The sequence below is a fragment of the Microtus pennsylvanicus genome, chromosome 13, assembly GCF_037038515.1.
Source record: "Microtus pennsylvanicus isolate mMicPen1 chromosome 13, mMicPen1.hap1, whole genome shotgun sequence".
In the NCBI taxonomy this organism is placed as follows: Eukaryota; Metazoa; Chordata; class Mammalia; order Rodentia; family Cricetidae; genus Microtus; species Microtus pennsylvanicus.
Genome location: NC_134591.1, coordinates 68,344,395 through 68,487,645, shown reverse-complemented (window position 1 = coordinate 68,487,645; position 143,251 = coordinate 68,344,395). Strand labels below are relative to the sequence as shown.

The 143,251-nt window shown below is 47.9% G+C and overlaps 1 protein-coding gene and 2 long non-coding RNA genes across 7 annotated transcripts; 1 reads left to right on the top strand and 2 right to left on the bottom strand.

The window, feature by feature from the left end:
* Positions 1-20,028: 20,028 nt before the first annotated feature.
* LOC142833893 (uncharacterized) lies at positions 20,029-23,281 on the bottom strand. Its single transcript, XR_012907464.1, has 3 exons — positions 23,178-23,281; positions 22,970-23,072; positions 20,029-21,570 (listed from the first exon to the last, which is right to left on the bottom strand). It is a non-coding gene; the product is annotated as an uncharacterized LOC142833893 (long non-coding RNA).
* An 8,380-nt stretch (positions 23,282-31,661) lies between these two features.
* On the bottom strand, positions 31,662-43,113 carry LOC142834038 (uncharacterized). Its single transcript, XR_012907490.1, has 3 exons — positions 42,935-43,113; positions 35,461-35,521; positions 31,662-31,729 (listed from the first exon to the last, which is right to left on the bottom strand). It is a non-coding gene; the product is annotated as an uncharacterized LOC142834038 (long non-coding RNA).
* Positions 43,114-64,761: 21,648 nt separating this feature from the next.
* On the top strand, positions 64,762-130,645 carry Zbtb40 (zinc finger and BTB domain containing 40). Of its 5 annotated transcripts, none has more exons than XM_075947206.1 (20): positions 64,762-64,926; positions 90,711-90,815; positions 93,530-94,277; positions 94,756-94,889; positions 103,312-103,474; positions 104,012-104,154; positions 108,409-108,601; positions 108,826-108,906; positions 110,138-110,274; positions 111,066-111,267; positions 111,746-111,879; positions 114,003-114,171; positions 114,480-114,941; positions 115,592-115,798; positions 118,370-118,534; positions 120,022-120,236; positions 123,141-123,303; positions 123,932-124,018; positions 125,292-125,518; positions 127,046-130,645. In XM_075947206.1, exons 3-20 carry the CDS (start codon positions 93,593-93,595, stop codon positions 127,238-127,240), a joined length of 3,762 nt encoding a protein of 1,253 aa, XP_075803321.1. In that variant the 5' UTR covers positions 64,762-64,926; positions 90,711-90,815; positions 93,530-93,592; the 3' UTR covers positions 127,241-130,645. The 5 variants fall into 5 exon arrangements, with proteins under 5 accessions (XP_075803321.1, XP_075803324.1, XP_075803322.1 ...); XM_075947209.1 differs by lacking the exon at positions 90,711-90,815 and adding an exon at positions 125,754-125,882 and having other exon boundaries at positions 127,046-127,116; XM_075947207.1 differs by lacking the exon at positions 90,711-90,815 and having other exon boundaries at positions 64,762-64,915.
* Positions 130,646-143,251: the final 12,606 nt, after the last annotated feature.

Sequence of the window (143,251 nt, the reverse complement as noted above, 5' to 3'; positions counted from 1 at the left end):
GTGTGCAAAGGCCCTGGGGCAGGACTGTGCTTGTAGACCAGGAGGAAGACAGTGGCTGGAGGACAGTGTGGAATGGAGGGCAGGAGGTGGGGTCAGAGAAGTGGGGGGACCAGGTCACACAGGGTCTGTTGGGGCCATCCAAATGACTTGGGTTCTTCATGTGAAGGACAGAGATCATTGGAAATGAGGATTACCTAGCAGGACCTGTCGTCCAGGCTCCTTTGGCTGCTGACTGGAGGTTGGGCTGGAGGGGTGGAACAGAAGAGTCTGGAGGTGGTGAAACAGGGCCAGGTAGGGAGAGTGGGAGTGGCCCAGAGCCTGCATCTACAGCCCCATCACACAGAGAGGCCTGGGAACTGAGGCAAGTGCAGTTACCACAGGAAGACGAGAGGGGGCAGAGGTCGGCCCCTGGAAGCCTGAGCTGAGGGTGGTGAGCCTGGGAAACTGAGTGTGTGTGTGTGTGAGTGTGTGTGAGTGTGTGTGTGTTGTACTATGTGGATGTGTGTGTCCATGGGTACACACGTGGAAGCCAATCAGTCGTCTGGTGTAGTTTTTCACTCTTTATCACTTTGCCTTGAGATAAGCCCAGCCTCTCTGACTGACTGGGAAGCTCGCTGGTTCTTCTACGTGACCAAGCTGGCGGGATCCATCTGTCTCCTTCCCCCAGTGCCAGTGTCACGAACACTCACCGATTCACATGGGTGCAGGGGCTTTTAGACAAGTGTTCTTCCCACTGAGCAGCTGCCCAGCCCTAAGGCCACTGGGAATTGACAGGAGCATCAAAGGCCCTGGGGCCCGGGACAACTTGGCTGGGACATGAGTTCAGAAAGAACTAGAGAGGAGCCTGACGCCAGCAGGTGGATGATTCTGTGTGGGAAGAGGGTTTGTGATGGACTACCAAAGTGAGGGGAGGGGACATGCCTGGGATGACACTGCTCAGGAGGTGGAGGCGAGGGCATAGCAAGCTCAAGCCAGACTGAACTGAATATCAAGACCCTGTCTTAAAAATGGGGAGACACAGGACCGGAAGATTTTATAAAGTAACCGCTAGACAGACTCCTCACTTCTGTCACATTCTCTCCTGCCAGCCCCTTCTGTGACCGCAGTACATTGTCAGAAGTAAGTCCAGGGCCTGGGGACAGCATTGTCTCAGATTCCCACAGGTTGTCTCCACGTGTTCTGTTCAGGACCCTGTCTAATCCAGGGTGCCACGTTTCAGTAAGAACATGTGACTTTCATGTTATGTTGTTAAAATAGAGGGTGTTGCTGCCTGAGAGTCTGTCAGCAGGACTGAAAAGCAAAAAACAAGGATGGGACAGTCACCCTGATAAGTGAAGACCCTGTAGGTGCGGTTTTTCGTTGGAACCACTGGCTCCCCAACAGTAGACATGGAGGCTTATTATTCATTGTAAATGCTCCGCCTACAGCTTAGTCGTGTTACTAACTAGCTCTTACAACTTAAATTAACCTATATGTCTTATCTACACTCTCCCATGTTCATCTCCTGCTTCCTCTGTGTCTGACTGGTAGCCCCACCATTGTTCTTCCCAGCATTCTTTTAGTCTGGCTCTCCCACCTAATCTCTTCCTGCCTAGTTTTTGACCAGTTGGTTCTTAATTAAACCAATGAGAGTAATGTGTATTCACAGTGTACAAAAGGATTATTCCACAGCATTCCCCCCCTTTTTGTCTAATTAAAAAGGAAAGCTTTAACTTTAACATAGTAAAACTACATGTAACCAAAGCAGTTACCAAGTAATAATCACAATTAAAATATTCAGTCCATTTGTATTTGGAAAAATTAGAGAAAATACTCTATCTTTTCTTTGTAAGTCTAATATTTTATACATAATTACCTTTTATCATAACTAAGAAAAACTTTAAGTCTAATTATTTAGTCTTTAACTCCGTCGAAGACCCCAGAAGGGTGTAATGTTACTTAACAACAGGGACATCTGTCTGCCTGGACAATCATCCAAAGTTCTTCTGTAATGTTGGGGTATCTATCTTTGGCATTCAGGCTTAGTATATCTTACAGACTTTTCTGTGAAGCAGGCATTTTGAAGGACTCTCCTACCCTGCTTTGGCAAAGTTCAGCAGTTGCTTTCCTTTGCATCCTGCTTGTCTAGTTTGGGCAGTATACTGTCAGCAGTTGCCCAGTGGCTAGCTTTTGCCACAAAGAAAGTAAAGTCCATTCAGAAGTTCTTCAATGCCTATCATCTTCTCTGAAGAAGATTGGTGCTGTCAGGAACAGATGTGTCTCACAGTCATGAAAAGTTTCAGGTTACTAAAGCATTTTAAACATTACATTCTGTAGGTCTTTGAAGTGTTTGAAGACCATCTATCTATTTAAATATGTCTGCTTAACCTTGCAAGTTAAATTATTAAAGTACTAAACCTGTTTTTCTGAATTATACACTACATTTTTAAATGAGCTACATAAGCACAATTCCTAAACAAGAGTACAAACATATATAAACAGTAGAACAAAAATAACTTCAAAATTGTATCAATAAGACAAAATCCATACCAATGTAAAATATTTTGAGATTAATAGTTGATTCTTAGATTAAATTAGATTCAATAATCTATCCTTTTATCTCACTATTTCTATATTATCTCTCTCTCTTTTTGTTTAGAAAGAGATCTTTGAATTTAGCTCATTTGTTTTGCTTTTTTCTTGTCTATGACCAATAATAATTTGTAACAAATCCTCCTTAAATTATAACAAACATCCATAACCCATCTTTTGGGAATGTGGGTGTTGTTTTCTCTAGACTGCTTTATGTTGTGCTGGCATTTCTGGAGGATGCTTGAGAAAATCAGTAAAACAGTTAAGTCTTGGCTGGAGTAGTATAAGAGGCTCGACCATCTCAGCCAGCAGCCTTGAAGCTGTTTTGGATGCAGAACTTTGAGGAAACTGCAACAGAGGTGCTCTCAGATGTTGGATCACCTGGGCCATCTGTTTTTATTGGTATCTAGTTCCCTTGTCCTGAAAATACATAAATTTTCAAAAGTAACATACACATCTGCATTAATACAAGTATAGACTGTGTTGTAAACAAGTCAGCCCAAGATGATTTTGAGCTTTATGTTTGAGCAGGTGAAATATACACTACATGTCATGTAGGTTTTTTAGGTTTATTTCTTTATGTCTGTAGCCAGAATTTTCAGGGGGTCTCTCTCAATCATATCCAATCTCTATCTACCTTGAATGAGTCCACAGCCTTTCATATTCTGTGGAAATAAAAGCATAACCTCTTCTCCAAAACAACACATCTTTTGACTTCCATTTTCAAATCAAGACACTTTTAGAATATATGGGTTGATTTAATCCAGCAGCCTTCATAATCCAATGTCTGTCCACAGCCATTGTTTGTTCATCAGCAACCAAAAATTCTAAAGACAACACAATAACATACAGGATCCAGACTCCCCATGTATTTTCATCTTTGTGTGGCTTTTTTCTTCATATTACTTTATTCTTTCTTTAAAGACTTTACTATCATTTTTAAACTATTTTTCTATGACTATTTATACATTTTCTCTTTTCTCTCCCAAGTGTATGTACATTTTTAACACACTGTAATCAATTTAAAGGGGTTTTTGCCATCTGGTTCTGTCTTTATTGATCTTTTATGATTGCATGAGATGAATTTTTTTTCAGGACAGGGTTTTTCTGTAGCTTTGGAGCCTGTCCTGGAACTAGTTCTTGTAGATCAGGCTGATCTCAAACTCACAGAGATCCACCTGCCTCTGCCTACTGAGTGCTGGGGTTAAAGGCATGCACCACCACTGCTCAGCCATAAGATGAATTTTAAACTGGTATGTCAGCCACTGGTGCAGCTCAGCTTGGTTTGTGGCCCCAGTACATGGAGACTGGCTGCTCGCTCCATCCCATAGTCAGCTGTTGGGAGATACATCTCTGTATTGGGGCTGGCATGAGACTGTGAGACTAGAAAACTACATTTGTTTTTGTGTGTTTGGAACCTTTATTTAAACTTTTTAAGGTTTTCTGTGAATATATGTCACCAGACTTTAGGCTCCATTTGTAGGTAGAATTTTCTGTCCTTCCAGCCTGCTCCCAAATAATCACAGAGACTTATTATTAATTATAAATGCTCAGTCAATAGCATAGGCTTGTTACTAACTAGCTCTTACAACTTAAGTTAACCCATACTTATTACCCACACTCTTCTACTATATGGCAGTACCTTTTTCCAGCACACATGTTCATTTGCCTCTAGCTGGTGGCCCTGCCTTTCTTCTTCTCAGCATTCTGTTAGTCTAGCTCTCCTGCCTAACCTCTTCCTACCTAGCTATTGGCCAGTTGGTTCTTTGTTAAACCAATGAGAGCAGTGTATATTCACGGTGTATAAATGGATTATTCCACAGCAAAGACCAGGGTTAACACATACCTCTGTCTGTCCTCTGCTCAGAACCTGTGATTGGCTGGATAGAAAGGGGAAGGCTTGACTCTTTACTATATATATATAAACACACACAGGTCTCAAAAATGAACATGTTGCTGTTGCAGAGATCCGGGTTTGGCTTCCAGTATTTACTCAGTGACTCAAAACCACCCATGTCATAACTCCAGTTCCAGAGGATCTGGAGGCGCTCTTCCGACCTCCTCGGGCACCAGGCAAGTGCATGTCACGTCTACATTAAGCAGGCAAAGTAGTCATAAAATAAAACAAACAAATCTTGAAAAATGAACGAATGCACAGATGACGAATGAATGCGTGCACCCCCTTCTGTGTAAGGACTAAAGACAGCCCCACGATACAATGTGTAGAGGTTGAGTTTCACTCCCTGTCCCCCACACCAAGCTGGTGAACACAGTCATGAATGGGCACACTCAGACCTGTGAGCACACAGTGGACACACAGGTCTGTGAGCACGTAGTCACATGACTGGCCCGTTGGTACCCTCCTCTCCTCTGCTCTGAGAAATAGGACTTTTTCTTCTCGCACAGATGTCAAGCCTAAACCTCACAGGGACAAATGGGTTCAAGCATGGCCCACAGTTAGACTTTAGGGCTGCAATTTTCAGTCCGTGGGTCTCAACCCCCAAAGAGCATTGTAAAATACAGATATTTACATTATGATTCATAACAGTAGCAAAATTACAGTTATGAAGTAGCAACAAAAATAATTTTATGGTTGGGGGCCACCACAGCATGAGAACTATATTAAAGGGTCACAGCATTAGGAAGGTTGAGAGCCACTGCTTTAGGGGGAACTGGGGATAGACACTGTATTCCAGAGTCCCCACAGTCCCCAGGGCCTGCACCACATGTACAGTGTAAACATGGCTCTGTTCTCGCCGCAGGGAGCTGCAGGAATGGCCCGGGAAGGGGTCAATCTCCCCGGTCCACCTTATTTTTAGAGAGACTTCTTAATTGGCCTGGAACTAACCAGTAGACGAGGCTGGCTGTTCACTGAGCCTCTGGGACCCATTTCTCTCCAATCCCTGGTGTCAGGGTTCCGAGAGCACCACTATTTGGTTTGTCTTCTGTGTGGTTTTTTTTCTTGTTTTATTTTTTTATGTGGGTCCTAGGGGATTGAACTCGGGTCCTCATTCTTGCAAGGTCAACACTCTACCAAGTGAGCCACACCCAGGCTCTCCCTTTCTAGGTTTCTTGAGTAAAGCAACTCTGCTCTGGAGGGAATTCCCAGTGTCGAGCATGACAGATCCCGTGTGTGGCGCCCCTTGGCTAGTCAGGACTTGAGATGAGACAAATATAAAAGATTCTTAAATTGCTATGAAAGCTCAGAGGTAGTCAGGACTTGAGATGAGACAAATGTAAGAGATTCTTAAATTGCTATAAAACCCCAGAGGTTCACCTGAAGAAGAGGAAGCACACAGAAATGGGGTTGCTTAAGTGATAAAAAAGCAAAACCTTCTTTAAAGAAGAAAACAGAGGAGTCACGCTACTCTGTCATTGCAGAGTGTGGACGACGCTTTCACCCCCTTCGCCATGCCTCAAGGAAGGGTGGACTGTTGAGGGAGGATCTAAAAGCAAGCCATTTATTCACTTAACCAGCACTCCTGGACACGGAGAAGAGGTGATTGGGGTGCGCCCTGGGAGGTAGAGCTGGCGACACAACCATCCTGCCTTTAAGAGCTGCTGGTCAGGCAAGATGAGGCTCTTGTCAACCCCAGAGTGGCCCTGCTGAGGGGAACTCAGAGCCCATGAGTCAGCGGCCGTGTTCCTAAGAACAATAGTGCTCTTTTGATAAACATTTGTTCAACCAGCAAACTTCTGGACATTCAACAAACATTAAACATTTGTTTGCCCGACAGTGTTGATTCAGCGCGCGCCCTGTGCACCGAGATTTCAGACGTGTTAGGGACAGAACACCACGTGGCAGGCAGCCAGGCCTGTCTTCTGCAAAGGACTAAAGGTGACAGAATGTCCTCTGTTGTCCCTTTTCATTGGTCTTAGCCTCTCACGTTCAAGGGGGGGGTGTCACTCCCAAACTCCTCCTTTATTGACAAAACCCTTCTCATTATAGCTGGGGTTTTGTGTCCTTGACCAAAATGACCACCCTGATGTATAGCAAAGAATTCTATAAGAATTATGGGAAATCTTTGCCAAGTGGCCCAACCCCTGAGTGGCAATTTCACTTCTAGGAATTTAATCTAAGTAGTTCATCATGGGCAGAGATGAGGGTTAGCCTCCAGGGTAGTTGGTTAGTAGAAAAATGATCTCTTCTGCTTGGACAGGACACAGGTGCCTCAGACAGCAGTGGGGAGATCAGGCAAGAACATTCCCAAGGTACTAAGGATAAACACGGGTAGATCTGTTTTCACTGGACAATCCTAGTTTTGAAGAAATATTCAGGTACATAGAAGTGACTGAGAAAAATGAAGAATGAGGTGTCTCTCAACAGAAGTGTTACACGTGGTTTTGTGGAATTTTTTTTCCTGTTCTTTTAAAAAAGTTTACATTTAATGTCTGAGTCTGTGGATGGGTCTGCACACCACAGCACTTGTGTGGAGGTCAGGGGACACTTTGTGGAACTGGTCTCTTTCCTTCTACTTTATGGATCCTGGGGGATTGAACCCGGATCCCTGGGCTTGTCAGCAAGCACCTTTACCCATTGCAGTAATTAGTTCATCAAATTACCCACCCAGAATCACTTGGAAAGTTAGTCCCAGTGAGGTATTATCTAGACCATAGTGGCTTGTGGACACATCTGTGTGAGAATATCCTGGTCAGTTCTCTTCTTTAATGTGGGAAGATCCAGCCGGAAAGTGGATGGCGTCCATGCCCTGGTTTGGGTCCCTGGACTGTATAGGAGTAGAGAAAGCAAGCTTCCTCAGGGACGTGTGTGTATGCACTTCTCTCTGCTTTTGACAGCGTGTGAGAGGCTGCTTCAAGTTCTCACCTTGACTTCCTGCCAGTGTTGGCCTGCAACCCGGAGCTGGAAGCTGAATGAAGCCTTTCTCCCCTGCATAGCTTTTACACAGAAAATGAGAGTCGAGAACACTCCAAGCCAACTTACAGCCCCTCCTTTTTTATTTTTTATTTTTATTTTTGTTTGCTTTTTGTTTTTTAAGACAGGCTTTCACCACGTAGTTGAAGCTAGATTTGAATTCACCCTCCACATGCCTGCATGCCTGGAGTCTGGAATTCTAGGGATAAACTACTAGGATATCTCTCTCTCTCTCTCTCTCTCTCTCTCCAAGGAAGGTTTAACGGGTATCCCAGGCTAGCCTTGAAATCTTGAAATTTCTGAGTAACCAAGAATGACCTTGAACTCCTGGTCCTCCTGCCTCCACCTCTGGCGTGCTGGGATTGCAGGTGTGTGCCACCGTGCCTGGCTTATGTGGTGCTGGGGATTGGACCCAGGACTTCATGCAAACACTCTACCAATGGAACTCCATTCCTAGCCCCTCTCTCCTGGTTCTCTAAGTTTTGGACATACGTATGGGCTAGGGTTAAAATGAGACACCCTGAAGTGTGACCCTCCCATGAAATCCCATGGAGCGGCAGTTTTAACAAGTTCCGTGGCGTTTACACGGCACTCGGCAACTTCATTTGGATTATAGGCACGACACCATTTCCAGAAATTCACCAATGAAAAGGTGGAACTACCCTATCCCGGGGATCAGATCTGAAGATGGAACCCCAGGGCTTCATACACCTGGGCCTCACACTTGCATCCCTGAGTCTGCAGACCGACTGATATATGCACGGATGTGTTTCCTGGGGTAGAACACGCTGCTGGCGGGTGGGGCAGTCATCACAAGCCCAGAGAAGAGAACGATTTTAGCTGTCATGCCGTTCTATTCTGTTTGGCACACATCCCCACAGAATTGCCACTTTGGGACAGTTCTCTCTTGAGACAGGATCTCTGTGTGTAACCCAAGCTGGCCTTGAACTTGCAATTCTCTTGCCTCAACCTGCTTAATGCTAGGATTACAGGTGTGTGCCACCATAGGTGGCTTCACGGCTGATTCTGAAGGTTACTTGGGTCATTCCCAAGAGACTCGTGTTCCCAGCTCCCCTTCCGGAATGCACCTTCTCCTCTCTCCATCCCAACACCCATCCACACAAACAGAGGACAAGCAGAAACAGGGTTGGCAGCAGAGTCGGCTTGCCCTCTGTGAAGACAGAACTGGACAGAGGGGTTAAAATATACCATGGTGTCTCCAGGGAGTCTTCAGGGGACACAAGCAAGCCTTTGGGCACATGAGAACGGCTGTGAGCATGCGCATGCGTGAGTGCTCTTGGGAAGAACACTTGACTCCACACGCCAGAGGATCGTGATCACCTGACCCAGCCCAGCCTGCTACTCAGTGTCATGGAGATATTGAGCAAGCCATGGCCCCTGGAGCCCCTGCATCTTTCATCTTTGTAGGCGAGGGAAGGCTGAGGTAGGACACTATAGCATTGAAGGGCATGTCTTTACACAGTCCCAAACTGGGTGTCCACAGACACCCCTCCCCCCACATCATGTTAACTGATATACTCTTACCCTTCCGGGATCCTAATGGGATCCCAAAACTCACAGTCAAACACAAGAGCCATTACTGTCTCGAAGTGGTGATTCTGTGAGGACATGTGGCTTCAGCCTATCTAGGAAAGGAGCCAAGCCCTGGTTACTCAGCCAACTCTGGAGCCCCAGAAAAGGGGAGCCCACAGACTCAGGGACTCTCACCACGGCCCCCCGCCCAGCGAGGGGCAGGCAGGCCAGGGTCCTACCTCAGGGCAGCCAGGCAGGGATTTATGGGCTCCTGCTGGACACGTTAAAGATCACATTAAGTACAATAAATGTAGATCACGCTCGTACATAAGCGGAGATTTATCCCCCAATCCTTCCCACAGGGGCCAGCCTCATAAATCCGCCCACGCCTGTCTCTTGGCCTAGGGGGGAAGGGAGCAAGCAGGGAGGCAGTAGAGGGTGGATCCAGGTACAAGAAGATTGGAGCCCAGAGAAGCTGCCGCTGCACCAGCCCCAGTTCTCTCCCTAGCTCACGCTCCTTGAGACGCCACGCCCTCTTCTGGCCCCGCCCCTCCTGCCGATCTACTCTCCGTTGCAGACTTTAAAACAATATAACGACTGCAGGAAAGTGTCTGCAGCTTCTAAACAGGACGCTCAGCTATAGTTGAGACTGTCTTTGTCACCACCCCCACCTCGAGGGAGGCCCATGTGAAGAGAATGCAGATTTCTAGAGCCATAAATTAAGGGGTGATCAGTCACGTTGTGATCTTTCTTCAAAGAGTTCTTTAAAAGGCTCCTCCATTGAAGTGTTTATAGCACAGTGAGTTCCAGACGGAGAGGCTGTGTGTGGGGGTGCTGTCAGGGGAACAGCCAGGGAACAGAGAAGATTCTGGGAGAAACTGGGAAGGCCCTCCCACAGGAGGGACATCCTCAACAGGACGATGGACGGGAAGGACATCTCCAGATGGCATGGATTCAGTGGCGGGTTGCCCAGCACCTGTTTAGTGTTGCATCTGGTCCCTAGTTCTGGGGAAGTGACTAGAGCAGGACCCTCTTCTCTTCCGGGGGTCCCTTGTGGACAGACAGAGTATTGGGAAGGTCCGGGTAGGGAGCCAGGAGGTGACAGGATCAGAGCCACACTGGTTCTGAGATGCCAGGATGAGGTTCAGAGGACTTCCGGGTGTGTCCATCTCCAAATGTCAGGGACGGCCTGCAGGAAGGACAGCAAGGGAGATGAATCAGTGACAGGGGGTTTCTTTCTGTTTTTGTTTTTTTCCAGAAGAAAAACAGCAATGCCGTTCCTGCTTTCCCGGAACTCTGAAGTTTGGCTTGTGCTGGATTAATTAACCTTAAGTTTCCCCCCTGTTTCTGGGATCAAGTCGTTTTAGCCACTCAGCACCTTGGCCCACAGGCAGCAACCCGACAGTGAGGGTGAGCTCGCAGGGCAGCAGCTGGGAGCTCGGTGGAGTCTCTTCAGAAGGTGGAGACAGATCTGCGGAGAGCCCAGACTCTCACCCTCTGCAGCCACCACACAGCCTACCCTGTTTCTATCTCTCCTGGCCTCCAGTCTCTGCTCCAGCTGCTGTTGTCTTCTCTGCCCAGCAAACTCCTATTCACCTTCCAAAACCCAACTCTGTCCATCACTGCTCATCTTATAGCATGAATTTGCTGTCTGCTGTCCTGGGATCACACACTCCCCAAGGGCAAGGACTGCATTTTGTTGGCTCAATTCTTTGAGCCAGTCCCAGTGTCTGGCATAGATAGCCTTAGAATGGAATGCTTTGTATTTGTGCCTTTTTGTCTTCTCATAGTGCTTACATGCTGTCTCTGACTTCACCCAACCAAAGCCTTAGAATGGGGGCTCCACTCTGGGACTTTGGGTCTATGGTCGTGGCTCCTGTGTCATGCAGAACTATAGTGGAGTAAATTTGTCTTGTTTATCTTCGTCTTTTGGTCTAGGGACAAGGACCAACTCCCTTGCAATAAGCAGAAAAAGAAGCCACTCCTTTGTCCGCCTCTATTAGGTTCCAGGTACCAGGCACCTAGTATGTCATGTTCGTACCATCTTGTTTTACCCCACAGTGACCCTACAAGGAAGAGTTTTGCTTTTTCTTTCCGAAGTGTTTTTGTTGCTATTGTTAAATATACCGAACTTTTTTTTTTAGCATAAATACTTTAATTTTAATTGACATTTCATTTACGGCTCACAGTGTGATTCTCCACATATGCATACAGAGTATGACAATCATATCATGACCACCGATACACCTGCCCACCGCTCACACACTGGGCATCCCTTTGTTGCCGTTTCAGTTCTGTGTGCTTCCCTTCATCACACATGCCTAAGGAGGCCAGAGAAGCGCCTCGGAGTCCCTGGACCCAAGGTGTCATGAGCCTCCCATTGGGAACCCAATGGGGACTGTCTGCCCAGTCCCTGACTTCAGTCCCGTCTAGTGTAGCTCAGTGGTAAGGTCATGCAGGTCCCGGCCTGGGCTGCCATTGCCCAAACAAGAAAGTGTTACCTGAGGCACCGGCTATCTTGATTATTGAGGTTTGGGTGCCTCTTTATGCCTGAGACAAGTGTCTCCCAGGCTACACACACTTACACAAATAAAGAAAATAGAAAAAAATCACAAAATTCATTTTTAAATGGCATTTCTTTTGGACTAGTGAAGTTCCAGCTCTTGTGGTGTGCCTGAAAATGTCCCTCGGTGTGGACAAAGTTGCGGTCCACAAGGACTTTCCGGTCAGATGTTTATCACGTGATAACTCCGCAATCACCTGTCTGCCAGCAGCAGGAGATGGGCGTTTTCGGGCCCTGCTTATGCCCCAGATGACACAGAACACAGCTGTTTTGAATCACGTCTCTTCCAGAAAGCATATTTGAAGACTAGTTCATGACATGGGAAAATACTCGTGGTGCCTTTTGTGGAAATGCAAGATAAATGAGTATTCTGTCATATTGCGTGTTTGAAAATACTTTTGTTTTGAAAAGATATTAACATTTGAAGATATTCATGGTGGCCTTTCCCGAGTGATGGAATAGTGAGTATATATTTTTTTTAATCTTCCCTTGCTGTTTCTGGTTTGAGTTTCTTTCTACTTTCTATTCCAGGGAGTTTGGTTTATAATGATAAAGATATTAAAGATAACCTGCTTAAGTTGCTTCTCTAAGGCATCTGTGCTTCAGACAGACTTGGGGGGGGGGCAGAGAACAGAGAATGTGGGCCTTATTCCTCATCACGTTTCCAGGGGCCTGGTGCATAGTAGGAGCTCAGGAAACATCTGTGAAATCATTGCTTATGAAAATGGCCCACTCTTGTCAATCAATACTCTCTTGGCTAGATACAGCACTTGAATCATTGCTGATGGCAGTTGTGATGGTGGGAACACCAGCTTCAGGCTGCTGTCTGTTACCCCCTGCCTGAACTCCTGGTGTCAGCAGGGGAAAGGTCTGTCAGCTCTTGGGAGGCCTGCTCCCAGCTCTGCCTGAAACTATGGCTGGAGAGAGATAGACACCAAAGGGACAGGTCTGGACTCAGGTTCCCAACAAGCTGCCCTCTTTGCCTGCCTGCTATCTATAGCTGGCACAGTTAAAGCTTCAATGACAAATCCAGCAACTTTAAAAAAAAAAACAAAAAACAATTCCCGTTTGTATCTTCTATGGTTATAAGCTGCATAAAACTTGTAGCATGTAGTAACATAACATGTTAAAGATTCAGAACTTGAGAGTCTGAAGGTCACAGAGCAACAAGACTACAATAGACACTGGACAGAGGGGGTGGCCCCTAAGGTGCCAGGGCTTGGCTCACATGACTTCTCTCCTTCACCTAGGCACATCCCCAACCAGCTAGCCAGAGCCCCTTGAACATCTCCACTCTTAATGCTCCCAGTGACGGAGACAGAGAAACCAATCTTTTTAAAGACAGGATCTCATGTAGCCCAGGCTGGCCCCAGACTCACTACATAGTTGTGGATGACCTTGAATTCCTCCTGCCTCCACCTCCAAAGTTCTGGAATTATCTAGTCTATTCGACCCTGGGGATAGAAGCCGAGGCTGTGTGTGTGCCGGGCAGGCACTCTACCAACCAAGCTACAGCCTCACCCCAAGGCATCAATCCTAAAATGCTTGGCACAAAGCCTGGCTGTGGCAGGACATACCTGTAACCCTAGCACCTTGGATACTGAGGCAGGAGGGTTGCTTGGAGTCTGGGTTACAGAGTGAGAGCCTATTCAAAAGAAGGAAGCTTAGGGGGTAAAGTTGAAGCAGGAGGAGGAAAACAGAGGTGGGGGTGAAGGAAGAGAAGGGGGAGGAAACACCATCTTGTCACAAGCAGGCCGTCAAGTTTCTAAGGTGGCCAGAGGCCTGCGTCTGAGGACCCCTTGTGGGGACACACCCTTAGACCAGCACCACCATAGCAATGTCCAGCTATGAGAGCCATGTCATCTGAGGACACCTTCCTGAGCCAGGCCTTCTACTGACGACTTCTCTCACAGGGCTGGGGAGAACAAAGCCGAAAAGTCAGCGATTGTAACTGCTCCATTGCACAGGCGAGGAAACTGAGACCCCAAACATTTCTACACGGAAAGGACACAGCACAGCCAGACAGCAGAACAGAGAGTTTAACCAGAAGCTCTGTCCCCATCTCTGAGCACTTTTCCATTGCCCAAGGGTCTCCCACAGAACATGGGATCTACCGATGACCAACAAAAGAACTTCTTGAGCAGAGTGTTTTGGGAAATGTTGCGACACTTTTTCTGCTTCTGGGAAAGACGCAGGATTTCATTAATTGAGCAAAGGCTCTGAGCTCTTTGTGAGGAAGCTGCAATGGTTTTGTTTCGTCAAGAGTTTGTCTGTGCTTACCCAACCACATATTGTCTCTTCCCATCCCACGACAGTCACACCTCTGAGGCCACACAATGGGACTCACTTACTGCACCCCAGGTATCACACCCACAAAGACAGTAGTTGAAGCCCAGGTGATCTGAAGGAGGTGTCTCGGCCAGTTCTCCAGAGCAGAAAGGGAAGAGGTCCAGAGTTCACGGTGTGATGGTTAATGCTGCCAGCTTGGTAGGATATAGTATCGCCAAGGAGACAAGTCCCTGGGCATGCCTGTGATGGATTATTTAGATTGGGTTAACTAAGTCGGGAAGACCCACTCTAAATGTGGGTGCCATCCCTGGACTGGATAGAAAGGAAAAAGCAAACCAGGAACCAGCATTCACCTTGCTCTAATAGAGGGAGCAGCTGCCTCATGCTCTCGCCATTATGTTTTCCCCTTAGTGATGGACTGTGTACCCTCAAACTGTGAGCCAGAAGAGACCATTAAGTTGCTCTGTTGGGGATTTTGTCCAAACAGTGAGGAAAGTAGTTTTGACATCATGGTTCTAGCTCCTTCTCAGAGAGATTCCTGAGTAGAAAAGCGGCAGAGTGAGATCTGTGACAGATTGCGTCTCAACGTCTCAGTATGGAACACTTCACAGAAATGTGAACTGTGGGAACAGGCAGAGCTCCCAAGGTGCAACTTTTTCCTTCAGCCAAAGGAGCACGGACCATCTCTCATGGCCTTCCCCATGTCTTGTCCCACATGGATCCAGTGGAGCTATCAGCTACGATGTCCCCTACAATGCCTCCACCTGCATCAAATCCACCCCTCTGTACCATGTGGGTCTGAGGAGCAGGCAGCCGAACCAGACCACCCAACAGATTCCTGCCCAGCGGGCAGATCCCTGGCTCAGCAGCAGGGAGGGTGGACACAGGCTTGGCAGAATGTCCTCCATTAGTGGAGAAGAGCTTGTCTGAGAGATGTAAGCCAAAGATTGTGAGAATGGTGGCGCGCTAAACCCTGGCACTGGAGCCCCTGCATCCTTGGCGTTCTCAGCCAGGTGAGCCGCTGCAGGCCTCTTCTTGCTTACTCTATTAAGGCTGCGTCTCTAAGTCCTTAGCGGCTAAAGGAGGATTGATGTGCTTAGACGGCTGCCCCAAAGTGGAGCGTTATGCTATGCATGACAAACTCAACCACGGGCTGTTTTAAGTGGAGGTGGGATTTGGGGGAGGCTCCTCTGTCTCTACTGGGATTAGTGATCGTTTCTCCCTAACAGGCACTTAGGCCAGCCATACATACCTCTATGGACCTAGGCTCAGGTTTTGCAACTTAAGTGCTAAAAAGCCCTAGGGAATTTGCTAGAGAGTCACCAGAAGTCCTTGTTAGGCTGCATGGCAGGCTCTGCAGGAGAGAGCAAGCCTCCATCCAGCCACTCAGGGACAGGAAGGCTGTTGACTTGTTTTTGTTGTTGTTGTTTTTTGTTTTTTTTTTCCCTGATGTGATACCCTGTAAGGAGAGTCAAGCGTCCTGTCCTCCCGAGTCCCAAAGAAAAATATATGTCACAGATGTTTGGAGCCTGGGGGTGGGGGCTGGGAAATGGGTGTTCCACCCCCTGGAACAGAGTCAGACAGAAGACAGTACAACCAGGAGGGGCACTGCCAGAGCCTGTGTGTGAATCTCCAGGTTCCCCACACCTTCAAATCTGTGTCTGAAGCTCTATGTGCCAGCCTCGGCTCTCTGATGAGTCAAGAGAGGTTCCTGCTCTGCCCTCCCTCTCTGCTGGGAAATCAGCGGGTGGAATATAATGGTGAGGGCTGCGGGACTTCTGAATTGGGCACCTGAAGATAAGCAGGAACCAGTCAGGACTGGAATATAGCATAAACCTAGAGGGAACATCTGGGGCAAAGTTCCTGGGGTTGGAACTGGGAAGGCGATCAGGGAGTGGGTGCAGGTGGTGGGAAGAGTCAGGGGCTCGCAGAAACACGGAAGGAACAGACTCTGGGTGCGGCCGGCTGAGGTCAGGTTCTGGGTATTATAAATGCTGGCGGGTATCAGAAGTGGGACTGTGAGACCTAATGTGTCAGATCTTTGTTGTGGCTGACTGCTGTTGGAGGAGGAAGTGGAACTTAGTGAGGCCAGAAAGGAAGCCGTGAGGTTGGCATAGGCACTAGCTGGTGGTGGCATGGTCAGTTGGTAATGACAGGTCACAGTAGGAGGGAGGGCTGGCTGCCTTTGCTAGTGGGCTTCTGTGAGAGGTGGAGGGGAGGTAGGAATAAAAGGGGGCCTGAGTGGCAGCTGTGTTGGGACTTCTCGCAGGCCCATCACTATGGCCCACCATGGCTCCTGTGAGTTGCGGTCCCTGCTTCCATGGATCAACTTCTGTTTGGCAGCTGGTCCTGCATTGCCACAGACCTTCAGCAGTGACTGCAGAGGGTGCAGCACTCTGGACACCCTGCCTCAGTCTCCTCTGAGGTCATGGCCTCCTTCGGCTAACCTGCCCTGTCTGCCCTACCTCCCTCCTGCTAACCCCCACCCCGTCGCCAGCTCCCCCATAAGTACCACAGGAGGTCAGCTCTGAGCCCCACTGTCAGGGACCTCACTAGTAAGGAGAGAGCCCTGACAAATGCAGGCAGCCGTTGGTCTACTGCAAAGGAGCAGGGAAAGTGGCAAAGCTACTGTGTAAAGTCCCTGGATAGGCTGCCTCAAGGGAGAAACGGGGTGAGTAAAGGGCTGAGCTGGGCCCAAGTGGGTGGAGCTGTTTTCTAGGCAGTGAGCTTTCCACACTCAGAGGCCATGGTGGTTAATGTTGACAGTCAACTTTGACAGGATCTAGCATCACCTAGATAAGACTCTGGGCATCCGTGAGGGAGTTTCTAGACTGGGTTAACTGAGATGGGATGATCCACTGAAACTGCGGGCAGAAAGGAGAAAGTGAGCTGAGCCCCAGCCTCCATCTCTCTCTGCTTCCTGGCTGCAGATGTGGTGGGAGCATCTGTCCAACACTCCTGCCTCCATGCCTTTCCCACCATGATGAACTGCACCCTCAAACTGTGATCCCAGACAACCTTTCTTTCTTTAAGTTGTTTTGGCGCAGCAAGAAAAATAGCCCGGAGGCTGGAGAGATGGCTCACTCATTGACAGCATTTGTTACTTCAGCAGAGGACTTGGGTGAAAAGTTTCTGCACCCCATGTGCTTCTCCCAAATAAAATGCCCCTGATTGATCTTTTAGACCCCCAGAGAGGAGATGGAGAAGAGAGAAAAACCACGTGTCTGTTTTCTGGGGGGCAGTTTAAATACCCCGTGGGACTGGTCTTGAGCATCTCTGGGGGAGGGGTCATCATTTGGCAAGCTTTCTGAGATGCACCAGGGTTTGGAGAGAAATGAGGGAGGGAGCTTGGCCTGGAGCTTCCACCAGAACATTCCAGACTCTTTGGGTATATGGATGCCGGGGGCTGGGGTGGAGCTTCCACCAGATCCACCTGGGTTCGGTTCCCAGAACCCACATGTGACTCTCAAGCATCCCTAGCTCTGATCTCTTCTTTTGACCTCCCCAGGCACCAGGCACACACATGGTGTACATCCATGTGCGCAAAAACACTTATATACATAAAATAAAATAAATCTAATGCTTTTAAAGTAATACGCATGTCTTCTCATCCTGAGATGGGTAAATCTGAAGCAAATGACCCATGAACTTGACCTGGAGAAATAGCTGTCAACCGTGCAGTTTTGCGTACGGGGAGACTAAGGTGCAGGTGGGGATGCAGGGAGATCCGAAGTCCACTGGCAGCGTGAGACTTGAATCTGGACTTATGCCTCATGGGTCTGGGCTAGTTGGACCCAATGCAGAGGGACCTCCCTGCAGACTGCAGACCCCTGAAGCCCACTGCTCTGCCCACAGTACATGTCCACCCAGGTGTGACTGACTCCAGTCAGTGCTCAACAAGTACCAGATGATGGGTGGTGGGACCACCGCCACACCAAAGTCTTCAGCAGGTGTTTTGGGCAATAGGATGCAGAAGGGATGGGTGACCTAGTAAGAGAGTGATGGGATCTTCATGACCACACAGAGGGAAACCCTGATCACTTGCAGACTCCTAATACCTACAGTTTCTGTTGTTTTCCTTTCCTTCCTTGGTGGCAGAGTAGCGATGGGGACAGCAATGATGAAGTCGCTGGCCGGCAGGTGAACGGCCTGGCCTCTACCTACCACCCACACTTTCTGCAGTTCTTCAGGGTATACCTTCGGAGCTCAATACAGGTTGCTGATCTGTCAGAAATACACTGTGGAGCATGGTTATCAGTCTGGGCCCTTAGTGCATACTGAAGCCTGTCAGATGGTCATCCAAACATTATAGGCTCTGAGTGTGCTTCTGCTCCCTCCCCAGCTCATCCCCCTGGCAGCTATGAAGACAGAGCAGAGGTTTAGGAGCGGTCCTGGGCCAGCACAGCCAGCTCCAAGCTGTGTCGTGGGGGAACAGAAAAAGGTCTCTGTCAAATTAAATTTTCTGCACAGCGAGTCTCCTGTCACCACCCCGCTGCCACTCCACCCCATCAGCACCTTGGCACTGCGTCCCCAGCTTGGCCAGATGAGATTTGACTGAGTCTTTCTGAGCTTCAGGATGGGATCTCTAGCCAAGAAAGAAGCCGTGAAAGGAGACGCCAGGATGGGCGACTTTACAGATGGGATCGGAAGCTCTACAAGACCCATCCCTTCCCAGGGTCTTTCTGGGTGCGCCAGACCCCATGCTATTGACTCTGGTTTCTAGAACTTTTCTGAACTTCATTTCCCAGTGGTGTCCCATCTATGGGGATGTCCGAGACCAGGCTCTATGGATGAAGCAAGCCTGTGCGAGCATCTGAAACTATGCATTATGAATGGTTCTCATCTGTTCCCGATTGAGAGACTGCATGTAATGCCTCCAATAAAAGTGACTTGGGAGGGAATTTCCTGAATCCCCGGGTAAGTGGATAAAGATGTTTCAGGAGTCTGGGGTGGTGGGAGCGGGAAGCCTGCACACCCTGCACAGTTGGCCCTTCCTTTTGGGACGTAATGAAGAACACAGAACCATCCCTCTCCATCCTCTATCCAGGGTTGTGTGTCTCTTCTCTTGAGTTAATTTCCTGCTGGCGGCCTGCTTGGTGTGAGGGCTGAGGTAACCTACATCTCTTCTCTTTTGGATCAGAGGCTGGAGAAAGGGACCTGAGTCCTCTGGCCTTCTCCAGAAATGGCTTTGCCACCTACAAGTGTCATTGGAAGGGTGGGAGATCTTGGGGGGGGGTAGTGTGACTTTTTTTTTAAGCAGTAAGGCACATAGTAAATGTGACTTGTTATCCTAAAGTATTTAATGTAGGTATGTGAGCATGTGCATGCCATACAACCTGTGTGGTCTAAGGACAACCTTCAGGAGTTGGTTCTTTCTGTCCATCTTATTAGATGGAGGGATAGGAAGGTTAGCTGATTTGGTGGCAAGTGCCTCCACCTGTTGAGACACCTAACGGCCCTTGGCTTGTTATTTCCTCAGACCAGCAGTTGGAGTTCTACAGAATGCCTCACACCTGAGAGAGATGAAGCTACCCCTTTCTCGTCCCTCCTCTCCCTCCTCCCATACTCCACTCCAGCCCATGTCGTATGGACCTGGATGGAAGAAGAGGAGATGTGCTGAGTCAAACTTGGATGGCCCCCAGAGAATGAGAACGTGAAGTGGGCCAGGATTTTGGAGACCTCAGTAGAGTCAGGGTATGGCCAGTAAGTCAGCATTTGACCTCGTGGCTCCACTGTGTGTGGCCTGGAGATGCCTGGGTGGCATCCCACTTCCAGTGCACTGAGCAAGACAGACAAGGAAGGAGCCCTTTTGAGGTCTTTGTCCTCAAGGGGCACCTGTAGGTGTTGAGTCCCCAAGTCCCCCGTTTCTAGGTGCTTTGCCAAGTGTGTTTCAAGGGACTGGTACATGTCAGATCAGGGCAGGGCTCAGAGAGCCAAGATGAGACCCCCAACTAGACAGGCAAGCCTCAACAAAGCCCAGACTTGCATGGACACTGGGAAGACCCATCCAATATGTCAGAGGCTCAGAGCACTGGATGGGGAGTCAATCATCACTCATGGGGCTCTTGGAATTTGAAATCCAGGCCTGGTTAGGCTATTTGGCTGCTCAGAGAAAAGCCTCCAGTCTCCAGAAGACAACAGTGGACCCTATCTATTCAAAATTATTTAATGAGCAATAAAAATTTGAAGGTCCTCTAACTGAAGGCAGCTAAAAGCATTCCTAAAGGAGGATGAACGGCCCCACCCCCGGAAGCTGACTCTTATACCATGCATACAAAGGTGACCAGAGAGGACCACATGTCCATGGATAAAACAGGAAAAAGCAAACACTCTACAAGAAAAACATTGTGATTTTGGCTCAGCAAATGTGTCCTCAATCCAGCACCAAAAAAAAAAAAAGCATTAGCCATAAGATTAAAATAAGTGGGTATGGGACCAGGGTTTGATCCCTAGCACCCATCTACAGAATGGTTTACAGTTTGAAAACTCTTCGGTCCAAGGAAGACACCCTCTTCCGGCCTCTGCAGACCCTGGCATGGAGTTTGTCGTGCTTTGAAAGAAAAGAGCCCCTAAAAAGAGTGGCACTATTAGAAGGTGTGACCTTGTTGGAGGAAGTGTGGTCTTGTGGAGCGACATCCAGTGAGACAGACCACTTGCTGTTGCCTATCAAGATGTAGGACTCTCAGCTCCAGCACCATGTCTGCCTGCGTGCTACCTTGCTTCCCACCATGATGATAACAGACTAAACCTCTGAACTGTAAGCAAACCACCACAATTAAATGTTTTCCTTTATAAGAGTTGCCATGGTCATGGTGTCTCTTCACAGCAATAGAAACCCTAACTAAGACAGAGGTGGTATGCATACAAACATGTGGGCAAAAACTCTGATGCATAAAATAATACGATAAATAAATCTTTTTTTAAAAAAAGTGGGCACATTGGGCTTCACCAAAATCAAAGCATGGCACTTCGAAAGACTATAAAGAAATGAAGAAATAAACTATATACAGAGAGAAACTACAGAAAGATCACTTCTTTCTGTGGCAAACGTGGAAGGCTAGCATTTGTGAGGTGGAGGCAGGAGGATCAAGACAGAAAGCTGAAAGAGGAAGTCCCTCCCAGAAGCTATCAATAAGAAGGATTACGGGACAGGACAGTGGTGCACACCTTTAATCCCCGCACTCAGGAAGCAGAGGCAGACAGATCTCTGTGAGTTTGAGGCCAGCCTGGCCTACAAGAGCTAATTCCAGGACAGGTTCCAAAGCTACAGAGAAACCCTATCTTGAAAAAAAAAAAACAAAACAAAAAGAAGAAAAAGAAGGAAGAGGAGGAGGAGGAGGGGGAGGAAGAGGAGAAGGGTTATGGCAGCTGGAAACATGGTCTGTGATGCTGGGCCTGTATCTTGAGTGACCCATAGGAAGCTGAGCAGACAAAGGTGGGGGACATTGAGACAATGGTCAAAAGTTCACAGTAGGTGGAGCCAACCAAAACCTTACAAAATAGAATTCCAGTGAGTCTTTTTAACTGCCTGCTCCTGTGGGCAATCTGTGTTTCCAGGACCCTTCTTAGTGGGTGTATGTGATTGGCTGGTGCAGTGGTCCATGACCCATGATGCTGGGCCAGTAACTGTCAGCTTTCTCCATTGGTGTTGCTGGAAGGATGAGGTCCGAGCCGCCAGCCTCCAGGATTGATGTCATGCCTACCAAGAGGCGCTGGAGAAATAGTGGTGCTGAAAGTTGAGCTGTGGATAAAGCAGGGTTTGAACATCAGACTAGCTCCTAACCGAGCCTACCAGTGACCTTAAAGTTAATCCGCCAACAACTTTCTTGTTCTGTTTAAAAGAATTTGAATTGGGATCCCATCTCTGGTGACCACATGATATGGTATTTGATGTGTACACTTGAGCCAATGACCTGAGTTCAAAACTAAGCTAAGCCAGTTACTAGATGGACATTTTAGCGTCCTCTTGATGCCTCTGTCTCTCCATATATAAAATGGGACTCATTTGTTTCTTACACCATGGGTCACTGTAACCTTTCAGTGAAGTATGCAAAGATTGTTTAAACTAGAACTTGGCGTTTGTCAGTCAAGGAGAGTTGACATAGCAAGGAACTGTTGCGTCTGCATCTCAAGTCTATGATCTTCTGTTGTTCACACCAAACAGGCTTCTCTGGTCACCAGAACCTAACATGGAACTCACTCCACCTCTAAGCCCCGGCTCAGCAATTGTCCCAACACGTCTCAAAGACCCCTTGCCTCTCAGATGGGGTGGCTGGACACCTGGAACTCTCCCTGCCTTCACCCATCCAACCCACGACATCTGGGCGTCGCCAGACCCTAGGTTCCACCCCCTCCTAACCAAAGTGTGGTCCTCGACTGACATCAGCATCGGGTCCCTGCCTCGCCCCTGGCCGGCTGTTGCCTGCATTTTCACAGCCTCCCTGATGAGTCACCCAGGCTCTGTTTCTCAAGTTTCCTCCACCATCTAATTTTCTCAACCTTGCCTACACATTTACATCACCCGGGGATGTTTACAAAATGCGGATGTCCTTCAGCCTACCAAACAGAAGCAAAGCTGTCCCTCTCTCTGACTGACCCCAGCTTGCTCCCAGCCCTTTTGTGGGGTTGACTTGGGGAATCCTAAATGAGCAAACAGGATTTTACCGGTTGACGGTGACTCTGTTGATACAATTCTGTCTTTAAACCTACCTCGTCCCCCTCACTCCCACCCCCACCCCGTCTTTCTCTTCTGAGACACGGCATTGTGGACAGGAGTGGCTGCTGCTTGTCCATACGGGGCCGATGGCTACCTCTCTGGCCTTGGATGTCTGACTCACTGGTCTTTGAGATCTGGCCTCTGACTTGGCGGGCACTGCTGTGCTGGCCTGGGCCCCTCTTGGCCTGAGGCATGTGCCCACATCCCCTGTTGTTGATGGTGGCCCAGCTATCACCTCCCTGTGGCTTTCTTGTCCTGATCCTATCCGGAGCTGCGGACTCCACCCTGGAGACATTTAAGGTTTTACAGTTGCCGGAACAAACAGGGCATCTGAGGTACACTGCTCTAGATCCCCCCTTGGTGTCTACGTGAACCAGCGGCACAGGACAGATTGGCACAGGGTTACCTGGGTCCAACTGCTCACCTTGGGATCTGTGATGAGGAGGCAAAGCAGGGCAGAAGAGCGGAGCCCAGCTCATCTGGTGGCAAGCAGGACGTGGGAGAAGGCCTCCTCCAAACACCCGCGGCTGTAATGTAGATCAGTCTATCGGTGGTGGAATCAGTTCACCAGCCCCTCCCCAAATCCCTCCCTTTCAGGACTCATGCTACTTGGGGGATATTTGAGATCTAACCTGTAATAGTCTCCCCATCTCTCCTCTCTTTCTCCGGGCTTTCACTATGTAGTCCTGCCTGACTTGGAATTCACTATGTAGATCCCTGCCTCTGCCTGCTGAGGACGGTGTCATCTGATGCCCCGCACTTACACAAGCCAGCACAGACTCTGTGTTCTCTCCTTGCTCTCCCCTCCCTTGAGAAATAAGTCTCTTGGACTTCTCTAGGAGGAGGAAAGGCATTGAGGCCAGGAGTTTTGGGGTAGAAACAGCCTTTCCTAAAGATAACATCCATCCACAGGAGAAGAGATGTTGAAACTATCAGACCATGGGCTAGTGCCAAGGAATATTGATCAGGAGTGGAAAGGGAATCACACCTGATACACAGTGCAAATGAATGTTAGAAGCAGCGTAGCTGGGAAAGAGGTGAACCAGACAGCAGCATGCATGTGGGTCTCTACAGCAAAGTCTAACAAGTCCGTTCTCGGGGTTTGAGAGCGACTCAGGGCCGGTGAGAATCTTTGTAGAGGGATGTGAGGGGCTTTGGAAGTCATGAGAGTTCTGTATCTTGCATAACTGAGTGACCGCATTCCGCTGTCAGTGACTGGTTTGTACATAGGAAAGGGTGGATTTTGTTGTGTGTGAATTCGACCTCTGAGAGGCAGGACTATCTGTCAGTGGTAGACTAAAGCGTGCCTAGCACGCCAAAGACAATGGGTTCCATTCCCAGCACTGAAAAATAATTAGGCCTTGGCACAGTGGTTTTGTGTTTTTAGAAAAACCATAGAAATGACACTTTTGTATTTTAAAGCAACAACCCCACTTCTTTTCTGAAGCCTGCTTCTCTGTCCCCCGGGTCATTCTTTTTCTCCTCTGCCGGTTAAGCCAGCTCATGGGCTCCTCTTGCACCCATTTCCAGCCCTCTGACTATCTTCGAGCTCTGGGTTCTGGGCCAGTGTCCCTCACACTCACAGTTTTTTTCCTCTTTCTCCCAAGTGACAGCTAAATTCTTTCTTTAGATTCCCGTCTTGATCCTTCTAGATTATACATTTGTGGTCCCCAGACCCTAGTACAACGTCCACTTCACCCTGGAGTTTGCTAAGCGGCTCTGTAGGCTGTCGGTGTGTGTTTGCTAAATGAACAAACTAAGGAGGTTCGGTGGGGCTGAAACAGTGGAACAGATAGCGAGGCGGAGAGCTAGGGAAAGCCAGGGGAACATGACTGAACCCCCTAGTACTGAGGGGGAACTGGGGGGAGGAGAAGGCAACCTGAGAGGTCTCCTGGGGCCCCGCCCACCCAGGCAGGGTGTGGAGTTGACAGATCACAGCATGTACCCTCCAGGGACCAGGAAGAGACTGGCTGTTCCAAGCCACGCTCAGGCGTCACAAACAGTATTTACCAAGTGTCAGTCACAGACTTGGGGTAGGTGTGGGAGGTACAGGTTGTTCCAGCTAGTTCCATCGCCCCCCTTTCCACCCTTGCACATTCTTCTCTTTCCCATAAAGATCGGTTCTGTATTGACAGTTTCTGTCTGCACCCAAACAGGCAGGAAAAAAAAAAAGTCCCATCAGGGGTCCAGCAGCAGCTATGCTAACATATTTCCAAGAACTCGGGCTGCCAAGACCCACAGGCCCAGTCGGCTCCCACCTCAGAGGCACTTAGCGCCTACTTGAAATCAAAGATGGCTTGAGGAAGACACAGAGCCAGTCCAGGCACACGCACAACCTGGCACCCACACCCTGCCAGCCACCGAGGACAGAGCGAGTGGTGATGGTCACCTCTGCCACGAGTGGCTCTTAGCCAGCCAACAAACATCCAGATGCCGTCCATGTGTGTTCAGTTATGTTTGCCGAGCTGCCGCTATTGAACAATCGCTTGCGTCGTGTTTAACGTGCGGCAGGAACCGGTCCAAGGACTTCATAGAGATAAGCTCAACGCATCCCCCACGAACCTTCAAGATACCAATTCTCCTGCTGTGGAGACTGAAGCAGAGGACCGGGAACTCACCTGAGATCCCACCACAGGTGGAGCAGCAACGCCAGAGAGCAGGACCCAGGTAGCCGGCCCTACAGCTCATGCTCACATCCCCAGGCGGCATGCCCATCACTTTCGTTAATCCGCTCAGCATTTCCTGAGTTCTTTCTGAATTCAAGGCATTTTGCAAGGGGCCCTGGATGCAGAGAGTAACTCTTACCATTCCAAACCTTGAGGATAGAGGCCTCGCTTGCCTCTGCCTTGGGCACAGGGTGTGATATGTTAGCAGGGTCAAGATTCTGTTTGGTGAGTGACTGAAAGTGGTGGCATTGGAAAAGGTTGCTGAGTTTGGAGCCTGAGAACTTGGATCTCTGCTGCTGGAAAGGAAAATGTTTGGACATGCTCATCTGCATTCAGGTATGCTGTGGGTCCCGCGGGGCTTGTATTTAAAGAACGAAGCCTAGATAAGATATTAATGTCCTCCAAAAGAATGATGTCTTCATGGTGGAATCTCAGGCACCCACCGAGGAGATAATTGGGTAGGTGGGTGGCCCCCCCATCACACTGTCACTGCCGGGCCGCCTCCGAGGGCCTGGGAACACAGACGGCTGCCGGCTTTGCCTGTGCCAAGTGCTCTGCTTGGAGATGTGAGTCATAAGCCGATCAGAGGGGAGCCTGGCTGTGAAGCCAGGACATATGTCCACCCTTCAGACAGATAAGCCCATGGGGACCAGGCAGGGCTTGTGGGAGACAGGGCCAGGCCCTCCATGCCGCTGGGGGATGAGGCATCAACAGCCTTGTTCTTGAGTATGGATTGGGTCGGGGCTGTTTCCCTGAACTGAGAGGAGCCAGAGAGGAATTGATGGAAGCTTCCAGAGCTCCCAGGGCTACTCCAGGGGGATGACTACTCTCCAGGGGCAGAGATGGCTACCCTGTAGTGGGCTTCCCAGCTGGAAGCTGAAACCAGGAGCCCAGACTCGTGGTGCCAGTGTTCTTTTGAGGGACAGAGAGGAGTGGGACTTGCATTTCTAGTCATCCCTGGAGGATCCCAGAGTCCCCATTTGTGACTCTACCCCATGGGCCCCAAGATACCAAGAGAGATGACAGTGGTTGGGTCTTCACAGACTTGCTTGCCTCCTCCAGGGGTAGGGTGAAGCCTCAACGTTCCCCTCAGCTAGGTGGCCTTCTGTACTACTGAAAATGACAGAAGTGACATTTGTCTGCACGCAGGAACATCTGCACCTCGGCTTATACAATCCTCTCCCTCGCTCTGCGACATGGGACAGCTGCCCCCCCCACCCCGTACCGTGTCCCACTTTTCCAATGAGGAAATGAGGCCCAGAGAGGCAAAGGCAGTTGCTCAGGGTGGCTCAGCAGTGATGCAGGCAAACTTCAGACCTGTAGGCAAGTGCAGATCCGTGGGGTTGTGTTGCCACCCCGAGAGGCCAGCTGCCACCTCACCCTGACCCTCACACTAAGCTAGGCCCTGGCACAGTGGTGAACAAGGACCATGGTTCAGACATCACAACAAACACTATGAACAAACAGCAAGCAGTACAAATATCAACAGCCATTCTTTGAGCAGATTCTTTAAGTGTGATGCTTCTTGGAAGTCAGTGTCCTGTCCAACACACATATACACATAAATACACATACACACATGTGAACATACACATGCATATACGCAAATACATATACATACATACACATATGAACACACACAAGCGTACACAGATACATTTACACATGCAGTACACATATATACAACAATATATGTACACAAATATGCAAACACATACATACATGTATGTACACACATACACACATGGCTGTGAGAGCATAAGGGCACCATTGCTTAGATTTTCACAGAATAAGGAAGCGGAAAGCTTGGCTGGCACTGGGCCAATCTCTAACCTATGAAGCCTGCTCTCCAGTTACCTTCCCCCCCCCAGCCATGCCTTCCCCGCTATGTGGCAATGCTGTGCTCATGGCTTTTCTGTTGCTGTGCAGAAGGAATGGTCTATGTTTAGCTTCTGGTTCCAGTGTATAATAGTCCATCATGGCAGGGAAGGCATGGCAGGAGGAGCAGAAAGCTGGGTAATCAATCACATTTTATCTATGCACAGGGGAGCAGAGAGGGAGAACAGGAAGTGGGACAGAGCTATAATAAAGCCTGCCACTCCGTGATGTACTTCCTCCAGCAAGGAACGGAGTGTTCACATGCCTGAGCCTATGGGGAATATTTCTCATTTAAACCACGACATTCCATCCCTGGCCCCCATGGGCTCACAGCCATATCAGGGTGCAAAGTGCATTTGGTTTAACTTCAGAGGTTCCCGTTGTCTTTAATAGTCTAAATGCCATTCAGAAGTTTCAAGTCTCCTCCTCTGAGATTCAAGGCAATCTCTTAACTGTGACCCCTTTTAAAAATAAAATAACATACTTCTAACATATAATGGCACAGGATATACATTCCCACCCTGAAAGGAAAGGATGGGGGCATAGTAAAGAAATATTGGGTCAAAGCAAGACTAGAATCCAGCAGGGTAAGCTCTAAATCCTGTAACCCCATGTCCAGTATCCGGGGCTTCCCTTTTCTCAGCCTCTCCAGCTTTCCTTCCTGTAGCATACATCTCTCTCTTGGTCTGGTTTCACTCGCTGTATGTAGCTTTCCTAGATCAGGTCTCACACAAGAATGACCCATTAAGCTCTGTGTGCAGGACTCAATGTTTCAAATCCTTCCGCCAAATACTCCAAAGCGTGAAAACCGCTGGGTCAGGGTTCTCACAGCAACAGCCCCTCTTCCGGTACCAGTTTCTAATTAGTTACTGTAGGAACGAATCAGCTAATGAGTGATAAACACCCTGACAACGGCAACTAAAGGAAGAAGGGATTCGTTCTGGATTACGGTTTCAGAGGGGATAGCAGTCCATCATGGTAGGGAAGGCATAGCAGCATGAGCAAGGAATTGGCTTGTTATATGTAATACACACACAGGAAGCAGAAAGGGGAGCAAGAAGTGGGTGGGGCTATAAACCCTCAAGGCTTACCTTCCTTAAGGTTCCATAACCCCCCCCAAACAGTAGCACCAAGTGGGGACCAAGTGTTCAAATATGGGAGCCTACGGGGGAGCATTTCTCATTCAAACCATCACACTTGCCTTCCGCCGTAATGGAACCATGTCTGCTATGGTTCTTGAGTTGTTTCCGTTAAGCATTTCATCACAGCACTAAGGAGCGTGCTTTTCAGCAAACCCTCACACCTCCATGGTGACAGCGTCAGAAACACCAGGGACATTGTAACAGCCACCCAGACCTACAGTGGCAACCAATGAGGTCTCAATGAAGAGATGAAGGTCCATCCAATGCCAGGAACTCACTCTAAGTCCCACAGTGACATATCGTGGGGAGCAGAGTCTCCCCAACTCCTGACAGGGCTTCACCCCACCCTGTCAGAGCTCTGTCCTACCCCTGCCATGGTTCTGCCTCAACCCATCAGGATTCCACACCACGGTCCATCCTCCAGAAGCCAGAGACCTCCATTGACACTCAGCACAGATACACTGATCCAAGACCACAAAGCCCTGGACCACGGGTGCCCAGAGCCTAGTGGAGGACTCTCTTGGTGGTATTCCTCCTCTCTATCTATCAGACAACCTGTGATGCTGATACCCACACCCACTCTCTCCCTGGTCTCAGAACCAAAACACCCTATACTTCATCACCAGGCATGCAAAGCTGACCTGCCCTGTAACGGAGACACACCCTTTTGTCCTGAGGCCCACTCAGCTAGGAGGACAGCCTGTATGTGCAGAGAGACAGACCAGCCCAGCGAGAGACCCATTGAGGCATCTTGACTTCATCAGACACACCATACTCTGTCCCGAGCAGAGGGCAGGGGAGAATCACTCATACTGCCTCCAGGGTTGGGCTAGAGCCAGGGAGGCCTGAATAGTTCCTCTGGCTAGAAAGTCCAGTTTCTCCATGCAGTCAGAAGGGTTCTTTTCCTCTGTTTTGTTTTGTTTGAGACAGGGTCTCCTGGAGGCTGGGCTAGCCTGGAACTTTCTCTACAGCTGAAGATAATCTCAGACTTCTGATCCTCCTGCCTTCACCTCCAGACTGCTGGGATTAGACATGCACCACCATGTCTGTTGTAGGTGGTGCTGGGGATTGAACCCGGGGCCTCACACATGCTAGGCAAGCACTCTAACCACCGAGCTACACTCCCAGCCCTCACTAGGACTCCTTTCCTACCCTGCTCAAGCCCTTCCATGGAGCAAAACCCCTCTGTGGAGTGGCTGCCACTATCCCTCTGACCTCATCCACAACTTTCCCCTCTGTCCCTGTCAGTTGCATCTTGGCTGCTCTCTGCATCTGCACAGCATATTCCTGACACAGGGTCCTTGCACTGGCCACACTCTCGAGGGTCGCCATGGCTACAGTCACTGTCCAATACTCTTCAGGGAGTCCGTTTCAGCTGGTTCTGCCTAAAACAGCACTCCCCTCCAGCCCCTCTGGCCCCTTCCAGGTCTATTGTTCTTCCAATCACAAATTCCTTCCTCACATTATTCGTGTGGTTTGCGTGACTCTGGAAGGTGGGCTGCGTGAGGCCCCAGGTGCCCTCCAGTGAGTGTTTCCATCCATCTACCATGCTTAGGATGGAGCCTGGCTTGCCACATGTGATGTGTACTGAGTGTTTTATTTCACATGGACTTCACAGCACTCCTACCTAGGACAGGATCTATGGAAGGAGGGTGAAGGAACACCCTAGCTCAGAGCAGGGAAGACACTGGAACTGTGTCTTCTTTACTGTCTCCCCTTCTGTTCCCATAGCATGTGCTATATGTTGTTTGTAGACCAGTGTGGTTCTCAACCTTCCTGATGTTGCGACCCTTTAAAACATGTTGTGGTGCTACTGCCTCATAACTATAATTGTGCTACTTTTATAAAATGTAATATTTATATCTGATATGAGACCCCTGAAAAGGGGTCGTTTGACCCCAAAAGGGGTCGTACTCACAGGTTGAGAACTGCAGTGTAAACTCAGCTTTCCCTTGGTGTGGCTATACATCCTTTTGGAAGGGGGGAAACACAGCTTCTCTGTGTAACCCTGGCTGTCCTGGAACTCATTCTGCAGACCAGGTTGGCCTCGATCTCACTCACAGAGATCCACCTGCCTCTGCCTTTCGAGTGCTGGGATTAAAGGAAGGCGCCACCACCACCACTTAAACAGGTGAGGCAGGTGACAGAATGGCAAGAGGACCCTGAGACGATAAAACAGAGTTCAAGCAGGGCGAGCTGAGCGGAGTGTTCTTGTTTGCGTCCTGTTGATGTGATAAACATCACGATCAACATCAGCTAGGGAGCAAAGGCTTTATCTCATTTTACAGTTTGCAGTTGGTCATGAAGGGAGGGCAGGGCAGGCACCTGGAGGCAGGAATTGAAGCAGAGACTGTGGAGGAGCGCTCTTTATTGGTTTGCTCCTCACGGCCTGCTCGGCTGAACTCACACGCTAAAAGGAGCAGTACTGTGGGAAGCCTCAGGGACCCCAAAGTCCAGGGAGGAGAAAACCCAGCCAGGGGTGTAAGTTTTGCTCTACTTAGATGTCAGGAATGAATGAAGAAGCTGCATGGTGTTTTAGAAAGGGGGTTAAAGATTATTTGATTTCTTTTTTTTTTTAGTGATTGTTAAAGTTTTTATTTTTGAAAAAAATAGTAAGATTTGTCTGTTCTAAAAATTCAAAAGGCATCAGGGGAAAAACAATAGGACAGTAAAAAATTCATTCAGTGTTCAGCCACACGATGGGCCAGCAAGCCTCCCGTCGGTTCAAGTGCCTCTCTCTCTACCCGCCTCTCTCTCTCCCTGGCAGCCCCATCACGCTCTGCGCTCTCTCTCTCTTTTTCTCTCTCTCTCCCCCTCTTTCTCTCCCTGGCAGCCCCATCTCTCTTTATAAATCCACGCAAACATTTTACGCAAGTGCTTCAAGCATTCATGCTGATTTGCAGCCTGCTCGCCCCCTGCCCTTTGTAATTTTATGCTCATTGTAAACTTTCCACGCTGGGCATATATTACTTTTATAATCTGGAACATTAAAAAAAGCCAAAGACCACAAGAAATAAAGCAAAACCCACAAACACAGGATGAGGGCGCCCTGGCCAACTAGCAAGGCAGCAAAGAAAGGCTTTGGGGTTTGGCCGACCACAGACTCGGGCGGCGGCGTGAGCTGACGGCATGGAGTGGGCTCTGATTACAATCTGGTCCATGCAAGCAGGCTCCTCTGGGCTCAACCTGAGGCGGCACGATAGCTGCTGTGAGCCCCACCTTGCGGGTCTTAGCACACCCACTCACCGCAGTGTGACGATAAGCTCGCATGTGTCCTGAGCATTCGCTTTGTGCCAGGCAGGGGTCTCAGGGCATTTTATATGTTCATTCATTTAATCTTCCCACTAACCTAGGACATGGATACCCTGACAGTGTCATTTTTATGGGCCAAGCAACTGAAGTCCAGAGGGATGCAGTAACTTACCTGAGGTCACACAGCTTCGCGAGCATCATAAACAATACCAGGAGGAACAATCTCTGTCACCAGGCAACCAACAGCTAAAAGACAAAAACAAACCTCACATTCATTCATTCATTCAACAAACACGAGCTTTGCAAATGCTCATTTATTCAATCATCTAGTCAATTCCTATCAGGCACCAGCTGTGTGCCAGGCCTGGTGTCAGGCACGGGGGGAACAGAACAAGGGAAAGTCCCTGGTACAAGGGAGAGACGGAAGCTCTGAGAAAGAGATGGGTCCTGGACCACACTGAGTGGGGAGGGCAGTCCTCTGCAGATCAGAGCAGGTGGTGGGCTGAACAGAGGTCTGGAAAGGACCAAGAGGTGCAAGGTAGGACATCAAGAAAGGCCACCAGGGAAGGTCTTTGGGATGACAGAGTATGACAGAGTTTGGGGAAAGTGAGTTGAACACACAGAGAGAGGGGGAGTTTTAGGTGCAGGTGGAGTTTGTGATCCCGGCATGGAAAATGACAGGCACTGTGGCCCTGAGGCCGGAGGGAGCCTGGCACAAGCTTGCAAAACACAGGAACAAGAAAGAGGATACTGGGTCTGGGAAAGAGCGAGTGGGAGAACGGCGGTAAGCCTGGAGCAGGCAGAAGAGAGACAGGATCTCCAGGGACAGCTATGACATCGCCCAAGAAGCACTCACTTGAGACCATAGGGCATAAGATCTGATGTCCGCATTTGGAAGACCACTGCGCTGGGGGACAGCACCATCAAGGGATGGAACAGGCTACCTGGGCCCAGGGACCAAGCCGCTGGAGCAGAGTGGATGGTAAGGGGTGCCGGAAGTCAGTATCTGTGACCAAGGCACTGCCTGCCAGATCTGCTGGTGGATAGATGCAGGTAGGAAGTGAAGGGGAAAGACGGGACAACACCATGGTTGGAAATGGATGACCTGGGTGTTATGGGCCTACAGGACTAGATAGGAGGGGCGGCAGACTCAAGAGTGCCATCTGCCTGGAAAGATGACAGGACACCTCCAAGAGGAACCATGAAATCTCAGGCAGAAAGCAGAGTGGGGCAGGGACGGACTAGGGTCAGCAGTGTGCAGGAGATGTTCCCTGCAAACTCAGAATGAAGGAGGTCACCTAGGGAGGGTGTAGCAGGTACTGGAGCACAGGCAGAGCCTGGGAAAGGCAGCAGACAGAGCCTATATGATGACTGTCAGCTAGGAGTCGACACTGGGCGTGTCTGTGAGAGAGTTTCTAGATTGAGCTAGTTGAGGTCGGAAGATGTTCTCTGAATGTAAGAAGCACCATTCCATGGTCCTGGGCCAAATAAAGAGGAGAGAGTGAGCTGAGTATGAGCATTCATTCCTTTGTCTACTGGCCATGGACACTATGTAAGCAGCTAAATGCCTTACACTCCTACCGCCATGACTGCCCACCGTGATGGACTGCGCACCCTCTAACTGTGAGTCAGAATAAACCCTCCCTTCCTTCTATTACTTTTGCCAGAGCAATAAAACTCATAGTTAATACAGACTGGGAGGTTGACATGTCCCAGGAATGTAGATAGGTTCCAGGTGTGTCAGCTTTATCCTTTTGAAAGGGAGGCAGACGACCACGGCCAGGGAGGGAGGCAAACAGGAACCTATGATGTCCTGGAACAAGACCTTTAGACAGGAAAGGGTCTGGTTTCAAAGCCGCCAAGAAGGAAGGGAAGAGGTGGGAAAGAACCATCCCCTTGGATTGTGGAAGCCACTTCCTGGAGGCATGTCCACTATCTCCAGGTCCCAAGCTTCCAGTTCAGTTTCATGAGGGACCCATTTCCCTCTGTGCACAGTCCCAAGAAGCCACTGGCCAGTTGCTAGGTACTCCCTGGTCTAGTCTACCAGACATAGGCTGTCCCAGCCAGACAGGGTGACCATGCATGGGGAGCTTTCTGGGACTCTGTCGCAATATCTCTTCTCCCCCATACTCAATGTGATGGCTCCAGCCAGGAGCTCAGCCTGCCCTGTCTGAGATCACTGAGAGGACCACATATTCAGAGGTGCCATTGGTCTCCAGCAGTGTCCCTTGTCACCAAGCGTGATCAGAAGCAGATCTGAGACCGTCTCTAGCTGCCTTTTCTTCCCCATCCTCCATCTCCTGTCCCGCAGGACCCTCTGGCCTAGCCATCCCTCTTGCTCACGGATCTCTGGTCTTACCATTCCTGATTGACCTCCTTCCTTTCTTTCTAGCTGTGCTGTCTCCCACTGTCTGCTGAGAAGCAATGGGAAGACTCACAAAGCTATAGTGAGAGACGGTGACGGTGACAGTGACAGTGATGACCATAACAACAACCACAGTGGTGTTGACAGAGTCTGCGAGGGTGCTGATGATGGTAATGACCATGACTCTGTAGATGAATGCGGTCCCCTTGCCTCCTTCACCCTGACTGATCAGATGCAACTAGACTCTCTGGCCTTGACCTCAGCGGAGGGACAGCCACAGTGTTGCTTCTTAAGCACTCACTGAATGCATGGTCTGGGCCAGGCTCCTTCTACTCTGACTCCAGCGGTAGGAGACAGATGCTCTTTGTACACATACTTTACAGTTTGCAAAGGTTGAGTTACTAAGAGGAATGAATTGTGGGCCGGAGTTTAGAAATGGAGTGGAAGAGACTCAGGCTCCAAGAATGATGGGTAACAGCAGCATCACCTCTGTCCCCAGAAACAGGGAGCTGAGATTGCACCTTGTCTTAGGTGTGGGCAGGATGGGGCACACCCCTTTGAACTGTGCCTGTGAGGAGCATTTGTGGGTCCCTGGCCTGTGGCACCTGATTTAGCAGCTAGAGAATGAAGAGGGATGGAGGCGTGAGAGGTACCGTGTCTGCGTGTCCCCTGGGGGATGTGGCAGCCTTTGCATTTTTGTGGCATGAAGCGGAAATTTGAGATAATAAAGAAATGGGGGAAAGAGAGACAGAAATAAGAAAGAAAAAGCAAGGAAACAATAAACTGTTAGCATCTCACAGGCGCCAGGCTGGGCGAGGAAACCGCTAATGAGCCCCAGCTTCTAATTCAAACCAGACAGATAAAAGCCACGTGGTCCTGGTCCCAGTGAGCATGGAGTGCATCCCCACCCCCCCCTCAAAGCCCAGGCTGAGGTGCTCTGCCCAGAGAAGAGCAACCTCAGCTGCTGTCTGCCTAGCCCCCCAGCAAGCCTGCTCTGCTCTGGAGATCTATAAAGACATGAACTTCAGCTTACTTTCTCTAAATGCATATTAATTTGTTTAATCAACTTCCTTGTCTTTTGACTATTGGGCCAGGAGTTCACCCTTCCAAGTACTCTGACTTCCTTGTAAAAATTTCAGAAGCAGGAGCCTGGGCAAACTACAGTTGGGAGTCCAGGGTTGGAACCCAGCGTCATCTGCACCCAACAGACAGAGAATTAACCTCTGCGTGCCTGGCTTAGTTTTCTCAATGCTCCCCAACTCATCCCTAGTAATGGTCTGCCTATTAGACTCACAACCAACACACAGCAGCTCGCTCTCTCTCCTCTCTCCTCTCTCTCTCTCTCTCTCTCTCTCTCTCTCTCTCTCTCTCTCTCTGTGTGTGTGTGTGTATGTGTGTGTGTGTTTTGTCTCTCTCTGCCTTTGTATCACCCCCACCTGTGCACCCAATCATGGGTATCAAGGTCAACTCCACGTCTTGGTTGTGGGCATCACACTGCCATGAGCATGGGGGGCAGCCGGATTTCCTCCACATTGAGATCTCATGTCTCTGAATAAATACCCATTTTCATATTCTGAAGCACCTCAATGTTGCTTACCACCTAGGTGCTCACCTGCATTCCCAGATGTTCCTCCTCTACGTCCTTGCTACCGTGGACTCTATCAACCCTGTTCCTGCAGGCACATCCAAAGGAGAGGAAGTCAGCGTGACCCTCCTGTGTTCCCTGTACCTCTAGCCACAGTAGCCCAGACAAGACTCAACCTAGGGAATGACTGGATAGAGAAAATGTAGTATTGTTATAACCATTGTGCTGGTTAACACTGATGTCAACTGGACAGGATCCCCTGGAATTCAGGACTGAATCGAAAGGATAAAATGAACTGAGCATCCGTCCCTCTGATTGCGGATGTGATGTGATCTGCTGCCTGGTGAACCGCACCCTCAAGTCATGAGCCAGAGCAAACCCTTCCTTCTCACACCGCTTTCGCCAGGCATTTTGCCACAGCAATAGGAAAAGGAGCAAATACACGCCCAACGGAATGTTATTCAGCCATAAAAAAGAATGAGATTCCCGCCATTCGAGGCAGCGTGGAGGAGCCTGGCAGATGCTATGAAGTGAAATAAGCCAGGCACGGAAGAATAAAGACCAGTGCTGGCTCATTCCCGTGTGAAAGCTGAAGTTGCTCTCACGGAAGCAGGGAGTGGAGCGTGGTCAGCAGGCCAGGAAGGGGGTGGGGCGAGGAGAATCAGGGAGACAGGCTGGTGAACAGGTTCAGAAACAGCTGGGAGGATTGCTTTCTAGCTACCTATAGCACAGCTGGGCGACCACTGCCCACCACCCACGGGAGTTCACACTAGCTAGAAGACATCGAAAACTCCCAACACAAGTGATAGAGGGTAGCAACGATGGACATACCCGTTTCCCTGTGCGCCCACCCGTATACCAACTAATCCTGACTGCCTACGTGAATATGCACAGGTAGAAGTGTCAATCAAAAAAAATATAAGGACCTGGAAAAATATGTAAATTCGAGTTTAAAACACAAAGTGTGATGGAAGGGACAGAGGAAAGCACTGGTCTCAGAGCCGACTTGTTGCTCTGTGAGAGGTCACAGCCTCCTTCTGAGTGTCTAAGGAGGGTGGACACTGGTGCCTGCCTGCCTACCAGCCTGAAGGCTTGTGACTTTCCTGTCTTCTTATTGGGGACATCCTACTATGACCTCTCCGGGTCTCTGTGGGATGAAATCGTGACCGTCTCTCCAGCATGGAGGGCACTGTTCCTTGCATTTCTGGTCTGCATAATCTATGCATTGCATTGTAAGTAAGAGACGGGAGAACTAAAGGGAAAAGAGACAGAAAGAAGAAAACTGATGTGGAGAAAAGAGCCAGCTTGGGGAATGGGGAGGAGGGGAGGACAATGATGTGTCAAAAAGCAAAAGAAGGAGGAGGGGAAGATGTAGGGTTTAGGGTGGGACAGGAGAATGCAAAGCTAGGAGGGAGGAGCCAAGGCTGACTACTCTCTTCTTCTACCATATAGATTCCAGGGACCAAACTCAGGTCATTGGGCTTGGTGGCAAGCACATGTACCTCCTGAGCCATCTCCTGACCCTTCCCCAGGCTCACTCTGGATCACGGAGGAAGAATCTGAGAGTCAGAGGGAGCCCAGCCACAGGCCCGGGCTCATGACTCGTGACTATGGCGGGTGTGTGTGTGTGTGTGTGTGTGTGTGTGTGTGTGTGTGTGTGCACTCTCTCAGAAGTCATCCACCCATCCCCCTCCCACAGCCCATCCAGAGTGCTGGCATTCATTCCCCCTTCCCTCCATACTGACCTGTGTTTGAATGCCAATGGTTCTAGAAGGTCACCAGTGGCTGGCAGCTCCAGGACCAAGTTGTCCAGGGAACAGTGAAAGTTCACAGATCCAAGGGCAATCAGGCCTCGGGTCATCAAGTGACAAAGCAGACACGAACAGGGAGGCATAGGATAAACAAGGGGGAAAGTTTGCTCTCTATAACAGGTGGTATTTGAGGATGCCTGGGTCTGAGCAGAGGTATAGAAAGTATCCATGCAGGTCATGAAGGCTTCTTAAGCCCTGGAGCAAAGGAAAACCATGGCATGGTCCACTCCACCAAACCCCTCTGTCATGGGACCTGCGCAGGCCACTGACTAGTCTTGGGGCTCGCACGGAGGTAGCTTGAGGTTGATTAGTTGGGATCAGGTCAGAGGCACTGCAGACTGGTCAGGAAGATCTACGTGAGGGCAGGTCACTCAGTCAGGATCGTATCTAGCCTACTTGACAGGTGCCTTGTCCTCTCTTTTCTCTGGGGAAGAACGAATGCAGTAACATATAGGATATTATTTATAATTTTCAATGTGTTCTTTCTGAGATGGGAGCCTCACATAATCTAAGCTGATGACTTTTAATTCTGGATCCTTCTTGCTCCATCTCCCCAAAGCCGAGATTGCAGGCATGTACCACCACGCCTGGCTTTTAATGTGTTTTTTTTTCCTAACCACATAACCTATCCTGCTACATTGCACACTCCTGTGGTCTTTGTTTCAAGATCACACAATCATCATCATTATCTAATTCCAGAATATTTCATCACCCTGAAATTTTTATTCCTCCCTTATCTCAGCCTCTAGTGACTAATAACATCCTTTTTGTCTCTATGGTTTTGTATATCCTGGGCATATACTGGAGTCGTGTGGTGTATGATCTTTTGTATCTAAGTCTTTTCACTTAGCAATGTTTCATGTGTGAGTACTCCATTCCTTTCATGGCTGTATGATATTCGTGTGCTTACATCACAGTTTTCTCACTCCTTCATGTAGGATGATCTTGAGGGCACTTAAGTTCTAGACCCAATACTCAAGTGTTCTCTAGAGCCAGAGCAGAACAGGCAAAGGAATTCTGTTTAGAAAGAGGAGATGTACGTAGCTTAAGGAGCTCATGGCCAATCCTACCCCTCCTGAATTCTGAACATTGAGAATGATTGCTACCTATAGTCCAAGTACTCTACCATTTTCAACCCAAACCACAGTTACCATGGCCCCAGCAGAACTCATGGGAGTGGGTCAGTAGGCACAGTGTGAGTGGTCAACCAACAGTTGGGTAGAACGAATAGATGGAGGGAGGGAGGGTTGCAAGTGAGTGAGCAGATCAAAGGAATGAAGAGCAGAGAAGGCAGATGGATAGAGAGGGATGTGTAGCCTAAGGGTTGGTAGCTAGGTGGCAGTGGCTGTGTGGATGACTAGATGCCTGACTGGGAAGATGAATGGGTAGCTGAATGGATGGGTAAAAATATGGGTGAGTGGGCGGGCAGATGGATTGGTGACGCACGTGTGATTGGAAAATTAGGAAGGTAAATGGGTAAATTATTGGGAAGGCAGATGATTAATATGACAGATATATGGACAGATGGATGGATGGATGAATGGATGGGTGGATGGATGGATGGATGATGGAAGACTGGAAAGATGGATGGATAACTGAATGATTAAATGGTGGATGGATGGATGGATAGATGTGAAGATGAGTGGAAAATGAATGGGTAGATGAATGGGTAGATGAATGGGTGTCTGGATAAAATGGGTGGATGACTGGGTGGGTAAGCAAACATATGGACGGCTGAACTGATGAGTCAATTAGAGGATGGGGTTTGTGCTACATCCTTGCCAAGCTCCACTGCACATATGGGAGAGATGAACTGAGGGACAGAGAATCCCAGCACAAGGCACAGAGCCAAGGGGTCCGTTACTCAGGTGGTGACTCTTAAATAGTGGGAGGAAGTAATCTTTAATCCTTGGATTTCAGATTGAAAGGACCTCACTGCACTCAGCTCTGGAGTTTAGTCCAGTACTTAGCAGCTTAATCTCACTGTTGACTGAAGGAATGGCTTCACGGAGTGAGGAGTTTGTTTCCCACCCAGTGTGTGAACTAAGAACATGACACTCATTTTGTAAATGAGGGAAGTTGCCCAGCATGCCTAGGGGCAGAGTGTGGAATCTCTGGAGCCTGGAAGCCCCACACTCTTCCCCACCCCTAGAAGACTTCCTGGTTCTGTCAATCGGATGTGGAATTTCCAGCCCTTGGATTTCATGTTCTCTTCTCTAGGACAAGGAGGTGCCTGAACCTACCACATGTCTATTTGAGGGTGGAGAGTGTGTGTGTGTGTGTGTGTGAGAGAGAGAGAGACAGAGACAGAGAGAGACAGAGACACAAAGAGAAACAGAGAGAGACAGACAAACAGGCAGAGACAGAGACAGGGGAGAGAGACAAAGAGACTATTGTGGGCCATTTTATAAATAAAGCTTTATTGGCACATGGCCAGGTTTAGTCATGAATGTCAATGGTAGCTGTTTTAGGCTATAGTTCCAGAACAGAAGAGTTGCCTCAGAGACTGAAGGCCTACAAAACCCCAGACTTACTGTCTAGCTCTTTGTGGAAAAATAGGGCTGATTTCCACTATGGAGAACTTTTCCCCAGATCCAGATGGGTGCCTCCTTCTACTCTTTAGGAATCATTCCCAAGCCTCCACAAAGATCTGATTATTATAGATCTGAGTGAGGCCTGAGCATCATCTTGCATGTTTATGACTTTGTGTGTGTGTTCGTGTGTACACATGTATGGGATGCACATATACATGAATGCGAGCATATGAGGTCAGAGATTAACGTTGAGCGTCTTCCTCGATCACACAGCACCGTATTATGTGATGCAGTGTTTCTCACTGAGCCCAGAGCTCACCGATTCAGTTAGCCTAGCTGGCCACTGAGCCACAGGGAGGCTCATGTCGCTGCCTCTCCAGAGCTGGGATTCCAAGCATGCACCACAGCTCTCAGCTTTGCATGTGGGTCTTAGGGATCTGAACTCAAGTCTCCACACCTGTGCTGAGAACACACTTTCTTAGCTAGCATTTCTTTTGCTGTGGTAAAACACAATGACTGAAAGCAAGCTGGAAAAGAAGGGTTTATCTCACTCATGCTTCCACGTCACAGTCCGTTGCTGAAGGAAATGTGGGAGGGAACTCAAGGCAGGAACCCGGAAGCAGGAACTAAAGCAGAGACCATGGACAACGCTGCTTACTGGCTTGCTCCTCATGGTTGTTTAGCTTGCTTTCTTATAAAGCCCAGGACCACCTGCCGAGGGGCAGAACCACCCACCATGGGCTGGGTCCCCCACATCAATCATCAATCAAGAAAATGTCTCCATAGAGTTGCATATGAGACATTTTCTCAATTGAGGTTCCCTCTACTCAGATGACGCTAGCCTGTGACAAATGAAACAAGACTTGTCAGCACAAACACTACCAACTATAGGCCATCTCCCCAACTCTAGAATCTACATTCTATTTTGTCTTTTGAGACAGGTCTCACTTTGTAGCGCAGGCTGGCCTGGAACTCAGAGAGATCTGCCCGTCTCTGCCTTCTGTGTTCTGAGATTAAAGGTGTGTGCCGCCACATCTGGCCCATGAAGATTAATAAAGAATCTTTTTTTTGAAGGTGTAATGACTGTTCTTGATTGTCAATTTGACTATATCTGGGACTAACTAAAACCCAAAAATGGAGGGCACACCTGTGAGAGATTTCTGCTTAATTTCAAATGGGAAGATCTACGAATTCATATCTTTAAGGTAGGAAGACACACATTTAATCCAGATCTAATCTGGCTCATGTCTTTTGCTGGAAGCCAATATAAGAATATGGAAGAAGGAAGCTTTTGCTTTTAGCCTGGTTGCCCTCACCTTTAGGCTAGCAAATCCATTCCTCCATCAGCATTAGGGAGGGCCTACTTTTTTGGGATTCCGGTATATACTGAAGACCAGTTGAAACATCCAGCCTTGCTTGTGGATCGAGTAACTACTAGATTCTTGGACTTTCCAGTCACAGCAAGCTGTTGTTGGATTAGCTGGACCACAGCCTGTAAGTCATTCTAATAAATCCATATGTGTGAGGGGGGGGAGTAAATTCTGTTTCTCCAGAGAACCCTAACTAATACAGAAGGGTTCTTGGTGGTCCTAAGGCAGGATGCTCTGGTCTAGACTTTGAAACCTCCCAGACAGAGCAGGGATGGGATTCTGGCTCCACATCTGGGGCTCACATGTAGGCAGGTTGCTTAGCCACTCTGACCTGAAGTGTCTTTATCCACGTGGGAACAGCAATGCCTGCCAAGGGGCAGCTTAAATGAGATGATCTCTATGAGGTGTCCTCTGGGACCTGGCATAGACAGGTGCTCCTGATGGACAGTTCTGTCCTTACTGCTTCTGGACATGTTCTCAGTTCTCCAAATCTCCCTAACCCCCGCCCTGCCGGTCCTCAGCTCACTTCACCCCTGCGGGAAACCCAGCCTCCCATCTTTGATGACAGCCTGGTCCCCAGGAAGGAGAAGAGTACAGCTGAGAAGCCTGGAGCCCTCAGTCACTTCGTCCTGCTTTACAAATTTACTCTCAAAATATTTGCTTTCCGAGGCCACTATTTGCCCAGGGCTGACGTCAGAGGGGGACAATCAACTCCCCCACTAGTGCTTTCAAAGAGCAAGGTCAGCCTCACCCTGTCCCCTCCACAGTCCCATTCCCTGGCTCCTCAGCCTAGTCTTCTGACCTAACCACATGCCAGCCGGAGGGTGACTTAGCAGAACAAGTTGGCAGGAGACCAAAAGAAAGGCAGGGTTTGGTTCCAGCCTGTGGCTGACCAGCCAGCCAGCCCCGGGTCATCTGGTCTTCTTCCTGAGCCTCAGTGGCCCCTCTCTGCCCTAGACAGCATCTTCCCTAAGCTCTGAAGCCCCTCACCCTGCCAGGTACCACAGTTCCATGCCTTTAGGATGCCCAGTGTCCCCAGGCTGGGGGACACCGGAAGTTCCCTGGCTCCCATTCTGTCCTTACCTCTCCACCGCTCTGCTAGCCCACAGCTGTGAAGACGGCACTGCCTTTCGCCCATTAAGGCAGAAGGTCAAGCTGCCCACCTCAAGCTGCCCACCTTACCACATAGTCTGTTACCCTGCACCCCTGGGGGAGCCCTTCGGGGAGTCAGAACCACAGTCAAGCTTCCCCACACAGGCCAGAGCTCAGTCAAGCTGCAGAACAGCCACCTGTCCCCCATGCCTGGCTGTGTTTCACACAAATTCAAAGGCAGAGAGACCTGTGAGGGCAATCCAGGAAGCCCTGACCTTATGGACTTGTGCGGCTATATCAAGGACGCAGGAAAGCAGTTGGGCAGCGATCCCATGCCTCCAAAGGACTCAGTAAGGGACACTCTGAAGTTCTTGGTGGAGAAGCTGGAGACGTGTCCCTCTAGCACACAGCAGTGGAGGCCAGGGGCTTGGACGCCGAAGGCTTAGAGCTTAGAATCCAAGCAGACCACTCTGTAGCTGCAGAACCGATAGAAAGCCAACAGCCACACAAAACCTCAGTTTCCCCAACTGTGTGATAGAGTTGCTGTGGCAAGGTTCAGAGACAACCCCTCTGTCTGAAATAGTTTTAAGGACCTGGGGAACCCTTCACAAATGTTAGCCCCTATGCCAGAAAAGGATCAGACACACTAACTACAGCAGAGGGAACCCCTGAGCTCAAGCACAGCATCTCTTACCACAGGCCCACAGGGTAGACTTCACTGTTTCCATTCTACAGAGGTACAGAGATTCCAAGAGGTAAAGTATTTGCCCCAGTTCCCTGCAAGTCAGCACACTGAACTCCAGGTCTTCTTTTACTCCTGGCCAAGTCTCTGATACATCCTCTCTCTGGTTCAGCTGGTACTGGCTCCATATGGCTCCTGTCATCCAGGTACTATTTCAGAACCTCTGAATCACTTAGACATCATCAGGCACACGGACCCACTGGGCGAGCTCAGCAAGAACTGTGGGTAGAGAGCGCCACCCAATGGTCACTGCAGCAGCGAGCGGTGCATTGACTTCTCAGTGGTCACTGGTCCCTGACACACGCGTGTGTATATATACTAAATAATTCCATCATTTCAACCTGTAAGGAAATTGAGCCATCATTTAAAAGAACATTCTAGAAACACAGGGGATATTCGTGAAACCAGAGGCTTGTAGAAGGTGACAGCAGGGTGGAACCAATTAGAGCTCAGATCATCCCCCTTCCTTGCGGTCCCAGCAGGAAGCTCAGGACTGGTTTACCACCCGCACCTGCCTGTTTCCATTTGTTCCCCTGCTCTTAAGAGATGTAGTAGGCAGAGTAGGAGGGGCCGAGGAGCGAGAGGGACAGCAATAGGCACTTGGACTCCTGATGCTGTGAGACCCAATCTTGCTCTTCGCTTGGACTCCTTGTCCTGTGGTAGCACCTTCTCTGCAGCCATCAACAGGAGGTCGTCTTGTCCTGTGGTAGCACCTTCTCTGCGGCCATCAATAGGAGGTCGTCTTGTCCTGTGGCAGCACCTTCTCTGCGGCCATCAACAGGAGGTCATCCTGTCCTGTGGTAGCACCTTCTCTGCGGCCATCAACAGGAAGTTGTCTAGGTTCTCTGCTTTCTGTGGATTCATGATCTGCTTTGGGGGTCCATCATCTACTTTACACCCAGCACCCCTCCCCCAACTCAGCCATTACTCTTTCTCCAGAGCCAGGTTATGGTTAACTCTGCCTCACCAGGTCCTGTTTTCAGATGCCACACTGCTGCCAGGACCACTATCTTAACCCCTCCACCACCATACTCTGCTCTGGAACACACACACACACACACACACACACACACACACACACAAAATGTGGAGTCAAAACTGCTCAGCAAAGACAAACCCAGATCACCCTGCCCTGGTTTCCCCACCCCACGTCCTCCACCCATCATTCCCTCTACCTTCCTTCACTCCTTCCCCGGTCCCAGTCATCCCTGATGACAGGCTCCCTGCTGCAGATCCACCCTTCAAGACAGCTCTTGCTACTGTATCTGACACACTTCCTGGCCAGTGGACCTGGGAGATGGGACAGTAATGGCTACAGCCTGCTTACCTGGGCTTTGCAAGTTATTTGCTGGGTGTGTATGTATTAAAGTCTTAGTCCAGTGTAGATGCTCCATAAATAGCCATGACCATTTGCTACTATTCCCCCACAGGACGGAAAGTGACCAGAGCAAGAGTAGCAGCCTGGGATCTGGCCTGCAGATGTTTGACAGATCTTTTTAAATGGATGGGTTGATGGGTGAGTAGATGCAGGGAAAGGGTTGATGGATGGATTGGGATAGATGGATGAATTATGGAAGGACAGACTTGTGGGTAGGATAGAATATGGTATAGATGGGTGGGTGGGAACATGGGTGGGGGAGGATAGATGATTAGGACGGATAGATAGGTTACTAGACAGATTAATAGATTTACAAGCAGGTAAATGAATGGGTGCCTAGAAGGGCAAATGGCAGGATGGGATGGGACAGATGGATGCATAAGAGGACACATGAACAGAGGGATGGACAGGTAGATGGATGGACAGGTAGATGGGATAGATGAAATTATCTATGACTGGGAGGAGGTAGATGGATAGATGGACAAATGAGTAGGTGTGTGGGTGGGATGGATGCATAGATGGATGAATGAATCGGATGGATAGAATTCTTGGATGGATGGATGGATGGATGGATGGATGGATGGAATGATGGTTGAATAGATTCAGGGAAGGATGCTTTGTTGGTTTGATGAGTGGATAGACAGATGAACTGAAGTGGTAGGAGAACAGGAAGATGAATGGGTGCATGGATGTATGGAAGGATGCCTGGCTAGCTGGCTTGAAGAATCAATGAATGAGTTGAGGCATGAAAGGATGGATGGATGGATGGATGGACGGATGGATGGACAGATGGATGGATGGATGAATAGATGGATGCATGGTTGGAAGGAAGGAAGGATGGATGGTTGGAAGAATGAACAGTTGGATGGATTGATAATGTGGCTAAACAAGAAAGAATGAACAGCAAGAGCCAATGTTTATTCACTAATTAGGCAGAAACATTTGGAGGACTTGACACAAATAATGTCCTCTAACCACAATGATGGAGCTGTTTCTATTGATGGTGAAGAAGGTATTCGAAGTGGTTTCTGTCTTCAGTAAACCCCACACACTTCTGCTCCACATGTCTTCCTGATGTGGGTAGTAGCTTTGAGCAGCACTGGGGAAAGCAACAACCAGCTTGTATGCAGAGCCTACCCAGGTTACTGGGTGCCTCATACTCACCTCAGGTCATACCCACAAGCAAGGCTGTTGCCTATCAGCCAATTAGGAAAATGAAGAAAGAAAGGCTCAGCAAGTGTGGAGAAGGCAGGTATGTCAGGACCCTGCTTCCCCCAGGGGGCATCCTACCTCCTGGATGCTGGAGGTATCCTGCGGAGAGCAGCGGCCTGGGCAGGCACACAGCAGCGGGGAGAAGAGTAGACACTTATAGGTGTTCGATGGTTAGTGTGAGTCCTAGGTAATCAGGGGTTGTAACCATTTTCACTTTGCTTGATAGGGTAGTGCTGTGCTGGTTACCACCTGCTAACACCTTATTAAAATTACCACCGGAGCCGCACCGCAACTGGCAAGCCCAATGTGGCCACAAGGTGGCACCCTTGGCTGAGAAATCGAGTTTGGCTGGGACTGACTGCCCTGAAGGGCGGCTGCTCTAAAGCTATCAGCTGGTCGGGCACCTGTGCACATAGTTTGTGTTTCAGAAGATCAGTTTCAAGACTCTCCAGCTAAAACACAGGGTCTGTCCATTCCAATCAGATGTCACTCACACTCAGATGAGATCATAGCTTCAAAGTGGATTCACCGGAGTCCCCACAGCCTCCTGAGAGCAGGGCATGCTGAGCATAGCCCCAGCAGAGATTTTCCTTTCCTTTCCTTCCCCCCTCCTCTCCTCCCCTCCCTCCCTTCCTTCTGGCAGGCTCTCTTGTAGCCAAGGCCGACTTTGAACTCACTAAGTAGCTGAAGATGACCTTGAACTTCTGATGCTCCTGCTTCTACTTTCCTAGCTGGGGTTACAGGTGTGGATCACCTGTGGTGCTGAGGATAAAACCCAGAGATTTGTGCATGCTGGACTAGCACTCTGCCATCGGAGCTCGGCTGAAGAGCTAGACAAGTGATTCTCAACCTGTGGGCCGCGGATAAAATAATTACTTTATGATTTATAAGAGAAGTAAATTGCAGTTATGAAGTAGCAATGAGATAATTTTATGACCGGGGGTCACCACACCATGAGGAACTATATTAAAAGCTTGCAGTGTTAGGAAGGTTGAGAACCATTGTTCTAGAACATTCTAAATTTCATGGACTACTACCAACAAGACAGATGTCTAGTCAGAAGGTTTCTTCTGCAGCTAACACAGACTACCTCCAAATGGGGAATTATTTCCAGCACGGGTCTGTCCTGCTCCTCGACAAACCTGTTGTTAGCTCCAGGGAAGAGGGAAAAGGCCAAAGTCCTGGGCCTTTCGGAGAGCAGGCTGCCCACATAGTGACCGTGAGGGTGCCGGGTGGAAATAGCCAGCATATGAGAATACTGGGGGCATACATACACCAATGGCAGAGAGCTTGCCTTGTAGGTACGAGGCCCTGTGTTCTATCCCCAGGACTAAAAACAAATGTGTGTGTGTGTGTGTGTGTGTGTGTGTGTGTGTGTGTGTGTGTGTTTGCTAGCTGTGCATGGTGGCTCATGGGATGGTCTCAGTAACTTGGGAACTTCTGGGGCACCCAGTGGAGAGGCCGGTATGCCTTGGGTTTAGAGGCCTTGGGGAGAGATTAAGGCATTGAAGGGCCAGCTATAAGCATGGCTAGCATGTGGTTCAGTTTTCTGAACCTCCGATGAGGACATGTATACGATGGCGCTGCCTATGCTGTATGGCTGTGAGCAGCAGGAAAAGAGTAGGAGGCATCAAGCATAGGCCCTTCCCTTGCTTCCCTATCTGCTATACTCCTCCTGCCACACCCAGGACCACACAGCCAACGGGTGGTAGAGTAGCCTCAATCCCGCATGGCCAGCCTGACCCTTTAAAGCCTGTCTTGAAAAGAGCAAGAAGTTGGTAGGAATTGGCAGTAGGAGCCTGGGTTCCACCCCCTCCCACCCACTGGTGTCTTGATGTGTTCCACCCTGGTGGGTTTAAAGGAACACTACCCCTTTCTGCAGTCATGCACCGAATTGAAGTAGTCCGTTTCCTTTTTGCTGATGTGATATTTGAAGTTGATTTTATCCCCTCCACAAATCTTACCTGAGCCCACAGTCATGGGGAGTTAGGCACACAGAATATGAAGAAGGCTGGGACCTGTGTCTCCACAGCTCTAGGGAGAGAAAAGCAAGTAAAAACCCAAAGGCACCAGCGTAGGGTGTCAGCACCAGAAATGGGAGTCTCGCACCAGTGAGAACGCCTGGTGGGCACTGCTAGAGGATGTAACCGTAGACCTGCACCTTCGAGGCAGAGAGCTGGCAGGAAAGAAGGAACAGGAGACAGGGGTGGCGGTGAACCACTGTCATCTCAGCTCTTGGGAGAATAAGGCAGGAGGACTGCAAATAATTCAAGGTCAGTCTGAATAACTCAGCAAGTCCCTGTCTCAAACTAAACTTTAAAAGTTTGGAATGGATGCTGGGTTATGGATGTTGCTCGGTGGGAGAATACTAGCCTGATATGTGTACGGGAAATCCCTGGGCTCAACTCCTGGTAATTCAGGGAGAAAGAAGAAGGGGGGAGAGAAGGAAAAGGAGGAGGGAGAAAATAAGGCTGAGGAAGAAAAGGTAGAAGGAGGGGAAATAGAGGGAGTGGGAGTAGAGGTGATGATGACAGTGGTGGGGGAGGTGATGGAGAAGGTGGTGGAGGAGGAGATGGAAGAGGAGCCTTTTAGGCTGAGGCTAGGCAAGAAAGAACAGCGATCCCTGCAGGACCTAAAGCAAGACTCGGGTTCAAGCTAGACAAACCCAATGTTCTCCCAGAAACACTTGACCTGTGTGAGATTGCTAACCCTCCACCCCAGTAGGTAAAAATCTGGGCCAGAGAAGTTGGCATGTGATCAACCACTGTTTACCCACACTTCCAAACAAGACTCAAGTCAGTGACATCAAAGAAGCGACTCGGAGTCTGGTAGACTCGCACTTTAAGCTGCTGTGAATAGGAAGTCATCCTGCACTGGGGAGCCAAACCTGGAACGGAAGCCTAGTATCACACTATGTGTCCCAAGATTCGCCAGAAGCAAAGCTGGGAGGCCCACCGAAGACAGACGTTTAGTCCAGCCAAGCCTGCTTAATCTTGGCTGGTTTCATACAGAATTGTAATCGCTGCCAGGGAGAGGAGCCAGGCACCATGCCCTTTGAAGCCTCTGGGGCTGGGGCTCCTCTGGTGGAGAGGTCTCCGCAGCTGCCTTTGTGCCTGCTTGGATGCTCCCCTGAAGGTCATTAGCACCAAGGTCTGAGTCTCTGGGAGGCCAGGGATGGTTGCTGGTTACTGGATGATATTTCTTCTCGGGGTCCTCTGGGAGCCTAAATCACTTAGAAGTCGGGAAGTCTGCATTGCCCAACCATTGATGTCAGCTGCTCCCAGTAGCCCTTGCTCAGCAGGCGTATCCCCACTTTAACAAGCAGTCTCTGCTCTTCTAGAAAAGACGGTGGTGGATTTGAAGGGGACCTGGGTCTTTGGCCAATATATTTGAGAGTCGCTGAGTAGCTCCAACAGCATCCTTATGAATTTAAGGTTCAAGTTGTGCCTGCAGGCAGGTGACAGCCACAAGCTCTAAGTGGCACCTTGGCCACTGAGCTGCCCATCCTGATGCCCACCTTCTCTGTTCATGACCTCTCAATGCTGACCACAAGCCCCCATCTCACCACCTAGCTGAGGCTGGCTTCCAGTTCCCCATCTGCATGCCTCCATCTCCTAAGGGCAGGGATTAAGTGTGTATGCCGCCACTCCTGGCTTTCTCCGTTTACTTTCTCCACCACCCTGCCCTCTACCCCGGTCCAAGCAATAGTACTATCAAGCCAAGATTGTTACTAGTCTCCGAGGAGTTCCTAACTGCCAGCAAGCCGGAATTCTCCTGTGTTGGTTGGTGTTGATTATCAGCCTGATAGACGCTAGTATCACCTGGGAAGTAGGCCTCTGCATAGGCCTGTGTGTTTAGGGGTATCTTGATTGTGTAAGTTATGTGAGAAGACCTGCCCTGTGGTAGATGGCCCGGGGTTCTAGCTGTGATCCTGGACTGTATAAACAGGGAAAACACTTTGAGCAGCAGCAGGCTTCATGGCTCTCTGCGTCCTGGCTACAGATGTGAGGGACCAGCTTTAAGCTTGTGCAGCCTTGTTATGGGAGCCTCCCTCCATAGAGAGAGTGGCTACGGAAAGGGAGGCTTGGTCCCCAGGGAGGAAGAGATGGAACTGAGGTCTTCAGGCTGTGCATTGAACCCTTGCTGAATACCACACTGCGGTAGCTATTCTAACTTCCACAGTGACCAGAGGTGGACATTTGCCTCAGGTAACAGAGGGAATCTGTAGATGTCTTGGAGGCAAAGCGACCAGTGGAGGAGAGAAGAGGGTTGATAGGCAAGGCCAAGTCCAACCTGGATTGACCCCCACCTTACAGAAGCTTCTAAACTTATCACCAATTTTCTCATCTTTAAAATGACAGAAAACCCTAAACTGCTGGGTAGAGTGGCTTATGTCTGTAAGCCCAGCACTCAGGACGCTGAGGCAGGAGGATGGGCACAAGTTTAAGCCTAGAGTAGCTACCTAGTAAGACCGCCATGGACTAGGTGTCTCCTGAACACTTTCTAGCAAATGGGCAGTGAGTGCCGAGTCTGTCATAGAAAAGGGGTCTTAGATTCAAACAAACTCTCAAACTGTATCTGTGTCTGCTGGAGAGAAGCCCACCCCCACCCCTGGGAAGAGACAGCGACTAAAGCCATCTCAGAGGCTGGGGAAGAGCAGGTAGGGGTTGTGCAGGATCCTGTAGGGCTCTGAAGCCATCATACGTGGTTCTAACCTGGATGCCCCCCAGGACGCGTGTTCAGCACTCACTCAACATTGGCTAAGGTTTTTGTTTTGGTTTTGGCAGGGTCTCGTGTACCTTTGGCCAAATCCTGATCCTCCTAATCTGTCTCTTAACTGCTTGGATTGCAGGTGTGTAATACCATGTTAACTCTAAAATACTCTCTCTCTCTCTCTCTCTCTCTCTCTCTCTCTCTCTGTGTGTGTGTGTGTGTGTGTGTGTGTGTGTGTGTGTCGCATGTGTGCCGTCGAGGTCAGGCAACAGATTTTTGGCATCAGCTCTCTTCTTCCACCATGGGACCCAGGGATCATATCCAGGCCAGCAAGCTTACCCAGCAAGCACTTTTACCTGCTGAGCCATCTTGCCAGCCCCGAACTTCTAATAACAGGCCAGCTTCAGACATGTGAGGTCACAGACACCGCTGAAATGAAAGTGGAGCCCCCGAGACCTGCCCTCTCTCATTGGCCATGGGATAGCACAGCAGCTGGCACACAGCAGGGGCTCCATTAATATTAGCGGAATGAATGTACAGTTAGTACAATTAGCGGAAGATGACCGGCAGAAGGGGTTGTGTAGATCGGGTGATTACAAGGCATGAGCTGGACAGAAAACTGTATAAGATGGAAAGGTGTGATATACTTCAGAGAGATGCGTTCCTGATCTCAAGCATGTGCTCTTCTCCAGACTGCTCCTGGTGTGCAGATAGCACGGTGAACAGAGGAGACAAGGTCCCTGCTCTCAAGGGACTGGTGTTTCCACATGGGGAAGTGGATCATAAATAGATATAATCACACAGTGTGACATAAGAGGTTCTGGGAAGAAAAACAAAGCGAGCCAGGGAATACAGCTCAGCTGGTGTCGGAGCATGAGGATCTGAGTTTGGATCCCCACAGCCCATGTATAAAGACAGCTGTGGTGCGTGCTTGCTATCCTAGTGCTGAAAGTGGGGGGACAGGAAGACCCCTGGTGCTTACTGGCCAGATAGTCTAGACAAACTGGCAAGTTTCAAGTTCAGCAAGAGACCCTGTTTAAAAAAATAAAGTGGAGAGAAATTGAGAAAGACACCCAGTGCTGACTTCTGACCTAACACACACACACACACACACACACACACACGGGGGGGGGGGGGAGAAGGAAAAGATAATAAAACGGGACGGGAAAACGGGTTAAATAGATGATGGTGGGGCCATGGAGATGCTATTACAGATAGTTAAAAGCCTCTAAGAAAATAGTATTCCAGCCTGGTGTGGTGGCACCTACCCATAATCCAAGGAGTTGGGAGGCTGAGGCTAGGGCATTCAGAGTCCTAGCCCTGCCAGGGAGACAAAATGAGATCCTAGCTTAGAAAAAAAAAAGATAACACTGGGGCTGGGGGTGTAGCTCAGTGGTGGAGCGCTTGTCTGGCATGTGCGAAGCCCTGGGCTCAAGCCCTGACACCCCAAAATAAAAAATGATGGCATTTGAGCAGAGACATAAAGGAAGCCATGCGGATATCTGAGGCAGGAGATTTCCTCCCCATTCGAACAGTTGAAAGGAGCGCAAAGGCATTTCATCCGGTACCCGGGCCTCAATTTCAATCGACTGAAACAAAATAAAGGCTCTTTGAGGTGCAGACCTGAAAGCGGACCAGAAATACACTCCACATGAAAGGCAAACCTTTGCTTAATCTGTTTTCGCTGCTATTGAAATCTTAAGTGCCTCCTTTATGGCAGATGGCTCAAAACCTGCCGGGGGAAGAAATGCTTCAGAAATACAGCTCCAAATGAAAAACAAAACAACACGGAAGACAGCCGTGATAATGGCCTCGCGTGAAATGACTGGAAGTTGTGAGCGCTCCACTTGATGAGATTAAACAGTTGGAGGCAAATGATGCGGAGCCCTGTGGAGGAAAATATTCAGATAAATCATTGCAAGATCCCTAGTGGAAGCACAACCCACTTGGAGATGTTCTTTTTGGGGAAACAGTCTGCTCATTCAGGAAACATTAGCTGGGGACAGTAGTGAATGCCTGTGGTATGAGCACCTGTGATGCTGAGGCAGGAGGATGATGAGTTTCAGGTCAGTCTGGACTCTGTGGCAAGGCTCTCTCTCAGAAAAGGAGCTATCATTGAGCAGCCAGGTGTCTGCAATGCTCGTGTTTGCTGACTTGGAAAATGAACTAGGGGATGAGGGTGTGGCTCAGTCAGCGGAGAGCAGCAGCCTACCATCCGTGCACCCCCGTTCCATCCTCAGCACTGGGCGTGGTCGTGTGTGCCTGCACTTGCAGTGCTGGGGAGGTCAGAGCTAAGGGAATCAGAAGTTCGAGGTCATCCTCTGCTACGCAGTGAGCTGAGGCTCTGCCTGTGCATGTAGCCTGGACTACCTGAGATCCGAGCTCAAAAAGACGAGAAAGGGAAAGAGGACTGGAACTCATATCTCCTCTTACGAGGTTTCAGTCTGGTCCCAGGCTTATCATTCGATTTGGTATTTTATTCTTCAACCTCATTATTTACTGTCTGTCTTTGATTTCCAGACCCATCCCTCTTATCCCATAGGCATGATCCTCAGGCTCTCTGTCATTCTGTCTGTGCTTACAGATGCATTTATGTTTTAACCACACATAGCCACTTAGCCAAACAACTTAACTATTGCCTCATGTCTGCTTAGCGAACACATCTGACACTTGGCTGTATCAGCCACTCTCTGTCTTCGAGGCACGTTGATGTTGACTGGTACAGATCCAGTCCTTTAGACAGTGACACTGAGTTCTTCAGTCACGCACATTATGTTTTATTGACGAATTCTCTGCTGAAGAACATAGACGCTGCATCCAAGTGTGCTATGGAGCTGCTGGGACTGACTTCTGTGAGTTCAGGCCAGACGTTTCCCTGGGTTGGAACACAGCTGTGATCTGTGATCTAAAGTGGTCTGTGCCACTAGGCAGCCTGTCACGACGGCTTTCCAAATGGACTGGACCAGTTCTCGCCCCGCGCAGCAGGGCATTGTTTCAGTTGGTTTTCTCCTGGTGACGGGAACAGCTTGGTCAAGGCAAGGTTTGTTTGTTTGGGTTCATGGTTTCAGAGGGATTGCTGCTTGTCTCAGTGGGGAAGCCACAACAGCAGATGTGGTTTGTTCTGTGGCGACAGGAGCACGGTGTGGATCAGGAAGCTGAGAATGTGCTGCACAGCAAGGCCAGTGTCTCAGTTAGGGTCACTGTTGCTGTGATCAAACACCATGAGCAAAAGTACCTTTAAAGGGGAAGGGTTGATTTGGCTTACTCTTCCACACCACTGTTCGTCATCAAAGGGAGTGAAAAAGGAATACAAATAGGACAGGAACCTGCCGCCAGGTTGATGCAGAGACCATGGAGGAGCTCTGCTTACTGACTTGCTCTCCAGGGAGGCTGATTTCTTATAGAGCCCAAGACCACCAGTCCAGGAGTAGCCCGTCCCACAATCGACTGGGCCCTCCACCATCCATCGTTAATTAAGAAAATGGCCTACCGGCTTGCCTGCAGGTTAATATTAAGAAGGCGTTTTTCTCAATTAAGATTCCCTCTTCTCAGATGATGATAGCTTGTGTCAAGCCGACATAAAACTAGCCAGCACAGCCAGTCTATGACCCTTAAAGGCCCACCTCCAGTGACACCGACATCAGCCAGACCTTACCTCCTAAAGGTCCCACAGCCTCCCAAAACAGTGCCACTAGCTTGTGTTCTTACATATGGCAGGAGGGAGGGCTTTCACACCCACACCGAACACTCTACCCCAGTGCACAGTCACTGCACAATGCAAAATGCATTCTGCTCAGTTTTTAAAACTCCCATGGTCCTAAAGTTTCCAGCACCATTCAAGAGCTCCCAGACTCTTTTGAGACCTACGGCCAACTTTTAGCTGTGAGGCGCTGTAAAAATTTAAAACTTTCCCAACGTACAATGGTAGAGTAAACATTTCCACTCCAATAGTGAGGAATGGGGAACAACTCATGTAGCCAAAGATAGTCGTGAACTCCTCATCTTTCTGCTTCATCTTTCAAGTGCTGGGTAAGGTGTGGGCCACAACATCTAGCTGCAGTAAATTTTGGAAAATTATTTGGGGGGGGTTGTTTTTGAAACAGGGTCTCACTATGTAGCCCTGATGATCTGAAACTCACTATAAAGACCAGGCTGGCCTCAAATTCACGGAGATCCGCGTGCCTCGCCTGCCTCTGCCTCCTGAGCAGTAGACTTAAAAGCATATATCACTATACCTACCTCCACTATAAGCTTTTTTTAAAATATTTATTTAGTTATTTATTTAGTTATTTAGTTAGTTAGTTAGTTAGTTTATGTATATGAGCGCTCTGTAGACTGACTTTATGACAGAAGTGGGCATCAGATCCCACTAGAGATGGTTGTGAGCCCCCATATGGTTACCGGGACCAGGAATGAACGCAGGATGTCTGTAAGAGGAGACAGTGCTCTTAACTGCTGGGCCATCTCTCCAGCCTTGTAGGTGTTTGATAGAATGTATCAGGTAAGAAAGCTACTTTAACCACAACTTGATGTTTTTCCTGTATCTTTTTCTCTAATGAATCCTGGTAGCTTTATCTGATTCTAAATAAACCCTACTGTGATTTCTAATTGTGAATTTCCCATTTGTAGTTATAGGCTGATTTATAAGTCTTCCCGTACTATACCTATTTAGCTATAATCTGGTTTAACTAGATTTAATAATTAACTTGGAGACTGTCTTCTTTATTCTCTGCAAAAACTTTGAAGAAATAGAAACAAGCTATTCTATACAAGTTTGGGAGAATTTGCCGGCAAAAAATTTCCTTGGCCTGGTAACATTTTGATTAGGGATGAGGATGGTCACTGTGTTTGAATAGAAATAATAGCTAGACTTTAATAGGCACTCAGTAATTAAATTATTGAAGGAATGAAGCAAAGAATGTTTTATTCCATTTTTTTGTCTTGTACTAACTTTGGCATTTCATAATTCCCCCCCCCCCCAAAGAATATATTCATTGTTTTAGATTCTCACAAAACCACAGTCAGGGTACCTTCCCTTCAGAGCTGTAATACAATGTAGAGACATCCTGTCTCAAAAAACAAACAAACAAACAAAAAGAATCGTGGAATATATACTTAACAAAGAAGTGAAATATTGAAACAAAAAATCAAATTATTAAAAAAGAAAAATCACAGCAGATACTAGATGATGGAAAAATATTCTGTTCCAGAATTGGCAGAATTAATATTGAAATATCTATAACCAAAACTAATACACAGAATTAATGCAATATTTATCAAAATTCCCATGTCATAGCTCCCAGGTTTAGAAAAATTAAAGTAGGAATTCAAATGGAATCACAAAACACCACAAATAGCCAGAGCAGTCCTAAGGAGAAAGACCGATGCTGGGGTGTAATTATACCACAGAGCTGCAGTGATAAAGACAGACTGGCATAAAAATAAAAGGAAGAGTGGGGAGGTGGTAGCTCACGTCTTTGATCCCAGCACTCAGGAAGCAGAGGCAGGCAGATCTCTGCGTTCAAGGCCAGCCTGGTCTACAAAGCAAGTTCCAGGACAGGCAGAGCTACACAGAGAAACCCTGTCTTGGGAGGGGAAAAAAGAAAAGAAGACCAATGGAACAGAATAGAGGTCCTGGAAATAAAATGGGAAATTCCCACCTAATTCATGACAAAGAAGGCAAGAACATACTTTGAAAAGGATGGCCTGTTCAACAGATGGTGCCGACAAAATGGACTTTGCCTTCAGGAGAATAGAATTAGATTCTTTTAACTTGTACAAAAATCAGTTCAAAATAGATCGAAGACCTTAACTTAAAACTAGAAACACTGAAACTTCTGGTAGAAAACACAATAGAGTACCCTTCAGGATATTGGGGTACGCTAGAACCATTTATTTGTTATTTGTTTTTTGAGAGAAGGTTTCTCCGTGTAGCCCTGGATATCCTAGAACTCTCTCTGCAGACCAGGCTGGCCTTGAACTCAGAAAGATTCACCTGCCTCTCCCTCCCAAGTTCTGGTATAAATACATCACCATGGCAAGAACTTTTTAAACAGAACATCAACAGCACACGAGTTTGAATGTTTCTGTACAGAAAGGACACAATCAGCAGAGTTAACGGACAGCCCACAGGGTGGGAAAAATCTTAACTAGCTGCACACCAGATGAGGGCTAATGTGTAGAATTTACAAAGAATGCAGAAATTAACTATTAAGGGAATAAAACTACCAATCAACACATGGACAAATGAACTGAAGGAGGGCAAATGGCCAATATTTTAAAAAGTATTCAATACTGGATGGTTGGTGTGTGCTCATGTCTTTAATCCCAGCACTAGGGAGGCAGAGGTAGGCAGATCTCAGAGTTCAAGGCCAGCCTGGTCTACAGAGTGAATTCTAGGACAGACACAGCTACACAGAAAAACTGTGTCTCAAAAAAAAAAAAAAGAAAGAAAGAAAGAAAGAAAGAAAGAAAGAAATGTGTTTAATATCCCTACCCCCCAGGAAAACGCAAGTTAAAACTTGCCATGTGAGATGCCACCTTACTCCATCAGCAGGGCTGTCATCAATAAATCTGAAGACAAATGTTGGACAAGATGTGGAAAGGATTGGAACCAATTTAGTTGTCCATCGGAGATGAACAGATAATGGGAATTTTGTACATATATAAAATAGGACACTTTTAGCTCTAAAGAAAATGAAGTAGAAAACTTGGCAGGAAAATGGATGGACTTGAACGTAAGGTATTAAGCAAGCTCACACAACCTCAGAAATAAACCACATGTTCTCTCTCATATGTGGCATCTAGCCAATAGTATATGCATATGTGTAAGCAGATGCACATGTTGGTGCGGAACAACATGGGAAAGGGGAATGAGAGAGGGTGACTACCAGGGGACTGAGGAAGGTCAGAATGCAGGTAACGGACAGGGGTTCTGAAGGAGGAGAAAAAGAACTGTTTTTCTAGTTCTAACTCATAGATTTTTTTGTTTTGGTTTTAGTGGAGGATAAGAACATAAGATATATTTGACTCCAAATGTGTAAGCAAGCGGTAAGGTGAAGTTCCACATCTGCTCTGGATGTCTGTCCTAACTGTATAGATGCTCACTGAGTTGTGTAGACTGTGAGTCTGGTTAATTTTGGTATGTGACGTTTTTATTTATTTGCAAGGGTTTTTATAATAAAGTTTATAAACATAATTTTAAAAAGGATTACAGGAAATCCCTCCTCTGCTTGTGTTGTAGGAACAGAACAAGCCTTGATGAGTACACATCTGTTTTCAATGTGGCTTACTGAATACTTTAAACCCACTGTTGAGGGAAAAAGGACTCCTTTCAAAATACGGCTATTGGCAATGGACCTAGTTGTGCCGCAGCTCTGTTGGAGCCATGCAATGGGATTAGGGCTGTTTTGGTGTGGAAGTTGATACTGTCAACTGAGGGCTGTGATGTCATTCAGTGGTAGGGCATTTGTCTGTATGCAAGAGGCCCTGCTTCAATTCCTCGTACTGTAAGTCAATCAACGAACTAAAAGTCACTGACCTAGTTAGTGTTACTATTGCTCCATGAAGCAGCACGATCAGAAATAACTTGGGGAGGAAAGGGTTTATTTCCCTCACAGTTCTCTATACCAGTTCATTATGAGAAGCAGTGAAGGCAGGAACCTGGAGGCAGAACCCGAGGCAGGGGGCATGAAGGGGTGCTAATTATTAGCTTGTTCATCACGGCTTGCTCGGCCTTCCTTATAGAACTCAGGACTACCAGCCCAGGGGTAGTACCATGCACAATGGGCTTGGCCTCCCCCATCCATCACTAATTAAGAAAATACCCTACAGGTTTGCCTGAAGCCCTTTTTTTAAAAAAAAATGTTTATTTTTACATGTGTTGCTATTTTGCCCGCATGAATGTCTGTGTGAAGATACCAGATCCCCTGGAACTGGAGCTACAGACAGCTGTGAGCCACCATGGGAGTGCTAGGGGTTGGACTCAGGTCCTTTGGAACTGCAGCCAGTGCTCTTAACTGCTAAGCCATCTATCCCTCCAGGTCCTGCAGCACAGCCTTATGGAGGCGTTTTCTTAATTGAGGTTTCCTCCTCTCAGATGACTTTAGCTGTGTCAAGCTGACGTCAAACTAGCCAGGACAGTCACTATTGTCTTGTTCTAAGAAATTGCCAGTCACCTCAAGTATCAGCAACTACCACCCTGGTCAGTCAATCAGCAGCCATCAACACCAGGGCAAAATCCTATGCCAGCAAAAAGATAGACTTTGGGCTGAAAGGTAGAGCTTGGGGTATGTGCACGCTGCTCCCTGTTCCATCCCCAACAACCCCTTCATCAGACAGATATATCACTGAAGGCTCAGTGATTTTAAATAATCTCTCTCTACGAGTGTGTTTGTCTGTGAACTCGTGCGCATGTCTGTGGTGTTGGACATCAAATTAGAGGTAAAATCCACAGGATCTGATGACTGGTTGAAGGCTGTTGAAGAGAATGGTAGCTGGAGGCATCATCTCAGAGCTGAAAGGAAGAAACAGCCTTGAGGGGGAAACCACCACTTGGGGTTTTGGGTGAGATGAACATGAAGGACCTGTGTACTGTGTCAGCAGAGACACTGATTCAAGCATTCTGAAAGTGCGCATGCCTCTGGCCCAGCTGAGACACCGAATTCATCTATAATACATTAGCAGGCACAGGGCTCGGGAATGCTCCAGGCTGGGCACTGCAGCTGGAGCATGACGCTCGCCCTTTCGTCTTCTGGCTTCCAGGACAGACGAGCAGCAGCTGACCTTTCTGAGGTATTTGGCAAATTCCAACAGCTGCACCATCTGGGACTGAGGTGGCCACTGGGCAAGATCTAAAGACCAGGCTTCACTGGGACTGAAGAGAAGGACAGAGAAACTAGTACTTGGAAAGGGAGGGAGGGGGACTTGAAGCCCCGATACCTGCTCTAACTAACACAGCAGACTTTGATTCCACAAATACCACCACCACCTTGGGGAGCAGCAGAGACAGCTGACCTGGCAGTAGCTGCATGGAAAACGCTATTTAAGGACTCAACTTTTGCAGCTCAGGACCACAGGACTCTGGGCTGCAAATTTGATTGGAGGGCAGCAACGCTGAGGAAGGAACCAGATTCGGGGGGAAGACACCAGCAGGTGGTTGGCTGCTGCGAACCCTGAATATGTCCATTGAGCTCATTTTAATAAAATGATGTTTCTCCACCTCTCTTCGAGTAAATTGAGTATGTTGGTTCAAGGAAAGTGCTTAGAATAATGTCCAGCACATCGTGATCAGCGGATAGAAGCTGTCACCAATTGTCATTATTATCTCCACAGTCACCTACTAATGTAAATATGCCCAGAGATGGAGAGATTCTCGGCTCTAATGGCAGGGTATAGAGAAGTGGTGGGGTTTACAATCACTGGCCTCCCACTATCTTTATGTTTTGCTATAATCTTTCCATTCCTTGCAGTGAACACATTTATTACATAAAACATAAGTTAATATGCAAGATTGAAGAGTGTGTAGACTCTGGAGTCAGATCTCCTGGCTGAAAACTGAATTCCTTCAAGAACTGTGAGTTTGTAGGTGCATTATTTTCTTTCTTTGAATCAGTTTCCTCCTTAAAACAATTTTAATTGTGTCTAGGTGTGTATGTGGCAGGGGCGACATGCCCACGAGTACTGGTGCCCACAGATACCAGAAGAGGGTATGATACCCTTTGGACCTGGAGTTAAGGGGGTTGTGAATTGCCTGGTAGAATTACTAGGAACCAAACTCAAGTCGTCTTCAAGAGCCGTAATGTTCTTAACTGCGGAGCTGTCTTTCCGGCCTCACAGTACCAAGGTCATTGAGGGTTATGAGAGTAAAACGAGATACTCCAGACTCCCGGGTGGCAAGGCATGTGGCAGAGAGGTGTAAAGAGATAAATGACAACTGCTCTCATTAGCAGGGAAATGCTGCTGGCTGCGCTAGCTCCCGCTTGGTAAGTGTTCAACGCTGTGGAGATGGTAGCTTTTCATTGCGTTCGTTTTTTTCGTGATGGGGTCTTGAATAATGATCAGGTGCTCTAGCACTGACCCACATTCCTGAGACACCACAGTGGGTGGATTAACCGAAACCATCAGGTATCTTACATAGGGCAGTGGCCCGAGAAGCAACTCTATTATGGTGGACAGAGTTGAAAACTCCCCAAGTATCTTTCCCATCAAGGTCAAGTTTCTACCAATGGGGAAGCTCATGTAATTTTTACAAAAGCTGTTGCCACTCTCTGAGAAAGATGGTCCAGGCACTGTTTTCTTATTTTTCCATTCTGACAGCAGCCAGAAGCCAGGGGCAGTGCTCTTTGCAATGCCATGCTTCCTACATTCTCCACCCCCTCCTTCTTGAGACGGGGTCCCCCTATGTTACCACACTGCCTCCAACTCTGGGCTCAAGTGACCCAACTGCCTCAACCTCTTGTGTAGCAGTGACTATACACGCGCCACTGTGCCCAGTCAGAGTTTTGCTGTTCTGAAATACAGGCTCACATGCTAGGTACATGCTCTACCATAGAACCTACTCACACGCCCTCCTGTGCTCTTCTTCCTGAACTGTAGGTAAGTCAGTTCCAGAAGATTGTCTCACGTTTCATGCATAGTATTCCTCTTGGCCACACGTGCTTCTTTCTGCAGTGGGCAACGGTCACTTACAGAGACACAGAACTGGCCAAAGTGCTGGGAATAAGTCTACTGAACGCTCAGCATTACATGAGATACACCTGTATCAGCCCTGCCGCCAAAGCTCAGGGAACACTTCCAAAGAGAGGTGGAAAGAATGCAAGAGCAGGAAGACAGGAGAGAGAGAGAGAGAGAGAGAGAGAGAGAGAGAGAGAGAGAGAGAGTTCTGCCTGCGTGTGTGCTGTGTAATGCTATCTTTGGGACATGATATGGCCACTGCACCCATGAATTCATGGTTACCCGCACAAGATCAGACCAAGAAGATCAATCAGGATTCCATCAGGCAGCACTAATTGGACTCAGTGGGTTACAAAAACTAAAAAAAAAAAAGACATGAAGTTGGGAGGGGGACTTGTTGAGGGGTGTTCAGGGGAGTGGGGGGGAGTAGGGGTGCATATGGTCAAGATGTTTAAATCTATAAAACTGCAAGAATAAATAAAATATATTCTTAAAAATATTTCATGTATGGGGGACTGGAGAGATGGCTCAGTGGTTACTAGCACTGTCTGCTCTTCCAGGGGAACTGGGTTCAATTCCCAGCACCCACATGGCAGTTCACAGCTGTCTGTAACTCCAGGATCCAACTTCCTCACACAGACATACATACAGGCAAAACACCAATGAAATTAAAAATATGTTTCATGCAAGTTGAATTTGCTTGGGACTAGAAGTATCCTGGATTTCGGGACTTGGAATATTTGCCATACATATGAGAAATCATGGGCTCAGAAAGTCATGGGTACTTCATATACAGCTTACATACATAGGCTGAACTCTATATAAAATCAGGTTGTCAGTGTTCCTATTTGTGGATGTGTGTATGGGTGTTTCACCTGCATGTATGTCTGTGTACCATGTGGGGACCTGGTGCCTAAAAGAGGGCATCAGATCCCCTGAGACAGGAGTTACAGATGGTTGGAAGACACCTTGTTGGTGCTGGAAATTGAATCCAGCTCCTCTGGGAAAACAGCCATGGCTTTTACCCACTAAACCATCGCTCTCTAGACCTCTCGCCTGTTTTAACTACAATCTGCCACAGGAGATACGGTGCGGAATTTTCTACTCATCATGTTATATTACCACTGGAAAGTCTTCTGAGTCTGAAGCAGTTTGGATTATAGATTCTTGAATTAGAAATACTCAATGAAAAACTTCAAGTAAATGCTACCAGGAAACTGCAGCTAAGAATGTGTGTATGTGTGTGTGTGTGTGTTTGTGCATATGCGTGTATCACGTGTCTACTAGGGAAAGCCTTGCCTGTTATTTTAATTGGGGGGGGGGCGGTTTTTGAGGGTTTCTCTGTGTAGCCCTGGCTGTCTTGTAACCTGCTTTTTAGACGAGTTTGGCCCCAAACTCACAGAGATCGGACTGCCTCTGCCTTCCAAGTGCTGGGATCAGAGGTGTGCGCCATCACTCCAAGCTATTATTCTAATTTTTATTATTCATGCATGACGTGTATCTGTGTGGGCAAGTACAGTGCACATATGTGGAGGTCAGAGGATAATGCTCTAGACTTGGTTCTCTCCTTACCATGGGTGCTGGTGACTGATCTCAGGTTAAGCTTGAGTGACAAGAGCTTTTACTCATTGCCCCATCTCACTGGCCATGTAGTCTTTTTATTACATGTATATTCATTATTTGGGTACGAGTAGACATGTGCCACAGTATGTGTGGAGGTCAGAGGACAATCTGTGGGATTCAGTTATCATTTTTCAGCATATGGGGTCCTGGGGATGGAACTCAGGTCATCAGGCTTGGTGACAAGTGACTTTACCTGCTGAGACATTTTGCCTGATCCCATGTGTTCCTTTTAAAATATGAAAGAAAAAAAAGCTTTCTGAAATCCTATTTTTGGGATAGGGAAATGCAGCTCAGTGGTAGAGTCCCTGACTACCATTTGCAAGGCTTGATCCCCACCACTGAAAAAAATTTTGTCACCACAGTCATGAAATTTCTGTGGACATGGCGACCTCCTTTCTTGCGATCTCTCCTCTTACTCCTTATGTGATGCAGAACCTGGTTAAGCAGAGGAGTTTAAAACTGATCCCTGCTGCATGAGTTGCAAGTCAGCCACGTTTCCATAAAGCACAGTGACCAAGCTGTTTTTAAAAGGTCCACTCATTTAGTACCTACTTGTGGAGCCCCGATGTGCCGAGCCCTGTCATAGGTGTTTCTTTCTTTCTTTTCTTTTTTTTTTTTGGTTTTTCGAGACAGGGTTTCTCTGTGGCTCTGGAGCCTGTCCTGGAACTAGCTCTGTAGAGTTTCTTAAAGCCAACAGTTCTACGTTGTGGGGCTCCAACTATAAGTGAACCAGAGGCTGCTGGCTGTCGGGCTCGGTCGTCATAAGAGCTGCAGGTGAAGGTCTAAAGGCTACACCAGTGGTAAATCTGAGGCTGAAGGTGATGGGGACTTGTGAGGATAACAGGGAGAGTGACTCGGAAGGTGACTGTGTCCAGGCAGGGGCCTGCTAAACGCTGGTTTGACTGTGGCAAGAATAACCGAGTGATGACAGTGGAAACAACTGACAGGTGACTACGGGTGTCATGTCATGTTTAGCTTTGTCAACTTGACGGGGAACCATCTGGGAAGTATGTCTCACTAGGGGATTGTCTACACTGGCTGGGGGGGGGGGGGGCTTGGGGGTGTCTTGAGCTAACCAAGGTCAGAAGACCCAGTTCACTGTGGCCAGCACCACTCTCCAGACTGGTCCTGAACTGGGGTCCTTAACTGTGTAAGAAATCCAACTGCACACAAGCAAACAGGCGTGTGTGTGTATTCGCTTCTCTCTGCTCTTATGGACTTGATGCGACTGTGAAGTCCTTGTCTGGCTTTGACTTCTCCAAAGTGATGGACTAACCTACAATTGCAAGCGGAAATAAATCTTTCTCTCCTTGGTCCTCCTTCTTAATCTTACTAAGTAGCCCTGGGTGTCCTGGAAGTCCTTCCGTAGACCAAACTGGTCTCAAATTCAGAGATCTGCCTGCCTCTGCCTCCAACGCACCAGGATTAAAGGATGGGCCACCAAGCCTGACTCATTGTGTTGCTTTTTGTCAGTGTGTTTTATCACAACAAAAACGAACTACAACAGCTGGCCAGAGTGTTCCGATGAGCAGAACTGTACGAACTTTACAGTCTCTGGCAGAGGGTCCAAATCGCAGTGACAGTAAATACGATAAGCCAGGTGACAGCAGCAGTCACCTATCGAGGTGGCAGTTCTACTCGATAGACTGAATTTCTGGTTTCAAACGGCGTTGCACCGAGTCCAACTGACAGCTACAGCGCTGAATATTGTCACTGCCAACGGAACAGCTGTAATCACAGAGGGAGCTCGACTCTGCAACAAGAGGCTTGCTTGGATCTGGGTCTGACATCGGTAGCAGGGATAAAAAAAGTCTGCGTGTTTGACTACCAAGACGCTAGGATCGGGGTGCAGTAAGACGAGAGAGAACAAGGGTAGAAGAATCCACGCCAAGCCCAGTCCAGAATAAGTCCCGTCCCCATCCCGCACGTGACCGTGTTCGTTGTTATGGAAAACGGACAGAAACCTTTGTTGTCTCCAGGCTGATGATCTCAGGGTGACCCGGGTAATGAGGGACCACACCAGGCAAACTTCTCCCAAGGAACTGGGGCGGAGTTCAGAGGTCAAGAACAGGCTAGCAGACAGCTTTCCCTGGGAGCCTACCATTGGTGGAGAGTGACCACGTGGTACAGGCACCGCCTTCTCGCGAGACCACCCCCAGCACGTGACTGGCGCGAGCACGTCGGCGTCTCTGCCCTCAGCATCCCCCGGCCCCAAGATGGCTGCCTTTTGGCGTCTTTGGCGCTGTTGAATGGAGAAAGCTTTATTGTTCCCTTCGGGCAGGAGTGTTCGTGTCCTCTATGGCGCTGTCAATAAAGAACGGCAGTTTGAATCGGTACTGAACAGGTAACCATAGAAACGGCGCTGGGACTTCGCGTGGAGACCCCTGTTGCGGCGTCGGCCCGAGAGACTCCCTGAATGAGGGGCGCCCCGGGACCCTTGCGCACTGCGGGCTACGCACGTGGCGAGCTCCGCGGGGCTCGCGTCGGTCACAGTCGCCGCTGTCCTCTGGACGTGGCCCGGGGATGGCCCTCACCCCGGGCGTAATCTCGGTCGTGAACTCCTGCGGGAGGACGCGGGACCCTGCCTGGCCACCGCGGGCCTTTTTACCCAGCTCCCCGCGACTGGCCAGCCGACACCCCCCCACTCCCAGGGCTCCCTCCCTGTCCCTGCTCTCAGCTTTTGTTTACTGCGAGACGAGAATGGTTTATCCTTTTTAAAATAGTTGTGGGGAAATAGAAGTCATATGAAATAAAACTTCAGCTCCCAGAAGTGAAGTTGCACCAAGAAGCAGCCACGTTCATTGTTTATGTGTTGTCTGGCCGCCTGCCCGACGCGGGGCGGGGGAGTGCTCGCCGTTGCTTGGCTTTTATCCCGCTTTGATGGAAAGGCCCGTGAAGCTGGAGTCATTTCTCCGTGGCGCTTTACAGAAGTTTGCCAGCCTTGGCCCGAGGCACAAGTAGATTGAGCTAACGTTCGATTGACACAATATCCTGACTTCCGTGTCATGGTCAAGCTAGTTTCTCATACTTCGCAATGTTGCCCGCCCAGTGCATCCAATAGACCATCTACTTTATGTTTACACATGACGTTGGAAATAGTTTTCTTTTGCAAAAGAAATGACGTGAGATTAAGCCCGTTTTGGGGTGTACTAGGTCATAGGACCGACAATCTGAGCCTAACACTGGGACCCTCCCTGTTGCCTCAGACTGCTTTCTCCCTCTGGGAGTGTTCTTTCTTGTAATTGTATCCAAATCTTGGTATTGGTTATCGCTGTGTGAGCAATCTCAGTACTTGGCATAAATTATACCCACCGGTCATGTAGACATGGTTCTTCTGTGATGGTATTTCCCAACCCCTGTGTGTGTGTGTGTGTGTGTGTGTGTGTGTGTACATGGTAGCCGAGGTTGGCCTTGGGCTCCTGACTCTCCTGCCTCTCCCTCCCAAGTGTACCCCTTGCCTAGCCCCCTCAAACATTTAACGGTTGTTTTGTTTGTTTAACACCTAGGCTTGCATAAGCGAACTTAATTAGCCATTTGCTTCTACTGTGTGCAGGTCTGATTCCTGGAAATATACTAGTGCACAAGATAGCCCTGACCTCTGTCTCTTTGGAATTTAAATTCTTCAACGGGCTTGGGTGATGTACAGGTTCACAGAAACAGGGGTCTTGCTGCACGGCCCTGGCTCACCTTTAACTTGAGATCTTCTTTCCTCAGCTTCCAAATGCTGGAATTGCAGTTGTACATTACCCCTGCCTGTCTGACAAAAAAAAATAATTTCAAACCTATCTCATAGCACCAGAGCAATAAATGAGTAGTTAATGCTCATTGAGCAGTTTCTTTGTGCCAGATACTGGCACTAAGGCTTAATGTGAACTGTCACTTAGTCTGTGACACAGACAGTGTTAGGAGTATTACATGGTTTATGCATGGGGAGCATGGAGCTGAAGTAAACAGATCATGTCATGCTGTGTGCCATCTGTTGTCTTCCCTGCCAGCTTGTGAGGTCCATGAGAGTAATGCCACATCTTACTTTTGTGGCCTCAGCTGCTAGCCCGTGCCACAACTTGATGTTTTCAGGAAGGCAGTAAATATACAAACCTTTAGCATCCACTGAGCAAATACTTGAGAATTTGTTCTACACCACGAGCACTGGTAGAGCTGGGTGGCTTGACACATTGCAGAGTTGTTGTCTGCTCTTACGGTCTGCACAGTAGGGTGTTGTCTTGCTTATTGAAGAGAAAAATGTCTTAATAGGTCCTGAGTTTGCTTTCTGAGAGGGGGGTCTTCTTGGTCTTAAACTGGTAATGCAGCCTATCTCCTTGTCCTATTGTGGAGTGCTGGGGTACAGTGTGCTTACTATTGTATGTAATTACATCCAATTGGAAAGACTAACCCAAATTTGACCCCAGATGTGTTAAATAATAGTGAAATTTCAGATGTGTCACAAGCAAAATGAGGGCCAGGAGGATGTGTGTTTTCTATCTTTTGGGGGAGAGGGGGAGATAGATTTCTCTAGTGTTTAAATAGAGGGCAGCTTTCCCAAGTGGAATTTAATTGTTCTTTTAAATTATTTAAAAATTACATTAATTGTGCGTGTGTGCACACATGCAGGTGTGGTGAGATGGGGGGAGGTGCCTGGATGCGGCAGTGTGATGGTGGAAGGAAGAAGACAGTTTACGGGAGTTGGTTTTCTCCTACCACCACGTGACTTCACCATGAGGGACTGAACTCAGGTCAGACTTGGCAGCAGGTACCTTTGGTCCACTGAGCCATCCCACCAACCCAGCTATACAATTGTCTACATAGAAAGTTTTTCATCATTTTAGCACTTTAAATTTAGAACTGTTAATCTTCCTCCATCAGGGATACCTGCATTTTGGGGATGTTGGGAATGTAACCAAAGTCTGTCCCACAGCAAACAAGTGCTCTGAGCCCGAGCTACACCTTCAGCCCTGATATCTGCACTTTCTTGGGACTTTTTTGGGAAATCTAGGGCGTGTTTGCAGTTGATTGTGGGTTTCCTTTCAATGTTTTCTAATGAAGCAGCATCCTTTAAGAGCCAGGCGTGGTGAGGCACACCTTTAATCTGTGAGTTCAGAAGGCAGAGGAGGGTGGATCTCTGTGAGTCCTGTGCCATTCCACCAAAAAAACGAGAATCGTGAGGCTGTGTCTCAAAGAACAAAGTCGTAGCGTCTTTACCGTGGTATGGAATACTTGAAAAGCACCAGGCTTTTTGAATAGGTATGAACAGAACAAGAGCGTGAGAAACGATAGGCTGTACTAAATCCACAGAGCACTGGAGCTGTCATATGGAAGAATGAATGTCAGGTTTTGCTTTATACTGTATGCAGTAACCGTGTTAGGCATGTCATCAGAAGATGTCAACCAGGCCAGCGAATGGAGCTGGGAGCTGGCCACAGAGTGGCATGTTAATGCAGTATTGAACTGCAAGCCCAGAATTAAATTGCTATTTCGGGTTTGGGTGGGACCTTTCCATCTGAGCATTGCTGTTTCTACTTTGTGATTTGTGTCTGTTGGGTTCCAGTAAAGCGTAGGTGGTAACGCCAGCTTTGAAGCATGGTATGAAACTGCAGGAGGAGCCAGGGCACACCAATTTGTTTTCCAATCTATTTTATTTCAGTTCAGAGCATCAGTGCAGACGGCAGCCCAGGAAAACAGGCCGCACTCTGGCAACACTCAGCTGCATTTGCAGATTGAGGAAGACTGAAAGTAACCAAAGTGCAGCTTGTTTTCCTGGGCTGTCTGTCTGAGATGATGCTCTGAACTGAAGTGAAATAGATTGGAAAACAAATTGGTGTGCCCTGTTGCTCCATCCTCAGTACGCATGCTACCCCTCCCCAGCACACCTGGGGAACAACGGCATTGGCCCCTCAATCATTCTGAGCTCTCACCCCTGTGAGATTTTGATTTTCCTGAGGAAATTGAATTGGGGTATGCACTTTTCTGAACTTCCAATATCTTACCTTCCAAAGCCATCATCTGGAGAATGTGGAGACCCAAGCTACTAACCACATAGGAAGGAATTAAATATTAAGGACATTTAAGTTCAGAGATGAAGCTGTCATTTTCTTTAAGCTGTGCAGAGGGTACAGTATTTCATTCACAGAGAGCACAGAGTGTGAGGCCCTGGCAGCTCTCCAGGGAACAGAGGGCAAGGAAAGAAAGAAAGTGACTTTCCTTCTATTTCCCTAATGTTACTTAACTCGGACCCTCAAAATTTCGACCCCAAGCAACTCATTTCCTTACACAGAGTAAGTAGAGTATAGCTGATTCGTGAAAAACCGAGATCGTTAATCTCCAGGGAAATGTTGACTCTCAGTGGATCCATGAGGCCTCTGAAAATGGCTACGAATCCTCCAGAATGCCATTCTTGCAGAAGGAGAACCATCCCTTTAATCAGATCTCAGAGAGTCCTTGACCCCTCAAAAGGAGCAGAGCTGATAATGTCACACGAAACACCAGACCAAAGTCATGCAGGCAGTCCTTTGTACAGATCTGTGCCCTTGACCTGAGTTTTAGAAGTACCTTTTTTAGGCTTTGTTTCTTATATGAAGTGGTCAGACATGATGGATAAACTTAAGGGCATGCTTCAAAATTCCTTGTGAATGTTAGTGCCTTACAGAAGACTAGTGAGATGTGGATGGTGTCTCTTAGCGACCTTGTTAACAGATCTGCCTGCCTGCCTGCCTGCCTGGATGGGTTCAAGTGGCACTGGCTGGCCTTAAGATCTTGAAATTCCTGATTCTCCTTGCCTTTTCATCCTGAGTATTAGGCTTACTAGTGTGGGCTACCAAGCCCAGATTGTTGTTGTTGTTGTTGTTGCTGCTGCTGCTTCTTCCTCTTCTTCTTCTTCTTTTTCCTCCTCCTCCTCCTCCTCCTTCTTCTTCTTAATATTTGATGTATTTCTTATTAGTGCCAGGGATTAAAATCAGCCTTGCCCATGCTCGGTAGACACCTTGTCACACAGCTTTATCACTGCAGCTAATGTATTGTTTAGAGTGACATGGAGTGAATTTTTTTAATGTGTACAACGTGGTGGTTGACTGTGTATTACATGCCACCTTGCAGAATGGTAAAATCTAGTTGATTACAGTTTCTTCTTTTAGTTCACAGGAGATGGTGGTAGAAACTGCTGCTGGTTAAGCCGCTTTTCTGTTGTGTTGGTCTCTGCTCCCCTCTCTCCATCTCTGGTTAAAGCTACTATGACCTCTGTGCTGGATGTTGCAACAGCCTTGTATTGTAGCATGTAACCAGATGCTTCATAACTACCCCTTTAGGGTATTTTATCCCGTTACATTGCCCCCTCAAAGGCCCTTCTATTGTCTGTTTCCACTGTTTCCTATTTAGTACTTAGCACTTTGTCCTGTATTTAAGAAGCATTCAGTATCCACCCACTAAATAGATGAACAAACTAGACAAGGGGAAATCAGAGAGGGTGACAGAGGCCTGCACCCAGGCACTCCTAAATCTGCAGCCACTGATGCCGAGCGGTTTGTCTACCTTAACCCACCCCAGAAATACCATTATCGTAATAAAAATTGCTGTCGTTGAACACACACGAAGTGCCATGCACTGTGTTTATATAACTATGTCATGTAGTCCTGTGTGCCTTTCGTAGCCACTAGGCATTGGATATTATTGCCTCCTTTGGTATATTCACCTGAATCAGGAGCTTTCACCTATTTTATTCTAATTTTCACATTTTCTGATTCTAAGCAGAAGTGGAAGCCAGTGAGTACTAGTTTTTCTTGAGGCGAGTAGGGTCATTCAGGCTTACTCCAGTAAGTGAGCAGCCTGTGAGCCAATCCTCATTTCAAAGAAAATGCCATACAGCAGCCCCGGGTCCATTGCACAAAATGACTTCAGCCTTCAGAGCTTCAGTACTGACTATTTGAACATTTTGTTTTTTTGAGACGTTCATACACAAGTCCTGTGTTTACATTATTTCTACACCACAATCTCCCCTTTCCAATTTTCCCTCGTGTCACCTGACTACCTCTCAACTTTATGACCTCTTAAATATTACTGTTACATATATGTTGTTGCTGAGTCCATTTGGTGTTGTTTGTATGTGTTTATTTTTATAACTTAAGGTCCCAATTATTAGCATTTTTTTAAAAAAATTATTACTACTGTGGTACTAGGGCCTTTTGGACATGGTAGGAAGTGTTCTACCATTGAACTAGAATCTCCCAAATTCTCCTAGCTCACACTCCTATAAACTCTGAAGAACAATTCCCAGTGTATTAATTTGAGGATAAGGCTTGGGAAAGCACATGTTGAAGGCTCCATGCGAGAACTGCAGCACTAAACTAGGCTTAGTTCTGCGCCAGGCCTCTTCACATTTACAGCTTCAGTTGTCCTGGGAAAGGCAGGAGGGAGGGAGGCAGGCGTGTCATCCTCAGCCTGCCTGTGTTCTCAGCTTTGGCAGGAGCTTCTCATCCAGAATGCTGCTCACTTCTGTCTGCAGCCAGCCAGTTCTTGCTCATGCGTTACTGCCTCTGTGTGTTCTGCCTGCTTGGCTCCTCCCTCTGGCTTTATTGGAGCCATTGGTAGTGATTGATTTTCAAAGGGCTGCCCCTGTTCTGAGTGCCCAGCTCCTAGCCCAATGTCACAAAGGTAGCAACTTTAAAGTAAGTGGCAGTGAAATTTGCTCAATTAGCCCACAGGTTTGGCATGGCACTGCAACTTTTGAGCGTCTGAGGGCCCAGCAGTCATTAAGTATGACCAGCCTGGACACAAGCTGCCCGTTCAGCTGGCCCTCTGCTGTCAGTTGCCCTCAGTTCCAGTCAGGCTAAAACCAGAGGGAGACTTCTGAAGGTCAAAGTCCAGACGGTGGAGTAATTGGCCCCTAGAGTTCTGGGTTTCTTTCCTGGGCTGCAGCATGGTGATGATGAAATTTTTCGTGTTTCTCTTTGAACATTTTTGAACAAATAACGATGGAATCCCACAGGCTCTTTGCCGGCGTTAAAGGCAGTGGAGAAGCTACACTTTTGCATTTTTTTTTTTTTGTTAGTTCCTTAAGATAACCCTCTTGTTAGACTCCCTTGTGATGGACTGGGGGAAAGCTAGAGATAAAAGCCATTCCCAGTTCTTCAAAGACAAAGGAAGAAGTTCCCAGCACAGGCAAGGAGCGTGACGTTGCTCTGTGGAGCTCACACAGAAGGAACTGAGGGCCCAATGATCTGAGCATTGCGGTAGGACATAGTGCAGGAAGACAGGCGTCTGGAGTCGTTATGTGCTTCTGTTCTTTTTTACAAAGGTGGAAGAAAAGGTGGATTTAGGCAGAGAGGGCTTTCCTCAGCTGGGTCATAAGCTCCCTGGGAGCAAAGTGTCTGTGAGTGTGAGACATGACACCTGAGCTTGGCAGAGCTCTGCTGCTTGCACAGGCTGCTCATAAAGAGATAGCAGCTCATAAAGAAAAGAGTTTGGGATCATTGTTTTGGAGGTTTGGGGCTCATGGTTTGGTCCCTGGTTGGTTGGCTCTGTTGCTTTGGGGTCTGTGGTGAGGCTAAGAGCACATGGAAGACAAGACTCCTCCATGCCCTCTAGGATATACCCCAGTTCCCAGACTTTCCATGCACCCCCACCTTTTAAGTTTCCCCCACCCCCAGTAGCTCTATTCTGAAGTACAAGCCTTCAGCATGTGAGCCTGTTAGAGCATTTAAGATCTATACTGTGCCAGGGCTTCACACAGCAGAGAGTAAGTAGATTTTACCATGTCCTCCGTCTTACTGGTGCTGGGAACCTCAACATAAAACCAGCCACACTGAACCTCATAGAAGAGAAAGTGGGAAGTACACTTGGATGCCTTGGCATAGGAGACCACTTCCTAATATAACCCCAGTAGCACAGACACTGGGACCTCCTGAAACTGAAAAGCTTCCGTAAAGAAAAGGACATGGTCAACAAGACAGAACAACAGCCTACAGAATGGGAAAAGATCTTCACCAACCCCACATCAGACAGAGGTCTAATCTCCAAAATATACAAAGAACTCAAGAAATTGGTCATCAAAAGAACAAATAATTCAATAAAAAAAACAAACAGAGTACAAGACCTAAACTGAGAACTCTCAACAGAGGAATATAAAATGGCTGAAAGACACTTAAGGAAATGTTCAACATCCTTAGTCATCAGAGAAATGCAAATGAAAACAACTCTGAGATTCATCTTACACCTGTAAGAATGGCCAAGATCAAAAACACAGATGGCAACTTATGCTGGAGAGGTTGTGGGGAAAAGGGAACACTTCTGCATTGCTGGTGGGAGTGTAAGCTGGTACATCCCCTTTGGATGTCCGTGTGGCGATTTCTCAGAAAATTTGGAAACAACCTTCCTCAAGACCCAAGCAATACCACTTTTGGGTATATATCCATAGGATGCTCAGTCGTGCCACAAGGACACGTGCTCAGTTATGTTCATAGCAGCTTTGTTTGTCATAGCCAGAACCTGGAAACAACCTAAATGCCCCTCCACCAAAGAATGGATAAGGAAAATGTGGTACATTTACAAAATTTGCAGGCAAATGGATGGAGCTAGAAAACATTATTTTGAGTGAGGTAACCCAGACCCAGAAAGACAATTATCATCTGTACTCACTCATAAGTGGTTTTTAAGCATAAAGCAAAGAAAACCAGCTTATAAATCACAATCTCAGACAACAATGAGGACTCTAAGAGGGACTTACATAGGTCTAATCTACATGGGAAATAGAAAAAAACAAGATCTCTGAGTAAATTGGGAGCATGGTGACCTTGGGGAAGAGGTGAAAGGGAGGGGAGCAGAGAAAAATGTAGAGCTCAATAAAAGTCAGTAGAAAGAAAATACTTGGGGAAGAATACACCTGTTCTGAACATGTAGAGTTTGTTTACATAGCATTTGCATTTTTAAGAGACATAAGCTTACAGATGGATGTGCAGGGGTAATTTGGAGTTCTGCACAATGTTCTGTGGGCATTGGGCATCCAAAGGTTTTGATAACTCTGGGGGATCAATACTCATGGGTACCAAGGAGCAGCTATTTATTATTGTGAATTTAATATGAACTTAGGGCTGGGGTAAGTATTTATACCCTGGGTTTAATCCAGATCCAGTTGACCTATCAGTGAGGAATGGGAGGTATCCACAGGATGTCCTGGACCAATTACAGTGAGATCAGCTGCACATGTAATATAGAAAGCAGGAAGGGTCTTCCTAGACTTCCACCATCAAGGAACTGCAAGCTAAAACACTCAGTTATGCAATTTGAGAACTGAGCTAGGTTCACCTGAGAAATTCCTCATTCCCATTCTGTGCTGAGTTTTGTATGAAATTCCTCAGATCATAGCCTGTGCTCCTAAGAGAGGCCTCACACTACCCAGTTTCTCCCTTCCCTAGCTGGCTTTCATCACAAACAGCTGTGTGAGATGAACAGTGGGACTGTCTGGTCTTTGCTCTCAAAAGCCATTGTACAATATCTGACACATGTATCAAAGACAAAAATAGAACTTAAAAGTGATGACACTCAGTAATAAATACAAACATTTCAGCAGGGGAACTTCTATGTTTCTCTCATTGAAGCAGTGGCCTGCACCGTGCAATACCTCCTCACTCTGATAAGTGTCTGCGAGGCTGCTGGAGCTGCTGGTTTGTGTCAATTTGCAACATTTCATGAGGCAAGCCCTAAAGTCATCCCTGTTTTACCAAGGAGGAAACTGAGTTCCCAAGAATAATCAATCTGCCTCAAATCTTAGTTCATTAGAGGGGCAAGCTGGTATTCACCCCTGAGCCGCTATGTCTAGGGGGCACACTCCAGACCTTTACTGGTGAGCCCACAGCCTTTAGAATCACAGCACTTAGTGGGCTGCTGGGCCCCTGCCAGAGCGCTTTCATTTGTACATTAGATGGAGATTTGGAGTTTTAGAGTTTTGCTCTGGGTTAAATGTGTAGTCCAGATGCAGTCCCTGCCGAAGAAAGATGTATTCAGATAATCAAGTTATGAGAACTTGTAAGTCATCCAGGTTTTCAGGTCAGAGCAAAAGGCCTATCAGTGGCAAAGCCAAGGGTCTTTTGTACACCTAAGAGGCTGGATTTGAAAGCATTAAAGCAGTGATTGCTTGTTGAGACTCTTGACGGCAAGATGGAAAAGTTGGCATTAAGTATAATGCAGTCACAATCCCCAGCTGCTCATTAGGCGGCTGTGCTGCTCAGGGGATTTTTGCAGTGGAGTCTGTGAAGAGTAATCTGGGATGAACTGGATCAGAGCAGCGTGCCCAGAAAGGCACCTAAGTCCTGCAGAGCCTCCTTCTGTTGTAATAGGCGTGCACAATCTCTTGTTTCTATTAATTAGTCAGACGATAAGAGTGTACAAGCAGTTTGCTATGCTATTTTGATGTTTTTGCATCCTTGTATTTTGTAGAACGCCTCAAGAAGAGTTTCATTAGGAATTGAGAGAATCTGGGAAAAGCAATTAGTTGCCTTGGTTGGTTGTTAAAGGCAGGGTAGGAATCCGATGCCTGCCCCCAGCTTGGAGTTGTGAAAGCCAGCCTTCCCAGTGATCCTTAATTTTCTTTATAAAATTTTAAATAGTTTTTTAAACATTTATTTTTAATTGTGTGCATATGTGTAGATTAGTGTATATTTGTGCAGGTGTTCGTGGAGGCTAGCAGCATCAGATCCCCTGGAAGTGTAGCTTCAGGAGGTTGTGAGGCACCATCTTCTGGAAGGACAGATGTGCTCTTCTGCACTGAGCCATCTCTCCAGCCCCCCTTTCTCCTCTGTTTCCTTGAGGATCTGAGGAAGTGGTGCTGGTGCTGGTGCTGGCAGCTGTTTGAGTGATTGAGTATGTACTGCATGTACTGTGCTTACCCAGCCTTTCAGTAGCCCTGTTTGGGAGCGAGAAAACAGCTATATAGACTCCATGATTTGTAACATAGTTTTGTATTTTGACTACTAAGCCACACCTGGGGAGAGAGAACTCCTTTCCCCAGAAAAAGATGCAGTTGGGCATCTGTGGGCAGTGTAAGGAATTTGTGACTACTCTTTCCCTACACAGTGTGGCCTTAAACCCCACCCTAGACTTAAGCAAATTCCCCTCTGACAGTGTCCTATTTCCTAAGCTTGCTACATAGCAGAGTGTAAATGTTTAGTGAGTGAACTGTGTTGGAGAAGCAGCAGCATTTCCCTCACACTACTAAAAACTCTTAAAGTGTCTAATTTTTTCCAGGAAATTTATTTAAATGTAATTTATTAGATCTAATTTATTTAGATGTAATTCAGTTTAAATTGTGTGATTAAATATCTGTAACTATTACTTCAGACTTCATTTCCTCCCTGCAGTCTGTGGTAACCACTCACTCTTTTGCAGTTCTTATGAGTTTTCCTTCTGTGGACATTCTCGTGCAGTGTGTAGCATGTGGTAAGCATGCACTGCTTTCTATGGCTGAATGTTATTCCACCTTATAGATGTGGGCAGTGCTGATGCGTTTGCATTAGGTTGTTGGCACTGCCTGCTGTGTTTCGTGTTCCAGTCCATACCATTGCAGAAGTTTCTGTGTGGGTGTTTGTTTTCAGCTCTCTTGTGTGTTTACCAACAATGGAGCTGCTGGGCCATTTGGGGTTTTACTTTTTGTCTTGAAACAAAGTCTGTGTGCCTGAGCCCCCTGAGTGGCAGATTATAGGTGTGCATCACATATCAGGTGAGTGTGTTTAGCTTTTTGAGGAACTTCCAAATTGTTCCCCAAGGCGGCTGCAACATCTACATGCCCGCCTGCACTCTGAAGGTTTCCAGCCCTGCTGCATGCTCAGCAGCACTTGTGTTTTCTCTCCTTGTCTGCTCCCTTGCAGCCTGCTGCTCATTGTCTGTTTGGTCAGCCTAACGAACACGCCTGTTCAGTCCTTTGCTCACTTTTGGGTTGGCTTATTGGTCTTTCGTTATTGTGAAAGCTAATTCTTCTATGCCGTCCTTTTCAGATCGACGGTTTCTATGTGATGTGTTTCTGTTCTATGAGTTACCCTTTTACTTTCTCGATAGTGTCCTTTGATATAGAAAAGTTGGTTGTTTAGTTTGTGTGATCCTATGTAGCCTAGGCTGCCTTAAACTCCTGATCTTCCTGTCCCCACTTCCCAGGTGCACAGAATATAGGTGAGTGCCACCATGCTCTGAAAAGCTAAGATGACATGATATCTGGGTTCTCTCTTGTCTCTGGTTACTTGTCCTTTGGTATCGTAGAGAACTTTGTCCAGTGCTGAATGTGGAGCCTAGGCTCTTATACATGCTAGTCAAGCAAGCACACTTCTGATGAAATATACCCCAGCCAACAGCCTGTTTAAATGGCTGCATAGTATGGCTCTATACTGTATTTACTTAAAAATATTTTGTATTTTAAATTTTTAAAGTTTTTATTTATTTTTTTTGTGTGTTTGGTTTTGTTGTTGTTTTACCATTAACACTGTTGCTTTCAATACAGTCTGGGTGAACATTTCACTTTCTTTCTCTGCGTTGTCAGAATTCTAGAATGAATCTATTTTTTTTCTATCAGGGATTACACATTTTGTTATTATGTACCTGATATGTAAATTCATTTTGGTAAAACAGTCAAGTAGCGGCACAAGTAAATACATCGTTCTCCATCTCCAAATATTCCTATCCTGCCAAAGGGCATTTTTCTCATTCTAGATGAGCAGGTTGGCTCCATATGACTTACCAGTATGTACTTCCTCAGCATCATGTGAGTGCCCACTCATTGTTCCCTCTTTTGCATTAACATGCTGGCATTTTTATAATGTGAGCATCTAAGCTGGGGTGGTCCATCACCTAAAATCCCAGCTCTGGGAGGTAGAGGAGCAAGAGGCAGAAGTTCAAGGTCAGCCTTTGCTACTTAGCAGGTTTGAGGACTACATGAGACACATATACACACTCCCTTCAACACTTATTGAATATTTCGTGTCGACAACACTGTTAAGATGCTAACGTTCAGTAATTAAAATGACTTAATCCAGGTCATGGAGTTTTCCAAGGAAGTTTAACAGTGAGAGTCCTATGTCATAAAACTACTTCTCAAATATTACCATTGAAATTTTTTCTGATTTAATTGCCTTCAAATTGTATTAATGTTCTTAATTTTCTTAAAACAATCTTATTTTACATACCAATCCCAGTTCCCTCTCCCTCCCCTCCTCCCACTTCCCCCACCTTCTGCCCACCCCACCTCCACCCACTCCTCAGAGAGGGTGAGGCCCATGGCGAGTCAGTCAACAAAGTCTATGACATCACCTGAGACAGGACCAGGCCCTTCCCCTTGTATCTAGGCTCAGCAAGATATTCCTCTATAGGGAATGGACTCTAAAAAGCCAGTTTATGCACTAGGAATAAATACTGGTTCCACTGCCAGGGGCCCCACAAAACCGCCCAAGCAACACAACTGTCTCCTACATTCAGTGGGCCTAGTTCGGTCCTATGCAGGTTCCCTAGCAGTCAATCTGGAGTCAGTGAGCTCCCACTAGCTTGGGTCAGCTGTGGGTTCTCCATATGGTCTTGACCCCTTTGCTCATATTATTGCTCCTCCCTCTCTACAACAGAGGAGTTCGGCCCAATGCTTAGCTGTGGATCTCTGCATCTGTTTCCATCAGTTACTGGATAAAGGTTCTGTGATGACAGTTAAGGTAGTCATGGATCTGATTACAGGGGAAGAGCAGTTAAGGCACCCTCTCCATTATTGCTTAGATTCTTAGCTGGGGTCATACTTGTGGAGGAGTTCCCTGGTAGAAGTTTCCAGGTCACTTATATATTCTATCCTGTCATCTGCAGATTGTGAAAGTCTGACTTCTTCCTTTCCAGTTTGTATACCCTTGATCTCCTTTTGTTGTCTTATTGCTCCAGCTAGAACTTTGAGTACTATATTGAATACAGAATGAATGGAGAGAGTGGACAGCCATCCTTCTAGTGTCAGTGGTTGATATTTTAATCACAAAGAAGAAATAAAAACGTCCAATGCCATGACACAGAGCCCTCCCTGCTGAGGGCCTCTGTTGTTTTGCTAGAAGTTAGGTGTTTTAGTTTTGACCCAAATACAAACATAAGATCCAGAAGCCAGGATCCTGATTCTGGCCCTGGCATTACTTAGGTACATGAATGACTTGCTGGTAGTCCTTGGTGAGATCCAACTCACTGTCCTTCCGCCTTTGTGTGGTGAGGCACCATCACACCCAGCTTTCATCACCTTCTTATAAAGATCATTTCATGGTGGTATACATTGATGCATTCATTTCCTAGTTTTAATCTGGTGATGAATGATAGGAAGGTGGGCTGAGTATTAAGTGAGTGAGGCATGTGGAGAAAGCCAGGGAGAAATGAGGTGAGGGGAGCAGAGAGGGAATGAGGGGCGAGTCTGTTGCAGCCAGTGTGTGGTTGGCAGCCTGAAAGGGAACAGGATGAAGATGAGTTTGAAGTGAGCTTCCTTGGGCTTAGGCAACTTGGAAGAGGGAGAGATCTGATCTGTTACAGATAGATGCTCAGAGCAAATCAAGGCCTTGGCCAAAAAGTCAGTGAGGATCCTCTTTTGATAGAGCCATCAAAACCTCAGCTCATGGCCAGTGCTCAACAGAGTCCTGTGTGCACCTGTCACAGGAGAGACTGGGCTGCAGAAGAGTATGGGACATCAGTGGCGGGAAGAACAAGACACTGTCATTTGGCATTGCACTTTGATCCCAAAACTTGCCTGCTGAATTTGGAGCCCAGCATTTACTTTAATGACCAGGTGATTTGCAGGATTTTCTCTAAATGTCAATTCCCTATAGCCAACTTCTTGTTGTTCTCTCTGTGATTTGTAAAGGGCTTTCTGATGTTTTCTGCTCCAGCTACTTGCATCTTTTTGCAGATAACTGCAAAGAATAGGCATAGATTACATTATGAATCGATTCTCTGATTTATATTGAGTTATTTATGTTTCTTAAGTCCAGCCAACTGTGAGACTTTGAAAGGTTAGTTTATGTATCTGTAAGGCTGATAGCCAAGTCAGACCTTTTGGTAAATTAAGTTCAAGCCATCTGGGGAAGTTTCTTGGCAGCCAGCTAGCTGGCCTATGCCAGGAGCACTTTCCTAGATCCATAGCGTCACTCAGTCTCCAGCAAAGTGCAGTAAGGCTCCTCAAATGGAGGCGTTCCCATCAGGGCAGCTAGCATTTCATCTCTCCTGGGAGAGGCTTGGGGAGCCCAGAAGCCCTGGCAACCAGATAAACTGAGGCTTTAAGTGAGAACAGGGAGCCAGGGGCTGAGAGGATAGCTTAGTGGAGAAAAGCCCTGACTGTATAAGTCTGGTGACTTGGGCTTCATCCCATCCACCATATGTTCTAGTTCCCTTTCTGTTGCTGTCATAAAACACACTGACCAAAAGCAGCTAAGGAGGAGAGGGTTCATTTCAGCTTACAGTCTGTCATTGAGAGAAAACGGTGGAGGAACTTGAAAACTTGAGTTTTCCAGTGCAGAAATGTGTAAACAGAAACCGTGGAGGAGGAGAACTGCTTGCTGGCTTACATACAGGTTCGTGCTTAGCTATCCTTGTATATAGCCCAGGATCAACTGCCTGGGGAAAGCTGCTCACAGTGGGCCAGGCTCTCCTACATCAGTTAACAATCAAGACAATTTCCCACAGAAATGCTCATAGGCCAGTCTGATCTGGGCAGTGCCCCAACTGACACCCCATTTCTCAGGTTACTCTAGGCTGTGACAATTATCTAGGATATCACATAAAGCTAAAAAGAAAGAACTGACTCCACAGGGTTGTGCTCTGATTTCCACATGTATGCTGTGACATCTCCCCACTATCTAATAATAAATGATATTTTAAGGATAAGGAGCCAGGCAGATCTGCATTTGAGTTGTGCCTATCATTAATGACTCCTGTGCAGTCTTGGCCAAGTTCCTTTGTTGGATACCAATTTCCTTTACTGTAAAATAGAGATAGTAACTTTCTATCTGATGGGGATGTCAGGAGAATTAAACAGGAGGTGGAAAATGCTTAGCATACACAAGACGTTAGTCCTATGCTCCCAGCGTTGGTGTTTGAGAGTCAAGGATATGGAAAAGGGCAGGACTAGTGGACTGGCCAAAAACGATGTTTTAATTTCCTCCTGCCCACCCCCTTGATGAGAAGGAGTTCCTGTCCTAGGAGTCTGGGGATACCCCTACACAGAAAATCTGACAGTTGGAGGGTGAGAACAATGTGCAGTTTGCAGGAGCCCATGCACCAAGTGCATGTGGGAGGCAGCTTTTGTAGTATTCAGAAGATGTGACCAGCTTCTTCAGCTTCTCTGGGGGAGCTGAAACCCACTACTGAGAGACAACTAGGAGCTGCACGTGGTCTCTGATAGGAAAATTGTTCTGCTGAGTGACTTAGAGCTGAGTGGGGAGAGGTTTTTTGAAAGCCTCTCAGTATTGTTAAATTCCAAGGCGTGCAATATTGAGTTTTAATTTTTGACTCCACAAAAGAGAATAGTGGTCTTGAAAGCCATTAGAGGCAGCTTTGAGGATCTTAGCAGGCTGCTGAGTTGTGTGGAGGAAGACAGATGCATTGTGTTTAGAGAAGAAATGCCACAGTAGGTCATGCATAGTGGCGTGAGCCAAGATCTGTTCACTGTGCTCAGTTCTGCTTATTTATGGCTTGTGTGTGCCATCTTCAGAGGCCTAACCAGGTCCCAGTGACTGCTTAAGTAAGGAATAGCTTGCCCTGAAAATGAGCCTCGTTGGGTCTAGTTAGATTGGTAGCAGTCAGGGAAGTGAGAGGATCTTGGAAGACTAGGATGTTGGAATGCAGGCCAGAGGCACTTGGGATAGCGCCAAGAGGCTATGGAGTTGTTTGCCCAAAGCTGGCCTGGCTGTAGAAGTCTCTGTATTCTGTAGATTATTCCCAGAGATACGAGAGTGTTGTAGCCTTTCTTGTTTTGACTAGAGCCAGTGCAAAAGGGAGGGATGTGTGAATGGCTTCTAACTTATAGACATGAGCTCTTGCTTTAACATATTTGAAAATAATTAGATATGAATGGATGTGACTTGAAGCTAGGCTGTGGCAGACAGTACCTGGCTTCTCCATAGTATCTGTGTCATCCTGAGCTATTAGAAGTGTAGAATCTCGGACTTCACACTAGAACTTCTGGGCCAGAATTTCCTTTGACAAGATCCCCGTGTGATTCTTGGGCACATTAAAGTCTGAGAAGTTGCTCTGGTGGATTAGAGGACTTGAGTTTCAAGTCAGACACATTCACTGCCTGTATTGACTGCCTGTGCCCTTGGGCGGTTACTTAACATCTTCACTGTCAAGGCCTTGTTGTGAACGGAGTTTAGTGCTTACTGGGTTGTTAGTATGAAAGAGCTTAAGAAGTGCTTAGAAACGTAGCATGGCGCATCATTATGGTGGCTGTTAGTGATTCTTTGAAAAGTGACAGCCTCATATAAACTGGTAGACTATGAAAAAGAAAGACCAGGATGTCGTTAACATTGACTGGAGGCATGATTTGGCAGCTTTAGAAAAACTGGTCACCAGATATAGTGGCAGTGGAGGGGCCAGCCTGGGTTGTATGGCAAGAACCTGGGTTAAGAAACCAAGTGCTAGCCGGGCGGTGGTGGCGCACGCCTTTAATCCCAGCACTCGGGAGGCAGAGGCAGGTGGATCTCTGTGAGTTCGAGACCAGCCTGGTCTACAAGAGCTAGTTCCAGGACAGGCTCCAAAGCCACAGAGAAACCCTGTCTCGAAAAACCAAAAAAAAAAAAAAAAAAAAAAAGAAACCAAGTGCTGGGACTGTTGCTCAGTGGTGCAGCATTTGCTCAGTTAGCACCTGGAAAGCCCTTAGTTCCATCCCTAGAACCTCAGCAAAGGGATAAACGGAGAATGGAAGGGAAGAGAAATACAAGGTCTTCGGAGCTGTTGTGTGGTAGATCTGGTTGATTCCCTGACCAGTCTCCTGGAGGAGAGACTGGAGATGCTTCCAGTAGGTAACCAGTAGTTGACAGCTCAGTTCGTGGGAAAATTGCCTGCAGAGGGGGTGGAGAGCTAAGTCTTAGCAACCAGAGTGGCTGTGCATTGTAGACCACATAACCATGGCTTGCGTGTTGAGGCCCCAACTTAATTCAGGACTTAGCCCTAATGTATTAGTTCTTTGGTCCTTTCCCAGGGTATTTAATATCTTGGTGCTTTAGTTTGCATCTGTACACAAGGGTAGATGGGATTGTGAGCTGTAAATCTTAGTACATAAACAAGCTACGTATCTATGCATCTCCTTGCTCAGGATATAGCCTCCCAAGTCCCTTAAGGTATGTGCTGTGCCTGGGCTGGCCCTTAGACCCTCCCATGCTGGAGTTCTCTGAAGCTTTTCTGGCTGCTTGGAATTCCCAGTGACCTTTACAAAAGACCGCTGGCCCATTGAGGTGTTGCTCTACATTTGGGGCAGAATGATGCCAACGGTGATGGTAACATTAGAAACAACAACTCCACATGAGAGACACTACCGTGAACCCCAGAATAGCACAGGGAAATCTGAATTCCTTACACTGCAGCTCTGCCTATCAGGCACTCAGTGTTAGAGAAGATACCAAATGACAGCTGCTTTTGAACTTGAGAATCCAGGCCTGCTGAAAGCTACAGTTACCCTTTTCTAACCTCACCAATCCTCCTCGCATTCTCAGAAATAATTGCCAGGGCTTCTCTTTTAACTCGGCTGATTCCTCAGATACCTTACATTTTAAATCATCTTTTCGTGTGGAGCAATCCCCCATTTCTTTCTCCGAGTGTGTGATCTTTGCTCTAATTATGTTGAGAGTGCCAGTTATTTCACCTGGCTCTGGTTGTTTGTGAGATACTAAATAGCCACAGGGTTAAGGCAGACTAGGATCAGAGAGCAGCTCAGCCTCTCAGGACCTCAGTTTCCTCCCTTGAAAAGGAGGAGATTGGACTAAGGTCATCTGGTCGTGTGACAGGAGTACGTGACAGATGAAGTAATGAACTCCTGCACCGCGAAAGTAACTGAAAGGGCTCTCCAAGGTCCCTCAGCTCTCTGGCTACCACAGAGCCCAGGCAATGAGACAGAAGGCAAGATTGCAGAGGAGTCAGGAATTATCACTAGAGACAATAAAGCAAGAGGTGGAATTAGTAGGGGATCCAAACTGGCGATCCTTGACCAAGAGTTCGAATAGCTTTCCCTCCTGCAGTAGAAGTCCAACCTTTGGGCACCTGCAGCTGGCGCCTGATAGACAGTGTGGGTAGGATATCAGGTCACCTGTCCTTGCTGTTGGTCCCTCTGCTGGGTCCACCTGTCCTCTCACTCCTACGGCTCTGACTCAGTTTTACTCTTCCTATTTTGGAGGCTTTGCCTGCAGAACTCAGGTGCCCTTTCCTCTGCTCTGTATTTGGCCACATCTACTCTGCTGCTGTTACATGCTCTATTGGAGACCTCTGTCAGCTGTGCCTGGTGCAGTGCCATGGGATCCCTTCAAGAAATGGGCCCGAGTGTCTCCTCTGGCTAGCGCGCCTGACCTTTGCCCTCACCTGTTGAGGTCATACTTTAGTGGCAGTTACAGCTCCACCCTTTTCCCTTTTCTTGCTGCTCAATGGAGGCCGTGCCCATCCATTCTCTCCTTCCCTTCCTCTCTCTGGTCTCTTACGGACTGAGCCGGTTTGAGAGTTCTGTTTCAGTTTTGCTGCTGCTGAGTGGACCATATGCTCCCTGTGGACCAGGGTCTTGGCTCCCACACAGCACCTAGGGTATGCCAAGTAGTTGGTGGTGTGTGGGCTGCTGCCCTGAGGCGGGATCCGGTGCTCCGCTCTCTGGTGGTGCGGCAGAGGCCTTCCTTCACTTGCCTGCCGCTGTGGAGGGCAGAACTGTTTCGGTTCCGCAGTGTATGTGGACATGGGAATCTCCAGCGTTATTCCCTTCCACGTTCCTTAGAGAGATGTCACCTTCCTTCCAAACGTGACTTTGCCCCACTTGCCTTCCCCGGTTTGTGTTCTGTGGAACGTAAGGAACCCGAGACTTCCAAATCTTCTTTGGAAGGAGTCAGGATAGAAATTTAAATAAATATTCTTTATGCCCCTTTTAGAAAGCTGGCCTAGTTTTCTACTTTGTGTTGAATTCCCATTTGTGTTTTGGGTCATTATACAGCACTTGGTTCAGCCAATTAAGTTTCTTCTGTCTGGCGTCTTTATTCTGAGTCAGTATAGCCTTTTCTTGAGGCTTTAATAGTGTTCCTTTGAGAAGCATCCTTCTTTCTGGAGTTCTTTCTTGTTGCTTAAACGTTTTCCCCATGGGACCTTTGACAATTTCCCCAGCCTAGCAATTTCTGCAAGTGCTTTGTAACATACTTTATATTGCTCCTGTGTCAATCTTCCAGACTTAGAGATTTCAGCACTCAGTGATCAGCTGTAAGTTTCTTTACCTCCCAAATCACACTGTAGTGAGTGTTCTATTCTCTCTCCGTGGGACTTCCTGCAAATGGAGTTAGGCTGAAGCAGAAAAGCATGTTGGAAGCTGTGGTGGATGTAGCTTAGCCTCTCGGACTTTCTGTTGCTCCCGCCTCCAGGTCACATCTGCATGGCTCATTGCATTCATTTACTTAGTAACATAGTGAAAAAAGTGTTCTGCAAAGGTTTTATAGGTTGTGTAATTTGTTTCTCAAGTGTAGCTTAGCCACAGTTCTGGGCTTTCTGTAGCCCATTTTCCCAAAGTGGTCTGCAAAGGCTGTATAGTTTGTTTCTTTAAAGACAGATACTTAAGTCAGGAGGTTAGTTTCAAAACTGTTTAGAAATTTCACAGCCTCCCTTGGTAGTAAAAATAGCTAATTCATTAATGCTTGCACTATTTTAAGTGTAGACACACACACACACGAGACTCTATTTTAAGTGCAAACACACACAGCATGCCAATACACAATATAGCTTTTAAAGTTCAAGCAGAGGATCCCTACTTCTTAACAAAACTGTCACCTATTCACTTGTGATAATACTCATGGATTTATTGCTTCCATCTTAATTAGTTTCTCTTTAGTGTACTTCCCTTGCTTTCATTTCCACTCTTTCCCTACTGAATTAAGTCATGTTTCCCTTATCCTTTTTTATACCTCTGGTTTGTAAATTCCTTTCTTTGTATCCACTGCTAAGGTATCAGACCAAGGGTCATGCATGCCAGGTAAAGGACTACCCTACCACTGAGCTTTGCCTAGTCTTGGCTTTTATTTCCTTATGTTCTACATGTCACCATGTATGTTAACAGGCCAACGTTTTTTGGGGTATCTTCTGACTCATGGAAAATGAGTCTAGTCTCGCTTCTCTTAGCCTCCATGTTGCTGATATTTAATTCCCAGAGTTGGTGTCTGAGACCATTCCCCAAAGCACAAAGCATCAGCAGTTTGTCTTGCTCAGTTTTTTTTTTTTTTTTTTTGAGATGATATCTCACTGTGTTATCCAGACTGGTTTTGAGCTCAAAGTTCTGTTTCAGTCCTCCAAGTAGCTGGGATTGTAGGTGTGCATCATCGTTGGTCACCATTTGTGATCTTAAGTATTCTGTGTTTGAAAAAAATTGGGGATGGGGGTGGGATCAGGCTGAGACAGACAGGATCTCACTGTGTGGCCCTGACTGATCTGGAATTTGATTTGTAGACCAGGCTGACTGTGAACTCAGAAAGATCCATCTGTCTCTGCCTCCTGAGTGCTGGGATTAAAAGCATACACCAGCATACCCAGCCTGTATTTGATGAAATTTAGCAGATTTGATTATAAAATCCAACTCATGGGATGGGGGTAGGGATAATTAGTGGTAGAGTACTTGTTTATGTAGTGTAGGAATTGCCACTGCCCCTAAAAAAGGATGGAGAGCATCTCCATTCTGCCAGAGTTTCCCCATGTTTCTCATTCTGTCTTTTTCTGTGCCCAGAAATGGCTTCCTGATGCCACCACCTGATTTTATTATAGGATCAGCTTTGCCTACATTTGCATCTTGTATGCAGGACCATCTAGTCAGGTGCTCTTTGTGTCTGCTTTCTCTGGCAGTTCCTTTAAAATGTGTCCATGACGTTGGGTAGACAGGTCTTTCCATCAATATAAAGTGTGCAGTTTCTTAAATAGTTATTTTCTATTTTCATCAACAGAAGAGGTTCCAGTTCTCAGTACTTCCAGCGTTTCTTATTTAGCTGAGCTGGGAGCTTTGTGCTTTCTTTATTGCTCTCTTTCTCTTACCTATCTCTTCTCTGCTTCCATTTCCCTCACAGCAACTCTGTCACCGATTGTCTCCTCGTCTCACACTTTGAGGCTCATCTCAAATGTCACTTTGTTGTTTTGTGCATGCTTGGTTTATAGGCCTATCCGTGGAGGTGAGAACATGGCTTCTCCATTTCTATTGACACCATTACCATGATTGAGAAGTTAGTAACGTGTCTGCCATTCTCATGATGCTTTTTTGTTTGCTTAAATTCTTTTTGTGTTAATATTTTGTAATTTTATTCTAAAGGCAAATGCCTATCTGTCACTTGGTTTGTTTTGAGAGGTTGCTCATGTCCGTGCATGTTCTTAGAAGTGCAGCAGAAGCCAGGGAGTGTTGTAGGCATCCTGCGCTATCACTTGATGACTTACTCCCTTGAAACAGGGTCTCTCATTGAATCTGGAGCTTGCCATATGGGCTAGGGTAACAGAATTTGCCTGTCTCTGCCCACTCCCCACTTCTCCAACACTGGCATCATAGGCACACATGGTCATGCCTAACTTTTACATGAGTGCCGGGCATTCAAACTCAGATCCCTATGTTTGCACAGCATGCACTGGAATGCACTGAGCCGTCTTCCTAGCCCTTTCTTTAATTTTAGAAAATTCTCAGAAATGGTATATTTCCTACGTGTCCTCAGCATGTCTCTATGCTCCCAGCAGATGCCTGTCAAACTTGGAATTCTGTCTTCTACAGTCTTAGCTTTCCTTTCCTGTTTTCTGTCTTTTTAATTCTACTGTCTGTTGTGAGCAGTTGTTTCAGACTTCTCTTCAAGTGAGTACCTTTCTCTTCAGCTCTGTCTAATCTGATGGGTAGTGAATGGATTTCTGTGACTAGTTCCTACGTACCCCCTACCCCCAGTGCATATGTGCTGTGTGTGTTCTATGTGTGGCCGTGTGTGTGTGTGTGTGTGTGTGTGTGTGTGAGAGAGAGAGAGAGAGAGAGAGAGAGAGAGAGAGAGAGAGAGAGAGAGAGATCTTGACTGATACATAATGTCCTTTGACATGTTTGTAACCTGTGTTCATGGTACTGCCTGCTATGTCTCATCCTGCTGGTTTGGTTTTTATTTTTAATCACTACTGGGTATTGTCTGGTGGCCTGTCTTCTATGGTGTACAGCTTCCATTTCTATTCTCTCAGGTTTGGACATTTCAAATGCTCTCCGTCTCTCTACTACCAGACAGTGCTCAGTGAGTGCTGTTTCCTAATGGGCCTGTGTGTATGCACAGGAGAATGTTTCCCAGTCTGCAAGGCAGATGTGTGTTGCCTGTCTCCTGAACCCTTTACCAGATCAACTTCCCAGAACAGCTGTATGGATTACATCCCACCCCCAACCCCCATGACAGCCTAAACCCAGGTTCTGCTAGGGGTTTCTGTTTGACCTTGAAGAAATTGAGCAACTTCTCTGGGCTTTAGTCTTCTCATCAGTAAAGAGGATAATGTTAGTGTCTGCTAGGAAGAAAGGTCAGTGTCTGTCTCCTTGGGTGTTATGAGAATAAAATGAGTCATTATTTTGTAACAACATCATCACTACCTGTGAGCCACTTTGCTTGCTCTTCCTCTGCAGATTTCATTTTCCCCTAAGATTAGAGGAATTTGTTATATTTTCTAGTTACAAATTCTTTGATGCCTTTAAACTTTGTGGATGTTATCTCCCGTTTGTGAATCTTTGTAGAGAGCTCTGTTGATATCTATACACTGGAAATATGAGCCTCCTGTTTCTTTTAGGGCACTATTTAAGAAGTCTTTTCTTACCCCCACTTCAAAGGTCCCTCTGAAACTTTCTTCTGACCCTGTATACAGTTGCCTTTCTCACCTGGCTTTCCTCACGTGGTTTGTGGTGGTGAGCATCCTTTTGGGGGTTTTTCTGATTCTCTGTGGGAGTCTCTTTGCTTTGGATTATGAAAGTTTCCCAGCATCTTCTGATGCATACCAGAGACAAGTTTTTGCAGTAATTTCTCAGATTGGGTTTCCTATAAGACACAGAAAGCTTGCTGTGCCTGTGTGGCATGGGCCTGTGTGGTTCTCTGTGCCAGGTCTAGAAGACTAGCTGCTGCTGACTGCTTCCTGGTGCTCAGCACGGGGGATGGGCCTGGGCCCTAGGTTTCATACAGGGCCTCAGTTCTCACTCCTTGTCTTCTGCCTGCTGGAAGCCACATCTCTTGCCTGCGTTACTGCAGCGTCCTTCAAGTTCAGGGCCTGTACACAAGCTTGAATACTCCACGGGGCCCCTGGTCTCAACTCCCATTTACTATTCTAGCTTTGATTTTGATGTCTCTTTCATTTTCAGGTGCCTGGGGAATTTTTTTTTAACTTGACTATGTATTTTAAAAGCATTTTTATGGGTTTTATCCGGCACTTCTGTATGTCTGTAGTAGTAGAAAAGATGACTTTATATCACTTCAGTGTGCTGTTTTGCCAAAGGTCTATACTGAAATTACCATTCCTGTTAGTTTTAGTTTTTTTTTAATTTTTAATATTGTCAGCTTATACATTGAGTAGCCCTTGCCTGTCCTTGATTGTTCTTGGCCATAACTACCTCCATTCTCCCTTTATTGTTCTAAGTTTATGACATTGCTAGTGTCTGTATACTCACTATGTGATACTGACTGCTCTTCCAAAGGACCTGGGTTCAATTCCCATCACCCACATGGTGGGTCACAACCACCTGTAACTCTCGGTCCAGAGGATTCAACACTCTCTTCTGGCCGCTGTGGGCACTGCAGACATGTGATGTAATTTCGTATGCAGGCAAAACACCCATACAAATAACATAAATATAAATAAAAATCTTTGTTACTCTTTTATAAAAAGAGATCCTGTATTGATCTGCCCAACTGTTTATTCATCAACTTATTACATTATTATTTCTTCTTATTAATAAAAATATTAAATAGCTTGGCCACAAGATCACATAGGCAATGCTTAAAATTTTTTAAATTTCTGCAACTTTTTCTTTTGCTCTAAGTACTATGAGATGGATGCAAATTCCCATGCTGTTCATGCTGCTGCTGTCACTCAGCCCTGGGGACTGTTCGTGCATTTAGAAACACAAAAGCATTTTCTCCTCTGTGGTTTTGTGCAGCCCTGGCTGGCCTGGAATTGATATGTAGACTTGGGTGATCCCCTGCCTTCTCACTGCTGGGATTGTTGGCATGTGCCACCACAGACAGCCATGTACCTTTTTAGAACGTAAATGTTAAGATAGCCTGTACTCAAATGGTAGGGCTAAATGCTCTCATGGCTGGCCATCCTCTCTGAAGAGACTGAAACAGTTGTATGAATTAACCAGCCACCATTGCACTGCTGAAGTGCGGAAACAAAGTCTACATTTCTTGGAAATGACTTTGTAACTTTTTTAAAAAAAAGATTTACTCTGTGTTCCAAGTATTTTGCTTGCATCTGTTTATGTGCCTTCTTTGTATCTGGTGCCTATGGAGGCCAGGTGAGGGCATCATGCCTCTGAGACTGAAGTACAAGTGGTTATATAAGTCACCCTGAGGGAGAACTTGGGAATGTATGCAGGATGCCCTGGGTTATTGGCCTTCACCAGTTCATCAGTCAGGGAACAGGTTTTCCTGACCCGTGCTTGTTGGAGAGAGACATTGGCACTGGGCCTCCGATCCTAGTAATCTTCTGTGTCTGCCTGGTACCCATCTTAGGGAAGACAGTGGTCTCTTTTCTAATCAAGCCTTTTCCATCATTCAGCTTTTTGATTATTGTGAGGATTGTGGTGCCTTATAAGCCATTCACGTGCACAGTGGAGCCTGGACTCTTGTAAGTCCATTTCAGGTATCAGGAAAAATAAAACTAGTGGTGGATAAAAAGAGAATCAGCCTTGACTGTTTAACAAAGACAGCTACTGTTTCTCTCTCTTCTTATAAACAGAGGTTTCTCTACCCTTCTCTTACCTTCTGGAGATGCTACAATTTAACTTCACTGTAGAATCCACAAACCCAAACCTGAGCTGCGTCCTCACTCCTTCAGAGACAGGTAATCCGGACCTTCCTTACCCCACTAGGGCCCTGGGGTGTGTTTCTCTCTTTCTTTGTGCTCTTCAGTTCCTAAATCACTTGGTCTCTCCTGTTTTCTGCCTCCACCTCTGGTGAAGACCCTTGTACTGTACCGCCTGTCTATCACACGACAGTTCACGAGTCAGTCAAGGGCCTGGAGATTGAAACACACACAGACAGAGACACGGGTCATCCTTGAAATAAGAATGCCAAGAATGCCAATTTTATTGTGTTCCAGGGAAGCTTATATAGGGCTCTTCATTGGCTAATGGCCTTGCCCTAGCTCTCGGGATTTTCCAGCTGCAAGCCCACCAGAAACCACTCTCCTGCTATCAGGAACTCATGTGGGTCTCATGCTCAGAGCAGCTGCAAGCACAGGAAAACAAGTTGTTTACTCCAGCAGGCTATGAGTCATAGAAAATTCAGGGTCTGAGGGTCTGCAATCCCCAACAGACCCTCATTGGTTTGTTTGGATCTCCTTTGATAATAGAATATGCCTTCAAAATTATCTTCCTTAAAGTCTATAGATACACTCCTGATGCCAGGCATGGTGGCACACACCTTTGATCCCAGCACTTGGGAGGCAGAGGCAGGTGGATGAATGTGAGTTTGAGGTCAGCCTAGTCTACGAAGCAAGTTCCAGGGCAGGTAGGGCTATTCAGAAATCCTGTTTCAAACCTCCCCACCCCCACAAAAAAGAAGAGGTACTAACTGAAATAACATATTTAAAGTACATCTTTGGCCGTGTTACTTTCTACTACAAATTCCTTCAGGATTTTTCTTTGCCTTTAAGAAAAAAACGAGTTCTTCCAAGTGACCTATTCATCATATTGTGCTTCTCCAGATCCATCTCCTGACTCTCCCAGCCCCCACTTTATATTCTGCACCTGATCTTTTTATAACCTCCTCCACCCCAGTGTTCTTCCTGACCAAGAGGAAGCTTTCTTACCTGTGTGCCTTCTACAACCTGCCCTGCACACACTAGCTTAGCATCAACCCTTCTGGCTTCCTCATCTTTTAAGATGCAGGTCAAGGAGCTGGGGAGATGGCTCGGTGTGTAAATGTGTTTGTCACACACATGAGGACTTGAGTTTAAATTTCCAGAACTTACATAAAACTTGAATGTATAGTGCATCTATACTCCAAGTCCTTCTATGGGGAGATAGAAGGTGGAGACAGTAGAATACCTGGAAACTCATGGGCCAAGGAAGCTGATGTCCACATTCACACACATAAATACACATATATTGCGTGTGTACACATGTGCTCCCAGGTCAGCAAGGAAGGCAGTGCACTTAGAGCTGAGGGTGGAGGAGCAGAATGTAGAGGAGGTTAGACAGCCAGTGACAGCTGGTACAGTTCATCATAAGAACCTTGACTTTGATCCGACACTGAAGCCATTTAAGGCATCTGTGCAAAGAAATGCCAGGTTCGACTGTGTGTTATATAGATCACTCTGGCGGCTGAATAGAAGGTGGGGAAGGCAGAGGCATGGAGATCAGCTATGAGATTATTGTAGAAATTTTGATAGATGGAAATGGTATCTTAGCCTGGCCATGAAAGAATGACAGGTGCTGGGATTTACGTATATTGCAGGTAGGGCAAGTGGGGTTTTCAAGGATTAGATCTAGTGTATGGAGATACACAGGTATCTATAGTTAACCATAGATTTTCTTTTGTTTGTTTTATTGTATGTGTATGAGTATTTAGTCTGCATGTATGTCTGTGTACCACATGAATGCCTGGGAGTCTTGGAGGCCAAAAGAAAGCACCAGATCCCCTGAAACTTGTGTTACAGACAATTGTGAGCTCCCACATAGGTGCTGGGAATCGAACCTGGGTCTTCTAGAAGAACAGCCAGTGCTCTTAACTATTGAGCCATCTCTCTAGCCCCATTATAGGGTTTTGGTGTGAGCAGTTAGGATAGGTTTTCTGGAAAGTGGGGAAGATGACAGGGAGCTTTGGAGACATAGACATAGAAAGCTTTTAGATTTCCGGTTGAAGACATTGAGAAGGAATACCGGGAAGCTGGTACACCAGATGTTGGAAGTGTATACCAGAAATTGAGAGGAGGCTCTACTGGAGAAGTGATAAGGAATGCCCAGCAAAGAATACAGGCAAGCCTGGCCAGTGAGTCAGCTGAAGCATGTGATGTGGGATTTTCTTCTGTATGCTGTGAATACCATTGGTTAATAAAGAATCTGCTTTGGGTCTATTGCAGGACAGAATAGGGCAGATAGAGGAGGAGAGGGTAGGTGGAGTCAAAGAGAAGCATGAGTATTGGGACTTTGTATTTCCAGTCTGTGTCTATATGTCTGTCCGTCCTGCTTGCCAGCACTTTTAGAGGCAATTAAAGCTTCCAGATCAGCCTGTAGTGATGACAGGCCCTTCCATAGCTGGTTCCCCCCCCCCCCCCCCCCCCCCGCTACTCTCTGGAATGGGGAAGGAAAGATGACTCCTAAAGTCACCATGAGGAGCAAGTGAGAACATGCATGCAGGGCACTAAGCAAGGTCCCCGCCTCTAACTAATCCCATAGGATTATTACTATAATTATTGCTAACTCAGGAGTCTTGGTGCCCTGACCCTCCCTGTTGAGCAACAAGTGAGTGCCCTTTGGCTTGTGAGTGAATTTGTCCACTACATCTTCCCTGAATGTCTGTGTGTTTGACATAGTTCTTTTTGCGTCTCTCTAGGGCTGATCCTCTCTAGGTGGAGTCTGGAGGGAGAGAGGAAGGAGTTGAGGCTGGAGCAACACCATGGATCTCCCCAACTACAGCCAGCAGCTGCTGCTGCAGCTTTACGCCCTATGCAAAGAGCAGCGGTTCTGTGATTGCACTATTTCCATTGGCAACATCTACTTCAGGGCTCATAAGCTCGTCCTGGCAGCAGCCAGCCTCCTGTTTAAAACCTTGCTGGATAACACAGATGCCATCTCCATCGATGCATCAGTGGTGAGCCCCGAGGAGTTTGCCCTCTTGCTAGAAATGACATACACTGGCAAGCTCCCCGTGGGAAAGCACAACTTCTCCAAGATCATCTCCTTAGCAGATAGCTTGCAGATGTTTGATGTGGCTGTTGGTTGTAAAAATCTTCTGACCAACCTTGTAAACTGCTCTGTCCAGGGGCAGGTGGTAAGGGATATCTCAGTGCTGTCTTCAGAGGCAGGTGGCAAGGACTCAGAGAAGCCTCAAGTAGAAGTCATTTCTTCTGAAGGTCCTGGGGAGCCCTCTTCATCCCTGGAAGTTTCTACCGTGCCAGCAGGCCCTGAGAAAGCCAAGACCCAGGAAGTAACTCACGTGGCTACCCAAGAGATAAATTCAGATCCTCCTGTTGTTCAGGTGGCTACAGAGACCACAGGGGTGACTCCTCACACAGCCGAAGTTTGTTCCCCTTCTGTTGGACAGCTCCCAAGTCAGGCAGAGGAAACCAACACACAAGCAGGTAACCATCGTTTGATTTTGTGTTTCATTTCATTTAAATTTATATTTAATTGAAATCCACACTTCTAGTGCCTTTACAGTATTTGATGGTTTTTACTTTTTGAAATTCTTTGTTTTGTGCTTGTTTGTTATTTTGAGGCAAAGTCTCTCTATGGAGCCCTAGCTAGCTTGGAACTCACCTTGTAAGACCAAGTTGGCCTTGGCAATCCTCCTGCCTCTGCCTCCCAAGTGCTGGGATTACAGGTATGTATCACCATGCCCTGCAAATTTTTGTTTCACTGATAGTTTTCAATACTAAGACAGCTGCCCAAGACTTCCACTAGACATGATGTGTAGAGAAAAAAGCCTTAAAATGCTGATGTCCTGCTTATTCGTATGCTAGGTGGGGCAGTCTGGGACTGACAGTTCTCCTCAACTGAAACGGCTTTTTCGTCGTTTTAAATAAAGCCCTGTTTTGTTTCGTTCTGCTCTTCCTTCAGAGTGTGAGAGGAAGCAGGAGCAGCTGAATTTCCTGCTACAACAGGAAAGTGTCTTCTCAAATGCAGTCTTGCTCACCCAGGACACACTGAAAAGACTGGAAGGATGCTCAGAAATTAAAGGCCCTCAGAAGGAGGTAGGTGCCTCTGAGCATCATTTGTCTGGACTCAACATCTCAGGAATCCAAGTCAATGTCCCTCACAGGGCAGAAATAGAAAAATGCAAAACTCCTAGGGTTTCACTTTCCCTAATGAAATGACCTCCCTCCCTTTCCAAAGAAGGGTCTTGAAAGACCGCTAAGCAGTATACTTCCAAAAGGAAGTTGTATTTTGATCACCATGAGAATTCAGCTTTTTTTAAATCAGTTTTGTTGTTGTTGTTTTGTTTTGAGAATTGCTCTGTAACCCAGACTGGCCTTGAACATCCTCCTGCTTCAGCCTCTGAGTGCTGGGATTTCAGGTGTGCACCATGGTGCTTTGTACCAAGCTTTCTTTTGAGCCACCAACCAACTCCCAAATCATGGCACAGAGACTTAGTAGTTATGAATGCTCAGCCTTAGCTTAGGCTTGTTTCTTGCTAGCTCTTTTAACTTAATTTAGCCTTTTTCTCTTCATCTATGTTTTACCTCAGGACTTTTTACCTTTCTTTACTCCCTTCCCCCCCCCCACTTCTGTCCCCCTCTCTTCCCTTTTCCCCCTCTCTCTCTTTCTCTCTCTCTCTCTCTCTTTTAATTTTTTTGTGTGTTGGGGTTTATCATGGGTAAGAACTGTCACTGTCAAGGTATGCCCCTCCCACCCCTCTCTCTCTTTCTTCCATCTTACTTTCCTGCTTCTTTTGTCTGGCTGGCCTGGCTGCATTGTGTCCCACTTCCTTCCAATCTCGTCGTTCTTTTTGCCTGAGCCTGGATTCCTCCTCTTACTTAATCAGCCCTGCCTATCCCTCTTCTGCCTTGCTATTTGCCATTCAACTGTTTATTAGACCAATTAGGTGTCTTAGGCAGGCAAGGTGAAACACAACACATCTTTACATAATTAAACAAGTACAGTATAAACAAACGCAACACACCTTTACCTAGTTAAAGTAATATGCCACAACATAAACAAATGTAACACATCTTTACATAGTTAAATATGCCTCAACATAAACAAATGTAACACATCTTTACATAGTTAAATATGCCTCAACATAAACAAATGTAACACACCTTTATCTAGTTGAAGTAATATGCCACAACATAAACAAATGTAACACACCTTTACCTAGTTGAAGTAATATGCCACAACATAAACAAATGTAACACACCTTTACCTAGTTGAAGTAATATGCCACAATATAAACAAATGTAACACACCTTTACCTAGTTGAAGTAATATGCCACAATATAAACAAATGTAACACACCTTTACCTAGTTGAAGTAATATGCCACAACATAAACAAATGTAACACATCTTTACATAGTTAAAGTAATATGCCACACCAAGGTAGTGTCAGATAACCCCAAATCAGAGAGGTAGACAGCAGACACTCAAAACACATGCAGAAAGTGTTTAATAGAAACACACAGCAGATGGCATCACATGAGGAGTACCCTGGCCCTTTCAGACATTAAAAACACAACGGTAGACATTTTTTTAGTAACACTATGCTAAACTTGATACATAATTTATCTCATTCAATCCTCATAGAAACAATGGATCTATCTTTGGTCCTGTTTTATGGTTGAAAATTCAAAGAGGTGAAATAGCCTGGTAAAGGCACAGAGCACATAAGAGTTGTAGCCAGATGGAAAACCCAAGGTTCTGACTTTGTGTGGTCTTGAGGATAGAGCACAGGACCCACCGTGAGTGTCTTCTACTGCCAAGTACAGCCTCAGCTCCAGTTCTAACATTAGAGAGCTGCCCACTGAAGTATCCTGATTCTACCAGGGCGAAAGTGACCCATATGTGGAAACACGTTAGCAATCTCCCGACAGGAAGCTGCCAGATGGTTGTCATGCTGTTTCTTAGCTGCCCTTTTCTGTTTTCAGTAAGGCAAGTGAGACCCATCCCCACCTGTGCTCTGCACGCCTGACCCTGCAGGGTTCACTCCACAGGCACTTAGAAGCCCACCTGCTTCCTCTGGAGAACCCGCTGAGAGCTCGGCAGGGGGCTCCAGCAGACTGACCCATCTGATGGGGAATGCCAGAATGAGGGTCTTTGCTGCTGCAGCCTGCTGACTGCTAATTCTGTCAGTAAATGCCTACCAGCATTGCATTGTGTTCCTGACTCATTGTAGGTTACATTTTAGAAAACAAATTCAAATTCAGTATTGATTTTAACCATATTAGTAAATACTTGGCCATAGTCATGAATCTCTGCCTTGAGAATAATACTTTGTACAAGGCCAGGTCAACCCTGATGTCTGGGTGCTGGTGGGGGGTGAGGTTCAAGTTGTAAATCCCTGTCACCCTTTGTCTGGTTTTATATTTTTTCACTTGCATATTCTCTTCACTGCTTAAGCCGTCACTTTTGTTGTTGGTTTGTTACCTTGACACGCCTCTTCACTTTCTCCCTTAGGCTTTCTCTTCTTCCCTTGGATCAGCAGTGCTCAGATGAGTAAAACTTGTGTTTATTTGAGTTGTGTCTTTGCCCTTTTTGGATAACGCTGTGCGTAGATGTGTTCATTGCAGGAGCCAGAAAAATGGCCCAGTGGTTAGGAACACTCACTACTTTTGCAGAGGATCTGGGTTCAGTTTTCTGTACCACATGGAGGCTCACAATCATCCATAGCTCTAGCATCTGTGGACACGATGCACAAACACAATGCACATACATACATACATGCAGGCAGAATACTCATGATACACATAAAAGAAAAATAAATTGCAAAAAATATATCTTTATGTGGGTCTGTTGAACGCTTCCTTTTTTCTTTCTTTCCTTTCTAATTCTTGTTCTGATCTTCTGATGGCAGTAGTGCTTTAAAAGTGCTTTAGAAGAGCCCTGAGTCACTGCTGGAGATCATTACAGGCTTGTGTTATTTCTTCCTCAATTTTAGAGGTCAGAGTACTAGCTTTAAAAATCACTTGGTGGCTGTATTTATTTTAAACTGTCCATAATACATCTTTGGACTTCAGAATGCAGATCGAAACAGTCTTTAAGAACATAAGATTAAATTAAATATAAGGGCAGAGGATGTAGCTCATGGTAGAAGTCTTGCCTAGTAAGCACAAGGCTCTGGGTTTGATTCCTATCACTGCAAAAAAAAAAAAATTTACTGAGTTAGGGTTGGGAAGCCATCGTATTTCCAGGATCTTCTGCTCTCGTTTCTTTCTGTCAGCTTTAGAGAGGCATACTCGACTGTAGTACACTGTACACTTGAAGTGCACAATTGGGTAAGTTTTAATGTATGTCCAGAGACCATTATCACATTCAAGGTAGACATGCAGCATCCCAAACTTCCTCATGGCCTTTGGAGATCCACCCTCCATTCACCTATCCCTTACGTCAAGCAGCTTCAGCCTTTCCTATTCATAACCTGTTTTTGCTTGAGAAATTTTCTGTGACCCTGGGTATACAGGTATATATATATATATAAAAAGATATGCAGATCCAACATTATGGATAATAAATCATCAAGAAATTTAAGATAATTTTTTGATGTATATATAATTTCATCACTTATACACAAAAGCAGATTTGCATACTAATGAGATGGATGTCTATTTTTATGTAAAAAATCTGATACTACAGGATGCAGAGAGCATCTTCAGCATTTTCCAAGTTGATGAATACTTGGGCTTCACAGTTGTGACTGCAGAGAGTGCTGCTTCACATAAAATGGCACAAGGGTGTTGAGGGCCAATTCAGAAATGATGTGAAATACTGTTCTAATCTCAAGATGAAATTCATTCAACCTTTTTTAAAAGAAAATAAAATATGAGCCAACAATTTGAAAAATCAAGCATTCTAGCACAGTACAACCCCAAATGCACTAATTCAGTACTCACATGCTGAGAAATGATGGTAGAAAAATACTCAGTCTTTGCTTTTTCTAAACCATGTGTCTCTGTAAGCAGAAAAAACTTGGTGGAAGCAGTAACACCCCTGTAGTTCCTAGAAGCAGTAGCCTTGACTGATTGCTGAGGTGCTTGAGGTAGCATTTGTGGCATGCCAGTGTGCGCAGAATAAATTGTACACACTGCATTCAGAACCGAGGCTTCAGTGAAGTCTCACTGTCAGACCAAGTGAGCATGGCCAGAAACTGCACAGATTTATTACCCATTTGATTTTAACTTTGATTTTCTTACTGCTGCATATTCAGAAACATTTCATCGCCAAATCTTTTGTAATACCCCCCCCCACACACACACACACACTCAGTTATCTGATCCCAGTTGGGTCAGGCTCTAGGTAACCGCTGATGGGCTTTCTGTCTATTTAGATTAGCTTGTGTTTTCTAGAGTATTGCATAAATGGAGTCTGTGGGGGTCTGTTTCCTTACCATACTTTGTTGAGACTCATCCGTGCTATTGTATGTTCATTCCTTCTTCTTGCTGGGTAATAATCCATTGCAATACTAATAGTTTATTTGCTCAGCTTGACTACTTCCTTGTGACCTTGAGCAACCTAGTCTTTATAAGGCACCACCTTGTTGGGCCATTATGACATAATTAAGATTATTTATATGGTATTCTCTATAAAATGCCAGGCACACAGCAGGAATTCAGTAGGTAGCAACTGCTGCCTTGATTTCTAATTACCTCAAGCTTGTTGGCCTAACCAGCCTCTGCCCCCTTTTCACTGAGTCCCTTAGAGGTCCCAGTGCTGTGTGCTTCACTCTGACTTGTGAGATATTTGTGTGGCCCTAGGCCTAATCTGTCAGGCATGTTTTCAGAGAGGTACCAGCCTCTTGAGTGGAAGTAGCTTCCTGAACTGCAGGGGTATGGTCTCAGACAAAGTCCTTGGTCTTCCAACAGTGGTGCGTTCCATATGGTTTGGGATACTTGTTAAGACGGGAACCTCCAGAGAGTTTGATACTTAAGTCATGGGAGAGCTTGGGAATCTGCCTTTAGCAGGTTTCTCAGGGCTGCCATCCAGGTGTCTGCGCCGTGAACCACATCTTGAGAATCACTGCTGAGGTTAATGACCTGCAGACTCTTACAGTGCATGATGGCAGAGGACACGATGCCTGTGTCCTAAGAGGCTATAGAGCAGCGGTTCTCAACCTTCCTAATGCTGTGACCCTTTAATACAGTTCCTCATGTTGTGGTCACCCCAACCATAAAATTATTGCATTGCTACTTCATAACTAATTTGCTACTGTTATAAATCATAATGTTTACATATGTCTACATATCTGTTTTCCAATGATCTTAGGCAACCCCTGTGGAAGGGGCTGCAAGCCACGGGTTGAGAACCACTGCCATAACTCTCCAGCTGTCACTCTGCTTGCCTTTGATTCGGCAGATGTTCGGGGAGCCACTGGTATGAACCAGGCAACCCTGATCCCTATCGTTGCAGATTACATCATGGTGAAAACATGGTTCCACAAGTATAGCCAGCTTCTGGGTGGGATCCTGCTGAAAGGTTTCTGCGATGAGTGTATTCAAGAATTATTTCCCAGAGCAGCATATTTTAAGCTCTAGTACAACTATAGGGTTTGACTTTTCTCATTGGCGTTGCTGTTTTTCCTGTTCTTAAATTTTTAGTTCCCAAGAAGTTTTAAATGTTTTATTGTTTTTTTTTTATTGGGCTAATCATGATATAACTTGACACCATTAAAAATATTCCCACTGTGTGTGCCATTTGAGGCCTTCTGCCACTGGTGAGTGGCATCAGGTTCTGGTTGAGACACACAGATCCAAGGCATACAAGATGACATTGACTGAGTTCAGGGAGAGCTTGGGCTCCTGGTGTCCTGGTAGGTTTATCTCCCAAGCTACCTGATGAAAAGTGGCAAAGCCATTCCCTAAGTAATCATTGCTGAAATACAAGAGGCTAGGTGCTGGAACCCAGGGAAGCTCCACAGCCAGAACGGCACCCTCTTGGCACTCCTGTCTGGGCAGAGCTGCTGTTGCACTACAGAATGCCTGCAAGCCTGGAGTGCCAGCTCTGATGTGAATGCCCAGTCAGTGCTGGGGTGAAGAGCAGGGCTGCCCAGGCAGCTGACAGTTCCCTGCTTCTCCTCCCAGGTGGTCACCCAGCACCACTGCCGAGCAATGAAGTTAACAAATGTTTTAATTTCACCGCTGAGTAGTTCTGCAGAGGGAGGGACAGCAGATGAGAGCACTTCAGAAGCCTCTGCTGGTGGAAGCTCCATTCCCCTCAGCTCAGATGATAATGCCAGACACAGTGGATACCCAGGGAGAATGCGGACTATTCAGAGAGCCGTAGGTGAACAAAGGAAACAGCCTGGCCCGGGCTAGAATAAGGGGACTGTGTGGTATCGGTGAGAAAGGAAGGGAGGAAAAGGAAAACGGAGGAAGCAGTGTGTTTACTGAGGGAGTTAGGAGTGAAGTGTGTCGACTGTGAGCCACCTCTTCTGTGTGAGGCATCACTGTAACGTTCAGCAGCCTGGAAACAGCGAGTCCTTATTCTCAGATTCAGCGGGTCAGGAGTTCGGGTGGAACCTGGCTGGTCCCTGATTAGAGTCTCATGCTCAGAGCAGCTGCAGGCAAAGGGTCATAGAAAATTCAGGGTCTGGGAGTCCACAGTCCCCAACACCAGACAGAAAAGCATAATAACTTAACTCCCAGAGGCTTATCTCATTGCTTATGCCATAGTCTCTTCTTGAATAAGTTATGAGGTTCAGACCAAGGGTGTAGCTACCTGGAGGTAGAAGTCTGGGGAGCTGTTTTGCATGTTGACCCCAGGATCCCTATTACTATCAGTGAGGGGTATTCTAAAGAGATGGTAGACCAACTACAAAAAGCATGAGAAGGTGAATTAATTTGGCCAAGGGGATTTAAGCATTCACCTGATGTCTTTATTTCTTGTTCATTGTTTTTAAAGTAGATATTTGCTTAAGGTTAATGGAAATTATTTATAAAATCTTTATGTAGATTTTTTAAAATGTGTGTGCACTTGCACACATGTGCCTGCAGAAGCCAGAAGAGAAGGGGCATCAGATCCCCTAGAACTGGAGTTACAGGTGGTTATGACCTTCTCTTTATGGGTACGGGAGCCTGAATTCTGGTTCTCTGCAAGAGCAGCAAGTGCTCTTAGCCAAAAGTGTAGATTGTTAAACTAGGTTTTGTCCTAGTTTACTTTTAGAGATGACCAAAACCACAAGAAACCCCTTTAAAGGTTACTATAAGAATATATATGCAACTGTATGAAGGAATTATGTTTTGGTGACCTCATGTTTTTTCAAAATAAACTTTTGCTAAAAGAGAAATATTAATTCTACCTTCCCATTGGTCTTCCTCCCATTCACGTAAGAGATGGTCTATCAGATCAAAGAAAGGCATGTTCATTTTGTTTATCTTCCCACTGGGGTTGCTAATACTTTACTGTGATCTGAGAGAGTCCAGGTTGTGCCCTGAGACCTGGAGTCTAAGGCAGATCTCGCAGAGCTGTGTGGTGTAATGCTGGTGTGGCTCTGCTCAGAAAAGGGCTGGAGATCGGAGCCTCTGCAGGATTGTCCAGGAAAGAAATAAGGGTTGACAGGAGGCTGGGGCCAGACAGGCTGTGGAAGTTTCTTGTCTCTTCAAAACAATGTTTTAGACCAGTTTTAGATCCTGCTGTAGTTACGGATTTGGGAGAAAGCTGAAAGGGGCTGGCTACAGAGATGGGTTTTTTAACCATAGTACTTCAGGGTCACCAATGTCAGGAAATTATGATGCCAGGGCGGAGTGATGCCAAATACTATTGTAAGGTCAGGCAGCATGAGGCGAGAGGCAAGGCAGGCTGTGTGTGAGTTCCAGAAGAAACTTTCACACTTTTCGTTTCTAGAGTAGATGCAGCCATTACCATGGGGTAATTGATATGTGAATCACATTCTCTGACAGCTGGCACCTATAAGCCAACACATTGTTAGCCTTATTACAGAATATATCTAAAAGTAATAAGGCCCATGTCTTTCTAAATAGTCTATCATTCAGAATGTAAATGACTTAAAGTGTTCTTTTTTCCTAACTCGCAAGATTTTAATTGCATTCTCAAATAGTAAAATGACAGTTCGTTCAATTTGAAATTCAGATATCTTTGCCTGAGAAATATCCAGTGTCATAAGATCCAGAAAGGTCTAATTAGGCTAGAAGTGTGTTGCATTTGTTAAAAATACACTGCACACCTACTATGTGGCAGGCTGTACTTCTTGCTGAGGCTGTAGAGTCCTGGGAGTAGGATTGCTGTCTTCCAAAAGTCTCTGAGGAGAAAGCAGTAAACAGTTACAGTATATGTGTCCTTACAGAGGAGGACCAGCAGAGAGGAAGCAGGCCTGTGGGGAGCCTAAAGACGGTGCAGTGGGTGAAGGGCTGATGGAGAGATATGAGGGTCGAGTTGTCAGAGCCCTCATGCCACAGACAGTGTTTGTGGGTAATTAATCTCTTTCTCTCTGGGCACCTGGTTCACAGGTCATAATAGAATGTCTCAAGGATGACGGAGGAGGCTCAGCATTCCAGAGAATCCTGGGCAAAGTTCATGATGGGAGCCTGGATGTGCAGGTGGTCTTGTCTCTGATGAGACTGTACCAGGAATCCACACCTGCAGAGAAGGTGTCTCAGTCTCAGCCAGAAGGTAGGAGGGCATTCTGGCCACCTGGGTGACCCAGCTTTTACAGTTCCAGCCAGTGTTGTGTGTTGTTGGTGGCTTTCATGTAGGTTCTTGTGCCATCCCAGAAGCTGCGTGTTAAATGTGCACAGGCTCCATGTGAGTCTCCATTTCAGCCCTCAGCAAACTGAGGCTACTGTCACTGTCCTCATGCCTTTCAAAAAGCCGAATGTCCAAAGCAGTGCCTCAAGTGACTGGTTCGCTGCCAGCACTTAAAGGCTGAAGTTGCTCTCATTTGGGTTAGGTACAAAGCAGTGGCCTTGCCTACCAGAAGTTAACCTCTGGCTGGCTCTGAAGCTTTGTATTTCGACAGATAAATGAAACATTTTTCCTTTCATAGAGTTTAAACAGAATAATAAAGTATTTTTCTCTCCAAAAGTGATTCTGCATTCAGGTGCACCGAAGCTCTTTACTATTCTGTTAGATCTCTCTCGACAGACCACGCTGTCATTTTCTTCAAATTGACTAGCTTCTCTTGTGTGTCTCTAATTCCTTCTCCCCCAGGGAGCGCAGGGGAGGGAAAGACCTTGTCTGTTCTGTTACTGGAACACAAAGAGGACCTGATCCAGTGTGTAACACAGCTCAGACCTATTGTGGAGTTCCTGGAAACAGCCAAGGAGGAATTCCTGCCCATCTCGGAAAAAAGGGTAACTGTGTCAAGCCTCTGCCCCTTCTGAACTGCTGCAGAGCTTGCTCTAGTGCTCTCTGCACGAGGTGCTTTTTGCCTTGCGATGTTTTGATACTTTCTGCATTGTAATCACCTTGGCTGATTGGAGGTTCCTGTCGCATGCTCCATCACATTTCTTGCCATAGCTTATACCGCACATTTTGCAGCACATGGCCACTGGGCAGGTGGATGGGTAGATGACCCTACTGCTGCTGGGACTCTGACTACCAGAAGCTACTGTTGCAGGAGCTGAATGTTGTGGTACATTTGTAATTATGATGCTTTTCTTATTTACAGAAATGATACATGGTTAATAATGTAGATACAGAAGAAAACAGGCAAAAATAAATATTTAAAAAATTGAGAGGATCCTGCTAGAGCAGCATGTGTTTCTCTTTGTCTCTTTGGAGTCCTGGGATGAGGCAGCACAAACTCACGGTTCTTCTCTGCTACCCCATGTCTCTATCTCCACTAAGGGATTGGGGAACGCTGTTGTATTCTAATGGACATCCCATGACTCATTCACTCTTCTTGGGCATTTGTTGCCAACACTTTGGTATAGTAAATGATGTTGTGGAGGACATCCTTGCAGGCTAAGCTCTGCAGACTTCTCAATATTATTTCCTTAGGGCAATTTTTAAATGAAATTTTAAAATAGTATGTAAAAGTCTTCGTGGACATTCTCAAATTGCCCTTCAGGAAGGTCACTCGCCAGTTTATTCTCCCAACAGCTAGCTGCTAAAACCTCATAAAACTGCTGGCATGACTTCTTAGGGCAACTAGATAACTGTTTTTGTTGGGGTTATCGATTTCAACTTTGTGCTAAAAATATGTCTCTCTAGAAGGAAGGGTGGGGAGAGGGAACTTTCGTGGCATTACTTAAAACTGAGAGAGTGCCCAGGAGAGATGGTTTCCGAACCATTGGTGTGATAGCACTGGGTTCATAGTGGGCTGGGTCCTAGATTCCCTCTGCCTGAGTCATCTTAGGTTAAATGTCCAGGCAGACAGACAGCTGGGGGAAGCGTCTAATCTCAGAAGTGTATTTTGGAAATTGATGTTTTAAAGTTCTGTAAAATTCATAGACAATGCTAATATGGTGGGGAATGAACTCATGTTTTCCTCCTGAGGTTACAGATTAGGTGTAATCTTGGGCACTCAATTTCAGTGAGTTCTTATTGCCCCAGAAGCCTCTGATTCCCTGTTGAGAGATTTCATTCGATTATTCCTCCCAGCCCTTTCCTGACGAGCTGGGCTGAAAGTGGACTTTGAGCTGTTCCATTATCTTGTAAAACAGCACTTAGAGGTGGAACCAGCCCCAGTCCTAAGCTCTGCTACAGAATAGACCACACTGTCATTTTCTTCTGTCACTTTCAGTTTACTTGACAAAAAAGCCTGGAGCAGAACTTAAATGAGTTGCAAATCACAGCAGCACTTCTCAGGCTGGGTCACACAGCCTAGTGCAGCTGCTAGAGGATCCGAAGCCCAGCCCCGCAGCAAGCCTTTCAGGACTTCTTTTATGAAATTATGCTTTCTGTGCTTTATCTGTAAAAGTCTTGAGTTCTTTCTGTAAAAAATGAGAAAGAACTTCTTACTTCACAGCATAAGCATAGCAATTACAAGTTGCCATTTTCTTGCTGCTTATGGCCTACTAAAGCAATATACTGAAGACTTGTGCTGTTCCTGACTTTTTCTTCCCAGCAGTTCTGAAGCCTCATGGACAGGGACCATCCCCATAAGAAGTGGGAGCTTGGGGAGGCTGGGGCTCTGCTGGGCTCTGCTGGGCTCTGCTGGGCTTGAGCACATCAAGAGCATCCTCACTACTGTGCAGATGGCTTGTGGCCAATGGCAGCATGTTTCTGAAGGAGCACGTGTGTCCTTAGCAGTCACGGCAGGCTTTGTAAGCTGCAGCCTCATCTCAGGATCCTCAGAAGTTGGAGATCCGCAGGAGTTGGTGCGGTTATCTCTATTTGCAAGTGAGGAAAACAAGTTCCCAAGAATCATGGAACTTGCCTGAAGTCACACAGCATGAATAGCTAGAATTGGGGTACAGCTGGGTCAGTCTGGCTTTAAGAGCCATCCCTGAGCTTCTTCGTCGGGCATCAGAAGGCTGCTTAAGAGTGAGGGGTTGGGGGCTGGAGAGATGGCTCAGCGGTTAAGAGCATTGCCTGCTCTTCCAGAGGTCCTGAGTTCAATTCCCAGCAACCACATGGTGGCTCACAACCATCTGTAATGGGGTCTGGTGCTCTCTTCTGTCCTGCAGGCAGACACACAGGCAGAATATTGTATACATAATAAATAAATAAATATTTTAAAAAAAAAGAGTGAGGGGTTGGTGCTGAAGTCACTACAAGTTTTAAGTACAAGGTCTTAAATTTTAAATTATGATTCACTTAGTCACTATCCACCCTATATTAGACTTTATCCAAAGAAAGATGACTAACAAGAAATATGACAACTTGATTATTTTACACATATTCCTTTCATATGTAGAAAGCCAATTTGGCTTTAAAGCTCAATTCGTTATTTTATAACAGAGCTAATTTGATAATGGCAGCTGCTGGCATGCTTCTGTGACTGATTGCTTGACTGTCTCCTGAGAGCAGGCATTTCCCAGAGGAAGGCTTACAGTTCAGTTGCTGTGGATCAAATATACTGAAATAATCTGCTCTCTTGGTTCTGTAAGAACCATGCTACACATTTTGCACCATGGTCCATTAAGAAATGGTTCTAAGCCAGGAGGTGGCGGCACACACCTTTAATCCAGCACTCAGGAGGCAGAGGCAAGCAGATCTCTGTGAGTTTGAGGCCAGCCTTGTCTACAAGTTTTAGGACAGCCAGGATTGTTACACAGAGAAACCCTGTCTCAAAAAAGAAAAGAAAAATAGTTCTGCAGCAATAGCAAAGTGTCTGTCACAGGTTTAATTGTTGAACATATTTTCTAGAGCCCCATGACATTTTGCTCAGAAAATCCATTGACAAACCAAGAAAGATCAAGTGAAGTGGGACTGTTGAGTTGTGAGTGGATCTGAAACATGCGGTCATTCAGAGGCTGGGGAGATGGGCTGGTGGGTAAGACAGCTGCATGAGCATGAGGACCTGAGTGTGGATCCTGCACTCAGGTACTAAAGAGGCAGAGTCACCCTGTGTGCCTGTAGCCCCAGTGCTGGAGGTGGGGCAGAGGATCACAGGGGCTGGCAGGCCAAGATCTGGGCTCAGTAAAAAACCTGTCTCAAGGGAACAAGGTAGAAGTTGACAGAACAGGACACCCAGTATCTTCCTCTGGCCTTTGCATGTACAAAGCATAGGAGTATGTGTGTGTGTGTGTGTGTGTGTGTGTGTGTGTGTGTGTGTGTGAGAGAGAGAGAGAGAGAGAGAGAGAGAGAGAGAGAGAGAGAGAACATAGTGCAGGTGTGTAGATACACAGAGAAGAATTCACACACACACAAAATTAACAAAAAACCAAACCCACAAAGCCTAGGGACACACACTGTAACCTCAATTCAAGAGGCTAAATGAAGTAGGATTTCCCTGAGTTTGAGGCAAACTGTGCTGCAGATTGAGTACCAGGACGGCCAGGGCAGCCATAGTAAGACCTGGTCTCTACAAACAAAAGATTTTACAAGGAAAATAATCTGAAAGCACACTTTATTGTTTTGCAACCAGAGACTATAAAGTTTCCAATATTCAAATGAAGTAAATAAACAGAACGGAATATGGAACAGATAGAAAAGCATTCTGACAGTGTAAAGCGCCGGCCTGTGTCTCAGGCGGACAGGTCAGATGTTCACTACTTCCTGTATTACACCAGCCAGGCGTGAAAGGCTTTCGGCTGGCTGTGCTGGTGCACACCTGTACCCCTAGCACTTGAGAGGCTGAAGCAGAAGGATTGCCGTGAGTTCAAGGCCAGCTTGGGCTATAGAATAAGTACCAGACCAGTCCTATTTCTGAAAAGGGTTTTCAAACAGCGCAAGCTGTTGGAGGCAAAGACTATTTATTGTACGTGGGCTTGCCGCTGGTAAGAGTTTCGTGGAGCAATTTGTTTGGCGAATGTTTGAGATTAAAAAAAAAAAAAAAACAGAAAAAGGAAGGGACTGTGACAAAAAGTAGTGCTAGAGACCAGCTGGGGAGGGCTTGGAGATGGGCATCCGGTAAGGCTCTCTTGCTGGCTTTCTTTCAGTGTTAGATCCATTTTGAATTGCAGTAACGGTGTCTGCTTGATTGCATGCCCCTGCAGGTGATTCTGAACTGCTGTGAGGGCAGAACACCCAAGGAGACGATAGAGAATTTGTTGCACAGAATGACTGAAGAGAAGACCCTGCCTGCCGAGAGCCTGGTAAAACTCCTCCAGGCTGTGAGAACAGCATTCCCAAACCTGGGCCTCCTGCTGGAGAATTTGCAGGAAGTAGCGGAGTCACCTGGCACTACAGGTACTGGTTAATTATTCTGTCTCTGGACAGGAGCAGCTTGTACAGACAATCACAGGGTAAAGCTCTCTCCTGGCTCCATGCTGGGAAGAGGAGCTCTGTGGAGCGGTGGCATTGCATTGTGAAGCGAGCTCTGTCAGATCAGCTGGGATCTGAGACTCTTCTCCATTTAGGTCCCTCCTATCATCTCTGTGGTTCAGGCTTATTAATGGACGCTCTTCCCACAGGGCTGGCCAGGATCACCTGTGAGAATGAACAGACAGAGGGGCCCAGAAGGCTGTGCGTTCCAACAGACTGTGTGGATGGATGTGAGTGGCAAATTCAAATCCTGATTGCCCCCTTCCCAGCTGTGTACTTCAGTCCCTAGGTGGCCCCTTTGGTGTCCCTCAGCTTGGGGGAGGGAGCCCGTTTCCCTTCTTAACCCAACTGGAATTACTTTGCCTATGTAATTGTGTAATAATTATATTACACACACAAACCAGGGTACCCAGAAATGAAGAAAATAAGCTTGTGTTCTACTCCCCAGTCCTTCACTGTTGGCGCTGTGTGCTCACTGTCATTGATTACCTTATTTTTTTCAGTTGTGTGATTGCCCCTGGTTAGCAATATCAAAACATTCTCTTGCATTTCCAAGAACTCCAATCTTTTTTAAGGTTGTATAGTTTTCTATCACACAGATATGCACTGTATGTTACACGTGTCCTGATTTGGGCAGATGTGGTGTGATGGGAAGCCTGGAAGCCGTGGTGCCATCCCTGGCCGTTTGACCTTGAGCTTGCAGCTTCCCTTTATGAACCTTATTGTCCCTGGGGTGGGTGTAAGGACTGTACCGTCGCATTCATTTCTGTGGCTGTTGTGAGATGACACCCACTAAACATTTAGTGATGTGCCTGGCACATGGTAGGCTCAGCAGATATTAGGGCTGTCCTCACAGTGTCATCACGTGGCTCTGAGTGGCCATGGCTCTTGTCCTTCGGGTTTTTTTTGTTTGTTTGTTTAGGCTTAGTTTCAAGAAGTGGATTTACTGGGTCAAAGAGGAAATAAAAACATAATTATTTATAAACCAAGGGATCTAGTTTTGTGCAGATTGCTTGTATTTTCTTTACCTTTAAGGAAATATGACTTAAGAAGTAGCTAACAGATGGGCACAGGGGGCAACTGAACAGAACGGCATGCCTCTTCCTGGGTACGGCCTGGACTGGTGGCTGATGGTATCTGGGATCACCACATGGGTCCTTTACCCCAGGCATTGTGAGGAAGACCCCCTGATCTGTACATCAGAGCCTCTCACAGTGCAGCCTTCTCATTACCCACCTGCTGGGCAGTCCCTGGCTTCTACCAGGCAGTCGTCTGTTTCCGTGACCCTGAAGCACAGGTGTCGACCAGAGGAGACTCGGTTGCTGTGTGTGTGGCCCGGGGCTAGCCACGAGACTCTACTCGGAGGCAGAAATCGCTCCCAGCTGTTCCCCTCACTTGCGTCTGTGGAAGCCCTTGGCTGCTTGTGGAGCCTCAGGGCTTCTTGTGCTGCTGCCCTTCCAGCCCAGCCTCGCCCTGAGGACTACGGAGCCGAGCTGTTGAGAAAGTACCACGAAAACCTGTCTGAGGTTCTCACGGACAACCAGGTGCTGCTAAAAGTGATCTCACGTGCGAGGAGCTTGACCCCTGGAGAGAGAGAGGTGAGCAGGAGGGAGGGAAATATGGCTATGTATACACACATTTACATTTTCTATAAATACATATACACCGCCAAGTTGAGAAATGCCAAGAAGGAGACTAGAAGGTGACTCATTTTCTAAGGGTAAATGCCAAATAGAATAATTGCAGTTTCCTTTTTTACAGTTTTATTTATTTAGTTTGTAGACTGGACAACTTTCAGGAGTCAGTTCCCTCCTGTCAGGTGAGTTCTAGGGATCAAACTGAGGTCATTAGACTTGGTGGCCAGTGCCAGTACTCCCTCAGCCATCTCACTGGCCTAACTAGTTGTATTTCGATATTTTGCACTGCATGGTTCTGTAGTAATAAAGAAAAGCCTTCACGAGAAAGAACAAAGAACTTTGTCACAAATTAGAACTCTGTCAGTAGCCAGCTTTGGTGTATATGCCTATAATCCCCATTGCCAGGGAGAAGAGTGTTCTGAGTTCAAGGCCAGCCTGGAGTGCACAGTGAAATCCTGCCTAAAAACCAAACCAGAGAGAGAGATGCTTTCAGCTAAGATTATTTTGTGTGTGTATATATTAGAAGCCACACCTAGAGCATCATAAGCTTTCTATTACTAGGCTGTGTCCCTGACTCTACTCCACCTGCTTACACACAAAGTAAATTTGATTGTAAAAAGCCCCCGAGGTTGAGGAGGTGAAAAGATCTCCCCTCCGGAACACGTTCACCTGAACCCAGTACTGATACATAACTGTTTTGCCACCAGCTCAGGACCAGAGTCTTACGCCCATGTTTATGTTGCATCTTGAAGGTTATGGAGACACTCGTGAAACAGGACTCTGGCTCAGGTGGCTTCAGTTCCCTGATGTCAGCCGCACTGGAAAGGCAGACCCTCTCTGCAACAGCCATTTGGCAGCTGCTGCTAGTGGCTCAAGAGACCCAGACCTGCCCACTGAACCTTCTCTTGGAGGAAGTAGGAAAGGAGCCTGGCGCTGGGGCTTTCTTCCGGGCAGGTGAGTTGTCTGCCCTGTCTTGACCACCAGGAAATAAGAGGACTCTCTTATGGTTGCCATCTGTGTCCCTCCCCTCAGGAGCAGTGGCAGGTAAATTCCCATGTTCTCCTGCATAGTGGGGTGACCATAGGTGACCAAGGCGCTGTGTTTGAGGAAAGCAGGAAGAAAGGATTTTCAGTGTGTTCAGAAAAGTGGCGTTTGAGAAGCTAGGTAGTGAATTCTGGTTCAAACATGGCACAGCATCCACACACGGAAACATCAGGTGGTAAAAGCTCACAAAGGCTTATGTGTTAAAGGAAATTGTGTCTGGGGATATGGGTGCTGACAAGCCCTTATTCATTATGCCTTGGCTACAGTGGTTAATTGATCTCACTCTTAGAGACGACATGTATTGTCTTTGTGAAGAGTGGAATTGAGAGGTGAAGGAGAAAATGATGCCCATGGTTTGGCTGAGTGTTCAGGTCTCCTTTTTTTTCAGTGACTGCCCCAGAGAGCACTGTGTTGGAAATAATCCTGAGGCATAGCAAGCTGGTCACAGAGGCCATCCAGCAGACGATGGAGCTCAAGCACTTTTCTCCAGAGGATGAGGCCCTGGCTGAGATTGTGAAAGAGGTGGGGAGTGGAGGGGTGGGTAACGGTTTGTGGATCATCAGATTCTATAGAACTTTACAGGAAGATGCCCTGGAGCCATCTCCATTCTCTGAGGTATACCATAATTACCGCAGTATACCGTAATTACTGCCTGCCTAGTGCTCCATTGGCTCTTCAGAACACCATACCAGGCTTTTTTGGGGGCCACCAACCAGCTCCCAAATCATGACGTGGAGACATTATTAGTTATGAATGCTCGGTATGGCTTAGTCATGTTTTTGGCTATCTCCTTTATCTTAACCTGTTTCTCTTTACCTTTATGCCTCGAGGCTTTCTACCTTTCTGTATTTCCTGTGTCTGCTGACTGTCTGACTGGCCCCAGGTGGCTCCCTCATTTCTCCCTTGTTTTCTCCTGCCTAGATTTCTCCTATTTATTTTTTCCGCCTGCCATCCCTGCCTATCTCCTGCTTAGCTATTAGCTGTTCAGCTTTTTATTAGACCAATCAGGTGCCTTAGGCAGGCAAGGTGAAACAAATTCAACCTATCTTTACATAATTAAACAGATGCAGCATAAACAAATGTAGCACCACACCTTCACACAGTTAAAGTAATCCACAGCATAAACAAATGTAGCACATCTTTGCCTACTTAAAATAATATTCCACAACAGAACACCTTTGTTCTTTAGCTTTCCAGCCGTAAGTGGCAGGTTATGTCCTATCCCTTTACAGAAGAGTTCAGACTTCACAGTTGTTTCCAGTGTAGGAAACTGGTGAGTGAGCGGGGAAGCCAGTGACACAGCCCCAGAGAACACATCTTCCAACTGTCTAAGCTCAGAGTAGCTGGAGAAATGGTGACTCTTTTTAACCATGTCCTCAGAAGCAGCTGGTCTCAGATGAAGGAAGTTGGTCTTACTGCATGTTTTCTTCTGGCTTCCTGAAAGAGCCAAGATAAACATAGAAAAAAGCTTTGCCCATATGAGGCAGCAAATAGTGTCAGCTCGTTTTCTGTGTGGCATCTCACAATGGGACCAGCATCCCAGAAAATCTAGATGGGGGCTGAGGAAGACTCAGAGACGTCCAAACTTGGCCTTGTACATCTCCAACAGGGAAGGATAAATAAAGGAACATAAAATTAAATCACAGATGTACCTGGAGTGACCTTTTGATCCACGCAGACAGAAGGGCAGGCTCCTAACCATCCCCACTGGTGACAGCCCCGCCTCTGTCTGCCTCTCAGACGGGAAGAAGGCGGTGCACGCCCCTGCAGTGCTCCAGAGGCAAGGCTCATCTGCCCGTCTCTCTCCAGAGTGCTGTGCACTTCAGAGCTGAGGCCTCTGCCGTTGATCGCTTTAGCCTCACTAATTAGTCTCCTGCCTGCCTTCAGGGGCATCAGGGTTATTTAGATAGACCTGAAAAGAGCATAAAGGAAATCTCTTCCAAAATGAAAGTTCCATGTGGCCATCTGTGGATGGTCTCACTTTATTTTCTCAGTATGCTCTCTGCCCATAGCTCTAACATTCTGAAAGAGGACAGCTTTGAAATCATATTCCTGGCCTCTTTAAAGCCCCTATTTGAACCGGCTTTAAAACGCTGAGTTTCAATGATGTTTAAAAGGGTACATCTAAGTGTCTAAAAATATGAAGCCACTCTCTATGCAGAATTACTTCTAGACATGGAGGCAATTATATATTATGAAAAATTATCCTGATCTCTACAGAAGCAGCCGCTGCCAAATGCTATAGCCCACCCCCACCCCTGGCTTCCCATGCTCAGATCCAGAATCTTATACCGTCTAGTCCCTTCTAGACTCTACTACCCCCCAACTTCCTGTGCTTAGTTCTAGAAAGATCCTTGAGGTGCCAGGTGCTAAGAAGACAGTCCTACAGAAAACACCAGTGCCCCCATTTGTTCTCTCTGTTTGCACGTCTGTCTTGATATGTGCTTTCCTGGTTTGCATTTTGCTAATTTTCTTGTCCTTTGAAAAACAGGGCTCTTCGTGTGTCTCCAGGAGAAATATAAACCACCTGGAGAGCTCTGTGTCTTCTCGAATTCTATCCCCATACACCCGTCCCCCGCCCCCGCTGTTGAAGGGCATGGTGAAAATCTGATGTTAACACAGCCCTGTCTCTGGGTTTCATTTAGATGCTGAGCATATCCTCCGAGACAGTGAGCCCTGACGCGGCCCTGAGAGCAGTGCTGAGCAAGGACATGGAGAAATCTGTCTCAGCCTCTGCAATCTGTCGCCTCCTGTGCGGTGTCCACAAGTCTTTCCCTGGCCTGCAACCCCTCATGCAGGAGTTGGCACACGTTGGTAAGGAACAGGGATTGGATCCTGCTAGACCCCAGGGCCCTTTCTATATTGAGTAGAAGAAACAGCGGTTGATGTAAGAGGATGCCGTGCTTCAAGATATTTATTCCTTTTACGTGCTCTTGGCGCCTACCAGCCAGGAGCGCAGGTGTGGCACGGTGCTATTTGTGTTTAGTGGGAAGTGAAGATGACAGCAGTATTGCTTCTGAGTTTCCTGAGGATCCAGATAATCCGGTCTCTCTAAGAGTGTGTTAAAAAGTAGCAAAGCATGATAGAACGAGCCCTAGAGCCACGAGTGTTCTCCTGTGCAGGGTTTCTTACCAAGGAAAATGGAGAGGAGAGGTTGACGGTGAGTGATAGGTTTCACCCTGGAGCCAAGGACAAAGAGGAGAAAGCAGCCAACGCAGCCAGCAAAGACTGCCAGCCCATGGAACAAAAGGATCAGGGGGAGCCTGGGTCCGTGCCAGAGCAACAGGAGAAAGACACTTCTGCCTCCCCGGACTCTGCCAAGAAGAGCTTCATCTGCAAAGCCTGTGACAAGAGCTTCCATTTCTACTGTCGTCTGAAGGTGCACATGAAGCGCTGCCGGGTGGCCAAGAGCAAACAGGTGCAGTGCAAGGACAGCAGTGGGACCAAGGACTCGGAGAAGGGGCTGGAGAAGCAGCAGCTGGAGACCCACAGCGTGGGTGGAGAGCCTGACGCCCCCAAGAAGAAGAAGAAGCGGCTGCCTGTGGCATGTGACCTCTGCGGAAGGGAGTTTGCCCATGCCTCAGGTATGTCAGAAGGTGGTCGTAGAGGACAGTGGCTGCAGATGGTGTAGCTGAGGTTCCAGCCTAGCCCCCTGTGTGTGCCTTTGGCACTAGGACCAGTTCATAGACACACAACGATCTTCTGAGAAGAGCATAGTCACTGGGGTTGGCTCCCCAAGCGTTGCTCTCCCAACTGTTAGGGAGGTCCCTCATCCCACTCTTCTGCGCTGTTAGGGTGTTTGACGATAGAACTAAACACCTAGCACAACACCCACACACTGGAGATTGTAACTGTAGCCAGATGTTTGGCCTCTGGCTTGTTGGTGCCCACATCTCATTTACTTATTAATAAGAAACAATTTATTGATATGAAAATCCTGAAGTATTAAGTCAGAATCATTTTGCCTTGCCCCAGATGTCTGGTAAACCTAATGAACCATGAAAGTGTGAGGAATGAATGGGGAAGATGGGCTAAAAATCTCTATGCCAAATTCAACCAGGAGTGAAGCTAAGGTGACAGGGAAGCAGGGAGCGGACTAGTGGGCATGTGAATGGTGTGGCTGGCAACACAGGCTAGTGAGCTTGAGCCTGGTGAGTGCTGCTTGTTTGGACATTCTTCTGCTGTGTTCCTAACTGACTCTGGTGTCTCCTCCGGGCCTGGTACCCCTTCCTAGGCATGCAATACCACAAGCTGACCGAGCACTTCGACGAGAAACCTTTCTCCTGTGAAGAATGTGGGGCAAAGTTTGCTGCCAACTCCACCCTAAAGAACCATCTGCGCCTCCACACTGGGGACCGCCCATTCATGTGCAAGCACTGCCTCATGACCTTCACACAGGCCTCAGCCCTGGCTTACCACACCAAGAAGAAGCACTCAGAAGGTGAGGGGCACCCTTCCTTTCCCTGCACAGTGCCACTAGGGGAGCTGAAACCCACTTGACTTTAGGCAGCACGGTAGTTGGGGAAGTAAAGGCAGAAGTAAGCATGTATGCACAGACTGTAGAAAGCTTTCTGGGAGGGCTTCTGAGGAGTCGGCTAGAGCAGTATTGGGACTTTGTGGTCAGAATTTACATGCAGCCGGGAATCGTTTCACTTGTCATAGAGTTGAAGCAAGAGAAAGGACTGATGGAGTACTTCTGTCGCTGGGCCATGCTAAGTTCCAGGTGACTAGCTTGGGATCCTTGTGCCCTTTCACCCCGCTGGCCTGAAGGCTGGGGAGGGTTAGAGATGGGTGGAACATATCAGTGCATCACAAGGTAGCACCCCAGGATGGTGGAGGAGACCATGGTGGGGACATGACCAGTCAAGAAGAGCTCAGCTCCTAGATGTGAGTAGCCGTGCCTCCATCACTTTATCTGGATGGTTTCATTGTCCTCGCAGCCTCTCTGTCTCAGCATTCCCTCTTTACATTTAACACTTAACCTTGGCAGGCCACGCCTCTGCTCCACGCTGCAGTGGAATCTGAGTCCTGATAACCTGCCAGGCCTACAGACGCCACACTGCCTTCTGCTCTCAGCACTCCGTGCACTCACACTCATTTCTTCCGGGGACTTCTGTGCTTGTCACCTTTCTTGGGGCCCCTCCCTTCAGAGGTGTCTGCTCCTCTTCCCTCCTCTAGACATACCTTCTTTGGCCTCCTTAGTGGAAACTGCCTCAGCCTGTTTTTACTTTTCTCCACGTGCTTACCGCGTCGAGAACCATGCACCATAATTCAATCACCCTGGTGCCCCATTAGAGCACAGGCTCTGTGGTGACAGAATTGCCAGTCTTTCAGGAGAACTTAGAAAAGTGCATGGCAACAAAAGGCCCTCAAGGAACTCTTGTTTGTCTAGCAGTGGTGGCTCACCCTTTAATCCCAGAAGCAGAGGCAGGTGGATCCCTGAGTTCAAGGACAGCCAGGGATATACAGAGAAACGTAGTCTTGAAAAACCAAACTTACAAAAAAGAAACACTTTGGTGAGTGGATTTCTTGAGTGCTGTTCCAGACATAGATGATTTGTGAACATGCTTACCCTGCTCCTGTAGCACTTAAATTTCAGTGGACAAGATAAACAGCAACTGTGGGATAGAAATGGAGAGGGTAGTCATTGCCATGGTGGAAACCAAGGCTGGGGAGCAATGGGGAAGAACAGGGCTGCCCACACCATCAGGGATGGGCTCAGCCAGAGGGACATCTGGAAGAAGGGCCACACCCCTCCTCAGTGCAGATGAGTTCCCAGTGGACCACAGAGCTGGAAGCAGAATCCTGAGGGGACTGCGATAAGAGGCTGTATTCAGAGAGGAGCTGTCAAAGGCCAAGGCTTGCAGGGTTTTCTTATAGCCAAGGAAAGGACTTCGGTTTTCTCTTCTGTCCTCCTGAATTACCAAAAGTAATAGCTTGAAATAATACGTGTCATTACCACCAGGGAGCTAGAGATTATTTTTAGAAGGGTCCTGAATGACAAAACCAAGGTTTCCTCTGGAGTAGGTTTATCAGGAGACTCATTTCCTAGTCTGTGAAGCTTCTAGATTCTTGCTTGGTTCTGAGCCACATCACTACAGCCTTTCTACCTCCTTCTTGGATTCTGTGTCCTCTCTCTTATCTGGAATTCCCCTAGGCCACCTGGATAGGATAGTGCAGTTCCTCATCACAAGACACTTGATTCAGTCACAGCAGTGACTTATAAGGTGACAGTAACAGATTCTTGCTACAGAAGCCTCCGAAGAGTTTGGATCAGAGTGATGATAAGATGGGATTCACAGTGGGCACATGTGTTTGTATGCATGTGTGTACATGTGCAAAATCTTCCTCAAAGCCTGGCCAGGAAAAAAGTAAGAACAAGGCTCCAGCTGAAGTGGGGCCTAGTACTGGACTTGCTTATCTGGAACCCACTCCCCAGTGGATGCTCCCTGGCCTGGGAGGAAACTCTAGTTACATTCTCGTGCACATGGGAAAGTGAAGGAGTTAAGGGCTGTGTGCTGACTGCAGTGGGTCACTGCAAGCCCTCGTCCCCTCTGAATCCCCAGATCATCTTTGTAGTAGTGGGAATCCGTGCTAGACTTGGTTGTTAATTTGCTTTGTTCTGTTCTGAGATGAGTCTCCCATAACCTAGGTTGTGCTTTACAAGAACACCATGTGTTTTGCAAGATCTAACTCACATTTCTGGACAGAAGGATCTATCTCTGGCTGGAAGTGAAGTATGCTCTTCCTCTCTGTAGAAACCTGATAAACAAACGGGTTCTCTTAGAGACAAGAGCTTTGTTCCCCATCCGGCTGTGCTCACCCACTGAGTGATGGGTTATGTTTGTGAGGTAGATGCGTTTGATGAGGTGCCTCAAACTTACCCAGCATTGCCTGAGGTAATGTCACCTGCCAGTGACATTTCTCTGGTGTGTGCTTTCGAGTTTGTTCTGTTTGTAGGAGTGCCATCCCTGTTCAGTGCTTGTTCTCACATGTTCATGCGCGTTTGCAGGGAAAATGTACGCATGCCAGTACTGTGATGCTGTGTTCGCCCAATCCATCGAGCTGTCCCGGCACGTGAGGACCCACACTGGGGACAAGCCGTATGTCTGCAGGGACTGTGGAAAGGGCTTCCGGCAAGCCAATGGCCTCTCCATCCACCTGCACACCTTTCACAGTGAGTACTGCAGTCACAGTGTCAGGCACCACAGGCCACGTTTGGCACTGAGGAGGCCTGTGACAGTCATAACAGAGCAGTCACTGCTCTAATCAGCCTCCCATTAAGGACTTTCCCAGAGCTCCTATGTGCCCAGCATGTGAAAGGTCATTTACCCAAGGAGTTAACAAGACTGTAACTCTAGTCAAGTGGACCTCCAGACAAGTGGGGTTTGGGTCAGACCCAGTGCCACAGTTCCAGTGTCTTCTCGACCTCAGGAGATGATGATCTGCTTTAGTCCTCTTCTCACAGCATGGGGAGAATCAGTGAAGGAGAACACTTAATCTTCAAACTTAGTCTTTCATTCCCTAGAGCCCCGCTGGCATATCCTAGAGCCCCGCTGCCGCCCCATATTACTACAATACCCTAGAGCCCCGCTGGCATACCCTAGAGCCCCGATGGCATACCCTAGAGCCCCGATGGCATACCCTAGAGCCCCGATGGCATACCCTAGAGTATACCATTCACACAATCCTAGTATTCAGGATCACAGCATTGCTCATAGAAACTGTCAAAGAGTCTTAAAAGATAGTGTGAACCTGACATTTCCATGGGGGTAACTAGCAAAATGGTTCTCAAGGCTGCTGTCAGCAGTATTCCTGGGTTATGCAAAGTCACTGTACATACATAGGCGGAGCTATGGCTTGCACTTTCTTGTGGACAGAGGATTTTATTATCAAAATATTTTGCTTTCAGTTGCTTTAAGAAAAAGATACAATGTTTTCTGTCATCTAGATGGCAGAAATGTCCATCAACAGTGGTTCCTATTTTTGAGGTCTCACTGAGGAGTTGGCATATCCATGGATGTATAGGTGAGACATCTTCCCATTAGATCCTTGAGCAAGGATTGGTTGATCTCTAAACCTTGATTTTCCTAATCTTAAAATAAGACTCAAACTAGACCCTCCTCTCCTGTTCTCTGAGGGAGTTAACTTGCATAAACTTCCTGAATACACCCACCCAGTGCTCACCGGGAGTCTGTGCAAAGGCTTTACTGTTGGGTCTCAAGTTAGGACCAAAAATGTGTCCCCTTACTGCCACTGTCAGGAGACACAGTGACACTCTAGAGGGTGTGTTGGGAAGGTCTACAGGGAAGTGGTAGACAGACCTATCACTGCAGACAGGAGAAGCAAGCATGATACTGCCTGTAAAGTAGCCCCATGATGGAGGGAGTTTGACATATAAGACAGGAAGCGAGTGGTGGAGGTGAACAGTTTGACACTGCACAGATGGTGAGTCCAAAAGCTTGGAGGAGTCCTGCCTCCTCGGGAAAAGGGAGTAGAGCCAGGTTGTTGCCACACTGAGTTGGGGTCCTTGGACTCTGGTGCCACAGGAAGTCTGAACAGCCTTCCATCTTGCTTGTATGTAACAGTGGCATGTCACTGACTGCTGCTTGTGCTATTATCTCCCTCTGCCCCTCCCTCCGTGGATGCCCTGCCTGGAAGCAGACATAGAAGATCCTTATGACTGCAAGAAATGCAAGATGAGTTTCCCCACACTGCAGGATCACCGGAAGCATATCCATGAGGTGCACTCCAAAGAATACCACCCCTGTCCCACGTGTGGGAAGATCTTCAGCGCCCCTTCCATGCTGGAGCGGCACATGGTGACCCATGTTGGAGGGAAGCCCTTCAGCTGTGGGATCTGCAACAAGGCCTATCAGGTGACCCTGGCCACCAGGAGCACACCCCCGTCTGTGCCTTACTCCCTATTGACGTTTGTTGCCTGCAAGCTTGTCTCCAGGATGTTACAGACAATTTGACTTTGAGAAAGCATGAGCTGGGGCTGTACTCAGTGAGCACACACTTATCATCCATGAGACACATCACATGGCTTGGTTACCTTTCTTCTGTCTTCTGTTTGATTTGTTCTATTGGCATCTCCTGCGTGCCTCAATTATCTCCTACTTCTTCCTCTGTCCAGAAGTCCCACCTATACCTCCTGCCAAGCTATTGGCCACTCGCTCTTTATTGAACCAGTCACAGCAATATATCTTCACACAGTGTACAAATATCCTACAACATTTCCTCCCTTTGTCTCAACAAAAAGGAATGCTTTTAACTCTAACATAGTAAAACTAAATACAGTATTAACAATTATCCTTTAAGAATTGCATTCACAATGTCCAGTCCGTTTGTATTTGGCATATTTGGAGGAAGTATTATTCATCTTATCTTGATGAATTTAAAGTTTTATACCTAAACCATCATTTTTATCACTATCTTTAAACCATCTTTTTATACCTCAAAACATTTTCTTAGATAAACAATTTAAGCTTTTATGTTTCTCAACCTTATAAACTTTACATCTCTTATGTAAGTTTCTTTTTTGAAATTTGTAACAAGGAAAACTATATCTATCTCATCTTCAGCTCCATTAGAGAAAAGAGAAGGATATAATATTACCTGAGTCAACAGAAGTGCAGAGCAAACCAACTTCTAAAACTATAGAAATGACAGAAACAGCTGACTTCCTGGAGAGTCACCCAAGGTTCATCTGCAGCATTGGAACATCCATCTTTGGCCTGTAGGCCAAAATATCACAGACTTTTCTGTGAAGCAGGAATTTTTGAAGGCCTGTCCTACCTTGTCTTGGCAAAGTTTGGCAGTCACTTTCTTTCTCATCCTTCTTGTCCAGTTTGGACAGCATTCTGTCAGCAGTCAAGGCAGGGGTAGTTTCTTTGCCCCATGAGTAACTTTGCCACAAAGAAAGCAAACTCCATATGAAGGTTCTTCGATGCCCATCCTTTTTTGAAGTAAATTGTTGCTTCCAGGAGCAGATGTGTCTTAATGTCATGAAAAGCCTTATGTTATTAAAACATTTTAAATGCCATATTCTGTAGGTCTTTTGAAAGTGTTTGAAGACCATCTATCTATTTAAAATATATGTTTGACCTTGAAAACATACCTAACAGGACTATAAGTTTGATACCGATGACTACCAACCTGTCTTTCTTTTTATACTAAATAGCTTTAAAGGACTAAAACTTTACTTTTTCTGGGGGAGGAGGTTGGGGGGGTTGAGACAGAGTTTCTCTGTCGCTTTGGAGCCTTTCCTGGAGCTAGCTCCTGTAGACCAGACTGGCCTTGAACTTATAGAGATCCACCTGCCTCTGTCTCTACCTTTGAGTGCTGGAATTAAAGGTGTGTACTACCACCACCTGGCTAAAACTTTACATTTTTAAATGAGCTACATAGGTACTATATCTTAAACAAGAGTAGAACATATACACAGTATAACAAAAATAACCTTAAATTTGTATTGATATACAAAAATCCATACCAATGTAAAATATTTGAGACTAGTTGGTGTTCAAAAGTAGACTCAACAATCCACCCTTTTTTTCCATGATTTCTATACTATATCCTTCCTTTTCTCTTCAGAAAGAGATCCCTCCTTTATTCAGTGTTTTTCCTGACCATGACCAATAACAACTTGTAACCAACCCCCCTAAAGGACGACCAACACCCATAACCATGGAATGACAGAAAACCACCCACCCCACCTCTTGGGGATGTGGGCATCTGTTTTCTAGACTGCTTCTTGCTATCTGGGGGGCAATGGCCTCTTTAAGGGACTCTGAGAAAATTGGGATAATGGTCAAGTCCTGGGAGAGCTAGCTGTGTTATTTTTGTTTAGTCTCTGTGTGATGGGAAAGTGTAGAGCTTATCTGAAGTTTTGGCTGGAGCACAATCTCTGCTGGCAACTTTGATGTTGATCTGAATGTAGAATTTTGAGGAAATCGTAACAGGCATTTTGCGAGGCTGGATCACCTGGGCTACTTGTCTTTATTGGTGTCTGGTCCTTTTTTTGAAAATACGTAAACTTTTAAAGGTAACATATATCATCAGTAACACAACTATGGAATTGCAGTGTGCACAAGTCAGTTAAAGATGATTTTTTTTGTTTTATGTTTGTGCAGCTAAAAGACATCTTTTAAGTCTTTATAAGTTTATTTGGACTGTATAACCAAACCTCTATCCATGCCATAGGAAAGGATGACATGTAATAATAGGTCATAAGGACTCTAGCCAACAAGATTTATCATGTCTCATCCAGTCTTAGAGCTGTTCCCATAGCAGAGGGTTATACATCACCTGTCCTGTAGTCTTTTCTGTTTTTTTTTTCTTTTATGTCTTTAGCCAAGATTTTTAGGAGGTCTCCCCCAATCAAATCTGATCTTCACTGATTTTGAAAGAATCCCTGTAGCACAACTAATAAAAACCCATTAACCAATAAAGGCAACACATATACAGAAGGACTTCCCACACCATATCTATACCCATGTTCTTTTCTTTCTTTAGCATCTGAGCACATTTTTATACATACTATATACATACTATACATATATATAGTGTGTCAGTCGGCCTCAATGGGAAGATCCTTATATCCCACATACTCTTGCATGAGTGAGGGCTTACTGTAGGGTCTACTAAGCTCTGCCTGGAGTAGCCTCTCCACTAACATCAGTCTCCAGGGGCATGATTCTAGATCCATGAGCTTGTGTCCAAACTTTCTGTCATTGCTGGGACTTTCTAGGATCTCACATTTGCCAAATGCCTTGCAGCAATTGTCTGGTCTCTGGTACCACAATCGAACCCACCACCCAGATGTATTTGCTGCCCAGAACCATCGGTCACCCAAGTTCTCATCGCTGCAGTGCAGCTCCTGTGACAAGACCTTTCCTAACACCATCGAACACAAGAAGCACGTCAAAGCAGAGCATGCAGGTGACGCTGGTGCGGCTGAGGGTGGAGGGTCCGGAGTCATTTGTCCAGGCACTGATGATTGCCTCTGTTCTGCCCTGGCTCCCCAGAGGAGGGGCCACACCTACCCATCAGGAGCTGTAGTGTACATGGCAGCAGTTCCCAAGCCCCCTAGCATAGAGCAGCGTAAGCTCCAACCAGCCCTCAGGAGCCAGCCAGCTCCTGGAAAGGGTGTCGGCTTTCATGGCAGATGGGTCCAGGTGGGAGTCTTGGCTCTAGCTCTTAGCAGCTGCATGACCTTGGCAGGTGACATCTCTTTTCTGAGTCTGTTTTCTTCTCTTCAGAATGGAAGTTATTAATACCTTCCTTGCAGGTACATTTGGGGATAATCACAGCGGCTGTCAGTTACAGAGCGTTTCCTATGCGTAGGGCACCAGCCAAGCACTCTGTATATTTTGTCATTTAATTCTCACAACCCCTTTGCATCCATCTGGAGCAGATGAGTGCTCTTTACCAGTAGGTTCCCCAGGTCTCTACAGGCACCGGTTCCTAACAGTCGGCAGATGCTATATGGAACGTGGGTCCTCGCCCCACCCAGCCCTGTTCTTCATCCTTTGTCTTTTCTGCCGCCTCTTTCCTTTCACACTCACAGATCTGAAGTTCCACGAGTGTGACCAGTGTAAGGAGCTCTTCCCCACACCAGCTCTGCTGCAGGTTCACATCAAGTGCCAGCATTCAGGTCAGTGACCCTCCTGTATGTCCCTGAGCTGAGCTCCACCATTCACAGCGCTAGAGCTCAGCCTGTCTTTTTACTGACTTGTGCCTGCATTTCATCTGGAAGATGGCATACCAGTACCAACCTCACCTTGAAACCATGAAAGCTTCAGGCCTGGCCCCAATATGCAGCCCTGTGTGAGAGCCATGACTGTCTCTGGTGCTATATTTCATTAAATATAAACTGAACCATTTTTAAAGAAACATCCAGAAGGAATAGTGCTGCCAGTGAAGCTGTGCTTTTTCAATTATTAGAATTTGTAGGCTTTTCAAAGTAGTTTTTCCATTTTTGTTTTTGTTACTTTTTTTCCAAGACAAGGTTTCTCTGTATAACAGCTCTAGCTGTCCTGGAACTTGCTTTGTAGACCAGACTGGCCTCAAAGTCACAGAGATCTGCCTGCCTCTGCCCCGAGTGCTAGGATTAAAGGTGTGTGCCACCACCGCCCGGCAGTATTTAGTCTTAATTGATACCGATTTTTGTCACGTCTCTTACTCAAGTACATACATAAAAAGGAAAGCATAAGAAATAAAGGAAGACTTGAGCATTATAGAGTAGCCTTTGGTCCCTTTTCCAGGGTTACTCTGCCATCAGAGCATTGATATAGTGCACAAGCTATAGGGTTCCATCAAAGGACAGGAAGCCATTGGTTTGGTCCCCTGAATACCTTATAAAATTAGGCTGCTTTAGGTCCCCAGTCTTGGAATGTAGCCAGTACTTCATTTGCTTTCTCCCCCTTAGACCACTGGATCTTTAAGAGGTAAAAGTGTGCCCCATCCTGTTTAAACATGCTCCCCTAGGCCACAGACTCAGCTTCAGCATGCACAGTTGCGGTCTAGTGGTCAGGTGCCATCCATCCCATTCAGAAGTCTCAAGATGTGCTTCCTGAGGCTTCTTGCCTGGCCTTAGAAGACTGCAAGTTCAGTTCCCAGCCCAGAAAACAGTGCTGCTTAGAATTGAAGAAATGCTGTCCCGTTGGCAGGCCATCTGCTATTGGGTGAATAGTGGGCCAATACCTACCTCAGCAGAGTCCACTGCAAATGGCATTGTGGCCTGAGGGCCCTAGCCTGCTCTTTGTGCAGTTTCATAAGGTGTTTGAGCTTCAGGTCCCGTGAGCCCTGTCTCTACTCCCCCATCCTCACTGTGCCTCCCTCTTCCTCCCCTGCTCTGAGCCATCGTTCCCCTGCTCTGAGCCATCGTTCCCCTGCAGCCAGGTAATGTCTGCTGCCTCCTCCTCCAGGGTCGCAGCCATTCCGGTGCTTGTACTGTGCGGCCACTTTCCGCTTTCCTGGAGCACTGCAGCACCATGTCTCCACAGAGCACTTCAAGCAGTCAGAGAGCACCTTCCCCTGCGAGCTCTGTGGTGAGCTCTTCACTTCCCAGGCCCAGCTTGATGGCCACTTGGAGTCTGAGCACCCCAAGGTAATGGGCACTGAGACCCAGGCAACCAGCTCTCAGATGGTGCAGGTGAGACTGGGGTCATTGGATGTGAACAGAGTTCCGAGGGTTCCCCTAGGACACTCACTCCCAGTATCCAGTCCCACTCTGTGGGCCTCTCGCAGGTCCTTACACAATGCCTTCCTGATCTTAGAATCTCTGAACTGCCTATCAGACAACGGGAAATTCTAGTCTGTTGTGGCCCCTAGGTGGAGGGAGCCTAGAACACGAATTTGCCGGGTGGAACCGCAGTTTCTCCTTCCAGCTCGCAAATTCCCCACCTTCTGAAAGGCACTGCAGGATCTGGAGGGCCATCAGGAAACCCTGGAGAAGACTGCTGTGTTCTACGGGCAAGGCCCGTGGGTAGACCTGGCTGGATACAGTACGCATTTGTGTAAGCCTGTGCCTTCACTCACATGGTGAGAAGGCTAAGCTTGGCCGGCCTGCTTCCCTGCTGCTTTCTGCTCTGGCATCTTCCCCAGAGGCGGCAGAAAGGAAAAGAAACTGACTTCTGGCGGCTGTCCGTGGTTCCTAGAGAAGCTGGGGTAGGGGCTACATACTGATGGAGGTGTCTCTGTCCAGCTGTCACACTGTCCAGGTGTAAGCCAGTTTTGTTTTGCAGTCTCTGGAGAGCAGGGCAGGATTCCAGGTGAGGTTCCCGTTGTCATCCCACCTTGAGCTACTCTGCCTCAGTCTTGCCTAGAAACAAGGCTTCTAGACGAGGTGTCCTGCAGGTGGGAGAGGACTCCACTCCTGAAAGAAAGAAAGGCCGTTTACTTTACAGCAGTTCTACTGAACCAGATACCTGGTGACTGGTCGCCACAGTTATCCCACAACCGTGCCACACAGCTGAGTCCACCTTCCTCCCCAGTGCCCACTCTCCAGCCCTGGCTGGTCCTCCAGAGCCAGGTGGCTATGCCCTTTGGACACACTGCTTTAGAAATGTCAAGGGATCAAACTGTCAGAAGTAATACCTTGGAGGTGCAACAGGAACCCCAGAAGAGCTGGGAAGGCCTTTGTTAGCAGAGTGTGCAGGTTTGCAGGGGCAGCTGTAGCCTGTGGAGAGGACAGGAGCGTATGCCTGCCCCACCAACCACTGGGCCAAGTGACTGAAGAGAGTTGGAGCAGCCATAGTTGAGCTACTTTCTCACCGAGAAGGCGTTCAGCCTCGGGGGCCCGAGCTCTTGGTAAAGCGCTCCTGTTTCCTTGGAGCCCTTGCACGGCACTTACTCTGCATGCCATTCCTGAGACAGGAGAAGCCAGTGCAAGCTGCTGCGCAGTGTTCGCTGGGGTGTAATCACAGAGTCCATGCACCCCGAGGTGGCGTACTGAGCAAAATTATAGCAATTTAGTGCGCAGAGTTATTTAAATTGTCTGCCTGCCTCTCTTTTGCATCGCTGGTGTGTGAAACTTCCCTCTTCCCATTAGGTGTAAGTAATTGCTCTCCTCAGGTGAAAACATAAATATCATCATTACGGCGTGAGACGGGAGCCATGTAAATTCTGGGGAGCTCACTGTGGACACTGCCCGGAGCAGCCTTCCTGTCTTTCCTTTCAGGTGATCCAAGCTCCAGAGCCAGCAGCCCCAGCCGAGCAGGTGATCACGTTAGAGGAGACGCAACTTGCTGGCTCACAGGTGTTTGTGACCTTGCCAGATTCACAGGCCTCTCAGAGCAGCTCTGAGCTTGTGGCAGTGACGGTGGAGGATCTGCTGGATGGTACTGTCACCCTGATATGTGGTGAGGCCAAGTGAATGGCTGCTCCTCCAGTAGCGGGGGACTGGACTGGATCGCAGAGGAAGCTCACAGCCTGCCTGCCTCTGCTCTAGCTGCTGTCCCAAGTGGTGAGCTGTTGGACTCAGCTCCACCCTGGTGCTCTCCCTTGGAAGTCAAAGGCTTCGTCATTGTCCTAGGACACAGAGTCTGAGCCATCCACTCTGACGCCAGCACTACCGCCTTCGTGGCAGACAGCCTCAATTCTCCATGCTTGCACTCAGGCCTAGATTCCACCGAACCCCCCTAGGGAAGTCTGGCTTCTGAAATGACAGTCTGAAGAGTAGTGGATGGGAACTGGTGGCCAAGGTGGCCGAGGAGATACAGCGTGCTCGGTGGCCTCAAGAGCAGGGGAGTTACCTGCCTCTGAGCCCACAGAGGGCCTGCAGACACCGCCAGTGCCTCTGCATTAAAGCACCAACAGCCTCCAGGGACATCAGCTCAGCAGCTTGCCCTTCCCACTTCCCCCATCCTCTCCTTGGCTCAGGTGCCCCTCAGAGCTTGGCTGTAAAGCAGGTGCCAATGTTAACAACACAGGAAGCTCTTGTTGCCATTCCGGATCCCTCCAGCTCTGACCTTCCCAAAACAAAGCTTTGGAGCATTGCTGTGGGAGGCACCTTCACTGAGGCCATCCAGCTGCGCCTGCTTTTTTGGATGTTCTTTGTTGCATTCCTTATGGAGAGCGACCCTGTGATCACAGGCCTTCCATGCCTTCCAGTAATCAAGGCTGAAACCTTTCCTCAGCCTGGAGACCTCTTGCTGGCTTCCTCTGGAGCATGTGATAAAATGACCCAGCTCCTGGGGGCAGGCCTATGCCTGCATGTGGGGGATGAGAAGTATCTGAGGTGGCCTCTGTCTCTGCCTGGTGCGTGACCTGCTCTCTGGGCTCCCCCTGGCTGCATGCTCACTGCAGATCGGTGCTCCATTCAAGTCTGAGCGTCACAGAGCCTTTTATCTTTAGATCCTGAGATACAATCTGGTAATTGATGGCTCATGGAATCTGGTTGGAAGTGCAATTAGATGGATGTTGGTGCCTGCTGCTTACAGAGAAGGTTTGCATTTATCTTCCTTTCCTGGAAGCCCAAAGATAGAAGTGGGGCTATCACAGCTTTTGCCCATCAGGCAGGGCTCCCTGCCACCTAATGTGGCTTGACTCCCTACACAGGGGAATGCCCTGATTTGGTCACTTGCCTTTAAGCCACCTGCTATCAGAGATAAGCCCGCACAAGTGCAACTCACATGACCATGTGCAGAGATGAAGGTCAAGTCTTGTTATGGTGTAGGTGCATTGCCACCATCCCTGCACCTGGCTCACTGCGGAGGCCAGGAGGTAGCGATTTAACCTACAGCAGTGTTCAGTGCCACCATCCCTGCACCTGGCTCACTGTGGAGGACAGGACGTAGCAGTTTAACCTACAGCAGTCAGTGTTTCAAGGGCTGCCCCTACACTGGGCACAGGCAGCCCAGGTGAGTTTCCAAGCTGGACTCCAGCTCTGGCCAGCCTGTCCCAGTCAAGCCCATCCTCATTGTATATGCAGGCTGCTTGAATTTACTTGCTAAGGAATCTTTCCCCTTCTAAAGTAAATGTTTTTGCAAAGCCATTCAGCCTCAGAAACCAAACACTGACCAGAAGATGGTGCTCAAACATCAAGACATCACCTCCCTGAAAGCTCAGTGTTCCCACATTGCCGCCCTGGCCTGCTGGCTTTCAGACCTGTGGCAGCCGACCAGGGGAACTCTTGATCTGTAAATGGTGTGCCAGTCCCTCCACATCAGTAACCCACTGAAAGACAGTGGGTGGCACATGCTTTCAGCCTGTCAGGAACAGCAGTTCAAAATAATTCATCCTGAGATCCTATGAGGGGAGGTCAGCCTGAATACCCAAAGCCGGAAGTTAGAGGCCTGAGTGCCAGGCCCTGCCCGGCCTGAAAAAGCCAATCTCGGGTTTCCTGGGGACCCAGGTGGTGCTCGGGCACACGCTCCCTTCAGTCACCAGATGTGTCTGCCGCAGAGAGCCGTAGGGCAGGTAGGCTTGCTGCCCATCCTTGGGTGCACAGCTCTGGTGCACATAACCACAGCGCTGGATCTCACCTATCCTCAGCGAGTTCTGTTCTGGTGACTGGTGGCCTCTGCTTCAGCTGCCTGACTTTTTATAGTGACTCCGAAGAAGCCTGGGGAAGGTCTGCTGCTGCTGCCCCAGAGACCTGAACTACCGCAGAGGGCATTGTTAATGGGCCTCTTTGTCCACATTGCTTTTACAATGGAAGTGTGGTTCCATTTGCTTCCTCCCCATGAATATGTCTGCCTGGCCCTTGGGCAGCAGCCAGAGGAGTCTCCAGGTTCCTTGGGATTTGTATATTTGAGCCATGGGGCACCAGTCCTCCCCAGGGCTCCTAATTCAGCCACTGAAGAGGAGAAGGCGGATAGATGCCAAGCTGGAGTCTGGTTGGTCCGTCACCAGTGCATGGACACAAGCAGGTGACTAAGCAGAGACCACTGTGAGCATTTTGGCCAGTGTAACTGACAAAGGTCTTTCTCAACTATTTTATAAATGACTCTTCTGTCTCCAAAGCTCTTTATTGGAAAAGCTCTGAGTTCAGTCAGTACCCAAGTCTGTGGCCTAAGCTCTAGGCCTATGTGCTGTTCTGCCCAGTCGAAGGAAGCCTCTGGCCCCTGCTGACCACAGGGGTGATACCTCAGCCTTGTTCCTAGAGTCTGAGCTCCAATGGTCAGGGCTGAGGACTCAGATGAGGGACAGACATGCCAAATAAGGGGAAAAGATGTCTGTTCTCTTGGGGATGGGCGTGTCTTTAAATCCCATGTGCCTGAGAACCTGTACTGACAAAGGATGGAGATACTGACATGACAGCCTCACTTAGAACAGGCAAGTGCTTCTAAGGGTCAGGAGTATTTCTTGTGGAGCTAGAAAGTTGACCAGTGGTGGCCATGACACTGGTTTGCTCCAGTGAGCTCTCCCAGCCTAACTCTGTGCTGCAGCGCCCTGTGTGTCCCATCAGGTACTGGGAGCCTGGAAGAAAAGTGAAAGACATGGGGCCAAGGGAGTCAGAGGCAGGTTAATAGTTTTGTTGCTATGGAAACTCTGGGGGCACTGAGGACTTATGCTAAAAACTCAGAAAGAAACTCAAACTTATTCCAGTCTAACTGGGCCTATGAAGAAAGAGAGCAGTGCATTCTTTGGGGACTATGTTGAGGAAATCATTCCTTGGGCTAATTTACATGGCCTCCAAGTTGTGACAATGGTCATGGTTTCCCTGAGCAAAGCCACCCATGACCAGGACAACCAGCCCCATGAGATGTGTAAACTGGATGGCAAACATCTCCACTCAACATGCACTGTGCTTACAAATAAAGTCTGTACGTTGGAAGCAGTTGTGGTACGTTATTTCAGGACACTGGTGTTTTAGTCCCTTTTGCTTTTTGGTTCTGGGCAAAGAAAGGGCTTGGTGTCCCTGGACCATTGTGCACCTTCAGGCCACGTTTGGCCTGGGGGATAACTCCCATCATGCAATTTCATCCTAATTTCTCTTTCGAAAGCAGCACATTTCAGAGCATGGAATCCGGGGGACACCCGAGTTGCCCCGCACTATCCTACTGGAGGGGCGGGGGGACACCTGCTCAGCTCCTTCCTAGGCTCTTAACAGTAAGGGGAATGGTGGCTATAAAATCCGCATTTACTGAGTTTAGTGTGGAAGGTTTACACGCAGGCCAGCCTCCTGTGTTCTCTAATACGAGGAGAATCTTTTCTTCCTCCTCTGTCTCCCCCTTCCTGAATCCCCTGAGACCCCTTACGACATCCACCACTTTTCATTTATGTATTGATCTCAGTGGCTCCTGAGTGTGCAATAGATAAGCAGAAACAAAGATGTCACTTTGCTGTCAGCCGACAAAGGACAAGAGGTGGTTTTAGGAGGACCAGAGTTGAGAGGAAGCCTGTAGCGCACCACACCCATCTGCGCTACCATACAGTTCGTGAACCGGGCAAGGGACTGGAGATCTGGAGATTTAAACACAGAGACTCACAGCAACACTGGTCATCCTTGAAACAGGAATGCCCCCTTTATTGTGTCCAGGGGCAGCTTATATAGGGATCCTTAACTGACAGCCATGCCCCAGCCAAACCCACCAGAAACCACTCCCCTACCATCAGGAACTCCTGAGGATCTCGTGCTCAAAGCAACTGCAAACATTACAAGTTGTTTACCAGAAATTCAGGATCTGGGGGTTCACAGCTCCCAACAGAAGCCTGCTGCATCTTCAAGCTGAACTCGGCTCCAAGACTGGAAAGACAACGGGGGGGGGGGTGGCTCTGTGCTCACTTCTGGGATGATCTTGGGGCACAAAGGTGTATGTTTTCAGAACTTGCAGACACCCTACTGTCCACGTGAGGTTTTCACAGACTAAATCTGGACCAGTAGTCTTGAGTGTCTGTACTGCTGTGAGATCTAACTGAAGCATGTCCTTGGGCCCTGGAGGAAGGGAATATAGGGTCTGGGATGGTGTGAACAGAGGTGGGAAATGGGCTGAGGGATCCCTGGTGAGCCCGGATGAGGGGAGCTGGCTGGGGGAGGCAGAACAACATAGAGGGAAGGGATGGGTGTAGGAGCCCCCCTCTCTCTTAGTGAGAAGATGACCTTGGACAAGCCTTTCCTAGAATGACAGAACAGTTATTAACATCTTAAAGTACCTGAGTGCAGAGGCTCCTGTTAGTTGCTGCTGTCTGACAGGCTCAAGGGGAACTAGCGAGGGCCAAGAAGGACTAGAGAGGAGCAGAGGGAAGCCAAGAACAAGGGCCTCTAGACTGCACTGCAGTAGGCCCAGAGCCTCCCTGGGACAAATGGGCTCCCAGAATCCGCTGCAGCACAGCCAAAGGACCAAGTCTGGTGAACGTGGCCAAGCTCCCAGCTGCTCTCCTGCATCTTCAGTCCACTGCTCGCTGTCTCTCTGTCGGCCTATGATCATGAATATCTTTGGGTGGAAAAAAGAAAAGCCGCCTAATAAGATGACACAAGCCTTATAATCCCTGCCTTCCCAAGGAAGAAACAGGTGATTGTAAGTTCGAAGCCTGCCTGAACCACAGAGCAAGTTGGAGGTCAGCCTTGACTGCTCGGCAAGACCTTTTGCCTCAAAAAAAAAATTCTGGGTGAGGTAGCACACTCCTTAACCCTAGCACTCAGGAGCATCTCTGAGTTTGAGGCCAGCTAGCTACATTGTGAGACCATGTCTCAAAACACACACAAAGAGAAAAATGGGGGAGGGGAGAACGAAGTATTGTGGTTGGGGGGTATCATCACCACCATGGCTTGGGTAATCCTAGAACTCAAGGATTCCCTGAGAAGAGGCATCCAGCATGTGCAGACACCATGCTCCCCTTTTCTCTGTTTGCCTCCTTGCTAAGTGCTCTCAGAACACAGGTCCCATGTCACCTATTGCGTGTGTGGCAGCAGAACTGATCATGGACAGTGGAGTCACTGGATGCTTAGGCGTTGCTTGCCCCTGGGAATGGGACTCAGCCCAGGCATACTGTGTTGAGCTTGTACCCAATGCCCTGTGGGAACTGTTTCCCACGTGTGGTGTGTACTGTAATTTCATCCGGTCCTCCCTGCCTACAGCACATCTGCAGCTTGGCAGGACAGAGAGCGGCACTGGCCTGGGGCGAGTGTTGCTGGAGTCCCACAGAGGGAGGTGGGGCTTGCCCAGCTTTCCTCTCCAGCTGCTACACAATGGAAACCCCCCCTGGCAGCAGAAGTTAGATTTGCCGCAGTTCTTATGCAGCTCCATCCCTGCTGGATTCTGAGCCTCGAGGAAGGGACCAAACCTGACAAACTTTTGCTGGAAAAGTGGGGAGCTTAGGAACAAAGGGGACCCAGTATTCTGCTTGCTGTCTCCCCCACACCCCGCCCCGCACTGCTTCACATCTCTGGCAAGGATGCTCCCATAGATACCTGTGGGAGAGTCTGCTGGAACATCCTCCTTTCTTTGTCCTCTGAGATGAGATTAGCAGAAGGCTGAGCAAGCTAGCCTGAGCTCCCCAGCTGCTCTGATCAAACAGCACGCCTTGCCGCTCTTCTTCCCCCAGCGCAGGCCAGGGACAGCTGATCAAACACATCTGGACAAGGTCAGTCCAGGGACCTGCAGGCCTTTCCAGGAGAGATTTCATAGTCCTGCCATCAGGAGGGTCTGATAAAAATGGACAGACTGGGAAGGGGCCCTGGGGACTGGCATGGGGCCCAGCAGCTTTTCACCCTATGCAAGATGGAAGTGCCTGGTCCAGGTAGGGTCAGGACAGAAGCCAGCTCTCAAGGCCAGCACTGGAGCTGGGGAACAAGGTGGCTTTGTACATGTTGCTGTGGCATTATAGGGGAGAGAGTCGTAAAACGACACACAGGTGAGCTTGGGCTTGTGAGATTATTAGATTGTCACAGGGTGACTTCAGGCCTCCCTCAGCAATTGTGACCCCTTCAAGAGCAAATATGGCATTAACCTTGCTCAAGTACACACACGTGAGCATCTAGGCAGTCAGTCTGGCCCGCCCACCAGGTATCTGACTACACAGATCTGTTAGACCAGGGATCCTGGGAGTGACTGATTCCCACACCACAGGCACTGGACACTTGGGATGAGGCTGAGATGCATGGCTTCTGTGCCTGGGGAACTTCCGTCTAGTTAGCAGTAGTGGTGTCTTGCTGTGGGCCTGTTGGTCAATAGTGATCTGTCCCTGTTTTGGATCCCTGAACCCCTTGTAGCTTCCCCAGTATTCACTTGACACCTCCCGGCTCAGTCAAGGCTCCCCTGGAATACAGCACATCACAGACCCTTCTAGGACTCCACGTGGGTGTCTGAGCTCAGCACGGTGGGGAGCACACTGGGGAGCTTTCTTGGCCCAGCCACTTAGGGGGAAGGTTCTCTGGCTTCTCCTCTCACCCTGGGCTCCTAGAGCAAATGTTTCCTATGGCAACATCCATCCTAGCAGAGTCAGATCTGAAGACACTGGGAGGCATTAGGGCAAGAGCCCAGCTTTAGAGATACTCCGATCTGGGCTCCAGTCCCTGTCCTGTCCTTTTTGGGTGTCACGCTGGATGTCCTGACTCAGACTGCTCTCCCCCATCCTGCTGTCCCTCTGTCTGCCCTGGTTCCCCATATTTCAGGACTCTTCTGGTCGTTTGCTCGTTGATTCTTGCTTCAGTACTCTTGAGGCTGGAAGGACATGGCGTTGTTTTGCCCGCAAAGGAGTTGAGGTTTCTGGAAAGCAGATCACTGTGTCACTTGAGAAGCCAGTAGCAGACCAGCAGTCAGGACAGCTGGGCCTGGCACTGAGTCTGCTTCCCAGAGAAACGTGATGGCAAGCATCCCAGCAGGGTACAGTGACAGGGGCACCATTTGTTCACTCCCACCGTGAGCATCCCTGGATCAGCAGGGTCCCACGGGACTCGGCGACAATGGGAACAGTCTACCGTGTCATTCAGTATGGAAACCACTAGGCCCACATGACTGATAGTATTTGAAATGTGTGCCACTGAGGGACCCAATACTAATCTCCATCTCAGCATCAGACGCAGCTAGTGACTGTCACCGAACAACAGAACCAAATGGAGGACCACGGATGGGAGGTGGCTGAGCCCACCTCCCAGCCCAGCTCTGCCATCTGGACCCAACGCCTGTGGCATTCCCACTGGTGACCAGGTCAGGAAGGGAAGGCACCTGATGTGGGTGGTACTGGCTGCAAGCTTCAGAAGATTGACAGCGCTAAGGCTGTCTCCTGCCCTGAGGTCCCACAGGAAACACATCCCAGCTCAGCCTTCACCATTTTCATCCAGAGGGACCAAATGGATACTCGGGACACTGGAAAAGGACCTTAAGGAGCTTGTTATCACTCAGCTTTCGGGGCCATGCTGGTGCCAACGGAGAGTACCATGTTCTCCATCCTACTTATCCCCAGTGGTAGACCAGGGCAGAAGAGAAATGAGAAGGGGGCCAAGGAGGCAGTCAGGAAGCGCTCCCTCCCAGGGCCTTGAGAGGATCTGCACCTGAACTCTGCACCACTCGGGTGATGCGCCCCGTCTGTGCCAACATGTGTTTGTCTACTGATGCCACTTGCAGTGCGAGGAAGGAGGTCTCGTGCCCGTGGCCAGTGTGCAGTGGAGGCCTTTCTAGGTTTTGTGCCATGTGTACAGTGCCCCAGCAGCCTCACGGTCCCACTCTCAGGGGAGATGAAGGAGAAGCTCTGTCCTCAGGTAGATGTGGAGGGATTGTGTCCTTCTTAGACCACACTTCTGAGAACAGTTCCGAAGGGGCCTCCCCTCAGCAGATGGGGCCTTGTGACCACTTAGCTGGCCTGGAAGAAGGGAGTTTTTAGAAGTGGGAAGAGCCCTGTCCAGCACAGCAGGGTGTGAGGACAGTGGCTCTTCCCGCCTGCTGCATGAAGAAGCCATGCTTTCTTGTCTGGGCTCTGATGCCCATACGTGATGGGAGACTCTTGTTAGGAGATTCCCGTTAACCTGCAGCTCTGGCTTCTGTGCCAGCTGTGAGAGGCAGGGCCTGAGCACTGAGAAGTGTCCAGTGCGTCCAGATGTTGAGGCTTCTAGAACACAGCTGCCTGGCTAGGTGACCCCAGAGCATTTCCTCATCCTGTCACTCAAGAAGCCTGAGAAGAGAGCCGCCCCCTCCACACTCTCACGAGTCACTCTCGGGGTTCAAGCTTAGGGGTGAAGGGCATCACTGCACTGCAGATATGACGGTATGCCCCAGATATGTGCACACTCCCAGAGTCCCTGACCCAGCTGTGGCCACCCACGCCCACAGCCAGCCTTTCCACCCAGCTTCTCCCTGCCCTGCGCAAACCATCCAAAGGCCTCTACTCCAGACAGCTACCACACGCTACTGCTCCCTGGGCTCCACCAACAACATGCAAGCTCAATATCAAGCGTATCTGTGTGTCCTCTGGTGAGTGAGGCCCCCAAGGCTGCATCAATTACGTGGCAGACAAAGGGAAAGTGAGCTGGCCATGTGCAAAATGAGCTAAGCGGGTGCTGTGGCCTAGACACCTAACCACTGCTCACTTGGGAACTGATTCATTCTGAGACCAGAGTTAATGCCTTCCCAGGGCAGCATCCAACCACCAGTTCCCTTCCTCCAAACTGTCCCACTGTGTCCCAAGCTCCCTTCAAACTGTCTACGCCATGGTAGTCAGTATAATCAAGACGAGCCTCATTGACCAAAGGATTTGAATGAAGGCCTGGTAGCCTTCGCGGAGTAACTGCACAAATACCTTCGAATGCGTCTGGCGGAGGCGGCAGCTGGGGCAAGGGCCCTGAAGCAGGAACGTTCCTGTGGAATACTGAAGTGGCCACTGTGGCTAGGGCGGAGTAGGCAAACTGGAGACTGGTTGAGATAACGCTAGATGAATAACGAGGGCTCCGGTTACACAGGAGCCTGTGGGGGTATCACAGGTGTGGCCAGAGGAGGGTTTTGAGCAGAAGCATTGTGCTGCAGTGTAGAGAATAAACCTAAGGCAAGGGGTGGGTGCTGGGGAGTTAGTTAAGGGGCTCTTTGGTTTCGTCACAGCGGTGCTTTCTACAAATGGGATAAGACAGTAGCAACGACAAAGTTCTGAGACTCTGAAGGAGAGAGGAAAATGGCGGGTGGCGGAAGAAAGCAAATTTGCTGGTGGGTCGGACATGGGGTCTCAGAGGAAGGAGAGTCCGGGATGGCTCCCCAGGGTTTGAGGGCTATGGCGGGACCCGGAGAAAGGTGTGTTTTGGGGAGAGAGAAGGAATATGCTGGGTGCTTGCAGTCTGGGAATCCTGTTTGCTATTACAGAACACGCTGGCCAGTGGTCCTCTGCTGTCTCCTGTCTGGCACCTGGCATCACAGAAACCCCCTTGGAGACTCTAGCTGCAGCTCTGACTTATCAGTTCAGTGTGGGGAAAGAGACGGGGTCAGTTTGTCCCTCCCATCTATCTGTCCATCTGTCCGTCCATCCATCATCCGTCTGCTCTCCTGATATGACCTGCGTGCCTAACCACAGTCAGACCCAGTCAATGGATTCAGCAGGGAGCAAGCACTCGGCTGACCTCCCCCCTCCAGAGGCTCCTATTCCAGTTACAGACTCCCCAACCTCCCTTTCCAGCTTCTGCTCCCACCCCCAGGTCTCTGATTGCCAGGTTCCTCCATTAGTAAAATGTGGATCAGACTGCCTCCCGGTGCCCCAGGAACTCAGCCCTCCTTAGCTTCACTAGATCATTATGGCCACCCTAATCTTCCAAGCTTTGAGGGCCCTGTGTCAGCACCTTGTGCCCTCCTAGAATGCAGAGCTGACCAGGAAAATGTGTCCTAGCATCAATCCTGCCTTCCGCAAGTTCCTTGGAGAAGTGATTAGCTTGGCAAGGCAATCACGCAGCTTGGGTTGGGTGTGGATCACATCCTCAAGGGGGCGATAATGAGCTGCTGGGCTGGAAAATCTTGCTCCCTGTTCCAAAGCAGATATGCACAGAGCACACAAGCCGCATACACAGACATATATACATCAATAGTACGAAACTTAAATTAGGAAAAATTCTTAAAGGGATCATTGGGGAATGACACCGAAAATAAGATGGGGCAGCCCAGGTTAAGTCTGGGAATGCAGTGGCCAATCCTGGTGCCAGGGATAAAGGTGACCAAGCTCAGGGACACTGCCCTTGAGCCCACAGTCTAGTGAGTGGCATGCAAGATCAGGCAATGTGACACCCTGTAGTCAGAGCCACTGGGCCAGGGGCCAGTGGCCAGGAGGGGACAGGCTCAGCTTCAAGGTTCCATGGACTGGGCTGGCACTGGAGGCCAGCACACAGGTGCTTATGTAGGATGATCCCTTTGGACAGGTAGGATCAGGAGGCTCAGCTCAGGGTAATTTCCTGCTTGCTGTTCTCAGCCAGGGCTTTGTTCCTCAACAGCAGATACTGTTCTTGTAGCTACCCGATTTAACGTAAGAATTCCAGTACTGGTATGGCGGTGGGCACCTAGTGTCCCCAGAAGGGTCACTTCCCTCTCAGATTGGGCTTGGCCATCTCTGAAGTGAGAGGTAAACACAGCCCCCGCCCCTCCACCCCCGCCACCACCTGCTTCACCCAGGTGTTGATTGGAGGAACCCATGGAAACCAAAGAGCATAGTCTAGGAATAAATGAGTTCACTCGTGTGAGGGAGAGCATCTGCCCCATTCTGTAGGTGAGGAAGCAGGCGCAGAGAAGTTAATCACTTGTCAAAAGTCTCCCAGCTAGGACTGAGCCAGGATTTTAGCCCAGTGACCGAAAACAGGCACAGAACCAGTAAGATTATGGGCGTGTGGTGCCGGGGTGATAGGTGATGGGGGGTAGGCACCCACAGATTCCCTGTGCTCGACTGTCCTGTGGGTGGCCTGGGCTGTCTGCCCAGAAGCCCCCATCTTGCTCTCCTGGAGCTATCAAGAAGCATGGCACGCACTAAGGAGTCGGACTGGGGCAGCTGGAGGCCCTGGAGACCCGCAGCAGAGAAGGGGGAGCCCAGGGGGCCCGGAGCTGTCTTCACAGGCCTTTCAGCTGTCAGATCCAACACTGGACACAGATCTGACCACACCGAGGCCTGATACGGACCCCTGTGGCGCCCAAGATGAGGTCCTGACAGCTTAACTGGCCAGTCAGGCTCCCCCGAGAGCTGACCTCTTCCAGCTCCCCCAGCCCCATCACTCTCTCCTTGCTTCATCCTTCACTTGTGTTATCTCACCCCCATTTCTGCTGCCCCAGTTCTGGGCAAGGAGAATCTGCTCTGCCGTGGGAGCCTTCGGGGCTTCCCCTGTGGAAGCATGACCCCTCAGATTTTCCAAGGGTAAGGGTCTCTTTTGTGTAACATCTGGTCCTGGTACCTGGGCTCTGCAGCTTTTGTGTGTGCCCATCTCTCCAGCTACCAGTCAGAAGTTGCCCCTAGGGGTAGAGTGACTGTCACCACCCCCACAGTATATCCACCATCATCCTCATGCAACACGGAAGCAACCAAACTGGGAAATGGCTTGCCTAAAGGCATAGTCTGAGGTGGTGCTGGATAAAGCCCCAGCAATCATGGACCCCTAGGCTACAGACCGGAACTCTGACACAACTCAGCTGCTGTCCCCTTCAAGGACAGCGTGCCTTCCGGCCCACAGGGCAGCTCATATTCTTCCTTCGACATGCCTTTTGTTTCTCTCGGAACTGAGCCTTGACACTTTAGGTTCATTCCCACCACGGGGACAGCCCCCCAGGGTAGGGACAGCGGCCAGCTGTGCTCGCTGCGGGCTCTCCACAGCTGGACTAGTGCAGGTGCCCAGGAAATGCTTGCCAAGTGAGTTCCCTTCACCACGTGGCCAACCACATCTGTCACCTTGATCCTCTCAGCCATCCTCTGAACAGGCAGCATATGGCTTCAGGTGAAGACACAGGGACCCACAGAGGCTGGCCCAGGGCTAGTAAGTGGCAGACACCAGCGGCCAGGTCGACCTGATCTCCAGACTCACATTCAGACATCCTGTCTCAAAGAGGGTCCTGCACCCACTAGCGTGGCTCTTACCAAGGTCACTCAGCCGGTTCTGGCTCAAGACACTGTTTATTCTTTGCAGGGCCTTTAGCCAAGTCCTCAGGGCCCAGGCACAGAGCCGGTAATACCTTCAGGACTTCATTCTTGTCTTTTATTCAGCCATGAACCGCAGACACCATAATCGGCTGCAGTTCAGCTTGACCGGTCCCCCCAGCCCCCTGCGGCTTTTGAAATGAGCGCACTCCTTCTGGGCTGTGGTGTCATGAATTCTCTGGCCCTGTCTTTGATGAGGCCTCCGGCTGGGGTCAGGATCTTCTGACAGCCTTGGCGGGAGCCTTTTCAAGCGCCTAATCCACCTGGCAGGTGTTTGAACTCTGGGAAATTATGCCTTCAAATCTTGTCCTAATGAAAACTCAGTCAACATTTGCCAGAGGTGGGAAGGGGGGATGGGAGGAGGATGGGAGAGGATGGAAACAAACTACTGGTCTTGTCCTCTCTCTGTCCCCAAGACCCTTGCTCAGGTCAGTGTTCCAAACACTTCTGGCTCCTGAACCTGGGGAAAGTTCCTTCCTTCTGGCTTCGGTCTCCCTTCTCTCTTGTCTCTCTCTCTCTCTCTCTCTCTCTCTCTCTCTCTCTCTCTCTCTCTCTCTCTCTCTCTCTCTCGTGTGTGTGTGTGTGTGTGTGCGTGAGAGAGAGAGAGAGAGAGAGAGAGAGAGAGAGAGAGAGTCCTATATATAAACTCCACAGTCAAGGGGTCAGGGCATCAGATGAAGGTCGGGGCAGATCAGATCAGCAGGACAGACAGACATGTCGCCTCTGATCTTGGGAGCAGCCATGGACTAAGTAAGAAAGGCTGGGCAGCAACGCACAGGCATCCCCGTGCTCTTTGGATGGAACCTGTCTTGGGTCCGCTGGGCACGGAGTAGCTGTTTAGCAAAGGCATGTTGGCTGTGTGGGCACCTCTGTGTCTCCTCCGCTTATCCTCTGCATCTTCCTGCGTTTGGTATAGGTGTCCCTTGCCGTTCCCCATCCTTTCCTGTTCCCTGGGCCTCACTCAGAGCTCTGTCTCCGTTGGCTTTCAAGTCTTCCCATCTCTCTGCATCTGTTCTCTGCTCCAGTCTAGCTTTCCGCCTGCCAGTCTCTGTCTGTCTGTCTTCCCTTCCTCTTTCTCTCTCTAGTTCTCCCTCTGGAGCTAATCACCCCACCCACACACACTTTGGTGTCTCTTGGTCTCTGTTGCTACCCCCAGATCCCTTCGCCTCACCCCTATTCTCTTTTCCAGTTGTCACCACCAAGTCCTCCTCCCCCTCACATCTCCCCCCCCCTCAGCTATTATGTCCCCTCCCAGTCACTTGTTTATCCCCCTCCTCCCCTAGCTTCAGTGGAGCTGGGCTTCTCACAGACTCCCTCTCCTCTTTGGGAAGGCGGGAATGGCAGCACTGGAGAAGCCCCATGGATGACAGCCGAGCCCGCGCATCCCTTGGAGCTGTCACCAAGGAAATCACACACCACCGCCTGAAATTCAAATTAGAGTTTCGCTGAAGCTGCTAAAACTCATCAAATACTATCTTTGAAGTCCCCTAGCAAGCTGGCCAGTGCTCTTAAATGAGTCCCGGTGGGAAACAATCGGGGGGCTTAGGCTCCGGGCAGCAGGCAGGGTCACCAGGAGAATGAGGTCTCTCCTACTGACCATCGCCGCTGGCCACATCCACGGAACAGGCTCAGGGAGTTAGCCACCAGCCTTGTCCAGGCACAGCCCCGCTGCTGGGGTCTCCCACCTCTCCCACAGATGGGGGATGGGAAACAGCAGGGAGAGAGCAGGCGTCCTGGTCCTGCCCATCGAGACTTTGCCCAAGGCTGAGGTCTTAGTGGGCTGAAGTCTGGGGTCAGACGGGGCTTCTGGGTCATCTTTGTGCCTCCGCGGCTCTGTGACCCTGACCTCACCCCTCTAGGCATCTTTGGCATAGAGTAGGGACTCCCAACACGTGGTGAGGATAAATTCCTTATGACCTGACTCGCACCCAGCCCATAGCAGCTGCTCCATTAAGGATCATTAGCAGAATGGCGGCGGCAGCAAAGCCACGGTCATCAGTAACAATTAGCAATCCTAAGCACCAGGCATTGTTTCCGGAGATGACTAAATTAACGGAGGCTACGGCGTGATCGCCATTTTACAAATGTGCTGAGAATGACTTCTGATTCTTATCCCAGCAGATGCCTGCCCTGCCCACAACGTCAGAGCCTCCACCAGCGGCCCCAAGCCCAGGTCTGGCCTTCAGGTACTGCCTGCACTTCAGTGTTCCCTGGAAATGCCTACCTGCCTCTTTAAGGTCACAGACCCTGCCGCCAGTCCCTCCTGACAGGGTGGCTCCCTGCTTCGAGGTATCTGGAAGAAATCTCTGCCAGACCGAACTGCCCTTCCGCCATTGCCCGGCCTTTGCCAAACGGATCTTTCTGCTGTGAAAAGCCCTCTGGGTTTTGGTCTTATTACCAACTACCATCAGGCCCAGATGGAGGGGCAGTTTTCTGCTTATGAACTTCAGAATAAAGGTCCTTGACACTCTCTTCCTGTCATGTGTGACACATGACCCCTGGAAAGGACAGAAGTCACTTGACTGAAGTAGAAAGATGAGCTTCGAAGGCCTTCGGGAGCAAGAGAAAAGACCCAGTGTTTAGAAAAGGTCCAGGAGGGAATGAGGGACTCTGACAGCACTAGAGATGTCCCCATATCACATCAAGAGAAAGGCAGCATGGCCTGGCATGGCCGCGCCACCATGATCAGTCTGAGAAGATGGGACGTTCCAAAGGTTGGGGGAAGCCTGGGGACACACCTGGTCAGGGTGGGGAGGTACAGGAGGCTTTAGCTTTGGGAGACAGGGCTGTACTAGCCAAGGCTAGCCCTAAACTTACCATCCTGCCTCCACCTCTTAAGTGATGGGATTACCGGAATGTGGCGCCATGCCTCCTCAGGGAGTCTTTCGGAGACTTGAAGCTTGAGTGGATTGAAGTCGAATTCAATGAATGGAGGGAAGCAGGGGTGGGGAGAGAACACACCAGCTCAGAGACAATGAATGGAAGGAAGGAGGGGTGGGGGGAGAGAATACACCAATTTAGAGACAGTGAATGGAGGAAAGCAGGGGTGGGGGGAGAGAACATACCAGCTTAGAGACAATAAATGGAGGAAAGCAGGGGTGGGGAGAGAACACACCAGCTCAGAGACAATGAATGGAGGAAAGCAGGGGTGGGGGGGAGAGAACACACCAGCTTAGAGACAATGAATGGAGGGAAGTGGGAGGAGGAGAGAACACACCAGCTCAGAGACAATGAACGGAGGAAAGCAGGGGTGGGGGGAGAGAACATACCAGCTCAGAGACAATAAATGGAGGGAAGTGGGGGGGGAGCACACCAGCTTAGAGAAAGGCCACAGCAGACAGGGAAAGGGGAGTCAGGGTGG

Coding starts and splice junctions, on each gene's coding strand:
- Zbtb40 (XM_075947207.1), top strand. CDS start 93,593: ATGGATCTCCCCAACTACAGCCAGCAGCTGCTGCTGCAGCTTTACGCC. Junction 123,304..123,931: donor CGTCAAAGCAGAGCATGCAG/GTGACGCTGGTG, acceptor TCACACTCACAG/ATCTGAAGTTCCACGAGTGT. Junction 124,019..125,291: donor CATCAAGTGCCAGCATTCAG/GTCAGTGACCCT, acceptor CTCCTCCTCCAG/GGTCGCAGCCATTCCGGTGC.